The 142,239-nt window shown below is 40.5% G+C and overlaps 12 protein-coding genes and 1 non-coding gene across 25 annotated transcripts in view; 5 read left to right on the top strand and 8 right to left on the bottom strand.

Moving 5' to 3' along the window:
• The first annotated feature begins 3,967 nt into the window (after positions 1-3,967).
• LOC106656379 (zinc finger protein 28-like) lies at positions 3,968-4,546 on the top strand. Its single transcript, XM_014377327.2, has one exon. The coding sequence runs from the start codon at positions 3,968-3,970 to the stop codon at positions 4,544-4,546; it is 579 nt and encodes a 192-aa protein (XP_014232813.2).
• A 2,298-nt stretch (positions 4,547-6,844) lies between these two features.
• LOC106656425 (monocarboxylate transporter 13-like) lies at positions 6,845-12,594 on the top strand. The gene is made up of 3 exons (XM_014377385.2): positions 6,845-7,987; positions 10,093-10,929; positions 11,870-12,594. Exons 1-3 carry the CDS (start codon positions 7,780-7,782, stop codon positions 12,226-12,228), a joined length of 1,404 nt encoding a protein of 467 aa, XP_014232871.1. The 5' UTR covers positions 6,845-7,779; the 3' UTR covers positions 12,229-12,594.
• A 7,191-nt stretch (positions 12,595-19,785) lies between these two features.
• LOC106656441 (E3 ubiquitin-protein ligase TRIP12) lies at positions 19,786-55,645 on the top strand. 7 transcript variants are annotated; one of them, XM_023459953.1, is made up of 11 exons: positions 19,786-19,822; positions 42,150-42,476; positions 42,563-42,862; positions 44,429-45,044; positions 47,641-48,278; positions 48,799-49,196; positions 49,275-52,607; positions 52,697-52,942; positions 53,028-53,357; positions 53,443-53,761; positions 53,851-55,645. In XM_023459953.1, exons 2-11 carry the CDS (start codon positions 42,179-42,181, stop codon positions 54,045-54,047), a joined length of 6,675 nt encoding a protein of 2,224 aa, XP_023315721.1. In that variant the 5' UTR covers positions 19,786-19,822; positions 42,150-42,178; the 3' UTR covers positions 54,048-55,645. The 7 variants fall into 7 exon arrangements, with proteins under 7 accessions (XP_023315721.1, XP_014232902.2, XP_014232903.2 ...); XM_014377416.2 differs by lacking the exon at positions 19,786-19,822 and adding an exon at positions 24,937-25,288; XM_014377417.2 differs by lacking the exon at positions 19,786-19,822 and adding an exon at positions 35,419-35,858.
• A 475-nt stretch (positions 55,646-56,120) lies between these two features.
• On the bottom strand, positions 56,121-57,328 carry LOC106656434 (transmembrane protein 256-like). The gene is made up of 4 exons (XM_014377397.2): positions 57,041-57,328; positions 56,707-56,872; positions 56,503-56,624; positions 56,121-56,424 (listed from the first exon to the last, which is right to left on the bottom strand). Exons 1-4 carry the CDS (start codon positions 57,131-57,133, stop codon positions 56,281-56,283), a joined length of 525 nt encoding a protein of 174 aa, XP_014232883.1. The 5' UTR covers positions 57,134-57,328; the 3' UTR covers positions 56,121-56,280.
• Positions 57,329-57,582: 254 nt separating this feature from the next.
• LOC106656415 (solute carrier family 17 member 9) lies at positions 57,583-59,787 on the top strand. Its single transcript, XM_014377368.2, has 8 exons — positions 57,583-57,939; positions 58,022-58,365; positions 58,431-58,604; positions 58,697-58,829; positions 58,979-59,075; positions 59,154-59,319; positions 59,388-59,546; positions 59,625-59,787. Exons 1-8 carry the CDS (start codon positions 57,896-57,898, stop codon positions 59,762-59,764), a joined length of 1,257 nt encoding a protein of 418 aa, XP_014232854.1. The 5' UTR covers positions 57,583-57,895; the 3' UTR covers positions 59,765-59,787.
• Positions 59,784-62,239, bottom strand: LOC106656414 (probable elongator complex protein 3). Its single transcript, XM_014377367.2, has 9 exons — positions 62,060-62,239; positions 61,738-61,979; positions 61,458-61,661; positions 61,126-61,379; positions 60,854-61,043; positions 60,554-60,771; positions 60,220-60,480; positions 59,958-60,139; positions 59,784-59,875 (listed from the first exon to the last, which is right to left on the bottom strand). The coding sequence occupies exons 1-9, from the start codon at positions 62,076-62,078 to the stop codon at positions 59,802-59,804; spliced, it is 1,644 nt and encodes a 547-aa protein (XP_014232853.1). The 5' UTR covers positions 62,079-62,239; the 3' UTR covers positions 59,784-59,801.
• Positions 62,240-64,270: 2,031 nt separating this feature from the next.
• Positions 64,271-72,546, bottom strand: LOC106656410 (sodium/potassium-transporting ATPase subunit beta-2-like). 2 transcript variants are annotated; one of them, XM_014377362.2, is made up of 7 exons: positions 72,201-72,546; positions 71,883-72,112; positions 65,395-65,535; positions 65,133-65,252; positions 64,869-65,050; positions 64,503-64,776; positions 64,271-64,426 (listed from the first exon to the last, which is right to left on the bottom strand). In XM_014377362.2, the coding sequence occupies exons 2-7, from the start codon at positions 72,049-72,051 to the stop codon at positions 64,323-64,325; spliced, it is 990 nt and encodes a 329-aa protein (XP_014232848.1). In that variant the 5' UTR covers positions 72,052-72,112; positions 72,201-72,546; the 3' UTR covers positions 64,271-64,322. The 2 variants fall into 2 exon arrangements, with proteins under 2 accessions (XP_014232848.1, XP_014232847.1); XM_014377361.2 differs by having other exon boundaries at positions 71,883-72,545.
• Positions 72,547-76,194: 3,648 nt separating this feature from the next.
• Trnar-ucg lies at positions 76,195-76,267 on the bottom strand. Its single transcript has one exon. It is a non-coding gene; the product is annotated as a tRNA-Arg (tRNA).
• Positions 76,268-90,445: 14,178 nt separating this feature from the next.
• Positions 90,446-99,784, bottom strand: LOC106656457 (sodium/potassium-transporting ATPase subunit beta-2-like). Its single transcript, XM_014377454.2, has 4 exons — positions 99,162-99,784; positions 93,068-93,510; positions 90,740-91,010; positions 90,446-90,611 (listed from the first exon to the last, which is right to left on the bottom strand). The coding sequence occupies exons 1-4, from the start codon at positions 99,295-99,297 to the stop codon at positions 90,508-90,510; spliced, it is 954 nt and encodes a 317-aa protein (XP_014232940.1). The 5' UTR covers positions 99,298-99,784; the 3' UTR covers positions 90,446-90,507.
• A 1,695-nt stretch (positions 99,785-101,479) lies between these two features.
• LOC106656380 (protein enabled-like) lies at positions 101,480-112,822 on the bottom strand. The gene is made up of 8 exons (XM_014377328.1): positions 112,312-112,822; positions 110,434-110,932; positions 110,285-110,357; positions 109,373-110,058; positions 109,001-109,309; positions 108,287-108,918; positions 107,064-108,193; positions 101,480-106,988 (listed from the first exon to the last, which is right to left on the bottom strand). Exons 1-8 carry the CDS (start codon positions 112,356-112,358, stop codon positions 106,915-106,917), a joined length of 3,450 nt encoding a protein of 1,149 aa, XP_014232814.1. The 5' UTR covers positions 112,359-112,822; the 3' UTR covers positions 101,480-106,914.
• A 10,177-nt stretch (positions 112,823-122,999) lies between these two features.
• LOC106656454 (serine incorporator 1) lies at positions 123,000-127,015 on the top strand. Of its 5 annotated transcripts, none has more exons than XM_014377443.2 (9): positions 123,000-123,206; positions 123,871-124,035; positions 124,115-124,299; positions 124,364-124,658; positions 124,730-124,913; positions 125,002-125,202; positions 125,483-125,521; positions 125,861-126,008; positions 126,099-127,015. In XM_014377443.2, exons 1-9 carry the CDS (start codon positions 123,180-123,182, stop codon positions 126,238-126,240), a joined length of 1,386 nt encoding a protein of 461 aa, XP_014232929.1. In that variant the 5' UTR covers positions 123,000-123,179; the 3' UTR covers positions 126,241-127,015. The 5 variants fall into 5 exon arrangements, with proteins under 5 accessions (XP_014232929.1, XP_023315702.1, XP_014232930.1 ...); XM_023459934.1 differs by having other exon boundaries at positions 125,864-126,008; XM_014377444.2 differs by lacking the exon at positions 125,483-125,521 and having other exon boundaries at positions 125,849-126,008.
• A 37-nt stretch (positions 127,016-127,052) lies between these two features.
• Positions 127,053-137,964, bottom strand: LOC106656453 (O-acyltransferase like protein-like). Of its 2 annotated transcripts, none has more exons than XM_014377441.2 (10): positions 137,622-137,964; positions 136,734-137,201; positions 132,770-132,925; positions 132,210-132,430; positions 130,843-131,051; positions 129,342-129,930; positions 129,059-129,252; positions 128,863-128,992; positions 127,993-128,334; positions 127,053-127,914 (listed from the first exon to the last, which is right to left on the bottom strand). In XM_014377441.2, the coding sequence occupies exons 2-10, from the start codon at positions 137,125-137,127 to the stop codon at positions 127,744-127,746; spliced, it is 2,406 nt and encodes an 801-aa protein (XP_014232927.1). In that variant the 5' UTR covers positions 137,128-137,201; positions 137,622-137,964; the 3' UTR covers positions 127,053-127,743. The 2 variants fall into 2 exon arrangements, with proteins under 2 accessions (XP_014232927.1, XP_014232928.1); XM_014377442.2 differs by lacking the exon at positions 137,622-137,964 and adding an exon at positions 137,495-137,606.
• Positions 137,965-141,589: 3,625 nt separating this feature from the next.
• LOC106656381 overlaps positions 141,590-142,239 on the bottom strand; it is an 859-nt gene continuing 209 nt past the window's right edge. The window contains exons 2-4 of the mRNA XM_023459964.1: positions 142,044-142,189; positions 141,798-141,971; positions 141,590-141,725 (exon numbers count right to left, since the gene is read on the bottom strand). Coding sequence (XP_023315732.1) covers positions 141,594-141,725; positions 141,798-141,971; positions 142,044-142,189 — 452 coding nt within the window. The 3' untranslated portion in view covers positions 141,590-141,593. The remainder of the gene's footprint in view (positions 141,726-141,797; positions 141,972-142,043; positions 142,190-142,239) is intronic.

Here is a 142,239-nt window from a genome sequence, read left to right on the forward strand (position 1 = left end):
GCTCGCATTTGTTGCATGCAAAATCTTTGCGACCTTCGTGTATTATCCTTTGGTGGGAGAGCAAAGTCTTTTTTTGTGTAAATTTCTTCTCGCAATGGTCGCATGCAAAATCTTTGCGACCTTCGTGTATTGTTTTTATGTGCAGGACCAAAGTACCTTTGTGTCCAAACTTCTGCTCGCATTTGTTGCATGCGAAATCTTTGCGACCTTCGTGTATTATCTTTTGGTGGGTGAGCAAATTCTGTTTTTGTGTAAATTTACTTCCGCACTCGCCACATGCGAAGTCTTTGCGACCCTCGTGCACCGTCTTTTGGTGAGTGAGCAAATAAATTTGCCGCACAAACCTTTTCTCGCACTTGTCACACGCGTAGTCTTTGTAACTTTCGTGAACTGTTTTTTTATGTTTTATCAAATTGCTATTATCCACAAATTTCTTCCCGCACTTATACGTGAACTTCTCGCTACCCTCGTGGACTCCTTTTAAGTGTATGAGTAAACTTTTCTTACTTGCAAATCTTTTGGCGCACTTTTCGCATAAGTAATCTTTGAAAACATCGTGGAATATTTTGTTGTGCTTTAGTAAAGTTGATTTATTTTCAAATTTCCTCTCACACTTGTTGCACATCAAATCTTCGCCATTTTTATGTAACAATTTTTGGTGCGTAAATAAATTCGATTTTTTCACAAATTTTTTCTCACAATTGTCGCATGAAAAATCTGTGTGGCTTTTGTGTACTGATATTTGGTGTCTACTTAAATGACTTCGGAACTCAAATTTCATTTCGCACTTGTCACATGCATACTTTTTTTTATTATTGTGAGCTGTGTCTAGATGTGTTTTGCTTGATTCTAGTGTAAATGTCTCTTGACAAATATTATAAACGTATTGTTTGTTGTCTGATACAACAATGTCATGTTCACTTGAATTATTTTCCGAAATAACTTGCTCGGATTTCTTCTCGCTTTTATCCATTTTGGTGCTTATGATAAACCTGCCTTTGGTATTATGTATTGTTTCATCGGGAAACACAACGTTAAAACTAATTTAAATTTATTATACACGTGTTCAGTGTTCGAGAGACAATGTCCTAGTCTTTTATGATCATATTGTTTACAATTAAGTTACTGATCGTACTACAGGAGCCGATCCAGTTCGAGGGCAGTCTCCGGGCGAATCTCGACCCGGCGGGCTAGCACACGTACCGCCGAGTTGTGGTCGGCCCTCGGGGACGTCGAGTTGCGGCGCAGTGGAGCCGATTTCTCAGCGGACCAGCGTCGACTGCTCCGCCTGGCACGGGCCATCGTCAAGGGCAACGGGATATCCCGGTGATGAACGAGGCGGCGGCCGTGCGCCGTGCCGAAGATTCGCCCACCGGCTCAACACGATAATCGACTGAGACAGTGCAGCGACGGGGCACAGGAGCGGCCAGGCCATCGAGCAGCGTCTCAAGAGGATATTATCCGAGCGGGTGTAATGACATGTTTGAACTAGTCACCGGTAGGTGGCGTCGATTGAGATCGCCGCTCGCGCAGTAGAGTAAGTCTAGTTCTAGGCATATAAGAGCACAAAATATTTTTTTTTGATACATCTATCCATACATTCTCTTCTGTTTGGTATATTTTTAAAATCTAACACCGGATTCGGAAAGTTTATTAAATTTTGAAATTTTGAATTTATAAGTTGCAGAGTAAATTTATTTATTTATAAAACACGTGTAATATAAAAATTGCATGCATACATTCATGCAAAAGTTATCAATCATTTTAAATTTAGAGAAATGTAAATATATACTGACACACTTACATTTCTATCTCTATTTCCATATCAACATTTTCGACACTATAGGACATCGAATCGTCGCGTTTTTTTCAATTATAGATTCATTGAGATCAACTTTTTCCAGATCGTCTTCGATATCATAATTTGCCAGAGGCAGATTAGTGCAACATTCTTCATCGCAATGAAGACATGCATTTGAGCATTTTAAACCATTTTTTCTACGTGAACAAAAATTTTTATCGCAGAACGTTTTGCACGAGCGCGAAATTTGTTTGAGTAAACACTCCAATTTGAGCTAAAACTAATGTAATTTTCTATAAATACTGATATAAAATATGGAAAAAATTGTTATATTATTAAACTCACCGTTCCTCCTTTTTCACTAATTTCTGACACTGAATAGAAGTGAATTCCATGTTTTGAGAATCAGATTACCTCATCAATGATGCTGCGTTAAAACTATTTTTTCCATGTTCCAAGTACCAATACTTTTCAGTCAGTTGGACTTGACTGTTTTAGCCTGATACCATGATACGCTATTATATGGTATTTATCAATGTTGAATAATATTTAAATATTCATCATTCATAAAAGTGTTGTTTACAGGCCAATTGGATCAAACTAACTGTAAGGGGCTTCATCCTTGGGTACCAAGTGACCATAAAAAAATGTTCAAGACATGTGGTCACCCAACGACACGAAGGGCTCTTGTAAGACTTTTTGACTCATTTTGATAATGTGCAAAAATCCCTGACACATAATGAAAATCTAATAACCGATCACGCAGATAAGTTTAAAAAATTTCGAATTGATCCATGTATTATTATACAGTAATAAATGAAAGAATGTACTTTGTATATTACTGGGAACTTTTTTAAGTACTTGGTTTTATGAAATTAGACAATTTTTTCCAATCATCGCTAAGCAAGACATTTTGACATGATTCAAAGATATGCGGACAATATACAAATACAGAGATTTTAAATTTGATTGTCAACAACACGATTATAAACAGTCATGAAAGCGCCTCTTCAACACTTAGCATGTTTCTAGCCAAACAAATTATAGGATGAGTTTTGTCTATAACGTCGAAACGAGACGTGTTATACCATAAATTAAATTATATTTGTTCATATTTCGTGACGTTAACCCCGAGTCACCGACATAAATATTAGTAAAAAAAAATCGAAAGTAGTTCGTGATATTTTTCTGGAATCATTTGCACAGGAAGAAAATATGATAAGACATCAAAAGACAGTACAAAAAAGTCACAAAGACTACTCATGCGACAAGTGCGAGAAAAGATTTGTGCGGCAAATTTATTTGCTCACTCACCAAAAGATGGTGCACGAGGGTCGCAAAGACTTCGCATGTGACGAGTGTGAGAAGAAATTTGGATATAAACATCATTTGTTGCAGCACCAAAAGACAGTACACGAAGATCGCAAAGATTATTCGTGTGACAAGTGTGAGAAGAAATTTGGATACAAACATAATTTGTTGCAGCACCAAAATACAATCCACGAAGGTCGCAAAGATTATGCATGTGACAAATGCGAAAAGAAATTTGGGATACAAAGCAATTTGATAAGCCACTTTAAAACAGTCCACGAAGGTCGCAAAGATTTCGCATGCGACATGTGCGATAAGAAATTTGGACAGAAGTCGCATATGCTCTACCACCAAAAAACAGTTCACGATGGTCAGAAAAATTATGCGTGTGATAAGTGCGAGAAGAAATTTGTATACAAACCGTGTTTGCGCATTCACCAAAAAACAGTCCACGAAGGTCGCAAAGATTACGCATGCGACAAGTGCAAGAAGAAATTTGCATATAAATCAGACATGGTTAAGCACCAAAAGTTAGTCCACGAAAAACGCAAAGATTTTGAATGTGACAAATGCGAGAAAAAATTCGGACAAAAATCACATTTGATCGATCACCAAAGAACAGTTCACGATGGACGGAAAGACTACTCATGCAACAAATGCGAGAAGAAATTTGGACAAAAAATACATTTGTTTCGGCACCAAAAGACAATACACGAAAGTCGCAAAGATTACCCATGCGACAAGTGCGAAAAGAAATTTGGATACCAATCGAAATTGATTAGACACCAAAAGACAGTCCACAAAAGTCACCAAGATTTTGAAAGCAACTATTGCGAGAAGAAATTCGGACTTGAAATGAAATCGATCAGACACCCAAAGACCCTAGTGCGCGAAGATCGCGAAGATCATTACCAATGTGACCATTGCCAGAAGAAATTTGGACGCAAATCAAGCTTAATCTTGCACCTGAAGGTTCACGAAGCTGCAAACAAAAGTCCCAAAGACTACGCAATCGACAAAGGCGAGCAGAAATTAGGTGATTTGAAAAATTCGATCATGGATTTAGCATGCGATAGGAACGAAGAAAAATTCGGGGATCAAAAAAATGTTGTTGGACACCAATTAATAGTAGACAATGGCTGCAAAGATTACACATGCGACAAGTGCCAGCAGACATTTAGCATTCAAAGCGGTTTGATACGACATCGAGAAACAGTCCACAAATGCCGCAAAGATGAATCAACCAACGAGAGCAAAAGGAAATCTAAGCCTACATCGAATTCGATTGGAAGAAGAAAAAAATCCAAGAAAAATCGCAAAGACAATCTTACCGATAGATGCTATAATTGTTTAGTTTGTCGATACCAACGATCGTTGTCAAAAAAAAAAAACTGGAGCCAAGTCAAAAAAAAGCTCGTGACTCGCAACGAGTGAAGGTGAAGAACCACCCAATTTTCTTCGTGAATCGCCAGCATGCGCAGTTGCGTATGATGTCAAGGGAGACGCAATTATAAATTTTTAATGATACAAATAATGCATTTTTATAACGAGTAACTATAACTTTTTTTCAATCATACCCGCTGAATAGTCTGTTAGTTATTTCATCGATGAAATAATTGAGAGCGTTTATAATTTCATTTGACAAGTGTACAAATTGATGCTGCAACTTTCTAGAATAAAAATAATGTCAATGTGGCTGTGTCTTTCCCCAAAGTGTGTGCAAATCCAATGTTTACCTCAATTAATCATCGTCACCTTCTCCAGCGAGTCGCTCTCGGAAACATGGTAGTCGTTATTGTTAATATCGAGTGTGTATTTCTTTACGCGAGGGAGTGTGATTCAATGTACGAGTCCCCTGATTCTCCGCGCTATGAGCGAGGACTTTATGAGTTACACAATAATACGACCACTTACTGCGTATTCGAAATCGCCGAAATTATTTTTTAAAGTCATTTTTTCTGACTCACAGACTATACACAGTGCACATTAGACGCGAGAGAGAAAGAAGATGCCAAGACGTACACGAAGTAAAATGGCTTTTAAAAAATTGGTTTTCTCGTCTAATGGCCATGGTTTCAAGTATTCTTTTCAAATATGAGGTTCGTGCTTGTTTTATTGGCATTATAGTAGGAGGAAGCTCTTTGCCGATGAATTGCCAGTATTTTTTGTCGTTGTTTAGTAAATTTACTTATTATTAATTCTTCCTTTGAATAATTAGATATAAAATCATCGAAGATATAATTTTAAAAGAAGATTTAAAAAAATGTTGTATAATTCATGTTAACTGTACAATAGAACTGCTTACTGCATTTGTTAAATTTTTTTTTCTTTCTGAATGTCAAGTTCATCCTTATCAAACTCTCTTATTGACTCGAGTGGCAGAGTATCAATAAATCTTTTTATGCACATTTACGTGCTGTTCTATCAATAATTAACGCGTCGTCGCTTTCGCTTATCTCTCAATCTCTTTCTCTCTCGATTCCAATCTCCTATTCGATTTAAAATCGAAAATTATATCATAGAAGCTCAAAAAAAAAACAGCTGTACAGTTTTGAAATTAATAATTATAGAAATAACAAATTGAAAAAAGAAACAACAGAAATCACGCGGACTCGTGCACACGCGGGCGTATTTTCGTTCGCACATCAATTATGCGTACTTGTATCGAATGTATTTCGGTCGCTCGGCCAGCCGCGCCGATGCCTTTTGATACGCGCCTCGAAGCTGCGGCGACAATCGCTCGCTTCGATCATTTTACTCTTGCCTTTGTTCGTCGTCGTCGCGTTTAATTGCACACGACTTGGACGCGTGCTATATTAACAAGAGAGATTTCGTTGACGTTTCGAGCAATTTCATATATATGTGTATTATACGATGCGTACACCACAGCGCTACGCATATGGCTATGGCCGAGCTTTTTTTTTATGACTCGTTCTATTTTTATCGGTGTCAATCAAAATTATTTTCAAGTACATTAAAGAAAAAAAAAAGGCAAAAGCAGCAAACTCGTGACTCCGAACGAAATAAAATACTCGAGTAAATGATATACACATCTGTTGACGATCTAGCGTTTACAATGAAATATTTGCGGAATTTCGTACGCGCGTGTGTCTGCGAGCACGTATATAACCGCGCCAGGCACTGAATTCGCAATTATATTCAAATATATCTATATTCCGGTAGTTAGCGATTTATGGATGTATACCTCGTCAATTATAATTCTGTTTATCTATAAACTGTACCCATTATTTTTTTTTTATTACGATGGAAGTCGACAATAGACGAAAGATAGAGAGAAAACAAGATATATATACGGCAATAAAAATCACACTCATCGCGCTTATCAGTCAATTCTCCGCGGCGCGTGCTAATTTTTAACTAACGATCGACCAACGATAGTTTGGGCTATATCTATGAGTCGCCCCCTCTCGATATACCTCGTGCCATCGTGCTCCATTACATCATCATATATGCCCATCATTGTAATGGACGAAATAACACGCGGAACATCGAGACTGCGGGAAGTGTATATAGCCGAGTCTGACGCATGCAGCAGCAGCAGCAGCACAACAGGCATACATCCAAATCGTGACGTATACGACCATATATCTCTAGTAGAGAGAGCGAGAAAGAAATACTTACACACACACATCGATATTGGGTGAGGGTATAATATGCGAAAGCACAGGCGCGCGCGCAGATTATAACAGCTCGTGTCCGTCGCGCTTATTTATATACTTTTGGCTCTCGGTCGAGCGTCAGTATAGAGCCGCATGCCATACGCGCAGCGCACGGGTCGTCTCCACATATATACACCTTGTAAAGTTTCTCACGCTTGCATCATACCTGCAACGCGCCAGCGCGTGTGTCACTCGACGAATAAAAAATCAAGTGTCGATTATTAACCGATTTTTATATATCGTTGCCCTTTTCATATATATATAGCGACGAAAGGCAAATCGCAGCAGCATCGTATCTACGTAATCCAACGACAGCAAAGCCGTCGCGTTGCAGCAGCAGCAGCAGAGAAATATGTGGAGCTGGCCAGCCTGCAGCCCCCGCGACAAATATCCTCGTACAGCAGCAGCAACAACAATTACGAAAAGCTCCGGTACTTGCGGCCGGATAAGCAGCAGCATCGACAATTGCGAAGCTCCCCTGCTGACTCTATGACACGCGTGGTGCCCTCGACTTGACGCCTCTTCTTCCTGATATCGAGGACGCTGTGAATCAAATTTTGACAAAAAGAGAATAGCTATATTTTCTAGTGTATAGAAAATCGAACGGACGATCGGAACGAGCTCCGTTTTGATTACGTTCGTACCACTTGACTCGAGAGTTCGTGTGCGTGATTATCGAATTGTCATCATTGTGTTACGCTCTGTCTAGTAGAGCGCACGGCTCGAAAGAGTGTCCAAAAAAGTTTTTCGCGCGATCGCGAAACATCGTTGTTGCATCATATATATACACACACAGGCCGGCGCAACAGCCAAGCGCACGTGCCCATTGGTATATACAGCATTTATATATACATTCCATTATAATATATATATACACACACGAAAGTCTGCCAAAACCGTACGGGGAGAGAACGAGAGAGAGAGACGGAATAATCACAATAATAATACAAGTGTATCGTAGCGCGCTCGAAGAGAATTCTACACATCATGGGACACATACCGGACGAGAAGCAGAAGAACGGCAAAGCGCAGGCGGTGGTGGTGCGGCTCAGCCCCCCGTCGCCGCCGTTGAGCCTCGTCCCCGAGAACAATAGGGAGATCGTCGCCGCCGATATCTCGACGACGTCGTCGGTGGCGCCCGACGGTGGCTGGGGATGGGTCGTCGTGTTCGCCTGCTTCATGGTTCATCTGCTGAGTGAGTATTATTATTTATTTTCGACTTGAATTAATTTTAGACAAAAGAAAAAAGTAGCCGCGTATATTACATTAGAATACAATTAGCGGAACGCGTGATCGCGCGAAATCTAATACACGAGAGATAAGCAGTAATAGCGACGCGACGCGCGTTAATTAGAAAACCCCCGCACACGCGCGCGTATAAATAATATATGTAACGCGATATATTGTTTTCGAATGCGTCGACTTTACGCGCGCAGCAGCAGCAGCGACAGCGACGATCGACCGCTGAAAATAAAAAATAAACTCTGAATCAGCGCGGAATGCCGCGGTGAAATTTAAGAATTTTATTATACGATGCGATCCAAGGCGAAGATCTGCGCCGATCGTTGCGATGTCGAGTTTTCGTGGCGTAAATATCAAGCGCATTTGAATTTCTCTGAAAATTACAAAAAATGCATTCCAGTTTCGAACCACTTGAAATACGATCGTACTACTTTGAGCTTTCGCTACTAGATGGCGAGTAGCTTTATCCGCCGATCTGCAAGTGTCAAAGTACAAAATGATGATATAAGTCAAAGTCTGGTACCGATAATTATATAAAAAATCCATGTTTTTTTGCCGATATTACGTCGACCTCATCAGAAACCCTAATAAACTAAGTAGCGTGAAATTGTGAGGCAGTCCCTGCAATCAAATAATAATATTCTATTGAAAGTTTGAATATCTGCGTAACCACAAAAAAAATAAAGAACGTAAAATTAAAAGAAAAAAAAGAAATTCTTTCTTTAGTATTTGTTCGGTTCTAATGGCCTTTCAAGTATTTGTACAGAAATTAATTTTTCGTTCAGCCCCAATCGGCTTTTCAATTGCTTAGTGACATTTATCAAAGATTTTCTACACTCAATTATCGATTAAGCTACGATTACAGGAAATGATTGTAGTTATGAATATTTCTTAAATTCTTCATTGGCCAAATATTTATTATCCTCATCTTTGACCGTCGTTGCGATCGCATAGAAGTATTGAATTATTCTATCTGTGGTTCGAAGCTGTTTTGAATCGTATCATAACGAGGAATATTAAAAATGCATTTTAATGCTCCAAATGTTACAGCAAGTATCGTTATTAAGTAAACGAAATTCATCATTTTTTTTAAAACTCAAGTGAAGACTGTAATGACTAGATAAAATTTTTTGATAATAACTAAGATCTTTCTTTTAATTACGGAGCAGTATCTTCTTCTAATTTTATTTTAATTAGTAGGTAACAGTATGATTTTAATGAATACCTAAATTGGTCGCTTCAGAAATTTATCGCTCAATTCCATAAAATATTCTCCATCTTATCTTTGTTGATTCAAGCGTTTAAATTTCTTTATGACCAACGTTGAAGTACTGATTTTAAGTGGACTCATAAATAATCACCCACTCAAAATTAACCAGTTATCAGCTAACTTGATGAGTTTTATCTACAAAGAAAAATAACAATTCATAAGTCGATTATGTATTTTAATGTATCGTAAATGAGAGAAATCACAATACTGCATAGTAATTTTTACTCCTTATCTATTAAAAATGCAACATAGTAAATACTACCTTACTTTCTCTAACTTTTAATTCGAAAGCTTCTCAATGTACTATATGGCATCGCTTCGTTATTCTTTCAACAAACAATGCTTTTCTTCTTGACATGCATAGAAAAAATTACATCAAAAATGATATTTAATTCATCAAGAAAATTGATCGGGTCGAGTAAGCTTCAAAATATCACAATAAATGACCAAAATGGATATCATTATTTTTCGCGGAGAGAGTTTTTAATAACACACTTTATGCGCGATAAAAAGTACCGATTGTAGTTGATGCGCGCACTGAAAAAAAGTGGCATTGGCCAAGGACTCAACCCACACCTCTCACTGATAATTCACGAATGCAAGCTTATAAATATAAATCTGACGTTCAGCAATTTGCGAAGGAAAAATCTCGTGACATCGAAAATATTTCGATAAAAATTTGATACACTATTAGCACGCCTTTTATACTGTACGTTACAATTTTGAAATATAAAACTCAACCACTTGATTTCAACTAATTTTCTTTAACATCATCCGCATGTTTACAGCCGACGGCGTGGTGTACTCGTACGGCTTCTTCCAGAAGGAGTACGTGCGTCAATTCGAGGTGACGCAGCACGCGGCCTCGTGGGTCGCCTCGCTGCTCGTCGGCACGACCTTCTGCGCGGGTCCGCTCTCGAGCTACCTCATCAAGAAGCTCGGCTGGACCGCGACGACGATCGTGGGCACCCTGCTGGCTGCGGGCTGCCTCTTCGCCACGGCCTACGCCCGATCGCTGGCGCTGGTCTACGTGACGGGTGGCGTGGGCACGGGTCTCGGCTTCGGCCTCATCTATCTCACGGCCATCGACTCGGTCTCCAAGTACTTCGACAAGAATCGCACCCTGGCCACGGGCATCGGCGTGTGCGGCTCGGGCTTCGGCACGGTCGTCTACGGCCCGCTCATCGGCTACCTGCTCGTCTGCTTCGGCGATTATCGCTGGGTCATGCTCGTGCTCTCGGGCATCATACTCGTTTGCATCGTGCTCGCCTTCGTGTTCAAGCCGCTCAAGCAGCTGCCACCTACTACTACTACCAACAACAAACCGTTACAGGAGGGAGATGTTAAGAAGGAGGATAAGAGCAAGCTCAAGCTCGCGCTGCTGCGCGATCCCGTCCTGCTCATCTACATGTTCTCCAATTTTTTCACCAACGTCGGCTACAACGTGCCCTACGTCTTCATGGAGAAGCTCGCCGAGCAGCACGGCATGAGCCAGGCGTCGACCCTCCTCATCGTCATCGGCGTGGCCAACGTCGTCGGCCGCGCCGGCATCGGCTGGGGCGCCAACAAGCCCTGGGTCGATCGACTCCTCGTCTACAACAGCTGCTTGCTCGTCTGCGGCATCGGTAAGTAATAAGCTTCGCGTCGTTCTCGACGATAAAAATTCTTACGTAAGAGCTGGTTTATCTTGAAAGCTCTCGCGAGATTTTGACTGAAAGTATAAAGGAAAAAAAGATTGTTAGACTATTTCCATATTTCGATGTTTTTTACAAAGAGTAACACATATCAAATTCGTAACGAAGACTAACGCACCCCGATAGTTTTATGATAAAAAATAGAACTTTTTTAAATTCTCATTTCGAAAGAAGCACATTCCAAATTTAAATAGCAACAACTAGCACGTTTCAGCAATTTCCTTACGAAAATTGATCGTCCAATATTTGATCTTTGATTTCAGTTTAAAAAAGTGTAATAATATTTATATGAAAAAAATCGATTTCCGTTGGGGCTTCTAATGAAAACTAACAAGTTTAGACGCGTTCAATTGTTTGAGACAAAAATTTATATTCAACACATAGATATCAGAGAAAGGACAATCTCGACATCTCAACGTGTAATTACTTTGCAAGGTGCATGAATACTATTCGTATTCTATTTACATTTGGTTCATTTGGACATTATTGTTTTTGGATCAACATAATTCGTAATCAAGTGGGGTCTTGAAACTCACTCACATGATTTTTTCCACCAAATATTAAGTAATTCTTTTCACACACGATGCAATAAAACGTGCTAGTCCTCGTTACTAATTTGAAATGCGTTAATCTTCCTAAATAATATATTGATTCAAAGTTCCTTATTTTGAACCAGTTCTCGTCAAAAACACGCAAGATCTTTCATAAACCCAAGTAAAAAAATTTTATAAAGTTTTTATAAAATCGATTTTATAAAATTATCACTTTATAAAAACTTTATGAAAAAAAACAACATTTTCGATTTTTTTTTGTACTTGGGAAATTTTTACGTCTACCATTTCTCTAATCGCACCACGACTCTTTATCACAGCCACGGCGTTGAGCCCGTTCTGCGCCAACTTCCCGCTGATGGCCATCTACGCGGCGGTCTTCGGCTTCACCACGGGCGGCTTCGTCACCCTGACCTCCGTCTGCCTGGCTGATCTCGTGGAGCGCGACCGTTTCACGGACTCGCTGGGCCTGGTGCTGGCCGCCCTGGGCGCGGGCTCGTTCGCCGGTCTGCCCTTCGCCGGCTTCCTCATCGACCACTTCGTCGTGGCGGACGTCGCCTTCCACGTGGCCGGCGTCACTCTGGCCATCAGCGGCTCCATGCTCTACGTCATACCCTGGCTGGTGCGTAGACGCAACGGCGGCAGCAGCAGCGAGGCCGAGATCAATACCGTTGTCTAGCGAGCGATTTTTGCGTACGATTCGCTCGTTTTATGTTATACGCTCTTTTAGGTATTTTTTTGTTTTTAACGGCTTTCGAGCGTACGAAACACTCGATCGGCGGCTAGAAAGCATCGATGTGATTGGTGATTTTTAGTCTTGTCGAAAGGCGTCGTTCATTTCTTTCTGCATTGAAGCGCTACTTTTTTACTTATATGAACCACTTGTCGTTTATAAAAAAAAAAAAAGAAACAAGCCAATTGCAACAACGACGATGCATAAATGTATAAGATTTTATATGGCACATATTTGTCGAAAAGAAACAAGATGTAGAGAGTTTGAATAAACGATTGAGTTAATTTTTAACAATAAATAAACAAATAACCATGTGTTTCTTTTATTTGCGAAGTATATGATATCGACCATGCTTGTGAAATTTTAACACATGATAGTTATTGTGGTAACGAATTCATTGGTAAAAAAAAAAATTATGGGTTGCCGAACAAACGCGAGAGATAATCATATTCAAAGTTTAGCACATTAAACATGGTGTCTTATGGGGAATCGCAGTCTTTCGTCCACCATAAGCTACGAACATTTACCATCTTTTTGAAATTTATATCACTGAAGACTGAAAGTAAATTTTATAAGCTTTCCAATGATATAATGGTGTGTTAATAGGGGTCGCCGAGCATGTTCGAAAGATATGAAGGGTTGAAACGTTACATTGAAAGGTTGAACTGAGGTGAGCGGTTGTCTGCCTAATGCGAGAAAGAGACAGACAGATGCCTCGCTGTACTATTGTTATGATTTCGATACGCGGCCTCGTAGCGAAAGTTCCCCGTCTAGGATAAAGCGCCTATTATGATATGACTATCGCTAGCTGCTGAGAAAGACGACAAAGAGTCACATCGGAAAAATGGAATCGGAACTATGTACACTGAGAGAAGGATTTCTTAACAGTTAAAAACGATCTTTACAATGAGAATATCCCATATAGGTATATTTTAACTATTAAGATATTTCTTAACTGTATCTCAGTGTAAGTGAGTACGAGTGAAGGAAAAATATACATTTTCTAGAAATATCTTAATTTGAAAGTGATCGATGAATCACCTTTCAAGATCTGGCAAAACGCTGTTTTTATAAGACTGCAGCTGCTTGGTATCTTTGCTGTACACGTACATGGCGTCCAAAACCAGAGCTATTAATATTTATGATATCATGTAAATAATAAAATCTAGATATATGAAAGTAGTCAATTACGACGCATATCTTATGCTCGCACATCTGGCGTAGCTTTCCCTTCGCCTATATATTGAGTGTTCAGTGCATTTTATAGAGTCAGTATGAGTTCTGACGCCGCCGTGTAAAGAAGGAAGAAAAAAATCTCGTAGACCAGTGATTTTTGTGGAAAAATCTTCATTTAAAAGTGACCGTGTTTGTGAGTGAGTGCATAAGAAAAATGTCCGCGTCCAATAATAAATCTGTTGAAAGTTTGGATTACACAACGAAACTAGAAACATTGAAAAGCTTAAGAAGAAATGTCGATTGGAAAATCGAAGAGGAGCGACGTAAACTGCTCGATCAACTTTATCCCTTGGTCAAAGATTGGACGGACCAACTTCCGAATCTCCGGGACATTTTTCGAACCGAAGAAATTGATTGGCTTCTCACGGAGGACGTTAAGAGTAAGCACAAGTTCAGAAGGGGCAATTTTATCAAGTTTGCGATCAAGACTTCTTACGAGGACGAGCCTGAATTTGATAAAGATGGCAAGCCACTGTTGCGTCGCACTACAGCAATTCATATCGCGGCTAGAAATGATGACTTTCGCATTATGCGTGATCTCTTTAAAATCTACAATAAGTTCCACGTGAATTACGTCGACGAATTGGGCATGACTCATTTTCATGCCGCCTGTAAGAATGGCTGTTATTTAGTCGTCGAGATGTTTCTCAAGCTCGGCCAGGACCCAAATTGCCTTCCTCCGCCGCTAAACTTGGCTCTAGATGGTTATTGTTTTAATGTGGCCAATCTTCTCCTGGATTGTGGCGCCGATCCAAATGTGCCCGACGAAGAAGGAACGACTCCTCTGCACATTGTTTGCAAGGACTATGATACTGTAGACATGGTGAAGAAATTCATCGAGCTCGACGTGCGGATCGATGCTCTAGACAAGCGAGGTAGGACACCCCTACACTATGCCGCGCACGTAGAGTCTGGCGAAGAGATGAATCTCAAAGTGCTGCTGAGAAATGGAGCGAACCCGAATTTAGCCGACGTTGATGGATTGACGCCTTTGCACATTATTTGCCAGAGAATATGGGAAGACGATGACACAGTGGAGGTATTTTTCAAGATCTGCGACGAAAAAAATCGAACGGTGCCGGTCGACCCTCTGGATAATCGAGGTCGAACACCACTTCATTACGCTGTAGCGAGTCTCTTGACGAATACCATAGATCCACTTTTCGATCGAGGGGCTGATTTGTCTAAATTCGTTTTTCCTACTGAGAATGACTTCGATGAGAGATTGAAAGAACCGCGTGGTTATGATTATTATGATTGTAATCTGAAATTAGCATCTGGTGTTCTTGGAGTCATCGAACGACTTGAGAAAAGAGGATATGAACTGGACCAGAGCGACGTCCTGACGATCATGAAATTGTTCGCCAAGTACGAAATGTTCGAGAAACAGGATATTGAAAAAGTTTTAGATGACGATGAGGAGTTTGCGGCGAATGCAAAACAAATATTTATACTTCCAAAGGACGACGAGCAGGTCGAGGAGGTAGCGAGGAAAACCGAAGATTTACCGGAAGGTCAGAGTCTGTCGCTCTACGATCTGATTCGGTTACGACCCGAAGAGGCACAAAAACAATTAACATATTCGGATTACATCAATTTGTGGAAATGTCGCAAATTGTGCTATCTGCCCGAAAATCATTACAGGGAGGCTTGTGAAACTCATCTGTGCGAGAAACTATCGAAACGATTTTTCCGGCGTTGGGCAGTTTATCCTTTCTGGGAATTCATACATTATCGGCTGCCACTCGAGTGTTGCGAAATGATCATACAACATCTGAGGAACGAAGATTTATATAATATTATCTTGTTGGTTACAGGCCAAAGTCAGGACAACAAATAAAATTTAAAAACAAATGTAATTAAACAAATGTTATAAAAATGTTATAAAAATGTTATAAAAATGTTATAAATGTTATAAAAATAATAAAAGAATTAAAAAAGATATGACTTTCGTAATTGTTCCGTCATCGAAAATTTCCAAAAAATGTAAAAGATGTAAAAGAAATAAAATTCAAAACTTGAAGCTTCATATGAGGCATCGATATGTTCTCACAAGGAGAGCTGGGACCGCATATTTTGTACAGAATCTAAACTTTCACAAAATTTTTACATCATCTCACCATTTTCCCCCACTTTTCTACTTTGAGGCGTCCGACTCGACCGCCAGGTGGCGAACGCCATCAAAAACTCGTACCCGCAAGAGAAAGAGCCTTGTTCAGGGGTACTAATCAAAATGGCCTTTCTCCGAGTCAATCTCAATCTACTTCGACTTTCGTCAGTACGACGTGCCGAAGAAAAACTCTTTTTTGAAAAATGTCACTGCATCTCTTACGTGTACATCCATGTATTCACGATAGTTCACGAACTTGATGAAAGCACGTACAGTATAGCAGTTAGATTATCCATTGCCGTCTTGACCTATTCAAGGAGTTCCCTCTGAAAAACTAAAATTTCCCTCTCTCTCTTTTTTCTATTTCGAATAAAATGTCGTCTATTAAAACTATTAAAAATTGAATTCAGTAATAAAAATTGTCTACATTTTGAGTACTTCGTGAATTCGCAAAGTATTCATTTTGTTATCATTTTGTTCATTCAGAATGTGTTCATGACTAGTATCTTAAATGCATAGTTTGAGAGCGCATTATGTACAATTCATGTATATTTTATATTTTATATAGAAATACTTGATGTATACTTTTGAAAGAATTCGTATTGTATTCAGTTTTATCAATACATTCTGAATACCGAGTGTCATCTGGGATTTAAAGCAATAGATCGGTTCAGCGTTTGATTTTTGTTGCGACGAACGTGGACTCAACAGCGTACATTATTCCTTGCGATCTCTTAAAAAATTTAGCATTTTACAATCTTTTGTAGTCTAAGTAATGGAAATCAATTTTTTCGACTACCTTTACATATCTCCGTTAAACGCCGATGGCATGCTTTTTTGTAGCTTCTCTGGTCAAACAAGCTCGTAACCTGATTGATGAGTACTGTAAAATTCATCGTTTATCATATAGCCCTTTTTCTGTTTTACTCGATTTAATAAATATGATACAAGCGAAATTTCTACTGTGTCTATTAATTAAGCCTTGGATAGTTATTTTCCAAAATTTCCCATCGTTTCACGGACTAAATTGGTTTTGGAAATATAGTCGTGATATTGCGGTTTATTTATTAATTTTGAAACCAGGTGGATCCACAACTCGTTCATACCTTTCTGTCAAGACTTCCAACATTTGAAGTTGAAGTTTTTGTATGGGTCACGGGGTCGTAATTAAAGCCCCCCCCCCCCCCNGCGGGGGCTTCTATTCATAACATGATTCGGTAATATTATTTCTGACAGCTTGTTTATGTATTACATTACACAATGTGCCAGGAACAAATGATTCAAAAACATCTGAATGGGAAAATAAAGAAGAAACAGAAGAAGAAAAAAAGGTCTTTCGAGATTTTTTTCTACTCGTTTTGAATAATAAAAATGACAAGATTTGATTTCACGGTTATCTCTTAGAAACTTAATTCCTCGTTCGTATGCCTTATTAAAGAATAATCAATTTTCGATGAATATTGATTGCAGGAAAGGGTGAAACAAAAACTTAAATTGGTTTCGAGGTCTTCGATTGATTCCTTTTTTTAGAGAAGCGCTGAGAGAAACGTTCCGGAACGAAGTGTGGCATCATACATAGGTTGTAAACGTTATACAATTTTCAATAAGCGCACATAACAATGTCAGAAAAAATATATTTTTGCTACATAAAATATTTGACAGGCCCTTTCATAGGAAAAAAGCAATCTGTTTCGTTAGAGTTAAGATATTTTCAGAATTTCAAAATCTATCTATTTGAAGTTTCATGAAATTTGACCTGTCATCCTGGACCCATCCTGGACCCACAGACTCATATGTTGCCCCCGAGTCCTTTATTTAAATCAAATCGTCTGACTCGACAATACAGAAATTATTTAATATATGTATTATGTTTAATTTTTTGATATTCTAATAAGAGCGAACGTTCGAGACTTGACACGAAGCCCTGTAGAAGAAATTATTATGACCGTTAGTCTTCGTCATCCAATGGCTGTCCACCACAATGAAGTAGCTTGTACTAATACCCTGAAGAATTGTTTATCTCTTTGGGGGACGTCTTTTTTCCGGTGCTGCGCCATCTGGCGGCCGGACTTGAAGATTCGTATGGTAGAAATGGAAGAGGAGTGAAAATGAATAGTCGAGTCGTATGTATGTCAATAGCGAAACAATTAAGTGCATAAGGTCGTATTTAAAAAAAATTGTGATTGATAGCGATGAGAAGATGTATATAAAAGAAGAAATTTACAAATTGATGTGAGTATACATTTTAAAAAAGTTTAACAAAACTTTATCCTTAAAATTGTATTCAATTTTCAGTAACAAAAATGTGGTAAATGAACAAACAGCAACCGACAACAACCCGTAACTCTTTAGTTTTTTTATTAAATATTATTGATAAGAAATTTTTTGTTTTTCTGTATTTAATGTACCTTTATAGAGTTAAGTAAACTAGGTAGAGTTTTTTATTAAACGATTAAGTTAATTTGTAACAAAGATTAAATAGCTGTGTGCTTCATTCATTTGTATATTGTTGAAAATGTGTCACTTGATTGATGATCGAAAAAATGTTACAACTGCCTTTATTGCACAGTATAGTTAAAGTTTGAATTTCGAACTGCGTAAGCAAGCTGCGCCGCGCTGATGCTGTGGCACGAAATTTTGCAGCAGAGTTCTGCATTCAAGACAAAAAATTGTGATCTTTAATAGAATTTAACTTCACTCATCGATGACAATATTGAAATTACATTTTTTCATTTTGTTTTATCCACGTCACGTTGAAAACGAGCCTCGTAAAAAATGAAATTATTCTTCTCATTCGCGTATGAAATGAAAAAACATTGACAACAACAAAATAAATGCGTAAGACCGCTCGCACCAGTCGTACAGTTCTTGACCAAAGTATACAAAATCCATGGACCAAGAATCGTTGGAAAATTCAAAAAAGACGAAAGCAAAAGTAATTGGATGAAAGCAACAACGCCGCAAACTATTCGTCAACTTTACTCGTCAGATCGGACACAACGAAAAAAGATGAGAACTAGATGTAGATCGTAATTCGTATATAACGTTAACAACAACGACGACGTGAAGGTGGCGCCACGGCAGCGAAATTTCGCTCGTTCGTAAATTCGAACTTCAACGTCGAAGATAATGCAGAGTTCTGTTTACACTCTCACAATATTATTAATATCATATATATTTGTCGCGTCTCCGCACGAGTCCGTGGCTTTTCTACGTAATCGGGCCTCGCGAGTTTAATTATTGCGCATAATGCGCGTTTCCGATATAAATATGCCAATTTCCGGACCGTAATTTATGCACTGAAATGCCCCACAGCAGCAGCAGCCATATACCAACATACACACACACAGCTCGGGCACGAGGACGACTTCGATCATCGCTCGCGTGCGAATTATGCACGCGCGAGGTGCAGCAGTGCAGAATCGAACGATTCAAAATTATCGCATCGACGAGAACGTAACCGATCCGCCTTTATAAAATATCATCATCGTCGTAGTTGAAAAATTCACGCATTTGTTTTCGTACACGCAATAGGTGTATTTGCGAAAGAGCGACACAACAAACGAATCGGCAATTTAAAAAAATTATGTGTATAATGTATACCTACAATCGTTTCTCGTGTGCGTGTGTCTATGTTCTCTGCGTTCTCTCTCATGAGTCTCTCTGCCGTATTAAGTAGTCGCAGAGTCGCGCGGTGCGTCTTCGTCCGCAGCAGCAGCAGCAGCTCACGCTTCGTGCATCTTTAGTATGCCAGTTATATATTATAGTAAAAATTGCAATGCGATAATATAATCGCGATCGGAAGAAAGAAAAACATCGATATAAACGAGGGTAGATCGATCGCGTATACGCACACACGACATACGCGTAATTCGGCGTTCGAGAGTTAGATCGTGTGTATAATAAAGTGCGTGTACCTATATAATATATGTGCAAAAACGCAGCAGCCAACGACGAACGGGGCCGCAGATGTGCACACTATCCGCAGAGGCAGTGAGACACGCGTAGCTCTGTATAACAGTGGCAGCAGCAGCAGTATCGACGGTGCAGACGTGCATCTCTCGTTATTTTTTGTACACATAAACAATCTTCGTGTATAACCGCAGATTAGACCGAAAAAAAACGAAAAACAGAAAAAAAATTAAAGAAAACGCACGAGCAGCCCGCAAAAGCTTCGCTCCACCTTTACTCTCGGTAAGTCATTTTTACAACCCTTCGCCTACACACGTAGTGCTTTACTTGTATTTCTCTTTCCCCTGCGAAGTAATCGCAAAACGATCGACGATTCTGCATCTCTTTTTCCTTACCTCATTTTTATGTATTATATATAAAAATATAAAAATAATAATTGTGCGTGCGTAAATTCGCACAGGCGCGTTTCGAGGTTATGAGCTTTTGCACATCGGAGCTGATTCAAAAATTGCCAAATGCACCGCACGATAAGTTTGCGGGCGGAAAGTAAACGCGTATCAAAGTCAGAAAGAATTATACAAAAAAAATCGGACGTTATAACGCAGACAGGAGAAAGAGAGCCTCGCGTTCGTTGACGTTAGCGCGAGCTTGAATATGGCCATCCAACCCCGCGCGTCTCCCGCAACTCGAACGCGCAGGTGTGCGCGCACGCTCCGATGTGCAGTCAGTCTGGTGCAATGTGCTGGTATGTGTGTGTTTGTGTGTATTTTGTATAAATTAAATGCCCAACAGTCGATCTAGCATCGTTAAACAATCCTGCGTGTCTACAACTCGATGTATTTCTTTCTTTCTTTCTCTCATTATCGGTATGATTAACTTCGTTACAGAGGAAAATAACGATACGATAATAGAGAGATCCATCTCGATGGAAGCTAGAGCTTCTATACACTGTCTTCTTTTTTGTCTCTTATTGCATGTTTTTTCACTCTCATTTTTCCCTATCGTCTCGTTTTTCGCGCTATCAAAGACCCAATGCCGCGAAGTATCTGCGTATATAATATATGTGTGCTCGTATAATTTATATATGGTAGAAGAGGGTTTTTTGTCGGGGGTGGGCACGACCTGTCGAGCCAATGGCGGGTGCCTATATCCTCTCTCTCAACACACACACACACATGCTTACACTGACAAGTCAGCTATACAGCAGCAGTCGCGGCGCAGGCCAACACACGAGAAAACCTGTGCTTTTGCTGCTGTGCTGTGTATATGTATCGCGCGGCCGAACAGCTGTTTCAAAACCAGCGTTGCCGATTTTCCTATACACACGAACGCGCGCATTGTTATGTGTGCGTCGGACAGAGTCGCCAACCAGTATTTCTCGTCGTTTATATACAGGCATATAGAAGCAGGAGCAGTAGCGCGATCATCGTGCGACGATGAATTATTTTGTTTTTTCAATTGATTTAGATTTTTTCTGTTTTTCGTATACCGATGAGGCCGCATTCGGTATAAATGCCACCTGAATAATTGAGCCGTCGACGCTCGACTTTGCGGTTTATATATACCAATTAAACGGCCGTTTATCGCCAGTCGACTCGTACTAATTCTCCTCTTTTTTCATTCTATCGAAATGCGAGCGATTCAAGAGTCTTCTTTTGTTACTTTTAAAATCGCCTCGATTCACCCCCCGAGCTTCGTTGAATCAATACTGTAACATATTATATACGTGCAATATTTAACGCAATGAGCATTTCATGTCGTTGTATAAAAGGGCAAAGCACTCGTGTCGGATAAGGTGCAGATATACATGTTATATACATGTGTGTGTGTGCGTGTGTGTGCGAAAGAGCAGAAAAAGCGAGAGAGAGAGAGAGAGAAGCGCGTCGAGGACTGAACAGTGGGTGCCTGCGTATGGGTAATTTTATCTCGGTTCGCCACTTATAAACCCATGTTTGTGTGCGTGTGTGTACGTGTGTTTGTATATGTGATCGCAAATGCGGTGCGTATCACAGCTGTATCGTTGTAATTGTTGGCAAAATGCACGATATTTATGTAACGTGTATATGACACGCGTACTTATACGTGGCGAATCGCGACGACGCGACAGAAACTATCGAAAAAGCTCGACCCGATATATACACGAAACGTATGTATCGGCCCTGACCACTGCTGCTGCTGCCGGACAATATAAATAAAGAGAGATGGATTTTATCGTGCCGATCTCTCTCTCTTTCTCTCGCGAGTGACAAAAAGAATCGATAAACGTCTGTGTTTTTTTTCACGCGCGTATCGCATAAGTCGCTTTTGTTTTGTCGCAAACAATGCAAAAATTGCAAAGTAGCTCGCGAATCGAGTTTCGTCCACATATACGTGTGTGTGTGTGTTGCATACGCTCCAGATCGTGCCGATGTGTGTACAGGCTTTTATATTACAGGAGTCGAGTCAAGACCTCCCCATCGAATCGTTTCGAAAATTAATAATGTGTAGATTATCTTGAAGAACGATTTGAATTTTCTGTACCGCCGCCGCACTGTATCGTCTTTCGATACGATGCATTTTATTGTACGCGCGAGAACTTGTCCAAGTGTCGAGCTGCGCCAAGTGTCGAGATAACGAAAAATTTTGAAACAACACCTATATAATAATAATAATAATACCGTTGCCTGCCTCGATGTGCATTTACGATGCGCATTGCTGCGCTTGCGTCACTTTATCATTGATACGGTTTTAAGTGTGCCGCGTGTTCTTTCTTTCGTACGCGGTTATACTATATACATGCATTCGTATGTAATGCGACTTTGTCATTGCGGAAGTTTTCCGCCGAACGAATTATACAACTTTTATAACAAAAAAAAAATAAATGAAGAAGAAGAAGTAAGAAAAAATGTGCACTGTTAACGTTTATTATCGAGGCGTGTGTGGTGAGCAGCTGTTGATCGATTTCCAAACAGAGAGCGTTGAAAACATTTCTTTCTTTCTTTCTTCTGTGTGTCTGTGACGGCTGAAAATTTTTGATTTTCTTTTTTTCGCACCCTCTTGTACCGACTACCGATTCGCCTTCTCTTTCTCTCTCTCTCTCTCTCTCTCTCTCTCTTTTATCATCGATCTCAATTCGTGCCAGTTCCGAGCTTTTGTGGACTCCTCGCCTGTCTATGAATTATACACGAAAGCTCCAAAAAACCACTAAGCAAAAGAAGAAAACAAAAAAAAATCGATCGCTCCTGTACACACGATTGCCCAGTTTTCGATGCGCAGGACACTCGTCGTGGTTTCTAACGAGTCCTCGAAATAAAAATCGTCACCGAGCGAATCGATACTACTGATACATATGCGCTCCGTTTACGCACACGTAATAAACATAGAATCTCTCGTACACCGCACCCTCTCCCTCCTGTTTCTACAATACCTTTCTCCACGTCGTAAGGATGTATAACGATACATACGGAATCGTAAGTACGAGAAATTCCGACAAAAATCCTGCCTGTATATCTAATAACATCATCATGCCCATATATACCCAATCGAAGTGGTGGTGGTGCAGACTTACACACCACGTATATACATCTATGCGTTACCTACCCCCTGCGTGAGCTGCGCGATATGTATGGTATCGAATCTCTCTCTCTCTATACTGGTTATATACACGTCCGCAGGGTTCAACGTACTCGTCTCTCTCTCTCTCTCTCTTCTCTATATAACTTATGAGCCCAAACATCGGAGCGCACCAAAACCCGCCCACTAAACCAAACGAGGCTCCGTATATATATAAACGGGGAAATATATAGACGACACCACCGCCACTGTTTGGACTGCCCTTGTACGAGCTCGGCACGGATAGCCTTGTGTTCTAGCCCCATAGCTTTCTCTCTCTCTCTCTCTCTGTAATACACGTTAAATCCAGAACGAAAGAGGAGCTTTATCTGCGCCACTGCTGCTGCTCTGTGTAACCCTCGATATGCTACATACGTATACGAATCATTCGTAAACTTCGAAAAAGAAAAAAAAAAGGAAAAAAAAATTCCCAAACGATCCCTGGGCAACGCCAGCAGCCAGTCAGCAGCAGCATCCACCCTCGCTGTATAACGTCGCTTCGAACCCTTGCGAAAATTCCAACGTCGCGCAACCCTCGCGCCGTTTGAAAATCGTGTCTATAGGCACACACGCACACACACACACACACTGCGCTGGTGTGTTATATTCCCTTCGTGCGGAGAGAGGCGCATGCGTCACGGGCTGCTGCTGCTGCCTAGACTGTCTCGTGCTATTATATCGCTATAGTAGACACACCGTCCGCAAATTTGCACTCGTCCAAAACTTCAAAAATCGCGCGGTGCGCGCGCGCACATTCGCATACATACACATACACAAAGCTGCACACACGCGGAGAGCTCGTGTCCATATACGTGTATATTCGCATCGAGGTAGCACAGCAGCAGCAGCAGCAACATACATACACACACACACATCGGTCTTTGGCAACGTCGCAGAAACGACTCCTCCACTACTCCGAGGCAAGGCAGCGAGCGAGCTCGACAGCTCCTTTTCGGAATAATACACAACGTTATTACGAGTCTCGACACAGCAGCTGAGTGCAGCACTGCGCGAGGCTTGAAGCAGCAGCTCGTATAATAACGACGAAATTTCGCTCTCGTTTTCGCCCTGCAAAAGCGAGAGAGAGACGTAGGAAGGACAAAGAGACGAGTATAATAATAATAACGTCGTCGAATAATGGAAAAATAATAAAGAACATTTAAATACTGTGTCGATATCGTTGATATCGTTGTTGTTGTTGTGTGCGACGCGTGCAGTGAAAAACTACATATATATACAATAAAATCGTGCGCGCTGCGAAACGATAAATAAATAGCAAAAAAACCAAGGCACGAATCACAGGCCAAGCCCGACGATGACTTATTATCTCAGCGAAAAATGGAGTTGAAGTAAGGAAGACGCGCTGATTACCGAACGTCGCATCTATATAAATACAAATAAAAACATTTATTCTGTGTGTGCACGTTTGTGTCGTGTTGCGTTCTCTGTGTGCTGTACTGTGCTCGACACACAGATCGAGCGGACTCTTTAAGAGAGAGACTCGAGGCAAAAGACAAACCTCATCTTCTCCGCCTGGGTGTGTGTTTGTGTGTGTGTCTTTGAGTTTGAGTTTGTGCGAAGCTTTTTTAACTACGTATAAATATATATAATACATTTTTTGTGCCTCGTTCTTGACGATCTTTTCTTCTTCTTCTTTTTTTTCTTTCGTTCGTCGTCGCTTTCGTCGTCGTGTTTTAACTGCTCTCCTCGCGCTGGTGTTGCGCTTAAATATATATACACACGTACACTCGTGTCGTTTTTATTTTCTCTCCTTCCTCGCGCACACCACTCTAAATGTGTGTATATAAGTGTTGTAAATATACATACTCGGTTCGTGCAATAGGATATATATTTATAAACACTACAAGTGCATCAGCATCGAGCTAGAGTGTGAACTTTTAACGCGCTCGAGATTCGCTCTCTCGTATTATTATTAATTCTCGTTTGTGTCTGTGTGTATCTGTGTGCAGTTTTGTGACTCCTGCGTCTCGGTCCTGAGTTTCTCTGAGCGTGTATATGTGCACGGGGTTTTCGAGCACTGTACATAGAGATCTCTCTTTCTCTGTCTTTCTCATTCGGCGAGGCTCGGCCTAAAGATCTGCCCGAAAGAAAAAAAAAAGAAACAGCTAAGATGGAGCATAACGTCATGTATTCACGGTAAATATCGCTTTGAACTATATAACACCATCGTCTTCGCCATATTACAAATACTCATTTCGTCTCCGAGCTCGATGATAATATCGCGATACGCCAAGTCGTACCTATTAAGTATTATAATGTAAATTCGCAATCTCTCTCTCTCTCTCTCTCTCTCTTCGCAGCACAAAGTACGCGTGACAGAAGCAACAATGATTGCACACACATACACACAACACACACACAATACACACACATTCGTCATTTCTGGCCTCTCTTTGTTTCTACCGATATACAAGCCGCGCGTTTATAAATGCGCTACGCAGTAATAATAATACTACAGTGACCTAACATCATCCATGCACACATCGCGTATAGGTTATACATGTTATAAACGGCCTGTAACTGCAACCGAGCTTATAAGTACATCATCTCCGTCTCGTCGTCGTTCACTTACGAATATAAATACGAAAAACGACGGCGTTATTAATAATAAAATTTTTGTAATTTTTGTGAGGTTTGACTCTTCCACGTTTTTGTCGTGTGTTTGTACACGCTCGCGCGTTATATTTATATTATTGTATACGTGTAATGCAATGGCTTTCGGGGAGGTTTATTTTCGGACGCACCCGAGTGCAAATGAGTTTATTCCTGCCCGTAGAATGTATTTCGCCCAGCAGCAGCAGCGGAGCTTCGAGATGTATACCACTGAACTTAGAGACAGTATTTTTATTATCATCGCGTTGCTTGGCTTAAATATATACTCGTTTTCGTTCGCACCTTTCTTATTTTTTGCTCGCGATATCCGCGTCTTTCTGCGTTAAGTGTTTAGAGAGATGCACCTATATATATTTTCGTACATCTCTTAAACCCAAAGTAGAAGAAGAAAAAGAAAATAATATGGGATTTGTCCAAGTGTGCGAGCAGCCCCCGCGCATAAAGCAAGAGCAAATGGAAAGAAAGGACTTTGCGGCTTGTATTCGGTATACACATACATTTGGGTGAATAAGTGTGCGTATATACGAAGTCTAGACTCGATATACACACTCGCAGCTATACAAAGAGGATTTTTCGGTCAACGTTTCCTTGGAAAAAGATGAGTCGATTTTTCCACGTAGATATGTATACATATGAAGTGACACGGTGGTTTTTCTCCCCTCGATACATTTCGGAGCAAAAGTTATACCCTATCCGAGTTCGATGAAACTTTTCTCTCCTCGAGTATGGTAGGTATATCAGAGCACTCTTTGACGAAACAAAATGAAGCAAAACTATACTATACGGGCCTAATCGAGCCGTGTGTCAGGCAAATTGCAAAAGCCACACTCGAACCGTATACCTTTCCCTATACGTACACGGTTTATCCACTTTGCAACGTTACGCGATTTGCAACGCTAACTAACAAATACACTTACACAGGCGTGCACTTGTGCGTGTGGTTAAATACAATCTCTCTCTCTATCCATGTGTGTGTGCAGTGCACGCCGTTTAAAACTTGTCCCTCTTTTTATTCTGCTCTCGCTTTTGGGCATTTAAAAAAAAAAAAAAAAAAACAAAGTAAGCAGACGCTTTTAAAAACCCCTCGCTCCTGCCCCCGTCTCGTCGTCGCTCATATATATATGTACCCCTTCTCTCTCTCTCTCTCTCTCCCTCGTTCTCTCTGTGTGTGCTGCGCGACTCTCCTCTTTCTCTCTCGTGCGCGGCGCGTGTCTGTCTGTCTCTGTCACGCTCTCGCTCTGGTGTGCTGCTGCTGCTGCCGCACACACTTGCACGCAAGCTCCCCGATATACACACACACACAGATGTTTACCCGATGATTTCCCCTTCCGACGTATTTATTCATACGTATACGTGTACACGCGAGTGTGGACTGCATTTCTGCGTGTGTGTGTGTGTAAGTCCAGAACTGCAGCGCAGCCAGTGGTAGGGAAGGTTCGCACGTGTAACCGTGAAAAACGGGGGCGGAGTTGGAGAGCTGGTGTTGGCCTTCGTCTCGCTCTCGCTCTCCTCTCTCTCTCTCTCTCTTCTCTGCCATGTCTGTCTGTCTCTCAGCCCGTCCGTAAATGTGTGTTTGTGCATCCGTACATACGTACATTTGTTCGATTATACATACACGCTGCATATGAAAAAATTTTAATGCAAAAGCATGCGTGCGTGTGCGTTAAGTGTAAACCCACACGCGCGCGTCGACGCATATACCTATATACACACGAAACTCGCTGAGAGCAACAGTAACAGGCAGCAGGGCATGAGAGATATATGTATAGTTGACTCGACTCGTTTTTTGCTCGTCCGCAGGCAGGCAGGCAGCGGTGTTGTTGCCCTTCGTTCGCAGGCATGGCTCCTGTGATGTGCGTATATAACATATATATAGGATAATGCTCGGAACAGCAACAGCAAGAACGAACGAGGCGAGCGAGTGCGTGGCGCAGGAGAGGAGAGCCCTCCGCACGAGCCTCGGATGCGATGAACCTTCCTCGCTCGCTCGGGGAAATAATATAACGTGTCTCTTTTAGAAAGCGCCCTGTATACACTGCTGCCTGATGCTAACGCCCTCGAAGACTACATTTCTCTCTCTCTCTCTTTTTCATGACGTTCGTCCTCATGCGTGTAGGCTGTATGCGCGTATAAACTTCGGAAAAAAGAGCTACTTTTGAGAGGCTTTTTTCTGTGCAACACAAATTCGATACGTCAACGGCAGCAGCGGTAGTTCGATATGTATATGCTCTCCCGTGTAAAGAGAGAAACCACACGTAATACGCGATGTTTTTTTTTTTTTTTTTTTTTTTAAAGTGTTTAGGCCTCATGCGAGACATTTACACTGACTTTATTGAGAAAAATTACATAAATTTACATGAATGGATTATATTAAAATTACCTGAAAAAACTGCACTGAGATTACATGAAAAAATTACATTGAGGTTACATGAATAATTATATTAAAATTACAAGGAAAAGTTACATTATTATTACATTATGAGTCTTGAGTTATTACGCCTTACGATCTCTATCTCTCTCACATACATGGCCTATACTCGCACGTCGCACATATTCAGATATTCGACGATAATCAAACAGGCTTCGATGTTGGGGCCTGCTATTACACTCTCAATATTGTACGGCGGAAACAGTCCTGCCTTTTTGAGGTTCTCTATCATGTCCCCTCTCTGAGCATTGTATCTGTCGCAGCTCCAGACGACGTGATTTAGGGTTTGCTCCTCAAAGCCGCACCCACACCCCGGACTGTCCACTATGCCTTTGCGGGACAGTGATTCTCTGAGGCTGTGGTGGTTGGAGCGCATTCTGTTGATCGTAACAATGAATGATCTGGGAAGCCCAAGTCTATGGAACCAAGGACGCCTTTTCGAAGCGTGCATCAACTGGAAATACAGAGTTCCCTTGTCTCGGCCCTTAATAATATTTTCGCGTTCAGATGCCTGAAAGGCGTCGGCTCTGTATTCGCAAAACATGTCCATGTAATGTACGAGAGGGGGCGGAAGCAAGTTTATCTCAGTGGCGGTTTTTGCAAGGATGTCAACCTCCTCGTTACCGCTGATGCCGATATGCGAGGGGATCCAGACAAATTTTATGTTGGTGGAAGGGATTTTTGAGATGATCTCTAAACATTTCTTTCTAATTTCAAAAATCAGGTGATTAGTCTTGATCGAATAGACGAATGAATTCAGACTTGTAAGCGCACTAAGCGAATCACTGAAGATGATGATGGTCGTATCTGAGAGTGAGTTTGCAAACGCCAAGGCCTCTGCAATGGCCACGCATTCGGCGGTGTATATAGATGCACTGTTGGAAAGGTTGAGAGAATTTTGAGCCCCCAGGGTGGGGCAAAGCCAGGCTGCCCCCACGAATGGGGCCCCCTCCACCTTGCTGCCATCCGTAAAGATTGCCGTGGCGTTATGAGATTGTATGTATTTGTTTACGTCAGCGTTGGGGTCGCGTGAATCACACAGGCCCCCCCCAAACTCTAGATCAATCGTTAACGGTAGTAAAGCGGCTCTCTGGCTATAGGCGTATAGGCCAAAGTGTTTGTTTGAGTGAATAGGAGGGGCGGAGTCCNACCACACAGCTCGACAGTGTAATGAGGCGAACTGAGAGGTATTTCCGTATAAGCTATATTTTTTCTAACAAAAACCACAATACCTCCTCCAGATGAGTATGTTCTGTCCTTTCTATACGTATTGAACCCGGGCAATCGAACCGTATGTTCCTTCGTCAGCCACGACTCCACGCAAACGATTATGTCAAAGTCAGCAGCTATTTTTTTAATTTCCAAGATTCTCTGGTTGACGCTTTTGGCGTTCCAGTGAAAAATTTTAAGGTTTGATTTATAAGTTTTATTTGAGTTCGCCATTGTGATTGTATTTTTATAACGTTGATGTGTTTATAATGCGGCAGCAGATGTAGTTTTTCGAATTGAAACGCAGACTTAGACAAATCGCTTGCGTAGACTACGTTACTGTGGAACCACTAATAACTTTGTGAGACTTATCGTGAAGGATGTCAGCTGTGAAGGAGCTTTCCTCCGTCGAGCTGTACTCTTCATCGACGCTATCTTCTGCGTTGGTATCTTCTTCGCCGTTGATCTTCCATCTCAGCCTCCGTATCCTATCTTTCAAGTTTCTGCTTTGCATTGAGTTTCTTATTTTCATAAGAGCATTGTCCAAGACACTGGCTTTGCAATTTGTTGCTTCAATTGCTGACGTTATGTCCCTTTGACCATGTGAGTCGTGCAAAAATTTCGCCAGTGTGGGCGCTCGAATGTCTATATCCGTTGCGCCCTGGGCCGCGAAAGCTTGTGTGATTTGGGTCGTTATATCTTCCAAGCTCGGTTTCGACTCATCTCTTCTACTTTTTTTTAGTCTCGGTTTTTTAGCTGGTTTGATATTGTGCGGAGATTCTCCTTGCACATTGCCGTTTATAGCAAATTGCGAGGTCGTTGGTGACGCAGTCCTTTTTTTATTAAAAGGTTGAGAAAAGATCTCAAAGGGCTTCGTTGGAGTTTTTCCGACGACGACGCTCGAGACAATTGGTTGTGACTGAGTTGACTCGATCTCCGCTGGCGTTGCTTTTTCCTGCGCCAGAGAGTTGTTTTCGTTTTCAGTTGATTCAGTCCTGCCCGTCCTGCAGTGTCTTGCTTGATGTCCTTCTTCATTGCAATTAAAGCACTTTGTGTTGCTGCTGGTTGAAAAATATACGTGTTTTGTCTGCTCGCCTTTCCTTAGAGTTACTGCCGGTAAAAGTTTAACTTCGTCTTCCGCTTTAATATAAACTTGCCTTCTGTGGCAAGATATATGGGCTAGATCAGGATCGTCGGTGCTTATTTTGAGCCGATTCATGCGCGAAACAGGTTTTATCCCCATTTTCGCTAGCGAATCCATGAGGACTTGATCTGAAATAACCGGTGATACGTTGGAGATAACTACCCGTTTGTTTGGCGATTTGAGAGGACGTATGCCTACGGTGTTACCGTTGACTACAATTTCCTTTACTGAGTTGATTAAAAGTTCGGCTGATTCTATGCTGTCCATATAAACGCATACTCTCTTGTTGGAGATTCTCGATGCGTATTTCATTTTTTTTGGGTCGATGTGATTTTTCAGGGACTTCAAGTATTCGGTATATTTGATGCCATCTAGGGCGTCCATGACGATAGCCATTTCATCAGTATAACATATTTCAGTAGCTTGGGCGTACGATCTTCTGTTGTCACTTGTGTTGTTGTTGATCAACGATGATACATTTGCTTCCGTATTTCTTGACATATTTACTTGCGTTGTGTTACTTTCACCAATCTTCCAGATTGAATTTTGCTGGTTCATGCTGAATTCGACTATTGACTTTGTCGAGCAGAGTCAATGGCCTGTTTTTTCGGCTTAAAAAGCAAGATTTTGTTAGCTGGTGCGGGAAGGCCCGTAGCCCAGCGGTTTGCACTTAATTAAGATAGTTTGATTGAAATAAATTGGTTAATTTCTCACTTGAATCACATATAATAACATGTAAATACTAGTTGAGCTACCAATAAACACGTCTGTCTCCTTAGACGGATCAGACGAGACTCCCTAATACGCGATGTATACGTGTCTCGTGCACTGCACCTCTCGACATCCGCAGGAAAAGAGCTGCAGCCGCGAGACGACGTGGTTCACGCTGCCAATCGTGTATCAAAAATATCGTAAGGAAATATAAACGAAAGAAACGAGACGAATAGCCATTTAAATCGTGTCGTATACATAAATGTGTGTTAACTGCCTCTCGCGCGACTCGATATCGTGTATTATAATAGGTTTTGTTATTGTGTTTATTTCGTATCGTAAGGACACTCGAGAACATCGAAAAGCAGATACCTACCTTATCTCTCGACGATACATTCGCGAATTTCACTTTTATTTTCGCTCGTGTGTATATTATGTTGGATATACGAAAGAAACTAACTCGGTGCGGCACTGACATATTTTCCATCTCTACGTTTGTTCGTCGTTGCGATGACTTTTGCGCCTCTTTTTATTTTACCTATCCTACTTGTCATTGGACACATAGAAAAATATAGTTCATTATCATCGTTCGTTCGTTACGTGAAGGTACGACACAGCAATGAGACATAGTTTTAGTAGCTGCGAGGATGTCATTTTTGTTCGGCGTCGATTATTCAACGTTTTATAAATGTTACATTATCGTTACTCGATTGCAGTCGAAATCGGCGCTTGTGCTACATACACCCATAAGCCACACACTCGCCGTAGTAGTAGTAGTGTATATACCCAAGCGGTTTTGATTTCTCTTTCTTTCTCGTGTATGTATAATACACAGCTTGCTCCGAGCCTCGCTGCTCCCTCCCTGCCCGCAGCTCAGCAGGTCGCGCAGCTCTTTCCATCCACGCGCGTATTTACGGTTCCTGTGCTCCGCTGTTTGCGAGGGAGAGAGAGAGAGAGAGCCCCGTATAGTGTGGCTTTATATATACTTATACTTTATTATATACGTATACCGTTCTCGTTGTAGTTCTCGACTATTTCGTTTCGATCCAATTTTCCTGTTAAACGATCTCGGGGTATCGAGCTCCAGATATCTCTCGTTCGACGTCGAGAGTTCGATAAACAAAGTGTATATTTTATTAAGCATTTTATTATATCCTAGTATTAGTAGCTAACATGCAATGGATACGGATAGGTACACGCTTTCCTTTACTCCGCTGCCTACTATAGATACACCCCGCTCTCGAGCTCGCTACTCTACTCTTGGCGCACTCGAACCAACGGCAGCAGCAGCGGTGGAGGTGGTGGCGGCAGCAGCAACAGCTTTGAAAACCCGAATCCTTGACCCGGACTCTCTTTCTCGCGTATATTTCGAGGCAGCGAGTCGCGCGAGTGTGTGCGGCTGTGTGAAAACACCTATATATATATGTATGTATGTACTCGCGAATATCGCGTTAAAAAGCATACGTGCTCTTTTTCTCTCGCCTTGTAAACAAAAGCATGCAAAAATTAGGTAAAACAGAAGGGGGGGGGGGGGGGGGGAGCCGTTTCGTCATTCTATTCTCTATGGTCTCGGTTTTCTTCTCAAACGTTACATTAAGATCCAGCAGCAGCAGCAGCACAGCGAGCAAGAGAGAGAGAGAGAGAGAGACACCGAGCATACAGCGCCCTTTCGAATCGATCCCGCCGCGCGCACGCCCCGCGACACCCGCGACTGCCGTGTCCAACTGCAGCCTGCAGCAGCAGCAGCAGCAGCATCAGGCTGCATCGCGCGCACTGCACAAATGCGTGTCTGCGTGCGCTCCTGATGCATCGTAATAACTGATAAAAAAAATAAAAGAGAGTAATACGACAAATGCGCTCCACTTATATACAGCGGTGCGTGTTATAAAAATTTATATACGCAATAATTGCATCTGTATAAGCGCACCGAATTTTTCCCGTAATCCTCGCAACGGCTTTTTTCCTTCTCTCTCTCTCTCTCTCTCTCACTCTCTCTTTGTCTGTATTAGTATATATATATATATATAAGTGTAAGGCTGCGCGGGTGCAACAGCAGCAGAAACAGCTAGTAATAGTAGTGCGAAAGAGAAAGAGAGGTATATACATGTAGTTGTGCAAGTCAGTGTGCATGTATACATGCGTTTCGTGCAGCATAGTAGTTGCCCCGGGTGGGAGCGAACGCAAAAGTAACATCGACGGAGCTGCATTATATGGCCCCCCTTCTCTCTCTCTCTCTCTCGCTCGACTCTACTCTTTTTACGCGAAACCCAGTGTTTCTTTATGCAACGCGTGCATACATGTGTGTGTGTGTACAGCAGCACGTAAAATCGCGTTACATGCCCATTATATTCATACATGTGCTACACGCGCGTATATGATAAGTACATACGCGTGCTAAGTAAAAAAAAAAAAAAAAGAGCATTTCGCGTCTCGTCGCGTGTATCACAATGTGGTGGTGATAGACATCGCTGCGCGCAGCCCAAAATGCATTTATATATATGATTTTCCGAGTGTGCGTTCGGAGCTCTCGGTGCATAATGTAAAACACACACACACACACGTATAAGCACGAACATACCCTCCCTTTCGCGCAGCGCGAGCTCACGTGTGCTGCTGCACATTCGAATTTTCGTACATTTATATGTATACGTATGCGCGCAAGAGAGAACTCCTGGACGACGACGACGACGAAGTAGCAGCAGCCAGGCAATGGTTAACCTAGCGATTTTCCTTCCCTCACGGAGAGAGATCCCCACCACCACCGCCACTACCCCCGCGGGTCGACGACGCCAGCAGCACACGAACACTTGTATATACACACGGTGGAGGCGCGTTACTGTGTGCACGCAGACACCCGCGCGCGGCCCACCTTTACTGCGCGCTATGTATAAATGCGTGTACCTATATGTACACACACAGATAAATGTGGGTATATATAGAGACGCAGTGCTGCGCGCACATTGCCCAGCACACCGTCCAGCTGTGTGCGCTAGACAGAGATATCCGCACGCGCGCAGCGCGATGTATATATATAACAACACGCTGCACTCACACTCTTGCATGCATACATATAGGTACATGTGCGAGCGAGCGAGTCGTCGTGTGCAAAAGGGAAGGGGTACATAATATACCCAGAGCCGAAGCACGACCAACGGCACATGCACACATGCACATACACTTACAAACGAATTGCAAACTGAGCGCACCTCGCTTTGCTGCGTCTGTATATTGATGTGCATTGTGTGTGTGTGTGTGTGTGTGTGGCGCTGCGCTATGGTCGCTTTGCAAAATAGAGCCAGAGAGCAGTAGCGAGCAGCAGCTGCGCGAACGCTGTGTGCGTTATATAGTACCTATATATAAAATAAGCGAGTGTGTCTGCTATCTCGCTTCTTGTGCTGCGTGTGCCTATGTATGCACCTTAATATATACACACACTCATATATATAGGAATAAGAGCTTAGGTTTGTGTCCATCCAGCTTTATAACATCTATCTACTACCATACGTATTTACAAAGTGTGTGCACACCTTCGCCCCGTATATACATCAATATACGAATCCTCCTCCTTTTTTTTCTCTCTCTCTCTCTCCATTCCATCCCTTTTCGTCTCTTTTTATCCTCGTTCCGTACAAGTATATCTCCGTCTCTCTTTTGCGAGTGTACAAAAAAAAAAAAGAAAAGATTGTGCGTGCGTTCGTCCTCGGTGCGTCTATATACCTACTGCTTGTGTGCGCGCAGAGGATCGCTCGGCGATGGCGTCTGGACCATCGTTCAAAGACATCGCGTAGAGAGACGCTCCTGGGATTATTATTATTGCCAGTGCGTTAGTTTCTCGCTGCATCGTACACGGCGTTATAAACATTTATAACTTTATATATTTCATTTCGCATACAAACACTGTACTCTCTGTGTATCGTGTGTGCACTTATTACAGCACTGCTGGCTGGCTGCAGCACAGAGAAACCGAGTGTGAGTGTGTGTGTGTGTGGTGCTGCTGCTGGCGAGAAAGAGAGAAAGAACATTTTAACGCTGTGTGCCGTGCTGCTCGCGGGAGCTCTCGACGCAAAAATGTCGACTGGCAGTGCACGCGAAGTGGCAGCAGCAGCAACATTCACGGGCCGCATACTGACTGTGCAGAGAAGCAGCGAGTGTTGTCGGTGGTAGTGTTGTAGCATAGCTTTGTGAAACAGCTTTTTGCCTGTGCATAATCGCTATCTCTCTGCTGCTTTTTCAGAACTCCTTCGATCGGAGAAGTAGACGTTTTACCGAATTTCTCGAGTTTTTTTCGGACCTGCGCAACAAACGCGTTTATGTGCATGTGTGTGTGTATACAAAACAAAAGACTTCTCGAACGAAAACAATAACACGTAATATATAGAAACGCAAAGGTTCGTGTCCTGTTCTGTACGATACATATATATGTATAGATGCAACGCAGCTCGTGCAGAAAACAGCAGAGACACTGTGTGTAAGAGTGCAGAGTTATAAAAAGTGAGTGAGGCAACCCGTCGTCGTTTTTCGTCGCGTTGTTTGAGAGAATGTGGATTTAAACTGCGGAGATGCGGGCCGCAGCGAGCATAGACTCCTTCAACGTCATTCAGGTAAAAAAAAACAAACAAACAAATCATCGACGGTCTGTAAGTGTTTTATCGACGTGCGATGAATGCAGAAAAATCATTGAATCTTTTCTCGTCTTTATCGTGGATATTCGTGTGCTGCTATATCGACGTCGTTTCGTGATTCGCGAGGATTGTATCACGCGTAGGGACGCTCGTGTGTGCGTGTGTGTGTGTGTGTGTATGGTGTGTGTGGCTGTGCACACACATCACGCAGCAGCAGCAGCAGCTCTTTTGCGCAGACACACACACACACACGGAGTGCAAAAACACAGCGCGGACACGAGCACAAAAGAGACAGAAGCAGCAGCAGCGAGAAGTTGGTGTGCGCTATCGATGGCAAAGCTGGACTTGCCCTCGGTTCGCTGCGCGTCGCTACGCTCCAACCTGTGTGTGTGTGTTTCTGTATGTACGTATGTGTATGCGCCTTCGTGTTTCTCTCTCTGTCTTTCTCGATGTCGATGTATATATATGTATGCACTTGCGCGAGTCCATGTACGCACATATACACACACACACACGATTGCGCAGAGGCACATTCGAATGCATACGACCTTTTGCACATGTACGTACGTATGTATATCTAAGTGCGCGCGGAGAGGCAGCAACGACAGAAAGGAGTAACAGCAAAAAAAAGAGAGAAAAAATTAAAAACTGTGTAAACGAGCGATTGTTTGAACTATTGGCTTTCGTCGCGCAATTCAGCGTACATATACGCGCGCGCACACACTTTGTCATCGTGTGTATATATATATCGGGGGCCTCTGCGCGTTATATCCGATCGATTTATCATATTGCCGATTGGAATCGTACTGTATTTCCAATGTTGTTGTTGCGCGCGCGGAGAGTTTTGCTTTCTCTCTCTCTCTCTCTCTCTCTCTCTCGCTTTCTGAGCACTCGTGCAGTCTATACAACACACACAAAAAAAAGCTGCTACCGTGCGAATGTATCGCGCAGGGGGGGCATGAAAAAGCTCCGAAGGGCTTGTTTCGTGTTGTTTGTTTTAAAAATATAAAGACGCGAACTGTACGTGTTTATAACAAACGCGGATATGAGATTATATTATTGAAGCTTCGTGTAATGTAGCAGCTATATACGTATATCCGAGGCAGCGCACGAGTATAAGAGAGAAAGAGAGACTCGACCTCCATTACTCAGCAGCAGCACAGCAGTATACGAGAGCAAATGGCTGGCCTCTCCGTTGCCTTGCCTCTGTGTCTGTATGAGTGTATGAGTGTGTGTGTGTGTGTTTGAGCGTGTGCTTGGCTCTTTGCTTCTGCTTCAACTCTGTGCGCTGGTGTTGTTATTGTTGCTACCTCGACAGAGCGAGAGAGAGAATCTAACTTTTTTTTTTTCTTTCTTACGTACCATAATAACGCAATACACACACACATACGCGCGCGCATATAATTGTCGATCCGTTGTTAATGGAAGATGATGCCTCGTACTGTACAACTCTACATAACGCAACGAGTTACGGCGAACCTTGTGGTGCTGCTGCTGCTGCGCGACCAAGACGAACTCGGAGCGCTCGTCATGCGTATCATGCGGATGGGAAGCAAAGTTCGGACGCGAGTTATTGTACGCGAATTGACGATCCATTGTCGGGACTTTTGTGTCTAGGACTTGGTATATACTTATGAGGAATTATATGAACGGCCGCGTAAACAGCTGCTGCGAAGTGTGTTTCGAAGCTGTATACGTGAAATAATTAGTTTTATGCTATATAGAGGTACATATCGAACACAATGGTGAGAGATAGATAAGGGTCCAAGTACGAGGTGAGGGGCTGCTGCTATCGATTTGAAAATTACGAATTTCGAATGCATGGTAATAAATTGCTCCATGCGAGAACCATCTGTACATTACACACACACTTTGACAGGTTTTAAACTCTCGCGATAACTCGAATATAATAATAATATATTATTTTACAAAATGTGCGCAGCGATTCCCCTCTTGCACTCGCGCACACATTTAAAGCTCCTTCGTATACACGCATTCATACTGCTCTTCTCTTGGTAGTATAGGTTATACATTGCGCGTATGTCTGTGTCTGTATGTGCAAGTAAGTCGGAGTTTGTTGCTCTCCTCGCAGCTCGCTCGGTTCTCTCTCTTATACACACTTGGCTCTCTTGTGTGCAGCCCACACGACGACGACGGTGTATATAAACGGGCTTCTCGCCTCGTATCTACGGCTACGGAGAGATCCGTCGACGCGAGGGTGCACAGCTATATACGTCACACTCGAGCCTCGTTGCCTTTTACCCATTGGTCCTTTACATATATTACGCACGCCATACATCTACAGCGGTATTAACATTATGACGCTCAGCTGCGTAAAAGTCCAACGCTCTCCCCTTAGTATATATTTACGCTTATGCTGGCTGCGTATAGTTATTATTATTATTATTATTACCATTGTTGTTGTTGTTGTTGTTATTATGTATAGAAAAAAAAACCTCGAGGCCTTGGGCGGTGCGAGGTGCTTTGTTGTTGCTGTATAGTATAGGCATAAGGCACAAGGCATATACCTATTGCGGAGTCTTCGCTCCGAACGAGAGGACGAAGATTCGTTGAACGAGTCCGTCCGTATGTTTTTTTTTCCCTCTCTTTCCTTCCGTACGAGGACGAATTTTTCGGGTCCAGTTTTTAAGAGACTAAAACGCGTTCGGTCCATGACCACGCACGAGCTTCTTGTATTTTGATTTTTTGACTTTGAGTAACGCACATCGTAGTTAAAGCGAGAGAGAACCTCCTGTCATGGCCTTACAGCCAGATAATAATGGATTGTCATTAGCGTATATGACGCGAGCCTCGCGAGTGATAAGATTCTCATGTTTATACGTGTGCGTGCCTGTACGAACATGTGTCATTTTTTTCTCGCATCTTGACGTAGGCGCATTTGTTTATTTTTTGCATCTCATTTCAAGCTTTGTTATACTCGTGTAAAGAGAAATTCAGCAACGAACTGTAACAGAAAAAAGGAAGCATTACGATTGCGTAAAAGAAACGAATGAACTCTCGTCGAAGGTCAACGACCTTCGTCGGATGTTGCGATTAAAAACGCACCCGAGTCATCGATTTTCATGCACATCAGGGCCAAATTCGCGAGCGTCGGTATATATTCTAAAATATTAAACTTATTAAGCGGTTGCAATAAGCTCGAGCAGCTACAATGCACCGTCGTGAAAAGGTGTGTGTGTGCGCGACGCGGCCCCCATTGTGCTGACACGAGAGGAGGCACTCGACAAATCGCGACTCGTGACGTAAGAATTTTCAATATAAGCATATCTCGGTGAGTCTTCGATAGGCGACAATGATATAGGTATGACGATTTTCTTTTATTGCCAACGACGAGAAAAATCAAATCGATCACGGAATTTATGGCTTGGATCGCCGGAAGTCGTGTATTAAAATTCGATTATTGGAAATTAACGTCGTTTAAGATTTTTATACATCGTTACATCGTATAGAGAAACGGAGTTGAGGAAAAGCACTTGTTATCAGGTGGATGCGATAAACGACGTCGATTAATAATTAAGTTAGAAAGAAACGAGGTATCTACGGAGCAGCGGACTTTTCGAGAACAAGGAGAACACGTGTTGCAACGATCGAGAAACGTCGCTGGAGAAAATGACGCCTGTATAATCGTTCGGAATGACACACAGCAGCAACGAAAGAACTCTTACTTTTTCTGATACGCTCTTCACTCGTACTTCGGGAGATATTCGTTTTCACGTTTTAAAAGGAAGCATGTGTTCAAACGCACATCGATGAGATCGGAAATGATAAAAGGAAGTTTTTACTTCAACAAAGTATACGAGGCAAGTTTCTCGGGGGGCTCGTGTATACGTTCTATAAATAATGTAAGTCACTCGAGCCTGTACGAAGGACGACGTGGCTTCGGATAAGGCTCCAAAATTATTTCATTTGATTCTAATACGAATCAAAGACTCGATATAGGTGCGGGATATCGTATACTCGTAAGGAACCTGGCGAGAACAAAAAGATCGTCGCACTGGTTGCAACAAGGGGGTGCTGCTGCCGCGATGCCCGAGAAAGAGAGGCCGGAGACTGTAGGTATATATAAAAACCAGTTTGAACAAGTGGCGTGATGTATATATAGGTATCGCGCGTGCAGCACACGGCAGAGAGGCCACTGCCCACCGAAGTAACATCCAACTTGTGTTAATATATCGGACACGTCCGTCCGAGTCAATGAAAATTTCCCGATTTTTGGACGATCTGAGCTTTTTCAAAAATATGCACGCAATTAACGGCCCCCGCTGCAAATGTCAAATCGATCTCAAAATCCATAACACGTGGACGCGACACGCGTTATACGTACTTACGTACGTATATTATCATAATTTAAAAATCCAGGTGAAATCAACGAGCCTCTCTCTCCCTCTCTCCGATATGGCGCGCGCGCGCGATAGAGGCTCCGCGGATTCAATGTGCTATGATATTCACGTGGCTCTTGCTGTGTGTATGCCAAAAACAAACAGTACCGTACATATCATAATAATACTCGTCATCTCTCTCTCTCTCTCTCAAAATTTAACCGAGTTTACATCATCGTCACAATCGTCCGAGTTCTCGCTACGATCGGTCCTCTCTCGTTCTTCATCTCTCGTCGTGTCTCGTCTTGTGTTGTGCCTCTCTCTCTCTGTGCTCCGATATCTCGATTTCGATACTGTACGTATTTTACCCGGGTACACATCGTTATTAAACAGAGAGATAGACTCTTCTCTCACGCCTGGAAGTAAGTAAAAAAAAAAAAAAAGAAAAAAAGTTTGGTGGCGGGAACTCATACTCACACACTCGTGTATACATACATAATATAATATCCTAATGCGCACCCGAGAGTCGTCGCTGCTTCGCTGGCGTCATCGACTCGCCTTTCGCGGTAGTATACACATTTACACATCTACACACACACACACAGCGTATAACGCGATATATATGTGTTAGACGGTGTGTGCGACGACGACTGCTTGCTTTCTGGCCTGCTTTTTCGAGTCATTTGCGAACGAGTCTTCTGCCCCGACGAGCACGACGTTGCACACTAGTCAGGCCGTACAGTTGCGGAGAGCGATACAGAGGCGTTGGGAGTTTATACATATATATGTTACATTATTTCACGACACAACGACGAGAGGTTATTACCAAAAAAAAAAGAAAGAAAATAAAAATATTCACACCTATACGTACAATAATAATAACACGGTTCTCTCTCTCTCTCTCTGCGGATTTATTGTCGTTATTTAACTCGTGTGTGTGTGCGCGCGCCATTCGAGCCAAGCTAATCTCGCGCGTGTGTAGTAAGTTACGTGAGCCAACAGCCAATATAATTCGAATCGCAGTTTCGAACGAGCGACGCAGAAAAGAAAAAAAAAATTCAAAAAATTACAAATAAAGATACCGTTGATTTTTGGTGCGCCCTGGTTGGTGCTGCTGCTGCTGCTGCGCCAAAGACCGTGTGTGTTAGTTTGTGCGCTTGCGAATTCTCGAAATCGATCGGGGCACATAGAGCAGCTCGTATATACACAATACTCTCCGGTGTGGTGTGTTGCGAATGATCAGCAGCGTCTCTCTGTATGCAGTGTGTCGTGTGTTGTGTGTGTCATAAAAAATCGTTTGCGCTTGTTACGACGTGTGTGCGACAACTATCATCATAGATGTATAGAGATACGTGCAACGTACGAGCCGAAAAAAAACAACATAAATTACATAGCGAGAAACTCGCATCCATAGAAGCCATCGCTCATTGAAGTTGCTTTTTCATTTTTTTTTTTGCTTCGCCTACCGAAAAAAGAAAATTAAATACGTCGTCATCCCCGATTCTCTCTCGGCCGGGTGACTAATTTCTCGAGGTATGCTTCAAAATTAGCCGCCTATTTTTCTCTCCGGTGTGCACAGACTCGAGGAAGCATGAAAGTTGAAAATTTCGGGGTGTTTGAGAGAATCTTTTGCGATTTTATACAAATTGTCCGTTAACCTTTGTCAATGTCTCTCGACAGAAGTGCGTAAGCAGACGGTTTATTTGTGCCAATTTCGTTGATGTTCAATTCAAACGTTAACAATGAAAAGTTTGATTTTTCTCACATCTGCTTGTGTTGAAATAAAGTGAGGTGTGAGAAACTAAAATTTCATCTGAAATGTTCAACAGCAATGCCTTTATTATTATAGATTGAAACTGTTGGATAACAAATGTTTATGCATTATTTGACTGAATAAAATTATAATATCCTTTTTTTTTTTTAATTACAGATAGAATAGTGGCATGAGTCGATTAATCTATGGCAGATCAACAAGATCAGTCGTCGTCCGGGGGGTCTGTAGAGAAGGCCAGTGCTTCAGCAGATACCTCTAAAGCCAAGGGGAAAAGCTCAAGCAGTGGCGGAGCCGGTGGGCATAGAAAACGACCTCACAATTCTGTGCACAATCCTACAGAAGAAAAACGACGGAGACCAGCTTTTAGTGAAACACAAGTACAGCCTGCATCAACTCACAAGCATCAACGCTCTGCAGAATATTCAAAAGGAGACAGTCGGTCAAAAAATGATAGAAGAAATAATGGTGTAGAATATGTAAATGGTAAGTTGGAAAATATTAGAAACCTCTGTGAATCTATGATATAGAGTTCTTTAAATAAATTATCATTATTAAAATTTTTTTTACAGATACAAATTGGAGGCAGCAGCAAAGAACGCATAATTACAATAGTGGAAATAATACTAGAGCACGTCCCTCAAGACATAGTATTCCTGAATCAAATTCAGCACCATTAGATTGTGTGGCTTCTCGCACTCGTTCGCGAACTCCTCAAAACTCACAAACTCTAAATCACGGGTTTAGCAGTCACGATTCCACTTTATCCAGTGGTTACGGAAGCATTAATAGAAAATCAACTTATACTAACAGTCACTCAGCTTCTGGCACACCAGTTACAAGCCATCCATCAACATCTAAAGGAAATAGAGGTATGATATTCATAGAATATACAAATATTATTGAGACCTAAGACTTATAATTGTTATTGCAAATCAAAGATACCTAAATGAATTTCGCAGAAATTTAAAATTAAAAGTATTAAATGAAAAAAGATTTTCATTCATCTTCAGTTAATAGTTATGCAATACCAATTATATGAAAATACCTAAGGTAGTGGTTTTATGTAATAAACCATCTTTGATGTTTCATTATCCTTCATCTAACAAGCTAGCATGATTTCTCATTCATAATAATAAATTATGCTTATAAGAGTCAGTTAAAAGCTTGAACTTGAAAAATTAACAATCATGTTTGATAATAAATTCATTAACATACTAACTACACAAAATCACTTGTAACTAACCTCTATCTCATTATTGCATCAAAAAAGTTTAACAACTTTGCTGTGACAATAATCCAATTGATGACCTCAATTTATTCAAAATTTTGTACTCTAAATACTATTCCCAATACCTTACCCATATGAACCATAAAAAGTTTCACAAGCACATAAGTATAATAATTGAAAATCAAATTTCTTAAAATGATTGAAAAGTTATAGTTATTACAAATAATTCACAAAAATTATTTTTAAGTAGATTTAAATTTTTAAAAAACTTATAGTAGTGGCACAAATTGACCAAGCATTAATTTGTAATGATCAAATGCTTTTAGAATTAAAATATGTAATTGAGTAGACTATAAAATATTAGCGGTAGGATAATTAAATGAAACAAAAAGTCAAATCGGAATGTATATCATATTAGGGACGAAGATGAGCGAATGTCTGGAAGGATTTGTGTCAGCTGTCAAAGCGCTTTTTCCTATATCGGCACAAACCTATCATCAAGAAGGTAAGCCTTGTGCTTATAGCAATCAATGCATTTTCTGATCTATATCTCCACCCTTTGGGTTTTTTACGTAGCAATTACAGTTATATCAGAACCAAAGATATGAATTACTGCAGAAAAAATTGAATATACATGAAATTATACAGACATTACACCTAACCTGAAAAAATTATTATAGATTTTAAAATTTGTCTGAAAGTCAAAAATTTTAAGTTACCTGCATAATGCAGTCTCATTCAAAAATTTACAAAACATTTCTACTAATCTTTTTTGCTGATAAACTTAAAGAACAAATTTCAGTCATTCACATCAAATAACTTGCATGCTCATCCACTCTTTTACTAGTTTGGTTTCATTGTACTAGCTCTTATTTGTTTCAAACTTGATTAACTTTTTCAGACGAAATTTGTTGAAACTATGTTTGAATTCTTTACAAAAATAAACTTTTATAATTTTAAACATGGAATTTTGAGTTTAAAAATATCTAACAAGACGTTAATGTGTCACAGCTATGTGGTCCATCAATAATGCAAAATTATGTAGTTTATTGTGCGTCAAATAATTAATCATAATTTACACCTTCAGTCATACCTAAATTTTCTTGAGTTATATTTAATTTCTTATTTTCTTCATTAGTCCATTTAATTGTTCATAGTTAAGGCATGAAAGAAAATGAGTTTGTTAAAAAAAAATAACTTTTTACAGGTGGTAAAGGGGTAGCAGCAAGTAGCAGCAGCAACAGTGGTAACGTTGGAATACCAGTAAGTCTGCCATTACCGCAGCAACCTTTACAACAATTACAACAGCAGCAGCAGCAGCAGCAGCATCACCAGCATTTAAGCGGCAACAACAATAACGGCAATAACAATAACAGCAGTCTCCTAGGAGGTCTAGTAAGAGCTGGTGGAAGCGGCCTCAGAGTGGGTAACGCCGTCGGTAGCGGTCAGCCTGAGGCGGCGGCTGTAGCACTCAGCACTGGAGGTGCTACAGCCGAGACGGCGGCAGGAAGTGCCGCCGTCGCAACCGCCACAGCAAACACGATTCATCAAGCAGCGACGAGCAGCAACAACAGTGCCAGCAACAACAGCACCGCGATTGGCTATCAACACAAACATCTACTGCGTTCGCGAGTCAAACTCGTAGACCAAGCCAAAGATTTTTCGCCATCGGTGCAGCAGTTGCTCGCGGCTCCGTCGTCGACGCATCAAGCGGCTCCTGGCATTGGTGGCTTGCCGCCCAATATTAATACTAACCCAGCGACAAGTTCTGTAAAACACACAAGATATTACAGAAAAGATCCCGGCAGCAGTTCCGGTTCTCGGTGAGTTTTAATATATAATATAACACGCGCGACTGTTGACATCGTTACTGTTATTGTTGTATTATTATTTTTATTTCGATTTGGTCCACGCAAACAAGCTTGATTCGAAAGATTTTCACACAGAATACGTTTGAAAAATCATCCAGTTTTGTAGTTAAAAATACCGAGTCTGAAATTATAGTACTTTTTTAAAATTGACTAAAATCTTTATAGTCAAATTACCCGACGAATTTTCGAATTTGAATCTCGTTTCATACAACAACGTAGGTACCGAGTTGCGCAGTGCGATGGAAAATTTCCAGAAGGAAATGTGGAAACCGAAATGTTCCTTTTAATCGAAAACGAAGTTCCCCCACTTTCTCTCGTTACTTTCAATTTCGATTCCAAGACTGTGCAGGCGTGCACATGCAACTCTTCACTTACAGTTTGACCAGTGACCAGTGCACGTGCTTTCCTCTTGTTTCTCTCGTATCCTAACCGTTTTCCGGTCGTTTCGTACCATGTGCGAGTGAAGTGCTCGAAGGGTTCAATTTGTGTTGTCGATAATTTATAAAAAAAAAATGGAGTCCTCCATCAAATACTCGACCCCACAATATTGCGCTTTTTGCGATTATTCATACTCAGAACCCTGTTTGTATTGTGATAAGTGCGCAAGATCCTTGCAAGACAATTCTTCAGACGAAGTTCCTATGGTCGTTGACGAAGATGATAATTCTGCAAAGGCCGTTATATCGTCCGGTTCGGAAATCGACAAAAATGATAGCTATATATGGGGTGAATCAAAGGAAAAAAAACGGAAGATTTTCCATCACGAGGTGAAAGATAGCGACAGTGAAAATTCATCCTCCAGTTCTCGGGAATTTCGTCGTTATCTGAATACTTTCTCCTCGGACGAAAATTCATCAGGTACAGATCGATCTGATTCTAATGAGAATGCTCATGGTAATGTTCCACCTAACCATGAAGTTTCATCAGGTAAAGATTCATCTGATTCCAATGATGATTCATGTGCTTCTTACAAAACCGCTAATGATTATCCAATTAACAACGACGAAGGTCAAATCGTTCCTGACGACGAATGGTTTGATTCCTATGAAAGCGAGGATGATAATCCAGCTGAAAATGATGAAAATCCATCTAACAATGATGAAAATGCAGCTGATCCCGATGATGATTCGTCTGGATCGGACGAAGATCCAATTGATTCAGACGACGATTTATCCGAGTGGGAGCAATTGCCAGATGAGTGGCAGCCAATGCCAGATCAATGGGAGCAATGGGAGCAATTGGAGCAATTGACAGATGAGTGGGAGCCATATCCAGAAGAGTTGGGGCAAGATCCACATATCCAGGCAGATATGGGATATGCTCATGAACTTGAACAATTTGAAAATTTGATCAACTCTAGCGTATCTAGGTAAGCGACAGTCATCAACTCTATCTAAAATGTCGATAATTCTTCATTGTTACAGATGCAATTCGATAAAATCTGTAGGCCCTGCTTCTCGATTTTTCCAGTTTATAATTTCAATTTCCAACAGACATGCTTCAATGTCTCCGAACTATTGTAATACGATCTTCGAGACACACCACGTGCTCATCTGTCGATCATTTCTCTTCCTTAATATCATTTGTATAGGATTTTAATTTTCATTTCATGTAAATGATGCATAATAATTCGATCACCTTGGCTTCGAGAAAGAGAGAAAGCCATCTCGGACAGATCGAACTTTCGTATGTATATCGCCTGTAGGTATATCCACGCACATACTTTGAGCATGTGGTGCTCGCTCGTTCGTGAGTTGTCTATACAGAGACGCACACTCGTGTGCTCAGCATGCCCGCACGAGAGAATCTCGAAAAGTTTATGTAATGAAACGCGTGCGCGCGAGCGCACAAGACAACGGCGCAGCACCGCGTAGCGAGGTAGCAGTCTTTTTCCGCTTTGTCACAAGTTTATGTATGCACAGTGCGATGTCAGCCGATTTTTTCTCTCTCTCTCTTTCTGTTCCATTTTGCATTGTGCGTTTGATGTGGCAAGAAAGTACGAGTCTCTCTCGTGTATCGCATAAGCGCATGTGCTTTTCCTGCGCCGAAGTTGCTGTGCGTCGAGAAAATGGCTCGTGTTCTCTTTCTAACCGAGTGTGTGTGCGTTGCGATGATTATTTCGAACAATATTTTTAGCCCTTAAGGTCACGAATGTATAAAAATCAACAGCGAGCGACGCTCTGTATGTATAAGTTTTGCGCTGACGCGTAGAGGCAGCACACACAGTCGTCAGTCAGTCAGTATCAAAATAAAAATACGAGCGTGAGCAGCGACTTATAGACACACGCACACACATCGAGAAAAGAGTTCGTTCTCTGAGCTTTTTTTTATCTATAATAATAATACGTCCAGGTAATACGTGTGTGTACATATTCTAATCAGCTTGTTTGCGGACTAACATTAATTTTTTTCTGAGGCAACGTTGCTCTTGAGATCGCTCATGCGATCGTTACGAAAACATTGCGACGATTATCTCGAAATCGGCTCCGTTTTTTGTTGTTGGTGCATTAATAATAATGTTCGTATCTTTTGCGTGATTTTAACACAGGCACCGATCGACGTCGAGAATTCGCAGGACAACAGTCATCGATTCAGGCGCCGACACGTTGCCAACCGTCGCGGCCGCGATGTCGAGCGACGGACAGCAGCAGCAGCAGCAACAGCAACAGCAGCTGCAACCAGGAGGCAACAGCTCCATGGCGCCGGACAGCAACAACGGCGCCCTGACCAGCGCCAGCAGCGGCAACAACAGCGCCAGCGGCACCAGCAGCAGCAGCAGCAGCAACAACGTGAACATGGCACCGGGCGCGGCGGCAGCGCCGATCGCCGCCCTGCCACAGCAGCAGCTCTATCCATTGCCGGTCGGTTTCCCCCCGACGTCGCATCCCCTGGTCATGCCGGCCTCGGGGATGCTGATCGTCGAGGAGCTACCGCCGCCCGTGCCGCACCCGCCACCGCCGTACGTGCCTGGCGGTGGACCGTCCGGCCTGGGTGCAGCCGCCGCTGCCGTTGCGGCCGCTGCAGCCACCGCCGCCGCAGCCACTACCGGCGATAGCGAGAGCGACGAGGGCGAGGTGGGCCGACTGCAGGCCCTGCTGGAGGCTAGAGGGTTGCCGCCCCACGTGTTCGGCGCGCTCGGGCCCAGGATGCAGCATCTGCTGAATCGCAGCATGGGCGCCAACTCGGGTAAGCGAAATTCGTTATCGAGCATACAGGCACACTTACCATTAATACATGTAATCTGTGTCTCTTTAACAATATTATTATCAAAGGCTGTACTAATGGATAATGATTCGAAATTGATTAGATGCGAGTAACGAAATTACTGCTTATTTATTTATTTTTTTATCTCTTTATTATTCAAAAATAATTCACTATGAAAATTGATAGAAATGATACTTTCGTAGTAGATGAGAATTTTCGTAATTTGAACTCTATTGAATTAAACTCAAAGCCCACAATAATTTGTATTAGCTTCTCATAAAATCGAATAGATATTTTATCCTGTATTATCTATCATTAGATCGTCTTACCCATTCTTGCATATGACTTAAATTAAAACTTTAAAATTTTTCAAGTCTAATCCATAATCTAACGTGCAAGCCTTACTTATTTTATATTAATCAATACTGTAAATATATCGCACTTGTCTAACGCAGCATCATAAGTCACAATTTTTTTTTCTGTCTGATTTGTCGCACTGTAGGTATTTACCTGTCAATTTCAGCCGCAAAAGCTCAACAGCTTTTAGCTGGATTGCAAGCGGTAGATGACGAAGGCGAGCAATTGCAAGCCGTCATCGGAATGGGCGAGATCCTGGTCATGGGTAACGAAGACACACTCGCTGGTTTCCCCGTGAAACAGGTCGTAGCCGCTCTGATCAATCTGCTGAGCATCGAACACAATTTCGTCATCATGACACATGCGTGTCGAGCATTGACCTACATGATGGAAGCTCTGCCACGCTCATCGACCGTAGTCGTCGATGCAGTACCGGTTTTTCTGCAAAAGCTCGAGTCCATCGAGTGCATGGATGTGGCTGAACAGTGTCTCACTGCTTTGTCGATGTTGTCGCGTCGTCATAGCAAAACTATTTTGCACGCGGTAAGTGTTTTTCACGCGCACGATGATGAATTATTTATTTTTTTATTTGTAACTCATTATTGTATTATTTTATTTTAGGGTGGCGTTTCAGCGTGTTTGAAGTTCGTAGATTTCTTCAATATAGCTGCCCAACGCTCAGCTCTTACTATAACAGCAAACTGTTGCCAAAATTTGCACCCTGATGATTTCCATCTTGTCGTCGACAGTCTACCACTTTTAACTAGTAGATTGACTAATCAGGACAAAAAGAGTGTGGAATGCGTTTGCCAGGCGTTCAGTCGCCTGGTCGAAAGCTTCCAACACGACGAAGTCATGCTATATAAAATTGTCAACGCCGAATTGTTACAAAACTTGCAACAATTACTCATGATCACTCCACCGGTCAATAGCATTGGAAACTTCATTACCGTACTACGAATGCTTTCTGTGATATCCAATCGCTGCTCTGATCTAGCGACATTGTTGCTTCAACAAAACATAGCATTTACACTGAGCTATCTTTTAACTGGTTCCTTGGATGTGAAAGTTGAAGATGTTGAATTAGTCCCGAGATCGCCACAAGAATTGTTTGAGATAACCAGTTTAATCGAAGAATTGATGCCACCCTTACCCACCGACGGAATTTTTAGTGTAGATAGTCTACTCGATAGATCAAGTAATCAACAAGAAACCGTCACCTGGGAGTGGCGTGACGAAAGGCAGTGTTTCCACCCATTCAGTACAATTGATTCTAAAATCATTGAGATGGCATTTCAGAATGGAGAAGATGAAATTTGTTTATCGACACTTGGACGAACTTACACAATAGACCTTACTGTGATGAAACAAATAAACGAAGATATTGGAGTAGCAAGAAGCATATTCCGAAAAGTGAACACTCAGCAAACTGAGGGTGAAAATATACCCTCCTCGCTCAATAATTCTTCTGTTGTACCCCTCGTAGTCAAGACAAATGAATGGGTAACAAGTTTTATAAAAACTCTGTTCTCTGTCTTGTATGAAGTATACAGCAGCTCTGCAGGACCTGCAGTGAAATGTAAATGTCTCAGAGCCTTATTGAGAATGTTATATTATTCTCCAAGTGATCTCTTGAAAGAAATGCTGAAGAACCAAGTAGTTTCATCGCATATAGCAGGAATGCTGGCCTCGCAGGACTTAAGAATAGTAATTGGAGCTCTTCAAATGGCAAACATTCTCATGACCCGACTCCCTCAAGTTTTTAGAGTCCATTTTCATCGGGAGGGAGTTCTGCACCAAGTACGTCAGTTAACCGATCCAGATATTCCTCTTGGAGTATCGCCACCCAAGTGCTCTTCTGGTACATTACCAAGTCCGCAACCAGGACCATCGAATACTCCTCTAGCTTCCAGTATGACATTGTCATCTAGCAGTGCCACATCACCAGTTGCTTCGCCAACAACGAACGGTAATATAATGTTTGGTTCGGTCGCTACGAGTCAAATGAAGCCGAATCTCGCTGCTACCATGGAAACTCGCAGTAGAACCGAATCCAGCGTCAACCCAGAGGACAACAGCACACCGCCGAATGCTCACATGAAGATCGGTGACGTACTGAAGAGGAAACGCCAAAACAAGAAGGGTCGCCTCTCGCGTCTCGGTAACAATTCTTCGGTTCAGCCGCCACCGCCGCAGCAAGAATCATTGTTTACGGGTTTCACGCCCAAAAACAATCGTTTCCTTGGCAATTTGAATCCAGCTCGTTGGGGCAAAAAATCATCTTCGCCCAGCAACTCGAACGACAAGCGAGATTCAACGTCATCTGCCAGTCTGTCCAAGCCACCTAGTAATCCTAATCTTACTGGTGGCAACCGAGAGAAGGCTAAAGCGTGGGTCAGAGAAGAGGCTCAACAATTCCTCACCCGTTACCAGTTGGATACGCCGTGTTCTCATCCAGCTCTCACAGTTCTTTCCAGACTAACTGCAGCAATTCAGCGGCTCCAGTCTCCGGATTCTGATGAAATGTACTCTGCATTAACTGAATTGCGCGATGTCATTTTAGAAAGTGATATATCACCATTTGAAATGAATCACAGTGGTCTTATTAAAGCTCTACTAAATTATCTCACAATGGAAGGTAACGGAAGCCGCCAAGAACGATTGAAGACATTCTGGAAGCTGTTTGCTGAATCAACAATGCAAACAGAAAATCTCGTCGATTATAATCCAGGAGCTTTCGGAGCTCTCGTTTCAAAAGTTAGTAGTTGTGCCTCGCAATTAGAACAGTTTCCTGTTAAAGTACACGACTTACCAGCTGGCTCTGGAGTTGGAAGAGGCGGAACAAGTGCTCTCAAATTCTTTAACACACATCAACTCAAGTGTAATTTACAACGTCACCCAAGTTGTAACAATCTGAAACAATGGAAAGGAGGTACCGTAAAAGTAGATCCTCTCGCTCTTGTACAAACGATAGAACGCTATCTGATGGTGCGAGGATATGGAAGAATCCGCGATGCCGATTCGATGGTCAGCGACGACGATAACAGCGAAGATGATATTGATGATACACTAGCTGCCGTAGTCATTAGTCAAGGTTCTGCGAAACACAAGTTGCAGTTTTTGATTGGTGACAAAGTGCTACCATTCAATATGACGGTTTATCAAGCTGTAAGACAATTCAGCTGCTTTGGTATGGATAGTGTAGAAACAGATGCTGACAGTGAACCTCCACTAGGCCATGATGCCGTTTGGGTGCAGACTCACACGATATATTACAGACCTGTACCCGAAGAAGAATCAGCCTCTAGTTCAAAACAAGGCTCAAGTTCACAGTCGAGTAGTCGCAAAGGCAAGGGCAAAAGCACGAAAATCAGTTCGAAGCGCAAAGAAGACTGCCTGTGGCTTGAGGGTGCGATTCCACAACAAAGATGTCCGCTCACTCCATTCTTAATGCCGACGCTTCCATCTGTAGTCACAATCAGCGATGCCGCTCTCGATGGCCTTTGCTTGCTGCGATTACTTTATGCCCTAAATCGTCATTGGAGCTTACTTTTCCCGCATGCGAAGAACATCAGTCTGTTAACAACACCGGAATTCATCAACAATAAAATTGCAGCCAAAGCAAGCCGACAATTACAAGATCCTCTTGTCATCATGACCGGTAATCTGCCGTCGTGGTTGCAACAAATAGCTTCAGTTTGTCCATTTTTGTTCCCGTTTGAGACGAGGCAACTGCTGTTTTACGCGACGTCGTTCGATCGCGATCGTGCACTGCAGCGACTTCTTGATTCGGCACCGGAACTCAGTGGATCTGACAGTCAGGAACGAGTTACACCAAGACTAGAAAGAAGAAAGCGAACCATTTCTCGAACAGATATCCTGAAACAAGCAGAGCAGGTTATTCAGGACCTGGCGTCGAGTAAGGCTCTTTTGGAAGTGCAATATATAAATGAGGTAAGAATCGAATCATCATTAATGATTATCCCATTCAACCAATGAAATCGATTGCATGTTAACATTAATATTATTTTATCTTTTTAAAGGTTGGCACAGGTCTTGGTCCAACTTTAGAATTCTACGCTTTAGTTTCACGTGAGTTGATGCGTGCTGACTTAGAATTGTGGCATGGTAGCTTAAATCCAACAGAACAAGGTTATGTACATATCAACCAAGGGTTGTTCCCTGCACCAATCCCATGGAACACGAAAGTATCACAGCTCGCCAAATTAAAAACTAAATTCAAATTCTTGGGTAAATTTATGGCCAAGGCAATTTACGATTCTCGAATGGTAAGTTTTATGAAAGTACTTGATTTTTTTCATTCAATTATCAATGTAACGATTATTTAAATATTTTCTCTCTTTTCGTGTATAGCTGGATCTACCATTCAGTTTAACTTTCTACCGATGGTTACTGGCTGAAGAACATGCATTGAATTTATCAGATCTGGCTCACATCGATCGAGATGTATACAATTCATTGAGCAAATTACAAGAAGTCGTTAAAAGGAAAGAGGAAATTGATCAAGATTCAACATTGAAACCTACAGAAAGAGCTCAATTGATTGAAGTCTTAGATTTAGATGGCTGTCCTATATCAGACCTTGGACTCACTTTCCAATTACCTGGTTACGAAAATATCGAATTGAGAAAAAGCGGAGGCGATATGAATGTTAATATACACAACCTGGACCAATACATCAAAGTAAGCTAAACTTATGATTAATTGAAAAAAAACTTTGAAAATATTTATGTTGAAACTAACAAAATATTTTATCTTTATCTTATAGCTTGTTGTACACTGGTTCCTTTATGAGGGTGTGTTCCGTCAAATTGAAGCGTTCCGCGAAGGATTCGAGTCTGTTTTCCCACCTTCACAGCTCAGATTGTTCTTCCCTGAAGAACTTGAAGCTGTATTTTGCGGACATTCACAGTCAGGTGGCAAATGGGACATTAAAACATTATCAGAATGCTGTCGAACTGATCATGGTTACACCCCAGATTCACGAGCAATTCGTTTCTTGTTCGAAGTCATGGCGGAATACGATAGCGAAGAGCAAAGACAGTTCATACAGTTCGTTACAGGATCTCCTAGGTTACCAGTTGGTGGTAAGTTTCACTTATAAAATTAGCTGACTTTTCATTTAAATTTTCCATTTAAATATCCATTATTATAAACTTTGTTTTATCTATTTCAGGATTCAAGAGCTTATCGCCTCCTCTAACGATAGTTCGTAAAACGTTTGATCCCACAATGAAACCAGACGAATTTTTGCCATCAGTGATGACTTGTGTCAACTATTTGAAACTGCCGGACTATTCTACGATAGAAATCATGCGAGAAAAGCTGAGGATAGCTGCACAGGAAGGCCAGCATTCTTTCCACCTATCCTAGAAATCGACAAGCAAAGTGGTTAACTATTCCCGTTTTCGTTATATTTGGCTCTGCTTATTGAACAGTGTTTTAAAAAACCAATTAGAAAGAATTTTATTATTTACCATAACAGCAGAGACCATACGAAAAACAGTGAATATTTTAAATAATTTACGAGATTTGTTTGCCTTTGAAAACATTAACATCATAACTTAACTTAAATACTTTCTTGTCAATATTTCATTTTACGAATTCCAATTTAGTGTTCATTTTTGTATGTGTAATTTGGAGTTGTGATATACAATAATTTTATCCGACTATATAGAGTGAGACAAAAACTATGATTTGAGAAACAAGAGGCGTGTTAATAGTGAGCCAGGAAAGCTGTATAGATTAATCAAACATGGATAAGTTTACTGGTTCTCTTGATGTGCGATTATTGTGTGATGCAATTAAAAATTAAAATTGTTAGAAGCAGCAAGAGAAAACAAAACATTGTACATATGAAGCATATTATCTCTATATAGTTTGATATACACAAGTCTATATAAATACTTTATATAATATAGTAAACGAAGTAACAAATACAAAAAACGGTACCACTCAACATATGATATTTAAATTAGTTGAACTGTAAGCTACGATACTGTGAGAGGACTTTCGTTAGCTGTAAGTAAAAAAAGTTTTATATATATAAAATGATCGTCGATGCATCTAGCGTCTTCATAAATCATCGTCCATCTCCTAGCCTCGTTTAGAGCGACTTAAAGTTGGAAAATAATGCGTTCATCGTGGCGAGACCGTGCAGAGTAAAAAAAAATAAGAAAAGACGTTAGTTTAAGTCATGTGCTACATCGAGCTAGTACATAATCCGAAATAAAAAAGGGCTTGAGAGGACGACCAATCCAAGCGTACATTAAATATAATATATGATAAATAGGAGTAACATTGAGTCTCATATTTGTTGTTCTCTTTTTTGAATATTTTTTTTTTTGTAATCGATCTCTTGTGTGTGCGTCGTTGTCGTTGTTAGAATACCGAATACCTATACCACGGATATGCGATGCACAAAATAAAATGTTATGTCATTCTACAAGTCTAATTTTTCCTGTGTATCATTATTTGATACTTCATAAGTAGCTCTTGAGTAGTTTGACCAGTCGAGCATAATATGCAGGTCGTAGTTGCGACCAGTATCACACGGTTTATCAGTTTACTACGGAACAGTAAAGTTTTTAAACATTTTTTTTACATAATAATTCAACGTTAAAGTTACGTATATTTTTTTGTTTTTTGCAAATGGACGATGTAATATGTGCTTAAATAAGTAAAGTCTGTGTCTTTAAAATTTCTGACAATTTAAAATAAAACTATAAATTTAAGTTCAACGTGAACATAATGAAGAGTGCGAAATAGCGTGGGAAGCGCCGGGCGTGCTTGGTATGTTTTTTTTTTATCTGATACTGTTGCAGTTTCAATTACTCCTGGCAATGTTAATCAATATGTTATTGTATAGTCATAATAAAACGAACATACAGTTATTTTTTCAACACTTTAGTATGATAAATGTTGCAAGTTTTAAAGCAAATGCCCAGAGAAAAGAACCAAGTACACAAAAAGTGAAAGAGATCAGCAAGAAACAATGAGCGTAAAGTTGTATGTAAAACAAATTCTAGACGAAGTAGCAGATTCATATATTAAGTGCGTGTTGGTGATGGATTCGTCCAAAACCCAGTTTAATTATTAAAAGCGATGATTATATTTATATCGATTCTAAGGCATAAATGATGTTCTTTTTATTTCTTTGGATTTCCGTTACAATTTTGTTTCTTGTAATAAAAACAAATTTGAAGAAAAACAAATTTTCATACTTCAGCGCATAAGAAAATTTGAGAGTTCCACCTTCAGTAAAATTAATTTTTCGTTTAAGAGTGTAAATACTTTTCTTTATTAAATATTATTTTACTGAAAATATTTTTTTCTCACTCATTGTACCTTTTCAAAACATTCAATACTATACATTTTATTGATCAAGGTTTAATGATTTTCAATTTCTCATTTTTACACAAACTTATTTTTTTATTATATCAATCTGTAATAATTAATTCATAAAACAATATTTTACATTGATTTCCATTTGTATAGTTCGTACAATTTTCATCGAAGTGATATTTAGTTAGTTTTCTTTGATCACACGCACCTGTCAATTGGTTAGACATAAAAGCTATCGTTACAGTGGCAATGTTCATAATCCTCATATTAACATTCCAAGCCAGCCAAGAATGAAGCAAGTACCTCCAATAGGAGTCAATCTACTGTACGATTTATCTCCAGTGAAAGCATAGTAGTAGCACGTACCACAGAACATGAGTAAGCCTGCCATCATGAAGCTGCCCGACTGAAAAATCAACGTTGTGTCATTTATTTCATTCGATGAATACTGGTTGACATTCTACTAAAATTTGATTCAATTTACCAGGTAAGGCATTCTGCACATGGGCACTCCCAGTAGCGCAAGTGTGTGGAACAAATGGTATCGCGACGCCGTGTCGAAGACTCGCTTCTGCTCCAATCCCTTGGCGTCCGAAGGATACGTCTCTGTGAGGAGGACAAAAATCATATCGTCAAAATAATGCAACGGAAATGTGCATCAAATCTTGATAGCACGATATAAACGTACTGTGAGAACCATAGGCCCCGAGAACGACGGCCGCTGCACCGCTGATCGCGGCTATCCTGACGAAGGGACCGGACGCCCTGGCCAATTTCCACAGTGGCACCTGAGTCGATGACATTATCGAGGATACTCCCCCTTTCTTCGGCTTTATTCCCGTGTAATCTGTCACCTACGCATAAACATAAACATTACATAAACAAGTGCAACAGTGATCATCTATCGCGACTCGTATTGTCACTCAATGGACCATAAAAATATCGATCGTATCTCATCGTCGATCGATGGCATTGAAGGTTAGAGTTGAAAGGATCTCTTATATTTTTAATAATGCGCTTACGCCGTTGACTGCACTTCTCGCGAATTCCAGTGTGGTCGCGCTGATCGGGTTCGACAATAAAACGTTGCTCAGAACGTCCTGCAGTGACTGCATTTTCAAACCATAATGTGTGTACCTCGAGCTAATTCGTTCGAAAGTTGTCTCTCTTTTTTTATCTCCCACGCGAGACTGATAAGTGATATGTGCAGCCGCTTCGATTGTTTTGATACTGTACAGCAGCAGGCCAGCTGACAACAATGAACGACGATGAAGTTGAAGAAAGCCGCCGCACAGCACAGCACCTCTGAGCACACACTGCTGCAGGGTAGGTAAAATTTAAAGCTTAGCGTGATATCGGCATTTAAAAATGGCCGACTGCCGTATCGACCGCCGATACGGTAGTGTTAAAATTCATAATTTCGCGAGCAGAAATCGCCGACCGTCTGACTGATACATCGCAGAGTCTACATAGAAATCTGTGCTGTCTGCCTGTGACGTGTGTGTGTACGCGGCCGCCACCAGCAGTTGCTGTCTCGTTTATGCGTTTACTCCGGCTACTGTGTACATTACACACACACACACACACATACGTTACACACCTGTCTAAGGAGATATAACGACTTGTCAATAATTACTTTGTCAACGGAGCGTCGCGGGTGAAAAATTTGAAGCTCGATCGCAGCAGCTGCCCGCCGCTGCTGTGGCTTATAGAGCATCGGCTATAAGTGCATTATAGTGCCGACGACTGCAGGTATACATATATCGTCAGCTGTGTGTTTGTAAACGCTATCTTAGCAACATTTAGACGTGGCGTTGCATATATTATGCCGATGAACAATCAATGAACCAGCGGGAAATTTTCACTTTACGAATGTGATGCTGACGTATGACAATATACACTTCAATTATCACTGGACGAGGTAAGGGTGCCGCTTGAAAATCGAACCCGGTGTGGAGTGTCCAACTCGTTTTGAATTATTTATATCGTGTTTTTTTTTTTAGAAAAGAACGCTTCAAATGGGGCCTAATATTACTTAGCGGCACGAGTCTGGTGTACGCGTCGAGAACATCTGTTCCGCTGCTGGTGCCCGTGATTGGCAAGGAGCGAGGATGGAGCAAGACCGACTCGGGCATGATACTGTCGAGCTTCTTCTGGGGCTACACGCTGACCCAGGTGCTGGGCGGCTACCTGAGCGACCGTCTGGGCGGCCAGAGAATACTGACGGTGGCCGCCATCGGATGGGGTCTGTCGACCCTGTTCTTGCCGGAGATCATCGACAATTTTTCGGATTACTACTCCATACAGTTCATAGTCCTGGCTAGAATGATTAATGGAGCGTTTCAAGGTTTGTCGGTGATTAATATGGACAAAGACCGAATTTGCTTTAATCGTATGGTTGTTTGTTAACAGGAGTTCACTTTCCTAGTATGATAAGTTTGACGAGTCAACGATTGATAGAGTCCGAAAGGGCTTCTTTCTTTAGCCTAGTTACCTCTGGTTCCGCTGTAGGGACCGTATTGACTGGAACATTAGGATCTTATGTTTTAGAAAATTATACGTGGCATACTGTCCTCAGAGTTTTTGGTAACTATTCACTTAACTACTACCTGATTATTGAACTATTTCATATTATTATTTTTGATTCGGTGTTTGCACAATTCCATTTCTCATATTAGGACTTGTAAGTGTTGCCTGGACCATTTTGGTATTCTATTATTCAACATTATTGAATGGAAGATCATCCACAGTAAAACATACTTCAAGCAACAGACTGCCTATTAGAGAATTAATTACTAAACCACCTTTCTGGTAATCCTGGTACATATTTCATAACTGCACTGGCACTCTTACATTTGAAATTTCACAAAAGTAGATTGCACCTTGTCAAAAAAAAGAGAAAGATTTTAAAAGTTAAATGTAATGTTTCCATTTTATAACTATATTTTTTCTCATTTCAGGGCATGTTTGATTGGACATGCTTGCCAAAATAATTGTTTTTTTGTTCTACTATCTTGGATGCCTACATACTTTCACGATACTTTTCCAGAAGTTAAAGTAATAATATTTTTAAAAAATTTTAATTCAAATTTACGAAAGTCATTCAAATTTTTAAAATATCATAATTTAATTTAGAGCTGGATAGTCAATATGGTACCATGGCTGGCGTCATTGCCATCCATCTTCATCGGTCGAGTTATATCCGACAAACTCATCAAGACTGGATATTCCGTCACGGCGACGCGTAAAATTATTCAAACAACTTGTTTCACTCTTCAAGCCGTTAATTTACTGTTTTTAGGCAAGTAGACGCATTGATTGCGATGATTACCGAGACTGATTGGCATTATCATGAAACTGTTCTTACAGCTGTGACAGACGCCCCTGAAAAAGCCATTTTGTATTTAACTTTAATAATAGCCGGTTCCGGCTTTCATAATAGTGCAATTATCGTGAACCCTTCGGATTTAGCGCCTAAACATTCTGGAAGTGTTTTTGGAATCATGAATACGATTGGAGCTATTCCTGGTAAAATTTCATTTTTCTTTTATCTCTAGTAAATAATTATACAAAACATCACGTTACATGCAACAATTTTTTTCACAGGATTTCTGGGAGTGTACTTAGCTGGCCTCATTTTACAGCATACACACAGCTGGTCTGTGGTCTTTATTTACATTTTCATTGTAGAAATTATCGGAGCTACCGTTTATCTTGTTTATGGATCAGGCAAAGCAATTTTGTGAGCAATATTGATTTGTAAAAAAAAAAAAAATTAATTTATTAAAGAAGTTTTGACATATATGGACCATCTAATTCATATCCCATCTTTCTATAATATTCTCTCGTGCCGACACCTGTAAAAATTTATAACGTTGTAAATCTATGATTTATAGGCAAAAAGATATTGATAAAAAATAGTAATAAGGTAATTCATACCCGAAATAACAGCAATTTTCGTGGATCCGTGCTCTTCTTTGGCAATTCTCGCGGCCTCTTCCATCAAAAGCATACCAAAACCTTGATGCTGGAATTTCGTCGGATCGCGAGCGTTTACCGGCACCACGCTACCGTACACGTGCAGCTCTCGTACAATTGAACATTTTCCTTGCAGCTCGGGCCTGCAATAGAAACGGAAAGGCACAATCAATTCAGTCCATTTGGTCAAATTGAGTGTAATTCAAAAGAAAAAAATTCGTACCTAAACGTTTCCGGAGAACACTTTCTGAGTCTGAGCAAACCCACAAGAATATCTTGTAGAGGATCTTCGTAAGACAAAAATGTTTCCCATCCGTTGTTGGCGACGTAGTCACGACGTATCAGTTCTACCTCGTACGGTTGAACTTTGTTGTGAATTTCTTGAATTCCTACTTCTCTGGTTCTTACGTCGCGGCAAGTGACTCCTAATTCTTTCATTCTCTCCAATGCCAATTCACGAAGATTTCCGTGCTCGACGCCAGAACTGCAATGGAACGATTCATTTTTTACTTTCTCGTAATGTAATAATGACTGACTTTTATTTTTGAAGCACCTACCTTACTAATGGCATAGGAATATCTCTTTGTACCCTGTACACGCGAGTCCATGGTGGAATTAAAGCTAAAACTCTAGCAATGAGATCAATCAACATGCTTGGGGGATAACTCTTGTATCTTCCAGTCTTCCACAGCTCGTATAAACCTGTACCTCTGATAACTAAAGTAGGATAAATCTTTAGACCATCAGCTCTGAAAGCTGGATTTTCGAAAAATTCCTGAAAAATGAAAAAAAAAATTTTCTCAAACTCTGAACCATTATTGTGCATATTTGAAAAAATGTAACTAGTAAAAACTTACTTTGAATTGTTCAATATCTCTTTCGATGCCAACATTTGGTAAATCAGGCATCATGTGTGCTATAACTTTGAATCCAGCATCTTTGGACATTTGGAAACTCTCACAGACTGCTCGAACTGTATGACCTCTGTTAGTGTCTCGAGCAACATCTTCATAAACAGACTGAACTCCAATCTCAAGACGAGTGCATCTATAATTTTATTGAAATGATCAAGTTAAAAATGAAATAAAAATAATCATAAAAGTATAATAATTTGTAATATTATACTAACCCATAAAGTAACATATCAGAAAGATGCTTTCTAAGACAATAATCTGGTCGAGTTTCAATAGTTATTCCAATACATTTGGTTCTACTGTACTCTGAATGTAAAACTGCTTCAGCTACATTGTTACTTTTATGACCTGATAGTGCATCATGTAAATTTCTAATAAAATAGTCTCTATAATCATCTGGTAAAGACATAAATGTTCCTCCCATAACAATAAATTCTACTTTATCAACGCTGTGGCCCAATTGTTTCAACTGTAAGTAAAGAATTAATTAAATTTATAAATTAAATAATTTATTTAATGAGATTGGCATGTTAAAATATGATCTTACTTGTTCAACTCTGTGCCTTGTTTGTAAAAATGGATCATATCGAGCTCTTATAGCTCTCATAGACGTTGGTTCATATCCTGTGTAAGATTGTGTTGAATATTCAAAATCTGAATCTGGTCCACCTGGACAATACACACAAATATTTCCTGTCATGTTGATGTGCGGACATCTGTGTGGTTTACACATAACAGCAACAACAGCAATCTAAAAAATAAGATTTTTCATTAAAATTTAACCATCATTTAATTAATTTAACATAATAATGAAAGGTTTAACATACACCACTAGCAGTCCTAACAGGTTTAGCTTTGAGCTTAGGTAAAAGAATATGTTTAACATCGAATGGAACGGCAGCAATTATATCTGTAAGTTTTGGAGAAGACGATAGGCCGTACTTGGATGAAATTTGTGTTTTCAGTTTATTCAAGTCAACAGTTCTTCCCTCATCGTGTGCAACCAACAATTCTTGAATGATCTCTGTAATTGTCATCATCATACGTTCCTCCTTGCTCTCTTTGAATTCTAAGGAATGTCAAAAATAAACACATGTCAATTACTATTTTCTCAATATTGCTCAATAAAAAGAACGTTTTGTCACATACCCTTCTTTTTCTTTCCCATTTTGACGATCTTGACTTCGAATTAAGTTTCAAACAAGTAAAAAACAATTAAATAATTAAATTCACAGTATAAACTTTAAATCTTGTGTTTTCACTTTGGTTATATATTTCCCGACAACCCCGGGCCACTCCACTTGCACTGACTAAGTAATGTAGCCGCGAGCACGTTGCCTTCTGCTTCGTTGTATACCTGCGCAGTGGAACCAATCAGATGTCGCTGCCTCCCACTTCGATGAATTACTGCGAAATACGAATGCATTCGATTCGTGACTCAACGTCGAGAAATATTGCAATATCGCGTCTCAAAGCGTCCTGTGAACCGCCTCGTATTCCTGTGTAATCACGTTTTTTGCTTGTGTTTTATTGAAAAATTAATGATGTGAGAAGTGCATGGTGTACAGTGTTTGTGTCTTTGGTGTAAAAAACAATGATTCAACCGTAGAATGATTTGTTGTGCTTGCTGAAACGGTATTTCTACATAGCCTATACTGTGAGTAGACTTTAAACAATGAGATATAAATTTCATAACTTTATAATTGTTTAATTTAATGTAACAAATTGGTTAATAAATAATAATAGTTAAGGATTGTACAGACTTTTTTGGTTATTTCGAATGACAGATACAAATAATTCATTGATCCTATGTACGACAAAAATGTTTTATTTCAATTCAAATGCTTACATGTTTTTTCCTTTTGTAAGAGAGACTAAAAAATATATAGAGATTTTCATTCAATATTTTCCAGCTTTACATGCCGTTTAAACTTACTTCACAACATCTTATAGCAACATTGTATAATATAATTTGTGACATTTGGAAGCAGCTATTATTTGTTTAACAAAAATTATAGTTTATATAAAATACTGCTCTTTTATAAAGTTAATAACGTCAAGATATTTTTATAAGGTGTAAATTTTGACTGTAGCGTTTCTATAGGTTTCATCAAATATGGAGTGGCATTATGATTTAGAATAAATAGTAATTCTTTTATTGAAAGTTACAATTTGTTCTAGTTCTGATTCAAAAGAACTAGTTTGTATTTCATCACATATTTGAGATTGTATAGCAATTACAAATAGTAGTTGTTGATTTATAAATGAAGAATAAGTCAATTAAATTTTTTTCAAAGTTATATTATAATCACTTGATGAATTTTGAAAGAAGTAGTCAAACTCAAACCATGAAGGTATAATATATAGATTATCATTTCATTTCATTATAAAAGTTGCAAGATATTCAGGCAGTTTCTTCAGTAATTTTTGACAACGCAATTCAAACTTTAACATTAAAGAAATAAGAAAGTACTGTGAAATCGATTCGAGAGTACAGCTCCTGTCTCAGATTTAAAATTCTGTCGCACAGAAGCACAAAAGTCGAAATTAAATATACATAAATTAAAAAAAAAAAAAAACATTAGAAAGCCCTATATATTATTTCATATATATAGTTACAACAGTGCTTCTACTAGTAAAATTACTAAATAATATTTATATTTTCTTAAATTGCGCGAAATACTTTTTCATCTACTTATGCGCGCAAAAAATCAATTTACAAACGCTCCCTTCGCAAATGATGATTCTTTGCCGTCGCTTACAAAGTATATTTCATTATGTAATACGTGTAAATAAATTATTTTCTTCTTTTTTTTTATTTATTTATATAAACGAGGCTCGCATTACAATAATAATAGTAATAATTATAATAATAATAATAGTAATAATAATAATAATAGTAATAACCAAAGGAGAAAAACAAATTCAAACATATATAGATACAACTATATTTATATAAATAATATAATCAACACACACAAAATACATGATTTCTTTTTATTGTTGTGTTATTTCCAAAGCGTGTGTTTTTTCTTTTAAAGAGATCACAAAATCGAGCCATGGACACAAAAAAAAAAAAAAAAATAGACACGATCTTTGCGACTTACAAATCTACTATACTTTTTACAATTGACATTTCAGCACTTGTATGCACGAACGTGTGCGTGTTTTGTTTGTGCGCTCGCTTGTTAAATTAGGATGGACGAAATATAATTGAATTTGTTTGTTTGTTTTTTTTTTTGTTTTTTTGGACAATCGATCGTCGTTCGTATTAGGCACGCATTTTCCGTTGAACGAGAGGGGATAGATAACGAAATCGTTCGAAGATAAACCAGAGATCCTCCGGCTATTTGTCTTGAGCTTTTGCTGTCGTTGTTGTCTTCGTGATTTTTACTTTTTTTTTTTCGTTCGTTTAATCGACCATGAGCTCGAAGTGCACCGAGCCGATCTTGTCGGTTCTGTCGTGCTTGATGTTCTTCGCCCAAGCCTTGCACTCGATGTTGATGAGAATACCAGCTACAAAAAACGGAACCTTTATAGTATTCGTCCGATATTTGGATATATATTTATAAAAAAATTGTTTTCCACTCACTTCGCGGCCTCTCGAAGTGCACCGCGACGAGGGGACTGAGATAACCCTCGGAGTTCTCGTAGGGATAATAGTAGCCGGGAAAGCCGTGCCTGGGCAGTATCGTCACGGGGCCGATGTTCTCCTGGTCGGCGGGGTACTCGCCCTCGCACGACACCCAGATCGTGTTCAGCTCGTTGCGATTCGTGATCTCCTTGATGTGCTTCTTCAGGCTACGGGGCATCTTCTCCGGCAGGGCGTTCGTGTCGTTGTAGAATTCCGGCCTCCAGCCGAATATCTGCGTGAAAAAAAAAAAAAAAAAAAAGGACAGGCGTGAGTTCGTTGTAATTTTGCAAAAAATAAACAAAAGCTCGAGCTTTTTTTTTTTACCTTGTTGAGCTTGAGGAATATGCAGGGCGAGGACTTGTGATAGCCGTAGAAGTTCTCGACGGTGCAGGGCACCCAGTTCTTCACGTCGACGGCGCAGACCTGGCCGGGACCCGGCGGACGATCGTAGTCGCAGTTGGCGATGTTGGCGCCGCGTCCGGGCGTCGCACCGGGTGTTCTGTAATCTTTACATACACAACAAAAAAAGGATAGTGATAATAGTAATACAATGAATTAATAAAGTGAAAGATAATGATGATAAAATACCTCTGAGGAAAGATTCCAACGAGTCGACCCAGTGCTTGTAATTCCCTCGATCGGTGCCTTTGTACCAAATCAGCGTGCTCTCGACATTTTCCGCCGGTGGCAGTGGCCTGAATCCTAGACCTAGACTCGCGCGCATAGGCGAATATAAAAGAGGCACTTTAGTCGCGACCTTTTTTCGTCCGTCGTCGTCTCTGTCTCTCTTATACACGACGTCCATCGTACGTGGATTATAGTGTATCATTGTAAAAAAAACTTGACTCACCAGGATTGGTACCGATGATGGAGCGCTCGAGCTGCCAGGTGGGCCGTCTCGGGTCGATCGTCTGGAAGAAGCCCCAGAAGCAGATGGCCACGAGGGCCGCCAGCACGCCGTAGAACACCAGATAAAAGAGGCCGATTTTTCCTGCAACGACGATATAAAACGCCAAACGATTAAATTCGATTGCTTTGCATCGTCGTGTGTGTTTATATTTACACGCGCTCGCCAATGTATACTTTGCATTCATACACGTTTGATTTATACATTGCCCATATAGCATAGCGTAAGATAAAACTCGAAATCAGTGAAGATCAAAAGGATCGAGTCAAGTGGAGCAATTCAATTTGTTCTTCTGATTTAATTCGCGTCGCCGCTATCCGCGAGCGAGGTCGTCGTCGTCGTTTGTAACATATAAAATATAAACGCGCGTCTGTCGCTCTCGTCTTTCCATCGTACTATAGTATCCGACCCTTTGTACGTTTCGTTATATACGATCGTTATCGTTATTATCGTTATACCGTATTGGATTGCTGCTATATGCGCGTTTGTCTAAATAATGCGCGCGATTATTCACGCGGTCGCGCGCGCCTTCGAATTAAATCAGCCCGTAATTGAGCGTGCCGCGCGGAATATAACGACTCAATTCGCGCGACCGCGTGCCACGCTGCATCGAGCGAATTGTATATGGGGTTTTTTTTCTCTCATCGAGAGAAGGCGAGATTAAAACTAACGTGATTCAGTACTCGAGGCTTTTGGTTACAGAAGAGCATTGCATTGCAGCTCGGACTTATACGCTTATTTCGACTTTGCCACTTGCAGCTTTACAGATGGAAGGTACTCGCCACCTAGCGGTAGAGGCCTCGAAGTGACATTTTCGTACTTCGAACTGGTCTGAATTTTTCGTGAAACAATTAAATTTTCATTCGTCCGCTTGATATTAGTATAAATTAAAACCGCTACTTATACGGCAATAAGTATGTAATCAATGCTCGAGCATTATTCTACCGGAATATTTAGATTTTTCGCGCATAAATAAATTCCGACGAATAGGGAGTATAATTTTTATTTTAATTTTTTTCATCGCATTCGCGATCTCGACGCCTCGGTAACATTATGATGTTGTGGCTAGCGGCGCGTATTCCTGCACTCGCGAAGTTTAAAACATAATATAATGAAAATTGTCAAACGGCCAGATCCGTCTAAAATAACACGGCTCGCGACCGCGTGCGCTGCATTTACTTGCGGATATCGCACACACACACACACACACACGAGTACGTACAGTTTGGGTGCGCAACCGATTTTTTTTTCATTTTATTTCATTCAATTCTCTCTATCTCGTCCTCCCGTGTGTTTACGCTCGTATATGTATATGTTATATATCCTAAAAGGCCCCTTTACGTAATCGCGCGAAGCGCCCAGCGAGTAAATGGCCAACGACGACGACGACGACGACGAGCTTTTTAAAACATCGCGATTTCGTACCAGCCAGGGCGTTTAATGTCAATTGACCTCGTTGCTTCCATCTCTCGTCCGTCGCGCGCTCACCGTCGCGACGCTATATATGTACATAATAGTATATTTCGTATATTTGTGTGGGAAGCTGGAAGGGAAGCCGCGTTCAACAATTGCCATTCAGCGCGCCGTTTCTTCTCTCTGTCTCTGTCGCTTCTCTGCACTCGCCGCCGCCGCCACACATGTACTTCCGCCTTATATGCGTTTATTCGCGCTTTTATGAAGCGATGGATTCGGTGCCGAGGATTTGCATGTATACGAGATGAATGAGCGACACGCGCGCTTACGCAGAAATTTTATGACGATCTTTTGCTTCGTAAAATCTCGAGCTTTGATTCGATCGAAATCGGTACTCGATAGAGTTTAAGATTATTCAATTTTAATTTGTTTCGATGTTTGTCCCGATTGTTTGATTGAACTTGATGATCAGCTGTGTACTCTGAATTTTCTCACTAATTTGTAAATATATTAAAATGTAAACATTCATTATCATAATTCAATAACTCGTTTTTTTTTTCATCTCGTATTTCGATTTATCCTCGTAATTACATCGATCGATTTTCTTTCTCTGCTATTCGAACAAAGGATCGTCGCTTTTGATGAAAAACAAAAATGAAAATGAAAAACGAAGAGAAGAAAGAAAAATTACGTGCGTCCGCACCCAATCGTGTGTAACGCACGTGTGCATTTAATAACATCATCATCGGCACGCGAGCGAAGAACTTGAAAAATTCCCGATTGAAAAGCTCGTCCGTTTCTCTCTTTCGCAGCATGACATATCGCATTCGTCAAATTTACCCGCGCGCTACTATGACGTCAAACTGTGACCAGCTCGCCGGATCACACACACACAGGACAGACAGCAGAGCTTAATTACGATTTAGGACGATTTTCTCAATTATCTTATCAGAGTTTATCGCGCGCGCGCGCACACGTGTGTGTCTGTGTGCGTCTGTGCAACTGCATCTGTGTTCTCGCGCGGATGAATTTTATACCGTAACGTGTACCGAGGGTCTCTCTTCTATATAGCGTCTGCGCTGCTGCTGCGAGAGCGTAAAATTGCACACACGGCGGTGCAACCCAGAGAGTCAGGTTTATACTAGATTGGCCTTTCGATTGAAGGAAAATTGTCTCCAACTGCTGCCCGACTGGACTGACTGTCGTCTATCTCGCATCTCTCGTCGCTGTTGTACGAATTTTCCGTTGTTGAATTTTATCGCGAAAAATACTTCCGATGCATTTTTTTTATTTCTCAAAATATCTCGCGATAGTTATATGTATAGGCGCAACGTCGATGGCCTGTCCACACCCTCGATAAAAACCACTTCGATTCTGTACACACATGCGCACACGTGGGTACCGTGATGTATACGAGAGACCTTCTTCAAACATTTGCTCGATTCAAACATTTTATTTTCCTTCTAATTTAAGGTTGGGCCTATATATATATATATATATATTGTATATATCGTATAGCAGTGACCACGTTTCCGATCGATAATGCGTAATTTACCATCCACGCACGGGGTCATTTTCCATTTCAATATCTCGGCTGCGTTATAAGTTTGTGCAAACTGTCGGGGTTCTTTTATTTTATTTACTTTTTTATTTCATACAAATCATCATTCATCGTATTTTAAAAATTCGCTACGATGGGCGGAAAAGAAAAAATTCGTACAAGCTCTGCCGTTGATTCGTTGCACAATTATGAATATAATACAATAATCCTCTCTCGAACACACGATACGAATTAAAACAGCAGTGGCCACCGCCACAACCGCGTGAATCACTCGATTTGCCCACTGTGCTGTAATATTACGTGTTTGTGTGTGTGCTCCATATATATATTGTCGCTCCATAGCAGCTGTGTGTACAACACAAACGAGATCGTATATTGTGGCTACTGCACACACGTACACGATATTATGTTTTCGGTGAACTCGACGGCGCATTGATATCGATTTTAATCGTGCGTTAATACGAGAGAGAGAGAAAAATCAATCGCATCGGCTGATCGCGGCACATAGGTAACGAGGTGTATAGAGCGCGTCTTATCGCGAGAGCTCGTTATGTCACTCGTGTACGTCTGATTAGTACTGATTGAAGAAAAATAAATAAAACAATTTGTCGAAACGATGATCGTCGATGACAAAGATTATGTATCGCCGGAGCGTCCGCTCTCGATAATCGAGAGATTACAATTACAATACAGTAGCTGAGTACTCATACACACACAAATGAAACGAAAAATAGAGAACGAGAGATAAAAAAGAAAATAAAGAAGCTACGAAAATCCGACGGATATAACTGCGACTTCCGATGAAGATTTTATCATCGAATACACACACACTCGCACACGCACGCACACACGCGGTCGGTGTCGGTAGTCTCGAATGGATTCCAAAAATATTTTCATCGCTTATATAGATCAGCTCGAAATAGATGCACCAATACACGCGCGCGCTCACCGCATTTGCGTAAGTTTTAGGGAAATCTCTCTCTCTCTCGGTGGTCGTTCAAGGCCTGATCATCATCATCATCATCATCAACTTAGTGCGTGCTTGCGAACAAAAACCTGTGCTCTCTTTCACGCCGCTGAAAACGTCATTAATAAGCGGATAGCGTTTTTACGTGAAAAAAAAAGATAAATAAATAAATAAATCAAATTTTATTATTCGCATCTTTATGTACGTTACACGCCCGATGTATTTTAACCCACCGATCTAATCGGTTGAAACGCAGCAGGCAGCAGGCGTTGCAGCAGCTTTATGCGCGCGCGCCGCAGTCAAAGTCATATTTATATGTGCACCTTGTCTAGCGCGTCGCGCGACGTTTATTTTTATCAGCAGCTTTGGGCACTCTCGTGTGTGTATATGTGTGCGTGTGTGCGTTCAAACAGCGTTAAAATTATATATATTAAAAATACGTAACGCTTGTTTACGCTCGCCAACCCGAGTTTGATGGATTTTCTTCTCGTGGCTATTATTGACGAAACTATATACATAATGCACACCTTGCCCATGCGTGTATCATAATATCCACGAGTAGCAGCTGCAGCTGCGGTGCTGCATGGTGTGCTCGCGCGCGTGTGTACATATTGCATTCCCATGATACAATACGGCCCTGGTATAAACATTTCTCTGTCTCCTTCTTTCTCGAGCTCGCTTATATATGTTGCACGTATTTATATATACAGTGTACACGAGGCCCTAACCTAACGGCATAATCGTTCGCCGGAATGGAGTGTCCTCTTGCGTATACCTAGCGATCGTATGTTTACTCATTAATATGCGCATAGAGACTATTTGACAGTGAAAGCGAGAGACCAGAGAGAAACCAGCCGAGATTTTTTCATCCGATCGATGTACAGGTGTCAATGATTTATCCGTATCAGGAATAAAAGAAGGAAAACGAACCTTCGATTTGATTATAAAACGATTCCATGCCGCATCGACTCTGTGGCTTTGCTATGTAGCTGCTGTTGCTACTTATAATGCTGCAACGCGAAACTCTTCGGTGCCGAGCGCGCTCGGCTGTGTCAAGGCGATGCTGGTGGCAGCAATTACATTTTATATAGATTATTATTTACGGGCAAAAAAAGAGAGAGAGAGAGAAGAAAAAAATCGTACGTCATTACAGTCAACGGTTAAGGATAGAGTAAGAAATACGTAATATAACGTCGCGTATCCGTCGTATCCTTCCACGAGGTTATGGTCCGCGATTCGCCGTAATGACCGATAATAAATTGTTGTAAAATAAGACACAAAAGCGACGAGACGCGAGTATATTTTTTTCATTTCAAAATAAAAGAAAAGAAAAGGAGCAGAAAATGCCGATCGCGCGTGGAGATCGCGCCGACGCGAGGCTTTTATTCAGTTCGATGTTTATGCTACACTATACACACACACGTATTTACGATACAGCAGACATCGCGATACATTCCTGCGACCGACGCACGACGATCGACGAGTAATCGTCGCTACGTAATGAGCCTCTCGCGATCATGCACGCAAAAAAAAAGGAACGATTTCGTTTTCTCGTATATTATATGAGTTACCGATTTTTCCGAGCAATTCTCGTGTCGCGATTCGGCGCAACGCAATGACGATAATGTCCACGAGTGTATATACGTACGACATAAAAAAAAGGAGTAGCAGCAGCAGCAGCAGGTACTATACTCTTTCTCTCTCTCGCTTACTGTTGGCGTTTCGCGGCGACCGTGTACATGTGTCTTTGTCTGTGAGTGTGTGTGTATAATAACGAAGCCAAGCCACAGGCAGTTGCCGCGCTGCCACCGCCGCCGCGCCCATCGGCTCTCGCTCTATACACACCGCCGAAAGATAGTTTTCGCAAGCCGCCTCGCACAAAAAATAGAGCGCGAGCAGAGGAGTATGTGTATCGTATATAAAATTGGCGCGTTCGAACGCTTCTCGCCCGACTCTATATATAACAAAAAAATATATACATACAGGCGTGCGCGCGTCTTACGCGTCGATGTGTGAGCTGCATAAGAAATAATGATGCACCACGAGTAGAGCCGTGTGTGTGACTCGTCGTCAACATCATGAGCAAAGTATGCGCCGTTTATACATATTGTACAGAGAGAGAGGCCAGCGCCCTTCTCTGTCTCTCTGGTTTTTGTTCGATATTATTTTTTTTGTTTTGATTTTTTTTTTTCCTGTTACTGTCGTCAGCGATATGTCGAGTGGGTGGAGGCAACGATTCCGCTGCACACGTTTCACGACGATCCATCGATCGATGGCGCACGAAACCGAGGGGGTATGCGTGTTGTTACACTTCATAAATATACGCACACGTGAGGGATCGGCGGCGGGTTGCTTCACGCACACGTCACATTTATATACGTGGTTACCACCGTCGTACTCATTCACTCGTAAAATTTCTCATCTTCGACAAACCGTACAGCGATCCTCGAAGAACTGAAAAATTAAAAAAAAAAGGAAGGGAATGCATACCCCAACTGCTGGCGGTCCTGCCGAAGACCGCGCCGGTCTCCGGATTGTAGAGGAATTTTTTGAACTGCTGGCCGAACGACATGCTCGGCGGCCGCTCGTACGGATTCGAGTGGGCATGATGATGATGCTGATTTTTCGCCGTGGCCGCCGCTTCTTTCGTGTTCACCATTTTTGTTTCCTTTTTTTGTTGTTGTTGTCTTTACAAAGAGAGACACACTTGTTTCGTACCGCTACGAGTGCGCACACGTTCAAAAATTACAAATAATAATAATATCGTGCGCGAATATCACAAACTAGACGATATTATTATATACACACTTTGAGAAAGAGAGAGAAGACGGTCTTTTAGGGCACGGCCGATCGTCCCCCCGATTTTCTCTCCGATTCTTCTGGCTCTTCTTGCCTCTGCTGCTGCTTCGGTCTCCGATTTATTATTATTATATTATTATATTTTTAGCCGCGTAAGAAAAATCTTAATAATATCTTTTTTTTTTTGGCCTGATGCGCGTGCCGTATCGGTCGCTGCTGCCGCGTCGCGTTCGTGTGTGATATATACGGCACCAACGCCGCGCCAGGTTAAACTGAGTCAGAGAGAGCAGCGAGCAGCGTACGAGTCCGGCCGCCTGCACGACGACGGGGCCGCCGCTGCTTCAACGCACTACTCGGTTCCCTACTCTTTTTCCTCTCTTTCTCGGCTTTACTTTGCCTGACGCGTACTAACACACTGGCACACACACGCATTAATACAACCAAGCCCCGAGAATGTCCGTCGTCTCTCTTCGACGCACACACGCACACAAGTTTGCGGAGCTCGTATCGCCTCTATACTACTGTACGGTATACTGCGTTTTCGAGCCACACAGACACACATAAGTCAAGTTGTGTATAGTTGTGTGTTGGCTTTTGCCTTTACTTATATATAATGTACATATATATCCCCCATCCCTCCTCTCTTTCTCTTCCGATCTATCCTCCTTCTATACACTTCTTTCTCTCGTTTCATCTCACGCGAGCGAGAGATGTGTCTATATATTGGCATTGGCTTACTACTACGTATTCGGCCACGCAGCTTCTGCTTTCTATCATTCACACGATTACACTTGTAACATATATTTATGTATATTTTCTAGGCGGCCGTCCTTGAGCCGTATAGAGTATGGATTTATCGAAAATATAATTCTCTCGCATTTTTGGCGCTATGGAAAAGTATTTAATTCGCCAGTGGCTATACTCGCGCGCTGTGTGCCGTTTATAATGCATCTTGTTTCTATACACACACACAACCGACGACGCTGCGAGTAGCAGTGAATGAAATCGGCGGCTGTAAGCGGGAAATACCGGCTTATTTGAAATCGGCGTGCATCGCTGCTGCTGCTGCACTCGGATCTGTTACGTGTGCCATATACTCCATGCACGCGCGCTAGATTTAAATCGGTATCGTTGAAGAACGTTTGGGCACTTTTTTTTCTCCCGAAGATCGATTTGTTAGAGAGAAAACTGAGATATCGAACTGAAATATTCTCCCAGCGTGTAAATGATCGGATTGCCGTGTGTGTGTACCTACATATAAAACCCCCATGGATTTCCAAACGTGACTTATATTCCCGACGTCTATTTTTACGAGGGAGAGACCCAGCGACAAGATGTATAGATCGCCTCTATCTATTGCGCAACGCGTGCCTCGTATATATAATTCGGAAACAAAAAGACCCACGCGCGCGCGCGACTCTGCACAGCTTCTTTTTATTATTATTATCATTATCATTGTCATCGTCGTCGTTTCTCTCTCTCTCTTTTCACATCGTTCTTGATCTCTTATATGATTTTTGACGAGAAACCATCGAAACTGTATACATAACTCAAACCACAAACGTGCATAAAATGTATAAATAGAAACCAATCGTGACGTCATCTAAAGTGGAGGCGCAGATGTCTGCTCTTGTATGCGTGTAAGCGCGTGTGTTTGTGTGTTTGGGTCTGCCGCTGCAATATAATATCAATTGTCCACCGTAACGATTCGTGTTCGTTGCCGACGCGTACGTTAAAAAAAAAAAGGAGTAGGAGAAGGGGGACAGTCGCGCTGACAGGTGTGCCATTGTTTAATCGGATACTGCACTACTACTAAATACTATAAGCGTCGATGCGGGTAATATGATTCTTGCATGATTTTATTCGTTCGTTCGACTATCGAAATAAAAATAAAAAAAAAAAAAAACAGAAAACTCAAAGTCAAAATCGAGAGGAATAAAAATAAACTTAAAATAAGTTTCTATCTCTTGTAATGCACGTCCTAGTTCATCGTCGTCGAGGCGTACATATACGATTACGCATCGTATACGAGCGAAATCGCTCGGCAATTTTTCTATCATTTGCGCACCGATCATCTTCGTTCTTTCTTTCTTCCTTTTTTTCTTTTTTTTTTTTTTGCACGAATCAATTGAATCAATTTCGTATCGTGATCGCAGAGCTTGAAGCTAGGCTATATCCAGTCTAGGCTCTGCGCGCAGCGACCAGAGGAGACCAACTCAATACACACGTATACGCATTCGAATTCTACCCGGTTAGACCCGGTTTTCATTATATATCGTAACGTTGCCGCCAAGACTCTCTCGGGTACCACGTAATGAAAGGAAGTGCCCTAATACTCTCGGGCCGCGTCGCGCGTCGCGCGAGGAAGGAATGAATGAATTTATATATTTCGTACCGTGCAAAAAGCTCGAGAGCTTTTCGGTACGAGTCTTGCTAGCGTGGAAGGTACACGATTCTTTCGAATCGATTCGATGTAACAATTACAATGATTTAACTCGTTATCGGTAAGAAAAAAAATTTTTTACTTGAATTTTCTCATCGTACGCGAAGGGATAAAATGTATATAAAATGCCTGGAAGAGAAATAAAACGCACTGCGCGGGCGGGCGGACTCGCCGCGTTATAGAGTACATCACGTCGCGTCCTTGCCTTGACAACCCAACGTCCGGGCAGTCTATACAGAAGAGACACACACGTACATATACACACCTATATACAAAACGGCTCCTCTCTATGTAACCCGGCAGCAGCAGCAGCAAAGCACAGTGGCAGCTTGAATTGGAGGCTAAGGTCAGGCCTCTATCTCTTCGCAGTCGCCGGACATATCTACTATGTTCAATGCGCTCCGCTTATCCGTGTGTGCGTATGTACAAATTGCACAATACGCACATGTGTGTGTGTGTATGCAGCATTGGGTGCAGGCCACAGGAGCTTTCCATTCGTAACTGCTGCGCTCGCGTCTCGACGCATAATAGAAGCCCGCGCGACGCACGTGGACGTACACCTTTTTTTTCTATCGTTCGAATTTCAACGCGTCGCGAGTTTTTTTTTTTTTATCCTTTTTTCGTTGTATAGCTTTGATCACGAAATAATACCTGAGCTTCAAAATTAAGCTCCCTCGTGAGCTTTTTAAAGCTCGATTTTTCGTACGTCATAAATGAATCTTAAAAAAAAATATGAAAATCATAGCTCTATCTTATATCTCCTATTAGATGCACGACGACGACGTTTTTCTAGCGTGAAAGTGACTCACACGAGCACTAATGCTTGCGAAGCGAGCTCTAGGTACCCGCCAAATGTACGCGCGCGCACACAAGCTGATCTAAATTGGCTACATCCTGTGTGCATCGCGTCACTCCGCTGTGACTGCTTCTACTTTTGATGCTGCTGCTGCTGGTGCATCTGTGCAGGAGAACGAACGAATCATCATCATCATAGTCGTGATAGTGTCGCACACGCGCCGCTTATAGGTGAATCCGAGATGATACAATATGGAACGGAGTCGCGCGGCACAATCGTACGAATCGTTGATATACATGCCTCTCGTATTACTTATGTGTGTGCGCGAGCACATGCGCGCCGTAATCTATCGGCCTTTGACACCGATTCTTCGTGGACCGCGTGAAGCAAACACGAATTCATTATCGGCTTCGTACGAAATGTATAATATGCGATTCGAAAAAGATGATGGGGTTTTTTCAATGGTCGCGTGCGTCATGTAGTTTTGAAGCGAGCGGACGATTTCGAGCGCGATCGAACGCATACGAGTAAAAACGGTATTAAGTATATCATTAAAGTCTTTTGCAGATTTAATGACAACAAAAATAATCCAGCTAGCCGTAGAATATAAAATAAATGTCGGTATTCGTTGTCAGTCGCGGAGATTTAAATTTTAGCTTTCGAAAGTCAGCGTATATAGTATATTTTCTTTTCAGGCTTCCCTTGGCTCATCCGTATGACACATTTCCAAAACACGAATTATTAAAAAAAAAAAAAGTTGCGTTCGACCGTGACAGGACTCGAACCTGCAATCTTCGGATCCGAAGTCCGACGCCTTATCCATTAGGCCACACGGTCATATTATGGAGCGAGCTTAGTTTCGTATTTGAATAACGCCATCTCTGTTCGCTCGACGTAAATCGGAGCTCATCGTTACAAAAGGCATGAATTAAACAATGACGATGTGTAATTTATAACTCTACTTGCGCCACGCAATTTTCGTTTGCTTCCTCGTGATTGTATGTTACGATGAAAGTGTTATTTTACATTTAAAAAATAGCTGATATGTGTAACGAGAGTTTATTGATGTCTTTCTAAGTTTACATGGCATGAATTACAAGGTATTACATGTCAACTATAATTAAGCAAATTATAATAGCGCAGGATTCATCAAATTCTACATAGCGTTGCATTATGAATATCTGAAAAGATTCGGAACTATTAATTCAGCTTGATTCAAATTATAGATAGAAGTTGGATTAAAGTAGAATTAAATAAAATTTGTAGAGAAACAAAAGTATATTTACGGGGTATTCAAAGATCAAAGAAAATTGTAATCTCAGTAAAATTATCTGAGGACCTACAGATATAATTTATATAATGTATATAAATATACTCTACTGAAAAATAATTGGATATTTTGAGATTAATTAATTTTTTAAAGGGCCTAGCCGGGTAAGATGGTCAAAATTGCCCTCAACCAAATTGAAATAAAAAAAATACCTACATGTAGTACATGTAAAAATATATCTTTGGGTAAATTGGTAGGGTCCTAGGGCCCTACCTATACCCTGAATTTTAAATTGATATACAGGTTTGAATTTCGCGCCAAAAATTTTGAAAAATATACCAAGTTGTAGCCCTTGAAAAAAACTTGATTTAAAAAAAAAAACTTTACCCCTCAAAACCTCAGGTAGCGTGATATATACTAAAAAAACTGAAAATTACGTTTGTATTTTATTTAAAATTATGTTAGACCCTACGCGGAAAGACCAAGATGTACTGTGGCGCTGTGCACACGAGCTCAATGGAAATTTGTGCTGAATTCACAGGTTTCTCCTGTGCGTGCACGGAGTTCAGCTTTGACAACGCCAGTGAGCACGAAAAGAAATTGCGCTAAGGTAATGTTTAATTGGCCGTTTTTCGTGAAAAAATTGTCCAATCTTTATAAAATTTTTTTTATACCATTTTTTAGCCCGACTCTTTTATTTAAACAAAAGTTAGAACAAAAAAACCAAGGACGCTCGAAGTTTCCAAGATTACGTGTTTGAACGCAACGCATTACATACTAGCGCTTTGGTTTTTTCAATTACTTCTGTTTAAATAGATAAATTGGGCTAAAAATTTACTCACGCCTTCCTTAAACCATATTGAATAATGTTATGGTATAAAAATGTTCATTTTCAAAAATTTATAACAGACTTCAGATCATGTGCCTCAGTCTCGTAGTGCTTGATGATGTTATACACAACCATGAATGAATAATTATAAATAATTAATAATTAATGATTAATAATGAATAATTAATCCAATTAAGTAAATTAATTAATATAATTCAATAACAATAATCAATAATAGCCCAATAATTAAATTAATAACTTCTGTTACACTTCAAGAAATAGCTAATTCAAATAATAAAACTCAATCATAATAAAATCTTTTGTTTGGTCTAAGATGGAATAAATACCAATAATAATAATAGATAATTAATTATGTAATTGTAAGATAAAACAGTGATTAGTTAGATCCTAGCTGTTCAAATGAACTCAAATTTTAATGAAAGGCTTGAAACTTGACACAAAGAATTATAGAGGCGTGTCAATCGAATAATAGAAAACCTTTCACTTTTGAGAATAAATGATCAATTCATAGAAAAATGATCGATCACTCGCTCTCTTCTTCTCCGGCTTCCAAATTGGACGGTGTTAAGAAATTACCTCTGCTTCTCTGTGTCAAGGACAAGTTCATCAAGTTCGACAATGTAAGTGTTTAAATTTGAATAAATATCTTCTATAATAGAATCACTTTTCTCTTCTATTTTATTCTTTCTAATATTGAGACCATTTATATACAAAACCCTTTATATACAAAATGTCTTCCTAATGCTTAGTCATGGTAACAGATGCAATGAACGTTCTCGTTTTGCTTCTGTTGAAATGACGTCCTACTGCCAAATCTACTTTAACCACATTAGAGAGAATATCTAATAGCGCAACAATTCCAGAGTTATTGTGCGTTAATTCGACAGAAAATATATTTTTCATTCAAATAGTTGATCTTTTAAATCAGTTACAAACAATAAAAGTCCGCATCCCATAAGAGCCCGTATTAAAATCGCCATTTCCAAACTTGTTTATCTCGAAAGTTTGATCGTCAACCACATGTTTTTTTTGGAATCTCATTTTGAAGATCTAACAAATCGATTGATATAAGTTTTATCTTATTGCATGATCTTTTGCATTAAGTGTAGAGCCCCCTTATGGCCACTGGCATTGTCCATATGACATTGTCAAGTCTAATTACCTCACAACATTTTGCTTAGTCATCATGTGTAGCACACGTTCTGATCAAAGCGCTGACGCCTATTGTGCTAAGGCTATTGTGCTTTTGATTCACTGACACAAAATTAATTACCATAATTCTGGGTAAAAATCTCCCACTCTTGAATCTTGACTCTCTGAAAACTTTTCTTTACTCGCTCACATGGGCTGCATGCAGCTATATCGACTAGTAGTCAGTAGCGATTGAAACAGCGCAGGACTCACATCGATCGCAGCGACTGATTTTCGTGAGTGATTTAAGTGAAAAAATATTTCATATTGTAAGTGACTGTGTGTTGTGTACGCGTGCAATAAACTGCATTGTAATAAACTACAAACATGCCGTCAAATATGTTGACGTCAAATAGATTGAAGCGCTTACGGGATGAGATCATTTGGGAGAAAAAAGACTCACTGGAGAAGTTTGTGCTTGAAGTTTACAAAACAATCAAGAGTTGGGGTAGAAATCTACCCACTTTGGAATTTTTTTGGCCTAAAGATATCGACCAGCTTCTTCTGGCTTGCGTTGAGCAAGGCGACGTCGAAGAAGCCGCTCCAGGAAGAGAATTCATCCTATTTGTCGCTGCCACCGGTTACCGGCATGTGCTCGAGCCAGAGAACGACGGCAGTCCACGCGGGCCTTACACCACGGCGATTCATCGCGCGGCTAGACTGATCGGCACTCGACGGTACTCGACAGAAACCATACAAGCTTTATTCCGCATTTACGGAAATTTTGATGTTATTTACGAAGATGAGTCGGGCTTGGATCACTTTCACGCGGCTTGTATACTCGGTTGCGATTTCGCAGTGACGGAATATCTTCGACGAGGTAGAGATCCCGATCTTCTGTGGCAGGAAGGAGCTAAAGCTCCGATTCATTTAGCTGCGCAGTACAATCACGTGCTCGTATTGGAATCGCTGTTGTATTACGGCGCCTGTCCAAATATTCAAACATGCGACGATTTCGAAACTCCGCTGCACGTGATTTGCAAGCTTTACGGTGACCATGTAGAATTGGCGAAGAAATTTTTCGAAATCAATAAAATGTATGATCTCCAGTATGTGGATATGAACGTCCGAGACCGGAGAGGCAACACTCCACTCGTCTGGGCGCTGATACGCGAGAGTTGGCCGATGGTCGAGCTGCTGTTGAGAGAAGGCGCCGACCCCAACGCCGACGGCCAAGATGGATGGACACCGCTGCGTGTCCTTTGCGAGTCCTGGAGCCAGAACAAACTATTGGTGCCTTTCATCGAGTTGAACAAGGAGCTGGGCAATCGATTGCTGGTGGACGCCAAAGACGATATAGGCAGCGCACCGCTGCATCTGGCCCTGTCTCGCTGCGACAGACACGCCATACGAGTCCTGATTGAGAACGGGGCCGACCCCAATCTGCCCAATAGCTTGAATCGTACCCCCCTGCACATAATCGCTATGAAAAGGAAGGACGACGATTTTTTGGATTTCTTCCTGTCTCTCTGTAAGGGGAAAAAAGTCGAGGTGAACGCGATAGAGAGCAAATGTGGAAAAAGTCCATTGCATTTCGCTGTACAAGATGGTCTCAGAGAGGTCGCGGTAAAGCTGTTGAGACTCGGCGCGGATCCGAACATGCCCAACGCCTACGGAGCGACGGCTCTGCACTACATTTGCAAGAGTCGTCAACAAGAGCGCGACGTCGTCGAATTTCTCAAGATATTTTTTCGTGTCTGCGACGAAATGGGACACGAACTGCTGATCGATGCCGAAACGGATGAACGAGAGTCAGCCCTGCACTTAGCCGTCGCGTACCTGTTGCTGGAGCCGATCGACCTGCTTCTGAAACGCGGAGCCGACGCGTCCAAACTCGTTTTTCCCAAGTCTCTCCTTTCTCGCGAGGATATCGACTTTGACAGAAAACGCCATCTCACTGAGCCATTGAGGAAAGCATCTCTCGTGCTCGCCATCCTCGAGCGACTCGAAGAAAGGGGATACAAGCAGACTGTAGAATGCGCCCAGACGATCGTAGCATTTTTCGAGCAAAACTCGTTGTTCGATGATGGCAATAAACCGAAAGTCGAATCGCTACGCGGCGAAGAAATGAACTGTAATGAATCGAGATACGACGATGCAGAGGACGGTTACAATGACGATCGGATGGAGTACGATGAAGAAGTGGATATCGATGAATTAATAAAAAATAAATCATTCATTGATGAGACGCAGCAAATTAAGTTTGCTTCGAGTAAGCCACTTGACGATTACGACAAACAGGTGGAGATCGTGATGCAAGATATGATAGAAGAAGAAGAAGAACCCAAAAAGGATTGGTCACTTTACGACGTTCTCTGTATGCCAGCCGGAAAAGCTGAAGGACTTTTCACCTACCAGGACTACCTTGAGTTCGCCCGATCGGACAAACTGTTCTTCATGGACGAACAAGAGACGAAGGCTTGCGTCAAGCGCTTGACAGAGAAGATGGCCCGAGGATATTTCAAGAATTTAGCGCTGTATGCTTTCATCAAGATGAATCCGTTCAAACAATTAGATTTCTACGAGTTAAGTTCTGAAATACAGCTAAACAACAGACAATTAAGCTCGTTTTACTTGGCTTATGCAAGGCTCACAAAACCAAACCCACGAGAGCCAGAACAAACACCAGAACAACAAAGTATTTGATAGCTTCATTAGTTTTTCTTTCGTAATCGTTGCGTGGGATACGAATAATTTATTATACAAAAATAAGTAATGAAATATTTGATATGTGCATTATCATACAAACGATAATAGCGTTGACGATCTGAAATTTATTTAATAAATTAAGCAAGGAGTATATTTTAAATGATTTTTTTCTTTTAATGTTGTAATTGGGCAAATTTTAAACATTTTTATGACGCATACATAAATTTATAAAAAATAATATTTTTACTTTTATATACACGATCTGTAATATAGAAAAATTTATCATTTTTATTTTTAAAGTATTAAAAAAATAAAAAGTCATCGAAATGTATCATCTGTAATCCTTTTTTTTGTTTTTTTTTCTTTCTCCTAGCCCATCAGATATTTACGTATACTTGTATCATTTCTTTGTCAATTTCTCAAGTACAAAATTGTTTTTGCCAATTAAGTCAAAGTCTATAATATACACTTTTTGGATCAGAGACCAACGAACTCCGAATCACAACATATTTTTGCGCGAGTTGTGGGACTTACAATGGTACATACTTGCTTACGATAAATTCGGTTTACAATTAAATATCTCGCGTGACAATTAACTTACACGAGATGCTGAGGGAAGGATCTCTGCGTCCTTCGACAATGACAAATCTTTATTTCAACATAAATGAAAATCATGTTACATTGTATCGTAGATAATAGTTATTTATGTAACAAGTGCCCAAAAGGCGTTTTTGGGCACGAGTGTGCGGCAAAAGACACGAGTGCCGGCTATGCCGGCACGAGTGGGTGTTTTTTCCGCACACTGTGCGCAAAAAGCTGGGCACGTGTTGCATACAAAATTTTATGCAATAGTAGACGAAAAGTACTTTCATTTAAATGAGACGTTTTACCGCACACCCGTGTCCAAAATGAGACATTTTACCGCACACGAGTGTCCAAAAACGCTTTTTGCGCACTAAAAAATGTGCGAAAAAAGACGTTTTTCGTCATACTATTGCATAAAATATTTTATCTATTTAATTGCAAAGCAAATAGTTATGATTATCGTAGACGAGGAAATAAAGCACAAAAAACGGCCAAATCTCCGATCTTTTGAGCAGTAAGTCGGATTGAGATGCGGTTTTCGGCATTCGATTCGGGAGAGCTTCTAGAAACTTTGTGAACAAAATTTATGAGGGACAAATGAAAATTTGCACCCCGGGGGTGCAATAAACGCATTTCAGGGATGCATCTTGAACTCAAGACTTGGTCAATATGTGTATTTCACTAAATATCGGTAAAAATGAGTCTAATTTCTGCACTAGGGGGTTTTTGGGGTCGCTGAAAACGAATATCACAACGAAAATGTACTACCATATACCTGGGGCCAAGGGCGGGCCCTATATACCTCGTCTCCTGGAGTTTTATGAGGATATTTAAGATATCTTGTTGAAAATCGTTACTCAGGGGTTTTTGGGGTCGCTAAAAACGAATATCACTGTAAAAATGTATTACCGTGTACCTGGTGCCCAGGGCGGGCCCTAATCATTTTGTCTTCCAAAGTTGTATTGTAAATAATCAATTTATTTCGCTTGGTTGTTTGTATACAAGTTATAAAACAAAAATCACTTTTAATTTTGAAAGTTGGTTTTGATAATTTCATTCGTAATAACAATAACAAAGAGAATAAGAGTATATGTTTTCATTCGAGTTTTACTGTTATACAGTTTTACAGTTGATATGGTCAATTAATCTTATGCTTTAATTTGTGGATTTGTAATAATTTCGTTTGTTTTTACGAAATATTCAACAGTTATAGCGAGTGCTTAGTGACGATTTTATCAATGTTGATATATACTTGAACTGTATCACACTATTTTGAAGCTACTTTCATGAGATAAGTTGTCCATTTCATTAAATTTCTCATATATTAATTTTGAAACAAATTTTTTTTTTTCATCGACTCGTTTTAGAGAATATTTTGTGAAATTCTTGTGATCGTTGATTGATTCTAATTACATTTTTATAGAATGGCTAATGTAAATATCGACGAAGATTGCGTGATTTGCAAGTACGTGAAAAATTGGCCACTAAAGTCGGATGTTAATAATGTATTAAAAGATGTCAAAACGAGAGGGATTGCTAGTATATGCAAGATATCGTCGGAAACTAAAAATGACGGTCTGTTTAACCACATTCAAGATGAAACTAGTGTGAAAATTCATGAAAAATGTCGTTTGAATTATATAAAGACAATTATCAGTGGTAGTGAAATGAAAAAACGGAAATTCCCAGGTTCATTTGAAAATTCAATTAACTCAGATGACGGTGAAACAAGAATTGATAAATTTGATATTGAAATTTTTTTAACAACAAAATGTATAATACCTGACATGGCGCCAGATACTTTGGAAACCATTTTCGTTGTGATATTCGTTTTCAGCGACCCCAAAAACCCCTAAGTAACGATCTTCAACGAGATATGTTGAATATTACCATGAAACTCCAGGAGACGAGGTATATAGGGCCCGCCCTGGGCCCCAGGTACATGGTAGAACATTTTCACAGTGATATTCGTTTTCAGCGACCCCAAAAACCCCTGAGTAACGATTTTCAACGAGATATCTTAAATATCCTCATAAAACTCCTGGAGACGAGGTATATAGGGCCCGCCCTGGGCCCCAGGTACATCGTGGTACATTTTCACAGTGATATTCGTTTTCAGCGACCCCAAAAACCCCCTAGTGCAGAAATTAGACTCATTTTTACCGATATTTAGTGAAATACACATATTGACCAAGTCTTGAGTTCAAGATGCATCCCTGAAATGCGTTTATTGCACCCCCGGGGTGCAAATTTCCATTTGTCCCTCATAAATTTTGTTCACAAAGTTTCTAGACGCTCTCCCGAATCGAATGCCGAAAACCGCATCTCAATCCGACTTACTGTTCAAAAATCGGAGGTTGAATGCTTTATTTCCTCGACTATCGGGCCTCGTTGAATAAGTAGACAGAATCAAACTAAGGCATAGTAAGCGAAGAAAAATTTAATGACGAGCTTTTTCTATGATATCTATCGTAACAAATGTTTACACGCATATGAGAACCCCTAGACGCATGATAGACGTCAAACCATTGAAGCATGTCGGGTAGTCGAAAAAAAGGGGCACAGTTCATTTATATTCTGGCTAGACATGCTAAAGGAAAATATTTTGAACGTAGAATTGTAGAGTATCAAAAGTTGAACTTTGAAGTATAATCAATTTTTTTAAAATATGTAATGATATACAGGGTTATCGGAAAGCAGTTGGCCAACCGAAACAGACGAGTAGCTGGAAAAATTCTGAGTTTGCTTTTTAGCGACAGGCTAGGATATACCGCTTTCTCAGTTGCTGTCTTCGCGAATTTCATATCGTTGTACCAACACTGGTGATTTGAGTGGCGCCTCTTCTCAACAACTGTTTTACCGCCATTTTTTTTGCCGTATAAGAATAAAATATTCACCAAGTTATAATTGTCGGGGGTCGAAAAACTTGTTCGGGAGTCGATCCGACGATGCGACGTCAATAAGCAACATGGTCAATAAGCAGCAGCCTCCCGTTACAAAAACTGTCCGATTAATGCAGCAAGAAATAACCGCAGCCATTGATGTACCATTTTTTAAATAAAATTCAGAGTTTTTGTTTCTCTCCGAGATATAGTAAGCAGTCGATCCCTCAAGCTTTAAACTCGCACGATCGAGAAAGTTAATTTATTATAATTATTTTTTCGTTTCGATTGAGACATGGTAAATCGAAAAGTTGAGTGTCAAATCGTCTCCCCCCAATGGGTCAATGGGTTAAATTGGAAGTGACAAAAGTATCGGGCAGCGACGTTGACAAAATAAGCAAGCAAAACAAAAGTGTTAATTATCATTTTTTATATTTTTTTCAGAGTAGTGTATTTTTTTTTATTTTCCGCCCATCTCGCGCGTTCGTTTTCTGTTTGTTTATTTTTTCATCAACTAGGCTTTCACATCGGCTAACAAGATAACGGTGTGTTTAATATCGTGCAAGATCTTGGATCCATTTTAGTTTTTTTTTTTTTCGTTTTCATTTGTTCATTACTTTACACCACAAAACTATGTCGCTGACACAAAAAAAAGGAAAAGTAAAACAGTATACTCGCGCGCTTTTTTTAAGCGCACTCTCTGCTCCTTGTGGCTTCGAGCTCCTTTTCATTCTATTATTTTTCCACCCCTGGTTGACATCAAACGGTACTCTTAGGCATATAAAATTTGCCCGAAACCACTCGAACGTTTATAATTCTCTCTCATTCATAATCTCGTTTTCGCACACTCTTTCGTTCGTTTTGTTTCCACTTTGGGGGCTTAGTTTTAACGAATTAATGCATTTTAATCGTCGCTTAAAAGCCTCTCTTATCAATTTAAAATTTTTTCTTCTCACGTAATTATTATAGTAATATTGAAATTTAACAACGAATTTAATAGTCATCTTACACTTCTTTATAAAACAATTCGCGGCCCAGTAGTACGTAATAGTTTTTAGTTCAGTGGTCGTAGTAGTTTTTTTTTATTACATTTATATATTATAATATAATAAATTGGACTTGTCTCGAATTCATTCTACTACTTTTTTTTTTTAACATACTACGTATGAATAATTTTTTCTGCACTAAAGTGAATAAAATTCCAAACGTTACATATTTCTCCGCTGTATAATCGTTTTTTATTTATTAATGCAAATGGCCGCTTTTTTTGGTACGGCTCTATTACGGGAATTTTTACTTCGAACGCACCTTGCCTCGCGTGTGGTTTTTTCTTTTTTGCGTGAAAAATTGAAGCTTTTGGCTCAGCATACTGAGAGTCCGAACTTGAGAGCGTTGAAAAATTCATCGTATACGACATTTTTTCGCTCTTTTCCGGAATCTCGAATTAATTTCCATCCCTTTTTTTGCGTTAAATTGATTATCCTTTGATAGACACTACAACCGAAATTATTTACGGATGCCATACCCAGAATCAGTTGATGGTTCGTTCTTCTGTCGCGCTCAATTTATTTTTCTCGTGCTATTTTCCTTATCTCAAAAATTTTCTGTCTCTTCTTTGGTGACTTTTCAATGTAACATAATTTTTTTCTTTTTTTCTTTTATTAATAATACTCTCGTGTTTGAAATTTACTTGGAATGCTTTATTCAATTTTTTAAATCTATTCATGTTGTAATAATAAGAGATTATCATCGAATCAAAGGTTTATTCTTCATCACGAGCTCCAGGAACGGAGACCCAAAAAAATTATATTGCAATAGTATTTTTATTTTTTTTTGCTAATCAATTTATTTCAATGAATTTTACAATCAAGATGATGCTTGTGTGTTTATATGTATGTGTTGTATATGTGTGACGCTCGAGTCCGTACATCCATCGAAGTCTTCGAATCTTCAGGGAGGGACGAAGATAAAGAATTGCCCGACGCACGCACATCACAAAGCTTCTACGAATGAATCGTTTTTTCTAAAAGATTTTTTTTTTGCCAGTTTTTATCTTTATTTCAATTTTATTTCTGACCGTTAGCTCGTTTATTATAAACCTACCACGACAATCTCTGCGTCGACTATTACACATATTATCCATTCATCAACCCTTAGAGTGCTTGGTGGGGAGGGATCACATTTTTATCATAACAATCGAAATGACACGCGTGTAAAAGTGAATTACGTCCATTTTTGGGTTTTCGTCCACATCATCTCATCACGTGCTGCAAAAGTGTGTATTTGTGTGGTTGTGTGTGTGGGTGTGTACAGTGACACTTATCGAGAAACGCATGTGCGTACGCGCGTGTATTTTTTTGTTAATCTTTATTTTCGTATTTCGAAGCAGCACATTACATTTTTATTAATAATTATTATAAATGTACATCGTAGAGTTTTCACACTTTCTAGGCTTTTTATTTATCTGTCATCCTCTCTCGCTTTAATCATTCATTTATCTCCCTTTCTTTTCTTATTTTTTTTTTTTGGAAAAAAACTTCATTTTTTTATCTTTCTTTGATCGCTCATTCTCTCACGGGATTCTCTCTCTCTCACACACATTCGCACGAAAAATCGTTTGTTTTCTCTTCTGATTAGTCGTGTCTGTTCAGCAAGTGTTTTTTTTTTTATTAAAATTTCATCTCGCTTCTTTTTTCTCTCGTCGATTAAATCAACATATTTTAATGTATAAACTTCCACTACTCGAGTAAAACTGAAGTCTAAACATACCAAGGCGCTGTTCGCTAATAGTCACGTAACACTTTTTTTATTCGTTTAATTTTAATTCTTTTTTGTTTTTTTTATTTCCTAATTACTCTTACTATATTTCGTATCGTGATAATAATCGATAAGTAAACGCGCGCCACTTTTTTATTCGTCATTACTTCGTTTTTATCAACAATATTTCTTATTATCGTTATTTATTATAAGAAAAATATGCTTGGCTCGACGTTAAGAAGCCCTTCCTATTTTTAAGAAAAATTCGGTGAACACCCTTTCACAGAAAAATGAATGAACCTTGTACCATCATAGTCAAAAAACGGATAATTATTTATATCGATATTTTTTATACTTGAATGTAAAAAAAATGTATTTACGTACCAAGAACGATCTATGTTATTTTATTAATTATCATATTTTATTTATATCGTTACAAAGCGCAAAAACGTTTTTTAAAGTCGATCGTATTTTATCGTCGAGTACACACGATTTTTTTTAAATAAGATGACTATTATTTGAGAATATTTCGTGGCTCTTTATATCCGTCGTTTATTTTTTATTCATTATTCTCTTGTTATGAATTTCCTAAGTTACATATATCATAGCGCATGGATGAAAAAGGATGGAGGGAAGAGGTAGTCGAGTAATACGCGAAAAATACGTCATTGTTACCAGTTTTTTTTTCGATTCACATATATTATAACAATAATAATACTTTAATCGAACATTTATATATTATAAACAAAAAAACAATAAAAAAAAGCAACGAAAAAAAGTAACAGAATGAACAACGATCGACGCCTCGATGAACATATGAGTTGCTTTTCTTTCTTATTATTTGTTTTTTCATCGTCATTATTTTTTTTTTATTCGAATATCGAGTTTTAAATAATCTCATAATTGGGACACTCGATCGGCCCAATCAATTATAATAAGTAACAACATTTTGACTCTCTCGAAGACTATATATTATAATATTATCATCGCGCCACATAATGTATAACATGACAATCGAATATACGTCTTTGAGAACACTTTGGTTTAATTTATTTATAATAATTCTTCTTCTTTTTTTTTCGATACTTTTTTGTTTTCATCCCATTCCTCGCGTCCGAGAAGGAAACGAGCCTCTCTCTCTTTTACCTTAATCTCATTATTTTTTATCGTCGCACAAAAACGAGACTTTATCAAGCTGTAAAAAAAATTTGGTATAATTCATATACTGCCATTGAATCGAATTTTTTATTTCCTCTGTGTTATTTTTGTTTTTTCTTCGCCACCAACGCAGTGGTGTTTCTGTTTGTTCACCTACAAAGATAGTACACGCTATAAGTACACAATCTTACGCATACATACTATTTTTTTTTTTTTTTTATACGTCTACGATTAGGGGGAAATTTTTTTTTTCATTGTTTTCTTTTCTTCCTTTTTTTTAATTTTTTACGTTCTTTTAGTCGTATGGTTTTTTTTGTTGTTGTTGTTGTCGTTTAGTTTTGCATGACGCCTAAAATTTGATTCCAAGTATCGTATCGCGCACACAGACACATCATGATCATCGCTGTTCACACCTATTACGGATTCATCGCGTAAAAAGCTCGACCGAGGCTCTTTCTTTTTTCTCTTCGAAGGAAAAGGGGGCAGGATTCGCGAGTGGCTTAAATCAGTGATTTTTTTTTTCGTAATACTGAGATAAATGCAACGCGCACAACTCTTCTGCACCTTCGTCATCGTTGGCCGTTGTCTCGCGCTCCAAAGACGAAGAGGAGGAAGGAAAAGAAAAAATACAAGAAAAAAAAAATCTACACACAACAGCTGCGTCGTTAAGTTGGTGGTACTATATACTTATGCACGATCCATCCTCGCGCATCCATCCATACACACACACACACACACACACACACATTCAATGTATACATAATAATCGGTGCGCGGCGCATCGCAAGATAGAGAGAAAAGTAGGTTGTTATTTCGGGGGGTGGTGGTGGTGGCGGTGGTGGCGTTGGATACAAATAAACTCCCTCGCTCGCGCACACACGTATATCACACTTACACACACACATCGTTAATTTTAAATTGCGCTCGCTCTCGCGCTTTGTGCAATGCAGTATAATAACGTCATCCCCCCGTCCGTCGCTCGCGAGGCTCTTGCCAAAATTTTCCTGGCCTCCTTGTACACACATACACACACAAACATAAACACAAGAACACACACAGACACACCCACACCCTCGCGTGTACTACACACCTGTCTCGCCACTCGATTCGATCGCTATGCTCTCGTGGAAGATCGATTGATTTTATAAATCCATATACGCGGACGAGCGGGTGGATGTACATTTTATAATGGACGCGAGAGCGAACGCAACGAATGATAATAAAAAAAGGGGGATGAAGTGCAATTAACAATTTTCACGCGTGCGTACGGACGGATCGTCGTCGTATTGCTGTGTATGGCTATACGCCGCGCCGCTGTTGATGCATACATTTGATATTAATTATTTTTTTTCTTTCCTTCCTCGATATAAGTACATTGTTTCAATAGTAATAATAATTATAATTAGTAATGATAATAATTGTTAACGATAACGTATACATTATATATAATAATACGCGTCGATGAATGCGCTTAATGTTCACACGATCATAGAGCTATACGGAAGAGTTTATCGAGTTCGTTTTTACTTATTTTTTATTTTTTTTCATCATGATGATGTCTCGCGTGTAAGAGATGTGATGTCAACTTGTTTTTTTTTTTTTGCTTTTAATTATAATTATTTTTTTTTTGTATTGTTTTTTATTTTAATTTTTTTTGTTCATTCTCTCTGGCGTTTTTTTTAATATCGTCCCGTCGAGCTTCGAGGAGGAGGAGGAGCCAGCCGGCTTGAGCAGCTTAGTCGACCATCAGCTCGAAGTGCACCGATCCGCGCCTCTCCACTCGATCGTGTATGATGTTGTGCGCCCAGGCTTTGCACTCGATGTTGATCAGTACGCCGTCTACGCGTTCGTTCACGGAGAGAAATAAAATAAATACATTTTTTCGTCATTTTTTTTTTTTTTTTTTTTTTTTTTTTTTNTTTTTTTTTTTTTTTTTTTTTTGTCAAAGTTTTATTAACGATACTCACATTTGGGCTTCTCGAAGAAGACGGCCACCAGCGGGCTGAGGTAGCCGGGCGAGTTTGTGAACGGGAAGTAGAATCCGGGAAAGCCGCGACGAGGTATGTACTGGATCGGGCCGATGTTCTCGACGTCGGCGGGATTCTCGCCCTCGCACGACACCCACACGGTGTCGCGTTGATGGACCTTCTGATTGGCGATGTGGTTTTTGAGGTCGTTGGGCATGTTCACCGGTAGATTGGCCGTGTCGTTGTAGTAGGCGGGCAGCCAGCCGAATATCTGTTTGCGAATGATACGATGAATGTGTAAGTATGATTAAGGGGGGAAAGGTACCTAAAATCTCAAAAAAAAAAAATTTTGTTTTATTGACTTTTTTCATAGGATTTTTCCTCAGCTTTCCAGTGCTGTGATCGGAATTTAAAAATTTTAACTGTACCGTGATGTACAGCCTATTCAGTACCGATACTTTTACGATTGTTTAAAAATATATCGTTTCCATTCTCTCATGAATCTCGAGACTTTGATGAGTCGGTAGCGGCGTCTATTGATACTCATTTCATTCTTCATCTAGCAGAAATTTGTTTGTTTACATGGCTATAGGTGTACAGTAACGCCACCACTCGCTGCACGTGGGTTTCGGCATATCTTATGTCTCTCTCTGTTTCGTGCGCGAGCCCTGATCAAATGTCAATAACAGTCTGCTGACTGCATCTTGATTTTCCAATGGCTAAAAATTACATTTTTTTGAAAGTGAAAAAAGTACATGTACAGTGAAGTTATATCTTTGCAACTTGACATAGTGATTTATAATAAAGCTATGAAGATGCTTCAATAGCTTGTTATAAAAATGTTACATTTTTAGCAGTTCAAATTCAAGAAATACAGCAGTACATATGTAAATTGACATATATACATCAGTGTACATGTATGTCACTGTACTTTATGTATGTGTATATAACTGTATCATGTATATTATTGTATGTTGCATGTGATAACCAAGATTAGTGATAATTGATCAATTTTGAGTGATTTTATTTCCAACTATAGATCCAATGATTGTTGTTTTATGAATGTGAGTGAATATAGGTAGAGGGCTGAGTTCAAGTTCTAATGTGAGATTGTGTATATTAGTGTGAAAAGTTGATTTGGACATAATCAACTTAGTTACCAGTTTCCACATAAAACCCATATTAGCGTATGCTAACATTTTAGTAAAACTTATAATTTGGCTTTGTGTGTCTGTCTGGGATTATTGAACATTGTCCTTGTGGGTCTAATATGTTGAAATTTCAAGTTGAATTACTGTTTTTTATTGTCCAAAAAGTTTAAAGCAGCCTCAGTGACATGAGAGTATCATTATGACATATATTGATGTATTTTGGTTTTTTTCAACTCTTGGGCAGGAACGTTTTATCTCAAAATTGCTTTGTTGCCGTAACTTTCCATGTAAACCGTTTGAGCAAATGAGCTGAAATTTTCAGGGATTGTTCTACATGAGAATGGCTACAAACGCAAGCACTTTCAAAGGTATTGGGACAAATGAGCACTTTTTTCAGGCTATGATGTAGCATAATCTGTCATTTTATCATATATATTAATGAATAAATGTATATATGTGGCTGGCAAATTGTGTATAACTAATTAAAAAATCTGAAAGTGCTTGCGTTTGTAACCACACATCTAATGATCAAAATGAGACCCCAAGGACCATGATTGAACCATCGGTTCTAGCTGGATCCTACGGCACAGGGGTACCTGTCAGGACTGTGGGCTTGCTTCATCGAGGAGGGTTCTATGGTGACTGGGACCTCAATTTTTATATTCCAGAGTGAAAAACTTTGAAAAAAGAGTGAAGAAAACAGAGTTTTCTTTGTATATTCCAAAAAAAATTTTTTCTTCATTTTTAATAAATTTTTTATAAATGTAGGTTTAAGGTACCTTTCCCCCCTTAAAAAACTTGATATAGAAATGCTCGACGTTGATTTATGACCAAAGAAAAGGACGATTCAAAAAAATTTAGACTAGTTCTCGTGGACTTTCATTGCGATAAAACCACTTTAATCGTGCGCCGCTAGATGGCGAGTAACTTTAAATCTGAAAATCTACAAGCGGTAAAGGTAAAATAATTGTATAAGTAGAGGATCTATAAGTTATTATAATTTAATAATTTCTGAGTTTGATTCCAGATACCGTATAAATTCTACTCTCCAGTTCATTTCCAATGGTGCTTTCATGCACGAGAAACTTTATCTTTGGTCAAAAACTTGGCCATAAAACGCCTAGCATCTCTCTTTACCAATCCGGTATAATCGACTTCTCACGCAACACACACTCACCTTGTTCAATTTGAGAAAGATGCACGGCGCCGACTTCTGATAATTGTAAAAGTTGGCCTTGGTGCACGGGTGCCAGTCGTGTATGAGCACGTCGCACACCTTGCCCTGGGGCACGGGCTTGCCGTAGTCGCACAGAATGCGATTGTCCTGATTGACGGCGCCGATGCCCGTCTTGTTGTAGACCTGCAGGAACTTGTCCAAGGCCCGGGACCAGTGACGATAGTTGCCCTCGTCGCTGGCCTTGTACCAGATCAGGGTGGACTCGACGTTGCTCTCCGGCGGCATCGGACGGAAGCCGAGGCCGGGATTGCTGCCTATGAGCGAGCGCTCCAGCTGCCACTTGGGCTGATTGGCGTCCAGGGTCTGATAGAACACGGCGAGCATGCCGCCGAAGAAGGCCGACAGCACGGCGTAGAAGATCACGTAGAACAGCAGGATCTTGGCTGTTTTTCGGGGGGGAGAGAAAGAGGTTTTAAAATTTTCACGTTTACATCTGTATATATATTATATGTAAAGAGCTGAGATTATACAATAGGCATGGGTGTGTGTATAAATTTGCTTAATGGTTATAATATGAGAAGTTGATACGCGCGTGTGTATATAGACGCTGTGTCGCGGGTCATCGAGCAAATTAAGATGCGCCGACTAATTGGCCTGAATTATTCGCTCATCGCGTAGCCCTCTAATAGAAAAAAAGAGAGCGCGACAGACAGAGAGAGACAATATTATTATGCATGAGCGCGTCCGAGAGACGTCATTTGTTTCGAACTTGCACCCGTTCAATTTTTTACGTTCGGTGCATGTTTTGGATAATACTCGGTATCATCGATCGAGCTTCGAGATTGAGAAAATGGGAGAAAAATGAATAGTACGTACATAGGCCTGACGCACGTGGACGATATGACACGCCTTTCAAAATCAATCATATTGAAAGAATCGAAAATAACTTTACGATTCAAGCACGTGTCAAGTAAGTGGAACCATTTCGATTGACTTGATTTTCTTTTTTCTTCCAGTGATAAAATACGCACATATTATTTCATAGATTATTGTCGAGTCACGTTGTCATCGTCGTCGTTCTTACTTCCTATGCGTTTCGTCGCATTCGACCTTGCTACTAGCTTCACAATTTTAAAAAGAAATAAAAAAAGATACTCGCTACGTTATACATCGATTCGCCGCCAATTGACAAAATCAATTGTGTCTCTCTGTCTCTCTCGCTCGAGATATATATATAAGCACGCGAGAATATCGCTCGCTCGCACGTGTATCGAGAGCGAGAGATTATCCGGCCGATGCGTTGTTGTTGATTTTTCATCGAAACAGTTGGCGATAAAAGAGATTAATAATACCATCTGTCGAAGAAAAATTAGCGAGGAAAAAATTCGAAGATAATGAGAAAGTCTCGGCGCTCGTAATAGCTCGGATCGGCGGATTTGCTGCACTCGTAAAGATAAAATGCGTGCATACAATGTTGTAAACGATTGATTCGTCGATTGTCTCTCTCTCTCTGTGGCGATTGAAATACTCGCGCGGCACGAGGATTACGTAACGCATTAAAAAATACACAGACGCGCGCGCGCACTATCAATTTAATTCGCGATCGATTAAAAAACGCGCAATGTCAATAAACTCGACGTCATCTTTTTTTTGTTTTTTTCGTTTCATCGAAATATTTTCGTTGTTCAGCTGCGCAATCCGACCGTATCGTATCGTGTAACGTCATTCACCGCGCGGCGTGTGTGAAATTTTAATCGGTTAATATTCTTAATCTACCCTCCGATCTCGGATAAATAATCACGCGCAAATATATACGTACACGCGAAATAAGGAAAATGTGAAAATAAAATGAAAAGTCGAGCGCGACAAAGTGGCGCCCCGCTTCTTCATGCCTGGCCGACGATATATACATCATCGACTCGCAGCGGTATATACTCTACGGGGGTAGTACGATGATGGGTATAAGCGAGAGAAGAGGAAGAGAGGCCAAGGGGGCTACGACCCCCTATCCACGGGGGCAGTTCGCGTTAAAGTATAGAAAACGACGCTTGTCTGTCTGTGTGTGTGTATGTGTTATATGTACACTATGCCAGTGAGAGTATGCATTATGAGGTAGCTTTAGCTATGGTCTACAGTCTGGGTTATTGATCCCACCTCTCTCTCTTTTTCCCTTATGCGCTATATATGCGTTTTACTAAGTTCGCGAGCTATACTCGCACACACGAGGGGCAGTAGTGTACTATCTTGTATATATTTTACGGATTCTTCGCTTGCGTTTCCTCTTTCTATGTGAGAATAAAGAAAGAAAGAAAGAAAGGAAAAATAAGCTTGCGAGCATTTATCATGTCTTTCCGAGCTTTTTACATACTTCCCATGACTCATCTTTTTTTTGTGGGCATCTCCGTATATACTGCGCTTTCTCCGAAACTCATTATACAATTCGGCTGGTCATTAAAAAACTCAATTATCCCCCGGAATGCATTCGCTCGTAATTAAATCGGCTTTAATAGTTATATAGCTTATGTACATATAATGCACAAAGAAGAAAAAAACTCCGGATACGTGTTTTAAATCTTCATCTCGTTGAAATCGGGCCAAATGCGTGTCGTATAAAATTGTTCAAGGCTGCCTTATCCAATCGCGCGATCTCTCGTTCTCTCTCTCGCGTCTTTCTGGGGGTGATACTGCTTTCGTTCGCTCGTTGATTGTCGTTAGTTTCAATTTTCACGCTTGTATTTAAGTATATTTTTTTATTTTCATGTAAATAAGTAATGAATATAGAATAAACTTTATCTCGCATTTCCGGAGGAAGTATAGTTATCACCGATAATTTTGCCAATTATAAGATGTTTTGCGTTACAATAAAAATATTTGATATTATTCGCTATATTTATAATAGTTGTCCCGACGAAAGAACGCAAGTTGATTGGAAAATTCATCGTCGACTTCGCGCAACCGATAACTCCGTTATCGTTCTTGTTTGCGTTTGCCAGTAATTTTTATTCACGGAATCGAATTATAACGTACATATAGCAATTGTCTGGAGATTACGATATGCGTGTGGCACATAGCGAGAAATATAGAAGAATAAAATCATCGAACTCGCAGTGAATAATTATTCATTTTTTTCATGCACCGTAAGAATTTGGTGCGTTCATCTCGTCGAATTTTGGGCATTCGTGAGCTCGGGATTGAGCTACTTTCGATCGAGCTAATGTCTTTGATTTTAATTAATTCAAAGAACCCGAGACTTGTTTTAAGCTTCAACAGCGAAGCTCGCCCGGAGTCCTTGCTCGTATACATAAATAAGCCATTATTCGTATTCCGTTGCGCGAGCTTGATTAAATTGAAAAGAGCCATCTCGTCCAGATGGTATAATATACCAGCGCTCGAAGTATTACGAGACGGAAAAAGAAGAAAAGGAATATACAATCCCGTGGATCTGACAAAACAAAAAAAAGAAAAGAAAAAAGAATCGGGAATAGAGAACCTCGGCGTTATCGTTGCGTCGGTAATATACCGTCGATGCACATAGAAATACACACACACACACACGAGTACAGACGTACGCCCTGTTATGTAACCCGAGAGTCTGTCGCCGCTTTCACCCTCTGCTACTGCTGCTATATATGTGTATAATGTACAGTCGCGTCTGCACTGCATGCACACACACACATACACACACAGATTGGAAGCCCGCCGTGCATGCGCGCCTCGAGTCTCTGGCTATCTCTCTCTCTCTCTTTCCCTCTTTGACATAATAATTTTCCATCGAAACTATACTAGCTCATCCGTATAAATATTCATCGGCAGCTCTTGCTCATCCTCGTTGATCAGAGAAATTCATTAAAAAACTAACTGGTATGTACGAGGTCAAAAGAAAAATATTAAATAAAAAAAAGAAAAGAAGAGGCGAAGATTTCGGCTGATTCCGTCTCGTTTGCTCGCGCGCGCACGCGAGAAAGAGAGAGAGAGCTTGCATGCACAACCACCCTCCGGTGCCTGACTATCCCTCCCTCCCTCCCTCCCTCTCTCTCTCTTCTTTCACTCGCGCGTTTCCCTCCGCGTTCCAAAATGTCCGACTACTGCCATACCACTACTTCCCGCTGCAGCTCGCTCGCTAGCTAGCTTTTACACAGAAAACCAACGATCTTACGCGCATGTAAGAGGGTGGTGCACGCGTTTTTGCATTTTCTTTTTTTTTTGTCCAACGCTGCGTACTACTCGTCGATACAATTTTTCGATACCTCCTTTCTTCCAGCTCGATTTTTTGGCAACTCTAATCGCGTTGATTCGTTCATAGATGCGTGTATAGCGTGTGAGAGAGAGAGATGATAAAGAAAAAAAAAACTGTGCACAGACGTAAGCAGCAGCAGCAGCAGCAGTGGCGAGGAGAGCCGAGCGCGCCCGCGCGGTACGGTGACCTACTTAATAAATATTGCTCCTCTCTCTCTCACTCTCACACTCTCTGTGCCGAGCGAGGCGAGTATATAGCATGAGCGTGTAACAAAAAAAAAAGCTTTACACACGTAGACACACGCACACACACAGACACGGAGTCAGGGTGTTAATCACTCTTCGTCGCGGCTATATACGTATTTTTTTTTTCTAACGCGGCCGAATGAATTAGTCAATCGCACATCGAAATCTCGTTACTCAATGGTGGTGGTAGTGGTGGCGATGGCTGCTCTACTATGTTAGAGTGTGTAACGGCAAAAGTCGAGGTTTTGAGCTTTTACGCGAGCTTTTTTACCTCCTCGCTCGCACCGACACTCGCACGACGATCGGTAATCAAAAAAAAGCATTAATAATAATATTCTTGGCTGGATCGAACGGCGGTTAATAGCGTATACCACACAGAAATTCTAGATCGACGAGTTGGCTGGTTTTCTATCTCGCTCGCACATGCACGCGAATGCATCTCCGTGTGCACAAAGTCGCCATGTTCGCGTCCGCGTGCGCGCCGCTCGCGAGAGAGAGAGAGAGACGAGCTATATACTCTCTCGCTCTCTATCTCTCTCCGCTGCAATCGATATTTTTATATGTATCGGCTGAATTGTTTCAAGATATAAAAGAAAAGGCATGGATGATTCGATGGCATATCTAACGCAAAAGCTTCGCGAGCTTTTCTCAGCTACATATGTAAGATTTTTCTATATACGTCAAGCAATAGAAAGTAAAGGTTCCGCAATGAACCAAAAATCAGGAAAGACATAATAATAGCGAATGTGTACATGTTTACGTATGTGCAAGTCTATCGCAAGGGGAGCAGAAACCGTACAAAATTACCAATCTTTGCCGTGTGTGTGTCTGTGCGTGTATCTATAGTTCGCCAAAGTGCATGTACACACGAGCGAGCGAGAGGAAAAGAGAGCTTCTATCGTTTCGAACGACCAACTGCAGAGGTCTCATCGACTTTAAGGGGGATCGATCGGTTCTCTCTCTCTCGCTCTCGCTCTATCTCTCACCCTCTGACTCTTGACGTGCTTTTTCATTCCGTTATTATTTTTTTTTTTTACATAAACTTTTTCGCCATGCTCGGTAAAGTCGATCGATCGTTTGAAAAAGCGAGTATCGATACTTTTTTTGACGATGACGCTCGAGCGAGTCAGCGAGGATTCGCGGCGCCTACATCACACACACACACACACACACACACACACATATATAGCTCCGTCAGGATTCGTGCGAGGGACACAGGATTATGTAAATCCTCCCCCGAAACGATTAATTCGATGCCAGCGCACGTACGGATACGTATTTGCCTCGAGTGCTTGCACACGAGCGAGCGCGCCGAGATCCGTGACATAATCGCGTGTGTATCTGTGTGTGTGTGTGTGTGTGTGTGTTACGTTGCGTCTACGAGGGTGGACGTGTATTTTTTCTTTTTTCGTATACCCCCTCACGATCGTTACGTAATTCATCAAAGGGAAGAAATAATCGCGACGGCAGGAATGCCTTTAGGTACACGACAGTAGTAGTAAAAAAAAAAAAAAAAAAAGNAAAAAAAAAAAAAAAAAAAGAGGGAGGGTGATGTGTGTGAAAAAAGCAGCAGCTAGCTATTTAGCTGCCCAGGACCGACTCTACTACTCACCCCAGCTCGAGCCGGTACGACCCATGACCTGTCCGGTCTCGGAGTTGTAGAAGAAGATCCTCATGCTCTCCCATTTGTCGAGATCGGGCGGCGGCATGTAGTACTGTTCGGTCACTTGTCCCTTTTTCTCGGCCATCTTTTCTGCCTTTTTTGTTTGCCTTTACTTTACGCGAAGGAAATTATAACTCCGAAAGCTCGACTTTCGGGTACTCTCGACGACACTTGGGTCCACAACGCGCGCGCACTCGTGATAATAATACCTAATGCACACTCAATTTATTAACAAACTCCAAAAACGAAACCAACAACTCTGTTTTACATTAAATTTTTGTTGTTGTATTATTTATAATTCAACGACGGCTCTTGGCGTCGAGAGAGAATCTCTATGCAAAACTATTTCTCTCTTATCTCACTTCTTCTTCTTCTTTCTCTCTTCTCTTTTCTCTCTCACACTCTTTCTCTCTCTCTCTCTTGCAAGCGCGCGTGCCTTTTTCTCACCACACACTGGCCTGTGCTACTACTGTGCTGTGCCTCGCTTCCTCCTCACTGCTGCTGCTGCTGCGTCGTCGCCGTCGGGTTCTCCAGCGCCGCTGCTGCTGCCTGTCGAGGGATGAATATTGAGCGATATCGCAGAAACGCACGTAAGCGCGAAAGAGACGGAGAATGCGGGACGCGACGTTACATGGTTTTCGCGTATATATATATACTGCCCCCCGCTTTCGCACACCCCTCCATCCCACCTCCTCCTCCTCCTCTTCCTCCTCCTCTCGAGATATATACTGTATACTCGAAACTCGGCGCATGCTCGAGCTTTATCTAGTTCGTTGCTGCTGCTGCTTCTCATCGAGCTCTAGGCTCCCATGTATATACATGTATATAATGCAAAACGGGGGTGCTCCGCTGGATGGTGGTGGTGGCAGTGGAGGGTTTATTATATCGACGAGCTTCTCTCTGCTGCGTGTATAGCAGCGACGCAGGTGGCGCCGACGCAGGCGTGTTCGATCGTCGTCGTCGTTTCGCAGCTCGACTTGCACCACTCGTGCTTATATATAACTGGCGGCGGCGGTGCGGCGAGCGAAAGAAACGTACATAAGAGGATGACGACGATTGTGCGCGGCTGTATTATAGAGGCAAGAGAGAAAAGCTAATGATGAGGTTTAGCCGACGTGGAGAGAGAGAGAGAAGAATACTTATCCTTGTTTTTCCGTGTGCCAAAAGACTGGCCCGATGGAGCAGCAGCAGCATCTGCCCACCCCGCATATTATATGCCTCCGACTGTATATATCATATATAATGCAAGAAGACTTTTCTCCGTCTCTCTAGTTTGCTTCTTTTTTTTTTCTTTTTTTTTTATTACGTCGACGATTGGACAGACGTGACCAGTAGCCGATATCGGCGAGCCGAGAGCTCTCTCTGCGCGCAGCACGGCCAGGAAATTGATATATATGATTCTCGTTCACGTTCTCGATTCGTTTTTTTTTCAATACATCTTATCTCGTCCGACCCGTAAAAATGTAATTGTTTCTCCGGCTTGAAAAAAAAAATTCGCGAATCGGGACGACGACGATGATGATGACGATAATAATGGCTTCGAGAAAATCCATGGGTGGTTGGTAACATTTTTTATTAAATATTTTTTTATTACAGGAGGTTAAAATATTCATAATGCATTCGGATAACAGAATTTACAAATATATCTCGATATTTTTTTTCCGCATATATTTTTATAATATATAGGTGTGTTTATATACACATCACAAATTTGTTTGTAAACTCTTTATACTTCTTTTTGTTTTTTTTTTTTAATATTTACACGAGCTATAGTGGCACACAAATTCATCCACATCGTGTGTGTACAGAGATTGCGACTGTTGAGTTCGATAAATTTTCATTTTCGTACTTTTACGTACTCTCTTTCTCTCAGCAGCAACTTTCGCCCATTTTTCGCTAAATTCGGCATAAATATTACGACTCATTGATATCTTAATCTCTGTAATCATTTTTTTCAATTTCCACGTATTTTTTGTTTTTATTTTATTACTTTTTTTTATTAAAAATTACTCTCCCATTTACTACGGATTAGTCGTCGCGTTTTTTTTTAATTTTAATGATAAATAATCGATCACCGCTTTGAGGATTCAGTAAGTAAATGTACAATACGTATTTGCCTTTAAAATCTTTTTTTTTGTTTTTTTTTTTTTACGTTTTATGTTAATCTTACCAACGCTCATTCATAAATTTCACAATAGCATTCTACGATACATACACACATTATTCTCTATTAATCCTATAATCCATTTTTTTTTTTAATTATTTAATTTTTCTCAGTAACGTTATTCTCAACAAATATCGCTGCTCAGCCGAGTACGCTCGAGTATCGCCTAGGATATACCGTTTTCAGGAAAAAAAAATGTACACGGTCCTGGGATGAGAATATCAAATTCATTTATGCATTAATAACTCGGCTGTTATATTTTTTCTTTTCTCTTTTCTATATCGTACTTTTGAGCGCTGTCGCGTTTATGTGTATCGCAGTGTAAAAAAAAAATTTTTCAGCGCTCGCGTAATCCATTATAAAATTATTTCACATCGATCGACTTCTTTGAGTAACACTTACACGATTGATTATAAATACAAGCAAATAAAAACACATCGAATCGTTCTATGACGTTCGTTTAAAAAATACATATCGTAAGAAAAAAAAACAACATACAAATAGCTATTTGGCAATTCTCGTTTTATCGAGATTCCAAAATAACGCATACTTTATGACACGTTGCCATATGCTTCTCTAACATAAACTTAATCATAAGTACATGAAATTTGTGGAGATATTTTCTTTTCTCGAGCGTGTATCATTTTGTTTAATCAAATAAACATTATCCAACTCGGGCACAATCAAGCCAATAGCAAATTAAAATAGCAAAGCTTGAAAAGCGAGTCTAAAATTCCATTTTTTGTATCAACAATCATATAACTTACATCTCACTTAATTTGAGCACTCTTTTGGACAGCATCGATTTGATTATTTATGAAAAAAAAGAATTTATAACTATTTGACAATGTTACCGACGATCGACATTTTATTGTTGGTTGTCTCGAACAATTAGGAAGATATTCACGAGGAGCTTTATTTATTTTTTTTCAATGATACTACCAATTGTTCCTGCGACCCGTCAATAGCAGGAACATATTTACCGTGACAATTATACCGTTATAATTTTTTTTTTCTTCTTCTTCTTCATATTCATCTTATTGTGGTCGACTTTTCATCCGCTTGAGAAGCTAGATTTACAAGGATAAAATTTTTTCACAGTCTATGGATAGAAGAATCGATCGATTAATCAATTGTCGCCAATTGCGTGCGATAGTCGACCCGCATTGACGACGACGACGACTCGCGATGAGAATAAAAACTACATCGATGTGTGTACCCTAAATATTGGATTGATTATTATTATTTTCTTTTTTAGAAATATCGAGTATTTTCCGGTATAAACTCTGACGATTTTTCTTGTTTTTTTTTTTCAATTATTACAATTAGATTGTTTTTAAACTACTGATATATTTCAAAACGTTCATCTCATTCTCGATTCGCAACATACTATCAAAGTACATCGTTAGTCATTTATTCGGTGCGCGTATAGGAGAACCGGGGCACACCTTCGAGCCCGCGCGAAACATCAATTTCACTAATATATCTCAAGATACTTCGAGGGCGCAATTGTATACATAAAGGTTATACAATGAGTTGATACTCTTGAAAAAAAAATCATTACTTGTGCAACATATATCTCGATGATTTTTTTTATAACACCTCGGGAAAACTCCAGCACGGAAAAGATTCAACTTTTGCTTTTTCGTTTTAATGAATAATTATGTTTACTTACGAGTCTATCATTATGAGGTATAAGTTGATTTTCGTCGAATTTACGGCAATGGTAAAATGTGTGATTTTCACGCGTATTTATAATAAGTCGCTTTGCCATCGCGAATTTCTATTCATATACACAACGATGAATCAGATAATTATTTATCTATAAATCTACGTTAGTCTTATTACGTATGCAAAAGTGAGTTCAAAAATAGAATAAATAAGCTTCTGTACGTTGATCTCTTATGCGCGTTTTCACATGTACAATTACAATTATGCTTACAAAAACGAATCGATGCTGCACGCGAATTTACTTCTATAATATGTTTATGTTTAATATACACGCCTGTGACTTTCTTTCTTTTCTCTATTTTTGCCGCTTTAAACTTTTTAATTCTCAAATCCACATTGTGAGTATTATCAGCGTTATATGCTTCTTTTTGATTATTCCGGACTCGCTAATAAATGCTTTCAAAAATGAAGTCAGGAGATATACATGTATGTCGTTGTTCATACTTGAAATTTTTTTTTAATAACTCGCAATCGGTCACTTATAGATGATCAATGATCATCGATCATGCTTATACATTCTTTATTCTTTCGTGAAAATTATTAAAAGATCTTAATTAGATGTTTGGAGAAAAATCGTTGCGATCAACAGAAGAGAGACCCACGTAATATACTTACGATTGATAAAACTATTTTGATATACACTGAATACTAAACAAAGCACAGACTAATTACAAATATTTAGTTGAGATTAATTACTGCGAGTTTTTCATTGAGGTATAGTAGTCATGAATCACTGAAACGATTTTCCTTCGGGTCGAATGTACTTGATTCAACTCTAAGTGAAGATTTTTTAATTAAAGTTGTAAAATTTTTATACAATTCACGTAGGCTTAACAATTAATTATTTGGTATTTTTCATGAGGAGCAAACTCATCCTGTGATTTTGCTATTTATTTCCAATATCTTGTTAAAAATAGTTATGATTTTTCTATGTACGGCAGACAAAATAACGATAAATATGTATTTTTCTTTCATCTAATTATTCAAATTGCCATGTTCGAGATCATTATATTAACAAAACATTTTGTTTTTGTTTAGAGAGAAAATTGGTCTCTCGAGTCAATCTTATCAGCAACGGAATTTTTTTTTTCTAGCCCAACAAATTCGAGCGAGTTTGTGCACATTTGTAGAAATACATCAGTTCACAAATGGATTCTCATGATTAGAAAACAATTTGTCTCGTGAGATTTCTCATTTTTTCAATAGAAATACAAAAATCGTTTTTACAATAAATACAATTTTTCACAAGGATACGCAAGTGTAACGATATTTCTGCTTCTTAACATTTATCAAAATATAAGAGAAATATCGATCAACTATGGCGAAGCTTACTCAATACAGATAGAAGCTTCAAGATCTGTGAAGAAATAATTATTATGTTTCAACAATCGTGAATCTGTCTGACTAGCTGCCATTGACGAGATTTCGCTCTAAAAAAACTGTGTACATGACGGCACAGGGAGCTTTTTTCGATTCTCTCACTCGTTTTACCGTACACAAAAACGAACCATATACTTACAACTTTGTACACAACCAATTGTTAGGTATCTTAGGGCCTATTTTATTTTGTCATAAAACTATATCTATTAAATCGATGACTTAGTCGCGAAAACGATTTACCTTTTCACATTTTACTACAAAATTTGTTTACGTTCATGATAGTTTACAATAATATTATCCAGTATAACAACGAGATTCGATAACGTTGTAAAAAGCATAAATATTTTAGCCTTATTTTCATGTACCTTTCTATATATAGTTTAAAAAAACTCTGCGCTATAATAGACGAGGTTGAACAAGATAAAGCTTTCAGTATAAAATTACTAAAATTTCTCCAATGGACGACTCTTTGTTTCATACTTTTTTTTTGTTATTTTTGTTGTTTTTTAGGTGACCAATTTTTTGTAAACAGAATATATTAAACTACGACATTCAAATATATACACTTAGACTTTGCAAAAATTGCTGTATCAGCGATGTCTTAATTAGAAGTATTTATTATCATAATCTTGTCGCGTTCATTTTTTAATTCGTATTACAGTAAACACAAAGAAGTTTGATAATGGCAGCTATATAAGATAATCGAACACTTGTGGTTTTACTCAATAAGTAAAGAATTGAAAAATATACAGTCGTGTATAATGTGTTAGAACGTGTGAATAATATTCATGTACAACATACACCAAATTTTTCTTTTTTAGTAAAATAGTACTGAATGTAACAATTTTTTACTTTAATTTCAAAAGAGCATAGTAGAAAATGTTTTTTAATTTTTTTTTCTTAAGCGACATTTAAAAAAGGTGGAAGTCGTGCCAGTAATACATATTTATATATTACCATTTACCTTTAATTGGAGTTTTGAAACGGAGAATTAAAACTATCATTTTACAAAATTATCATTTTATTCAATGAGCGCACTTTTTAACGAATTAAACGTAAGGCGCGCAATATTTCTATTAGCTTTTACATTGCTTCGTCAGTTAACACATGTACGTTTTTTTTCATTTCATTTTATTTATAACATTTATCGTTTTTTTTCAAATTCATTATGATTTTCAGGTCATTTTTATTGCTCTGCAAAGAAAAAGCAAACAAATCGCGCTCAACAGTGTCGTACATTGTAAGAGGCTAAAAATTCATCCAAACATCCGACTTATGAAAAATCAGATCATTCATTTAAAATTGTATGTACAAAAATTCATTCAAAAAATCAATAGCCTTGATGTGGTCAACAAATTCATTCTCCACGTTAAAGACGCATTAATGATGATTGCAGCAAGAAAGTTCATTTATCGTGTCAATACACGTCTTCTGCTAAATTTACGAATTGATTTTATAATAATTTTCAAATTACACGTTTTAACGAGCTTCAATCTCAATTTAATATCACTGGTAAAAAAAATAAATTGATCGCGATTCCACACACAACAAATAGCAACAAAAAAATAATCAACATAACCATTTCGAATCAATCGGACATTAGCGGCAAACACAACCACGAACAATTTAGTTACGAAAATGCCTCGTTACACCCGTACGGCATTTCCCGGCATAAATTGATTTCATTCACAAAAATTAATTAGCATAAACAAAAAAAAATAAATTATAATCACTGGTTTTCACATACCGTGCACACTTCAATAAACGCCATTGTACACGAGTATCGCGAATATTTGTTATACGTTAATAATAGCAGTAATTAATGAAGTAATCAATAAAATTCGATGATAAATAATCGTCAATATCATTAATACGCGTATAAATAAGAACACGGTAAAAAGTATTCACAACTAATTGCTTGTACCATGATTTCACGAGCTTCGCAATTTCACAAACTCTCATCTTCAAGTAGTTGGAGAAGTTAGTAAAAAATGAGAATAGTTAGCGTAAGAGAATAAGCATCTACATTATGTGTCATATATAAATACATTCAATGAAGACTAAAGAGTTTCGCTTTCAACAATTAAATACAAACTCCGTAAACGAATCCTCGGAGTAAAAGTGCGCCTTTTTTTCGTACATCAATGCAATTCACGGAATTCGTCAGTAATAACATTCGAGTCGGGCGCTGAAAAAGGCGCCACCTCCTTGACGATGGCGATTGATCGCTGCAAACGTTTCGTTCGGCTGCGGCGATGAACGTCGATCGCAGGAGGGTAGAGTAGTACCACGACGACGAGAGGACGATGCGGATGATTATGCTGTCATTGCGGCGGCCACTACTGCGACTGCCTTGCTGTCATAATCAACTGCCTTCTCCGAACCAAAGAAGGACTCTAACCGGGCCAGCTGGTCCACAGCGGGGGATCACTTGTCAGAGCTTTGGTTCTTTTCGTTACTCGATTTCGGCTTCCCCGACGCATAATCTAATTTGTAGGTAGCTGTAAAACGAAATACACGAGGTTTAAAAAGTGCTCGATGTACATTAGATTCGATGGAGTTGCTGAAAATTTTACCTTGTTTCGTAAGCGTATCCATCGTCACCTCGGTGCAGTCTTGGGCTAAATGGGCGTTACTCCCACAATTGTAACAAGATATTCTCACTGGCTGTGACATCGGTGTCGGCGATATCGGCTCCTTTCGTTGTTGTTGCTGCTGCTGCTGCTGTTGCATTATCGTTGGCGGCGCGGAATTAACTGGAGCATACGTGACGGGAACCGATGGAACGAAAATGTGTGGCTGTTGCTGCTGCTGCTGCGGCGGTGGCTGATGTTGCTGCTGCTGTTGCTGCTGCTGCTGCTGCTGCTGCCCGGGCGAAGTCTGCTGCACGTTCGTCTGTTGCGGCGGTTGTTGTTGTTGCTGCGCGTTCGTCACCGGATGGCCGCCTGGTGGGATATTTCCGGGTGGTGGAAAGTGATACAACATCTCGCCGTTGTGCTGATAGGCCAGCGTCGGGTAGCCCGGTGCCGGTCGCGCGTACGCGTGCGTGAAATTCGTATAAATACCGGTCGTAGCGGGCCTCAGAGTCGTGAAGTGTCCCGTGTGCGCCAGATAAGCCGGACTCATCGGGGTGGGCGAGGGCGCGCCTGGACCACCCGCGGGCGGAGGAGGACCCGTCACGTACTGCGGCGGCGGTGGAGGCTGCATCGGTGCTCCCCCCGCGTTCGGCGCATTGCTCGGCGGGGGCGCTCCGCCGCCGGACTGCTGCTGCTGACCGCTCGCGACCCCGTTCATCATCTGCGTGGGAGGCGGTGCGGGTGCTCCACCACCGCTCGACGTCGTCGACGTTTTGTGCCGCGCGATCATGTGTGACTGATTCTTTCTCGATACCGATGATCCTCGCCCTCGATCCACGCCCGACGGTGGCGCCGGTGGTACTTGCTGCTGTTGTTGCTGATTCGACGGAATGGAATGAACTGTTTGATGTTGCTGCTGCTGTTGCTGTTGCATCGACATATCGACGTTTCCCTGAATGTTGTTCTCCTGCCAATTCGTGGCTGGCGGCGTGACCGGTGGCGAATGACTGCTCGGGCTCTCCGTCGTTGGCGAGTGATACTTATTTTTCTCGACTCTATTGCAATTATCTTCGAGGCGCAGCCCTTGAAGCTGAGTCAAGCAGTAAAAGTGCTGCTGCGCGCCACTTCGACTATGAAGGAACAAAAAAAAAAAAAAGAATTGACAATCAAAATCGAGCAAAGTGCTACTTTTATACTAAATTGACCGGTCCATCCTAACTTACTTGGTGTAGCGATTCGGAACCCCGACGGGCACCGGTGTGAAGCAGTTGTAGCACGCGTTGTGCGCTGGATACAGCGTCGTCGGCGTCGCGTGAAACATCTGTATCTGGGCCGGCTGCTGCTGCTGCTGCTCCATATGATTCGCGTAGCCGCCACCACCTCGCCTCATATTGTGCTGCTGCTGCTGTTGCTGTTGCTGTTGCTGCTGCGTCTGCGGATGATAATTGTGCATGCTCGTCGGGTCCGCCGCCGCCGCCGCTGCAGCTATATTCGCGGCAACAGCAGCGGAGGTTTTGCCACCGTTCAGCGCCTCGCCAACGCTGCTCTCAACAACGGGCATGGTCTGAAAATGGAAATTCGGTAAACGTTTCGCAATGGCTTTATTACGACGCACGTAACCAATTTCGTTATTATTGCCAGCGACGTTCATCACCTCGCTCATCTCGTGAGACGTCGCGTCGGCGGACGACGACGACGACAACGACGACGAGGAGACGACGCTGTTAGGGCCGTCGAAATTTTTATTGCTACTACTACTGCTGCTGCTGTCGACGCCATTGGTCTGGCTCTTGGCGATCGGGCCGTTAAACGTAACGCCGTCGGTCGATACATCTTCGTTGCTCAGTCTCCGAATCTGTATGATAATTACTTATTATCAATCAATTCTCATTTAATATGCGTATATTATACTATTAAAACCAAAGCAGCTAGTTCACCTCGTTCTTAGAATAGTTCTGGAAGTTGCCCTTGAAATTGGGCATCTCCTTGTTTCCCGTCTCGCTGGCCAGGGCGGGCTTGAGTCTGGGCGGCGCCTGTTGAGCTTTAGCGCCCAGCGGCGGGCCCATCGTCGTCGGCGTCGACGTCGAGGTCGACGCGATCGTCGCCGGCGGTACCGCGGGTATGTGCTCGCCGCTGTATCTGCCATTGTAAGGAACGAGCGGCCTCGACGGCATCAACGGCGGCAACTGTGGCGCCCTGTTCGAGCTCATCGACGGCAGCACGGGCATGGAGGACGTCGTCGTGCCCTGTAAAAGAGAGCAGGTGTTGAGTACATCATTTTAAAAGGGAAATTAAATTACGGCACTCACCATAGCCGACGAGTTTGTGATGTTCGTTTGAACGTTTGAACTAGAACTAGAGGTTGAGATCGTCACGGTATTCGAGGTAGGCTGAGTCGATGTTCTCGGTTGTAATTGTTGCTGCTGCTGTGACGTAGGCGTTGTCGAGACTCCCGTGGCCGTCGACGTCGACGCCGGCGGTGGCGGGCCGTTGACCTTGTTACGCTGCTGCAACGCGACCGTGGGCGAACTGCTTCGGCTGTGGCTCTGCGAGTGCGTCGGCGACGATTGCTGACTGACGAGTGGCGAGTAGGCGGCCGCAGCAGCAGCAGCCGTCGGTGGTGGCGGCGGCGGCGGCGCCGGGACCATCTCGCCCGCAGCCGCCGTCACCGTCCCCGCCACCGGGGCGGCCGCCTGATAGACGATCTGATGATTGTGCGGCATCAAGGGCCAGGGCGCCATTGGTGCCATCGTGGCGTAGCCCACCGGCAGGTAGTGCGGCTGACCCGCGGCCTGTGGCGGCGGCGGCGGCGGCGGTGGTGCTGCTGCTGCTGCCATCGACGCGATCTGCTCGGTCGGCACCGGTAGCACGGCCATGCCGCCACCCGGATGCTGGTGCATGATCGCTGCTGCGGCTGCGGCCTGCGGCGGTGGCATTCCCTGGGCCATCAGCGCGCTGTTACGCATGTGCATCTCTTCGGGAAACTCGTGCAGTACTGCGAAACATTAGAACGCGCGACGAGCGATAAGTTTGTGCGGTCTGAATGGAAAGTCAACGATTAATGAATGCTCTTCGTTCATTCTGTCAATGATATTACGGAGAATGGATTAATCGTCGATGACAGGGCAGCTTTTGACTTTAAAATTGGAAATTGTTGTTATGTAAGGATCAGTGGAATCGAATGCAATGATGCAGGATTATAGTTTCTGGGCTTTAATTACCTTGAATGGTTTGCATCGGTGGATGAGTCACCACTAGCTCTGATTCGTTTTGATTTACACAAGGTACGCAGCCCTGAAATGAAAATGATTGTTAATATTGCAGCATTTGACACAAGCGATACTTGACTATTGTTAACAGAATGACTTACTTGAACAGTTTTGTATGATACAGGCCCATTTTTGTTAACACCCAAGCGTGTCTCTTCCTCCCTCAATTTGAGAAAGATGTCTGCTATGGTGCTCTTCTGTTGATAATTGAAAGCTGGATGATTGAGAGCCATGGTGTAGATTAAAAGTAACTCTTCCAGGGGCTGGTGATCTCGTGAAAAATTGGTCCCATTGAGCATTTTGGTGAGCATCTCGTCCGGATCGAAATTTGACAAATTTTTGTACATGATGACTGCGCACGCATGATTGCAGGTGTGCAGCAATGCCATGTACAGAGCCAATTTTCTCCTCGTATGCTTGTCTATCAGATCACTGTTTGACAAATCAGTCAGATCCGAGGGTGTATTGGCACGATTCTCAGTTTCTCTGAGAGTTGTGTAGTCCCGCTTGCCCAGGTCTTCTATGCAAGCCCCCAGATACCGCACTTCAAATGGTAAGCACATGTTGAGCAGAGTGCACATCACATCTATGCGCTTATAACTGTAAAACATTACAAAAAATTAATCAGTATATCTTTTAAACATAAATTTTTTCAATTTAAATGTAAATAGTTTTTTTGTACCAAGATATTCAGTTTACAAAAAAGACTATTATTTATCTACTAACTAAAAATTTACCAAAAATTATTTTAAATAAAAAATTAATGTAATTCAAACAAAGTCAGAAAGATTTGACAGATAACCATACTGTCTAAACACGATAGTGACGTGAAAATTAACGACAATTAGATCTACAAACATAATCATCGACTTATCCCATCCGCGAGTTCATCATACTCAAGCCCCACGCGAGTAAATATTTATCGTTTTCACGCTCGAGCCCGTAACTCCTGTGCTTCCAAAAACACAGAAGATATTTGGAAAACAAACAGCAGTTAAGTTTTTTGATTTCTCCGAGACGCTTTCATAACAAATACGTATACTATTATGCACGTTTGTGTGTATTACGCGTAATAAATACGAGCTTTCCCAAACAAAGTCATACTCGTTCAAACGTCTTGTCTTATCATATTGCTTTCCCTCTTTCCCTCTCTCTTTCCATGCGGACGTAGTGCATACGTATGTCTCGTCGCGTACGTATACACACACGCAACAGAGAGTAAAGCACGAATTCGCGTATCAAACGCGAAAATGTCAATTCGAAGCGATATCGTGTGTGTGTGCCGCCGAGCTTATGTGCACGCGGAGCATATGATTTTCGACGCGCAACAGAGAGAAAGATATATAATATAAATGTATTATATAGCAGTCGTCTGTGCTGCTGCTATTTTATACCCCGGCGACATTTTGCGCTATGCGCGTGTATGTACACGTCTATGTGTGTGCAAAGTCTGTCTCGTCTCTCTTTTTGCGCTGGCTTTCCCGATAAAAAAAAAAAGAATTGTCCAATGCATATGTCAGACACGGCACAGGCTCATTTGCATGTGTGGTGTTTATGTAAAAGGCCGCAGCGGTGCACAGCTCCGCTACATAAGCACGCCTAATAGGTAAAGAGTTGTGCAGCGCGTTGTATATTTGTGCTACGATATAAGTACGCACACACGCGTGCGTGAGGTTAATACATCATCTTCTCGCGAGAGAGAGAGAGAGATAAAAGTATCGTATGGCAGACATTGACACAAGTCTATAAATGAGTGAAATGGAGCTGAGTATATAACGCGACGGCGACGACGAAGAAAAAGAGAGAGAAGGAGGAACAAACGCACTGCACGTGTGTATAAGAGGAGGCTATAATACACATATACACGCACGGGGGCCTCCGTCTCTTTCGGGACCGAAGACAGACGGCTTTTTTTTTTGACGTATCGAAAAAAGAAAAATAAATAAACGCTTTTGACAATTGGCAGAGGAGCTGCTTACCTGGACAGATTTCCAAACCATGATACCACGTTCTCCTTACACACCATTGCCAGACAACATTGGGATACCACTGTGGTGCGTGAAAAGGTGTAGTACGTGTTTGTTGTATATGTATAATATACGTCTCTCTATGTCCGTCTGTGTATGCGAGTGCAGCAGATATATACTTCTATTGCTGCTGCTACTGCTGACTGACTGACGATCCCGTCGACTCCTATTATAAATTGGCGACGACGACGACGAGCGAGACGAGCCGAGTTGAGAACCGAGCGAGATCTCTCTCTCGCCCCTATGAAACAATGCGAATCACTGAATTTCTTTTTTATCCTTCCTTCTGTCTTCTTTTTTAATTTCGTTCTCTGTCCTCCTCTCCTCTCCTCCTCCTCCTCCTCCTCGTCGTACTATACAACCGTGAGCTTCGGTGAGGTCTATTATAACGGCGGCGACGACGACGACGCGCGTGCACTCGATGTGTTTTATAATAATATTAAAAAAAATGATGACGAATGCGACGACGACGACGACGCTCTGCTGCTCTCTTTCTTTCTTGCACTCACGATTATATATTATGGTTTATATCGTAAGGGAGAGAGATAGATAAGAGAGCCACGCAAAAAATAATAATAGTAAACGACAATTGTCTTGTATTTATATATTATTATGCTGTGGCTTGCTGCATCTCTCTATACGTATAAAAACGCGAAACAGCTCCTTTTTTGTTTTTTCTTTTCCTCCAAAATAATTGGGCTTGAATCACACACACACGCAGACGAAAAAAACAACAACGACGATGCACGAAAATTGAATCGATTCCTTGTGTTTTATTTTCTTCTCTAAAAACGTCGATGCACACAACAATATCACTTGTATTGTATTTTATGGTGCCTCCTTATTCAGCAGCGAAAGAGAGAGAGACCCGCGCTCGCGACGATGGGCCAATGTTATTAGATGCATGTGTAGCCAGCCCCGCACGGATAAAACACAAACACACACACACGCACACGGGCAGAGCACAGCACACGGTATATGTAATGTATACACCAAAGCACACATACACTTTTACGCGCCTAGAGAGAGAGAGAGAGAGAGACACACAAGTGTATTTTATAATGCACGAGATGAGTAAACTGTCGTCTACTGGGCTTTTTTTTTCAATTTATCATGGGCAAAAGTAGCGAGAAGCAGCTGCTGCTGCTGCTGTCTTCGGTTCGCACTGTGCTTGGCTGTTGCTGCTGCTACTGTTGCTACTGCTGCTGCTGCTATCTTCTCCGCTCTTTTTTCCCTTTTTATTACTTCTCCTATGCTATACTTGTCGTTGTGTGTATAATACGTTAACGTTTACGTACGTATATACACGCATTTGAACGCACAGACACACGATTGATGCACGTATATATGCGTGCGCGTTACACACATGTATTATTCTCCGAGAGTTCGCTGCTGCTGCTGCTGCGAATTATATATATAATATCCCTCTCTTTCGCTCGCTCGCGAAACACTAGTATTCCACTACTGTACTCTATGCGTCGCTCGGCTCGGCTCGGCTTGGATCGCACGCGCGGCGACGGCGGCGGCGGTGTGTGCCTGCACACACGCTATTATATATGCACGCACGCACCTAGAACACTCTGGCGGTCTCGCTTTAGCACGCGGCGCTCCTAATGTTATATTATATGGTATTGTGTAGATGCTGCCTGCATGCGTGTATACGTATATTTCGCAGGCAGAACTGCGCGAGAGAAAGAGAGAGACCATAGTGATGGGCGCGAGCAGCAGCAGCAACTTGTGTTTGTATACCTTATACGATATGCTCTTGTTATAATATAATATGATGATGATCGATGCGTGAGCACGCGGCCACCAAATGATATTATTTTTAATGAATAGGGTAAATTTTCGCGAATTTATTTATCAACTAATACCTAATAGTTTAAAAATTTATAATTTCACATTAACTCGCATAAAACAAAGACAAAAATTTACTTTCGATGCAGTTGCTGATGATGTAATTCAGTTTTCGAAAATTCGAGGAAAAATCTACAAATCGGTAGAAGTAAACAATCATGGAAACCATTTAATTCTTAACTCTATTTGAATGAAAACTTATAGGGTGTTCGGACACTAGAGGGCGATCCGTTAATAGCAGATACGTCCAAACGCAAGTTCGTACCTCGTGGCTATAATGTAAGATTGGAGATTTCGTCGAGGCACTTCGGCATTTTGAAACAGTTTCAAATAATTTTATCGCAACGCATGGCCTCTGAAAGCAAAAGAAAATTTGTTCTCATTAATTGAGAAAAATTATCCAATAAAACATCAAAATTAAAGAAAGGCGTTGAAATATTACCTTGGCAAGGGTAAACAAAAATGTTGTCAAAAATTGTGCCCGTTTAGTTTCCGAGCCGCGCGATGCCGGGAGAAATTTCCTCGAATTTACCAGAAGCAGATTTGCCGCGCATCCTACGGGCCTAGATATTCCAAACTTGACTTGATGATTGATCAATAAAAAAAAGCAAAAATTAACTATCATAACAGCCATATTTACTGTAGATCAAGTTATAGTGTTTCTTTGTGCGTATCTCTTGTAAAACTGAAACTATATTTCTTGTATTGGCCGCGCGACTCGACTCGATTCGCGAATGTGGCGGTTACGACGCGCGAGCTGACGCCTGCCGGCCACCGCAGTCGGCATTTGGCAATCCCACGCGCCCGGCGCCGCATGTCGAGTCGTTGAGTCGATTTTACTTCTTTACACGTTACAACGCAGCAGCGTGAAAAACAAAGAAAGAACGTATCGATTACGGACAGTGATTCTCGTGCAAAGTATAAAATTGATTAGTTATTAGCAATTGTGTTTGTGTGATTGTGTTGAGCAATGGCTCAAGTCGACCAAAGCTGTTTGAAAAAGTTGAAAACTTTTCGAGAGGAGATCGATTGGAAGAATAAAAAAAGGGAAAGACCTCAACTTCTGCACCGTTTCTTTTTCTTGATTAATAATTGTGAGGGACAACTGCCAAATCTCCGAGACATATTTCAGCCCAGAGAAATTAATTGGCTTGTCGGGCTTCGAGACGAAGAGGGTCAGACACTGCTGCACTTGGCTGTGACCGGAGGCAACAAGAAGGCGACCGAATTACTACTGAGAAACGGTTCGGATCCGAATTCTGTTAAAAAAAGTGGATTACTGGCTCCTCTTCACATAATTTGCGACTGGAGAAACAAAAAAAAATCGATGACATTCTTGAAGATATTCTTCGACATCAACGACGAACTTAATCAGCAAGTAAAAGTCAACACCCAAGACTTTTTCGGCCGGACAGCGCTGCACTTGGCTCTGAAGCACAAGAACACGGAGGTGGCCGAATTACTGCTCAGAAGAGGTGCCAATTCAGATTTACCAATGAAGGATGGATCGACTCCTCTGCTTATAATTTGTAGGAAAGGCAACGATGATGATTGGGCGACTTTCTTGAAGCTGTTCTTCGAGATCAATGACGCAAATCTGGCCAACGAGGATGGAAAGAAACTTCTTCATTTAATTTGCGGGTTATGCCACGATTTCAAAGGGGCTGCATTCTTGAAAGTATTTTTCGAGATCTGCGCCGAAAAAAATCAGAAGGTGCAGGTAGATGCCCGGGACAAGAGGGGCCGTACACCATTGCAATTGGCTCTGAGTCGTGGCAACAAGAAGACAGCTGCATTGCTACTGAAAAACGGCGCTGATCCTAATTTGGCCGATGAGGAAGGATCGACACCTCTGCACTATATTTGTAAAAATAGACACGAGGATTCAGTGGTGGAACTCTTAAAGACATGCTTCGAGATAAATGACGATCAAAATCGCCAGGTTCTGGTCGACGCCCGGGACGAAAAGGGCCTAACACCGCTGCAATTAGCCGTGGAAAATCTCTGGCCGGACGTGGTCGATATGCTCTTGGATCGTGGTGCGGATTTGTCCAGTTTAGAATTTACTAGCGAAAGTTTCTTCGACGAGTGTTTTGGACTGTTATGGGAGTGGGATGGGGGTGCGTGTGAATTGGAACGAGTGTCAAAGGTGCTGGTTGTCATCGAACGTCTAGAGAAAAGAGGATACAAACTCGATCTACGTAACGCACTGACAATCATAAAAGTATTCGCCAAGTACAGATTATTTGAAAAGTCGGCGGATCTTACATATTGGCTTGGCAACAAAGAGTTAATAAACATAGCAAAACAATGGATGATTCATCCCAGGCTGTCGCTTTACGACTTGTTTTGGATACAACCCAAAAACGCGGAAAAATTACTCTCAAATGTAGACTTCTTGGAGTTAACGCGTTCTGCAAAAATTAGGATACAACGCAGTTCTTATCGTGGGATGTGTATGGCTCAACTTTCTGAGATGATTTCGAGAGGATTTCGTCGGCGGTGGACGATGGAATTTTTCCTGGTGTTGACGCGATATCAGCTACCGATTCTTTGCTGTGAAAAAATCATCGATTTGCTGAGTAACGAAGACTTGCTGGGAATATGCCTGGCAGCAGAAATCTTTGTCGAAGAAGAAACCCAATAAAAGATGTGATATCATTCAAAAAGGTATTTACATCTTTTTTTAGACAAAATAATAGTTTTTTAACCCATTTTTAAATCTCTGTAATTATTTTCTAGGCAAGGACGTCGAGGTTTTTCATGTGTACTTCTTCTTTGAAAACTTTAAAGTGTTTAAGTCAGTTTCCACGATTATCATTACATATTTTATAAAATAAGAATTATATTGATGGAAATAAAATAAATAAAATAAAATATATCATGAAGTATAAAATTGTATTTAAAAAAAGTTCCATCGAATGAAAATTTTGACAAAAGAAAGATTCTACATGATTTGTAAGCTCGATTTAGCAAGAGGTAAAATTACTAATACTAAATCGCTCGATGATTCTTCATATACTTTATCCCAATAAAATTGAGCGATGCAAAATAGAAAGATTTAACTGCATTCATTTTTAATTAGTTTTTCATTGATAATAAGATGAGGTGAGACACTTGACATTCTATCAAATCCGTCCACTTACAAAATGTTGAATCATAACGTAAACTTATTTTCGTATAAAGATAAATTTGCGCAAGTTGTATCGCATCAAGATTCGTTTAGTAATAAATCAAAAATGAAAAATTTGACTTTCACGACCGCGCACCTATAACTAGTACTATTATTAAAGACTCCCACGTCAAGTAACATGTTTGGCTTCACTTGTATTCGACAGGATTTGTATACCATTTATAAAACGTCGTGATTCGTTTTCTGACATGCGATACGTTTAGATCATTGCTTTGGCGCGCCGTTGAACTGAATTAAAAAATTTTGTGGTCATGAGGAACTTAGCAGTGATGTGTCGCATATCAAATATATAAATTAGTGAAAACAAACAATTAAAAAAATTATTGTGCTCTAATTTGTTTGAATCGAGCTAATAGGATGATCGGACACTAGAGGGCGATCGGTTAATACCAGGTATATCCAAACGCAAGCTCGAACCTCGTGGCTATATGTAAGATTGGAGCCTATGTAAGATTGGAGCTTTGGTCATAACATGTTTTGCACAGTTTCTAATCATTGTGTTGCAACACATGGCTCTAAAAACAAATGAAAATTAATTTTCATTGACTGCGAAAAATTTTTTGATAAAAATCACTTATTAGAACAGCGTTGAAATGGTACCTTGACAAATGTAAGAAAAAATGTCAGGGAGAAATTTCCTCGAATTTGCCAGGCGCAGTCTACGAGGCTGAGACCTCCAAACTTGAAAAAATTGGCTCGATTAAGAACGAGCTAAAACTTGAAAGTACCAATGAATATTTCAAATTAATGCGACAAATTTTAAGAAAATCAATATTTTATCAACGCGTAGCACCATATTTAGGCTCTTAGAAGAGGAGCATAAAATTGTTTCGTTCGACACTCGCGTCTTGTCAGCTGTCACATTGACATTCGATTAATTCCTGTGCTTAGTTCTTTATTCATACATTTTATTTTTTTTCCAGATACACGCGAGATATTAAAACGAATGGACACGGGAAAAGTGGATCTTACAAACGCGGTCATTTACGCAAGCTCGACGCAACTCGCTTTCAATATTTTCTCGATTATGCTGCTATTATTATGTGTGTTTAATACTCGTCAACGTGTGTCGCTTATACATTCATCAAATCACGTATTTATATGCCATCGTTGTGTGCGCGCACAATATTTAATTACAGGCTTTGAGGTTGATATGAAAATATTATACACGTGTGCGTTGATGGCGCTTGTTCCGACTTCCGAATTTCCGAGCATGTTTACGTACGCAGTAATAAGCAAGGCTACACATCGCTTTAACTCTTTTTTTTTCAATCTCGTGCTTTTTTCGTTCGTCCGCCGTTACACGGGACACTGAGATGAGGAGGCTGTAACAAGCTCGATGCGCTCGATGCGGCGCAGTTGCGAATGTATTTCGGAAGCGGCGTGGTGTATCAAAAAAATGTTGATGCGACTATCTCGATCTTACGCGCGTATTGATCATTATTTTTCGTACATTAAAGGGATTACATGCGTTTCTGTTTTGCGATCAAGTTAAAGTGTTCCTTTGACGCAAAGGCAACGAGAGACGTTCGAAAGAATCAAAGAGTTTGAAAAAACAATTCAATTGGAAAATGACTCAACTTCAGCTGGTCGAGATCGACGCCCGGAACAAGCTGGGCCGTACACCGCTGTTCTTGGCTCTGAAAAACGACGATACACGAGTGGCCGAATCATTGCTGCGAAGCGGCGCCAGCCCGACCCCGACCGACGAGGATGGAGAGACACCTCTTCATTTGATTTGCAGGAGAGGCGACGACGAATTCTTGCGGGTATTCTTCGAGATCTGCGCCGAGAAACATCGCGAGGTACTACCGATCGACCCTCGGGACAAGTGGGGCGTGACACCGCTGCACTTGGCCGCGTTTTGGTCCCACGAGAAGGTGCTCGAGTCGTTGCTACGAAGAGGTGCCGATCCGAACGTGACCAACGACAACGGATGGACGCCTCTGCACGTCATTTGCAGGAGCCGCCATTTCGATCATAGCTTGGCGAAGTTGTTTTTTGAGATCAACGACGAGTTGCGGCGGGAAGTGTTGGTCGACGCGAGCGACAAGAGAGGCTGGACCCCGCTACAATTAGCCGTGGCGAATTTCTGCCCGGATAAGATCGACGTGCTCTTGGATCGTGGCGCTGACCTGTCTAGATTCACTTTCCCGACTCGGAGTTGCTGCGAAGAGTGGCGCAATTTGAAACTGACATTGGCGTGCGAGACTCTGAGCATCGTTGGTCATCTTGAGAAAAGAGGATACGATATAGATCGAAACGACGCACTGACAATCGTGAAAACATTCGCCAAGTGCAAAATGTTCGATAAGTCAGCGGACATTGAATTTTGGCTCAGTGACGAAGACTTTGTGAGCGAGGCGAAAGAAATAACGTTGCATCCAACTCGATGGTCGCTTTACGACCTGTTGTTCCGCGTGCGACCCGAAGATGTGGAAAAAATGTTCACTCGTAAAGACTATTTCGTGTTCGCTACGTTGGAATCATCCTGGAAGATCCCCTACGCGTCCAAAGAGGCTTGTTCCGAGTACCTGTGCGAGATTCTGACAAGGGGATTTTACCGGCGCTGGGCGTTGGATTTTTTCTCAGAGCTGACGGGCTATCGGCTGCCGATTCTTTGCTGCGAGATGATCATTGAAAATCTGAAGAACAAGGACTTGCTGGGTATATGCCTGGCAGCGGAAGTCGTTGCAAAAGAAGAAAGGAGAAACGTGTGAAATCGTTCGCAAAGGTACTTTGATTTTTTTTAGACTAAATAATAATTTTTTTTACTAATTTTAACTCTATACCTTGATTTTTTTAGAAAAAGACGTCGAGGGATTTAATATTAGCTTCTACATTGATAATGTTAAAATGTACTTTTTGCTGTGCACGATTATTATTATGGTGTTAAATAAATATATTCATATATTACGAAGATATAAATAAGTATACAGTCAATTGTACAGTATTGATGTAAAAGATCAGATTTGAGTTTTTATTTTGAAAAAAATCAGCTAATATTACATTTAAAAAAGTAGCAAAAAATGCAAGTATCAATATGAATCTAATAAAAGGTTTAATCGTTTGCTAAATTTTTAAAATTTTTATTTGCGCATTGAAATGGAACGATGCAAAATCGATGAAAGCGTCTGCATAAGCTCATTTTCAGTACATTGAGTTGAGGTGTGACATACCTTTTTTCACTCGTTCCATTGTATCTTTGTAAAGGTTTCGGTAAATTTACTCGTGTCACGAGGAATTGAAATATGAAAAATTTGACTTCCACGGTTTACTTTTTTCGCAGACCCAAAAGTCGATCGGTGACATATTCAGCATTACCACTCGGTATTAGATAGCCAAATATCGTATGAACTGTCGCTCACCTCGTTTCAAAAATGATATAAAACGTCCAGATCGTCGAGTCGTTTCTTTCAAGCTTCTTGTCTAGATTTATTCTGTGCAGACTCCGACCGATGCTTTCTAAAAAGCTTAACAAGTAAAACGTACATCAATGTATATGGTACTACTACACACAACACGTTACCGCGTCACAGCGTAAACACAGAAAAATTACGTCACCTGTAGCAAGTGATTTTCGTGGAAAAATGAATTTTGGGCAATTGTAAAAGATTTACAGGGTCGATATCCTGATCTCCGAGACATTTTTCAACTGTCTGTTCTCTTGTCCATCGTCGATTCGGCGGAGATCGCTGGGTTAGGGAAATGTGAAAATAATTTGAACAAAAATGATTCGAGCCAAGATGATTCAAACCAAAGTAATTCAAACCGAGATAATTTAAGCCAAAATAATTACCCCAAAATATTCTCATTTAAGTGGAACTTCTGTAGTAACAAACAAAATGTATTAAATGTAACAAAATGAACAATTTTTTATAAAAAATTGAATCAGTTATTCTTTAAAATTCAACGAAAAAAAAATATCTGAAAAATTTGTAAAAGTATATCTAAAATATCAAATTAGCTGTTTATGGACAGCCATCAGAAGTAAAAATTCTCTTAAATTAGTTACCTGAAAACATCGAAATATGAGAGAAAAAAATCTTGAAAAATTTAAAAGAAGTAAAATAAAGTTTTGAAAAATGTTATTCATAGCTATCCATAGACAGCTATTTTAATATTTTAGATTTACTTTTACAATTTTTTTCCATAAAAATGCATGAAAATTCAATCGTATATTTTATACTTTTAATGTCGAAATGATAAAAATTGATGTTCAATCGATTAAAATTGCTAAAAGAAATTCATGAAACTTCATTCAAAACTAATACTAGCATCCACCGCTAGATGGAGAGTATTTTTACCTCTAAACCTGTAAGTGGTAAAGTGAAAATAATTATATAAGTCGAAGCACGGGTTTACTGTCACAATAATAATTTTCTGGTATTATAGGTAAATAGTAAGGGTCGGATACTTTCACGTCTGCAACTGGTACTGGGTAGTTGCTTCTATATAATTTACGATACTTTTCTCTCACATATATAGTGCTTGTTAAAAAACATTACCCAATCACTGCAATTTCCTTTTTTTATCGGCCAGCAATGCACTTTTTGAAATTTTCTGGTCCCTTTTTTTAGGGCCAAAAACAATTGCCCTTCACAAACTTCTTCAATTGACATTTTCGTTTATCGTGTCGTGTCGTTTGCTGAAATCATGAAACTCAGGCATGGACTGAAATATCCCGACACGCGGTCAAACGTGTATACGTATTATATCGTATAAGAGCAATTCTATAGAAAATTTACCATAATTATAAGGGTAAAAAAAATGAAAAAAAAAATGTCTTTTGGACGCGGCACGATGTCGACAAACGGCTAAAAAGAGGCCGAAAGTCTCGTATTGCTCGAATTGTGTCGCTAAAATAAATTAATAATCATTTTCTATAAGTTTAGGCCAATAGCAAAGTAATGACATTGCATAATATGAGATAACGCATCCGCAAGACCCATACATAGAGGCCTGTCCCGTTTAATGCAAGCAGCAAAAAATTTTGAATTAAATAATTGTATCCATAAAAAAGAAATAAAAATAATTTAATCTCTAGTTTGAATTTTGATTCATCATGAAATTTTGTTTCACTGCAGAATTAAAAGTCAAGTTTCAATTACACTCGTTGATTTGCGTGTCCAAAATGTTTAAATTCGATAAATTCGACTAAAAATTACGTAAAAGTTGCAGAATAAGTTTTGTTCCTAATCAATATCCAAGTCGACTATTTTACATTTAGTGTAAAAAGAAGTGTGGATTTCTTAATCATTCATAAATTTCGTACTGCGCTCGTTTGTTGGTAAAAGTGCGTCGAGTTGATTATATTTTTTGCCGACTGCTATTATTCCTTACCGAAAAATTACGCAATCGCATACATTTTATTGTTCATAAAATACAGCCAACTATTTTGCTTCGTATCTCTAAAAATCCTAAAATTTTAAATTTTCCTCAATTTCTTACAGATAAGATGACAAAATCGCGCAAGTCCGTTCGAATTGGCAAGCCTGCGCGCGAAAATATTATCATCTGTGTGCTGTTGTGGTGTGTTGCACGCTCGCTCCCCCACTCTGCGGGTTTCTCTCTCTCTGAGGTCTTGGACATTTACTGCTCTGCTACTCTGTGTGTTGACTTCGTCGTGTGCGCGCAACGACGTTACTTTACATTACATCAATTCCAAAATTTCGCATGAGTCAAGCCTGCGATCGACTCTGATATTGTTCAACTGTACGGCGAACGAACAACTTCTTCATATAGGATTTCAGCGATTTAACGCATCAAAATGGGTTTAGTTTGCTCAACTGCACAGGTGAGTTTTTGAGCTGTATAATGCACGTACTGCTTGCTATTGCGCGTTCCTTGCACATCGAAAACAACAAAGTCCGTGACATGTTGTGTGCGTGTATGCGTGTGTGCGTATGTGCATGTCGCACAGTGTTTATTTAGCCTGCGTCAGGTTTTCCCTTTTTTTTTCATGTATAACTAAGAATAATCTACTCTCGTGATATCTGAGTTTTGCACTTGAGTTGATTGACGATTGTGGTTAACTTTATCAGTGATAATAAATTCCAACTTGTTCTATTGTGTGCGAACATGATGATGTCTCTTGTTAAAAAATTGACCCACTTACTAGTGCTAAATTTTAGTCACTCGTTAATGTAATTTTTAAAATGACAAAAAGTAACATTTTTAATGTCAAAGCATATCTGTATAACTGTATCATGACAGTATCATACACTTTTTTAACTCCTTTGTTTGGTGAGTTATTTTTGATTGTCTACGTTTGTTCTCATATTTATCAGAGAATATCCAAAGATAAAATAAATTATGTTTACTTCTTATTGTTTATTTGAGAAGAAGTTGCTAGTAATTATTTAAAAATAGACCTTTTTCTGTCTTTGTAGTGAAGTATAAAATTTGTTTTCAAAATTAACTGATATTTTATATGATTTCTAAAATAATTATCTTTACAGATGGCATGTCTGTGCGGCAGCACAGCTTGCAGTCTCTGCTGTTCGCAATGTCCATCATGCCGCAACAGTACCAGCACTCGCATTATGTATGCTTTAATGCTGGTGCTAGGTACAATCACTTCCTGCATAACTTTAGCACCTGGACTACAAAGTGCTCTACAAAAGGTATCTTTAATTATTTTTTAAAAATTCTTATAAAAATTCAAATATTGAATGGATTATTTACAATTTTATTTGTTTTCAGGTTCCATTTTGCACAAATTCTTCAACCTACGTGCCAAATTCAATTACAGTGGACTGCCAAGCAGCTGTAGGGTACTTAGCAGTTTATAGAATAAGTTTAATAATGACTTTATTCTTTACTCTAATGTCAGTCATGATGATTGGAGTTAAAAGCACAAAAGATCCTCGAGGCGGCATTCAAAATGGGTAAGTTTGTATGTCTTTTTCAATTTTAACAGTTAAACTAATTTATTAATTTTTTTCGTCACAGTTTTTGGGCCATCAAATTTCTCCTCATCATTGGTGGAATGATTGGTGCATTTTTCATACCAGAGGGATCTTTTGGACCAACTTGGATGTACTTTGGAATGATAGGAGGTTTTCTATTCATTCTAATTCAGTTGGTACTTATCATTGACTTTGCTCACAGTTGGGCAGAAGCATGGGTTGCAAATTATGAAGAAACAGAATCTAAAGCATGGTACGCAGCTCTTCTTGGAGCTACTTTCTTGAACTATGCTTTGTCTCTGACTGGTATAATTCTCCTATTTGTGCACTTCACAAAGGTACTTACTTTTATTTAAAATTGTAAATTAATTCATTCAGCGCAGTTTATTTACTATTCTTATTTTTTTAGGCTGATGATTGTTCTCTCAACAAATTTTTCATTTCTATCAACATGATTCTATGTGTTATAATAAGTGCAGTATCTATCATGCCAAAAGTGCAAGAATATAATCAACGCAGTGGCTTACTTCAATCATCTGTTCTTACCCTGTATGTTGTGTACTTAACTTGGAGTGGAATTTCAAATAGCCCAGGTATGAAAAATCAATTTACACTTTTCAACGATATAAAAATTATTTTTCATTAAATTACTTTGATATCTAACCAATGCTATAATTGCAGATAAAGATTGTAACCCTGGATTCTTAGGACTCATTAATGGCAATGATGTAACTGCCCAGAATCGAATGGCATTTGACAAAGAAAGCATCATTGGTCTAGTTATATGGTTCAGTTGCGTTCTGTACAGTTCCATTCGCACAGCATCAAAGTCAAGCAGAATCACAATGACTGACAACGTTTTCGTTAAGGACAATGGGGCTGGTAATTATCAACTCTGCATAATAAAAATTGAAATGCATGAATTTTAACTAGCATAATGTTATAATAATATAAATGTGCCTAATAAGTGAAGGGATTAGAATATTTGAATGCTTATCTTTGAACATTTTTTTCAGTATTATTATGTTTATTTTAAAGTTGAAAAATCTATCCTGTAAATATTGATGTACTAACAAAGTATCTTCTTTGCTTTCTTTTCAATAGTTATTAATCCCTTCACTAGAGTTCTAACAGCTTAATAAACACTGCTTTTTCCAAACAGTGCAGAACACTGGAAACCAGTCTCTTATCAACAATGAAGGTAGGCACACACCATTTTGGACACTTCCATGGATCGATTTATTTTTTGCGTCCCATAAACTCATTTGACAACCCACTAAAATTTGTAGAAGTAGAAATTCGACTACACGCCATATTTTTTTAATCATAACATTACGTTATGTAAAACTAATTTACTAGTCTTCAGTGTGTGCCTGCTTTTGTTAGCAACTTTATTTAATTTTTCATCTCACTCTCTCGAGATCATCATTGGTTGACTTGATACAGCCTAATAATCGGTCGTCTCGGAATGATTTTTTTTTCTCGCTTTTTTTGGTTTGAACATTTTTTTCCTTTCGAACATACTCAGATTATGTTTCAGTAGAAGGCCGCAGCGGTGACGCCGAGGAAGGTGGTGCTAAAGTTTGGGACAACGAAGAGGACTCTGTAGCTTACAACTGGAGCTTCTTCCACTTCATGTTCGCTTTGGCTACTCTCTACGTGATGATGACATTGACCAACTGGTATCAGTGAGTATTGAATTTTGCTTTCAATCGAACAAATAGAGACTATCGGTAAATTAATGAAAATTACTCATGCCATCTCGATTAAATTTTCAGTCCGAACACATCCAATCTGGATACCTTCAATTCAAACTCCGCCTCGATGTGGGTCAAGATCGTTTCATCCTGGATGTGTATGGGATTATACACGTTGACCTTGGTCGCTCCTCTCATTTGGACTGATCGAGATTTCTCGTAAAAAGTGATTCTCTGATGTTCCAATAACGTTGGATTATCGCGACGTATACTTGAGTTTTCGAGTCACTAATTCTTTTTTTTACTACTTCATTCAATCCGAACACTTGTAAAAACGTGTACCTTTGTTTAAATATTTAAAATAAATGTAGTACATAATCACTTCATTATATAGATTAAAAACGATGCCTCGAACAATGATAAAACTAAATAAATCTTAAGTGACAAAGCGTACCGGCATGCATTTACGCTCGTAGTTGTCAAATCTTACGACGTCTTACACATGCGTATCGCTTTAGCTTTCGAATTACGTGTAGTCACTGTATAGATGAGATAGAAACGAGTTATACCGAATTAAAAGATTATATTACGTACACGATATACTTAATTGGACGTAATAAAAAGCAGTTTCGATGTTAAACGCGTGCCGATAACGTTAAATTTTCGATTGGAATTTCAGTCAACACTGGGATTCTCCGTTTCAAGCTACCTTAGACTACGCATCTTAATAGTATTCCTAAGAAAACTATAAAACTGTATTCGTTTTATACATTAAGTATGGATAAATTACAAATTTCTTTGTTACTGTGTTTATATTATCTTCTAATCGTTTTACTTAAAATAAGTGTTGAGAAAAAAAAAATTCGAAGTTGATGTATATCTCAAAAATGAGCTTGTAGCATTGGATTCTTCCTCGTTGATGTGATATAGTCGAACAATATTTAATATTGCTTCACCGATTTATCTTTCATTTGTACTTTTTGTGAATTAAAAAAAAAATATATATAAATAAGGAAAAAAAATACAACGATTTACTCATTTATAGACAAGGGTATTCTTTTTTTTTTATTTTCGCAACAACAAAACATATCTTCGTTATTACAAACATTGGATAAAATTAACAAGACGCATCCCCGACACGGTCGACCGTGCGACGCGTTTATTTCTTTTCCACGAAACGAAATAAAAACACAGTGTGTCGTTACAACGATAAAAAACGCGCTACTCTTTTATTTACAATTATTCGATAATTCGCTAAAAACTAGAAATCCAATATAATAATCTAGGATAAAAAACTTATTTTCTACGAATCGTCCTCTCTTCTTATTTTTTTTTCTCGACGCCCACTCGCGCGCAATCGTATACGAGAAGCGCGATACGAGAGGCGAGTGTCGACGAGATTTCGCGCGTCTCGCGTAAGAAATTCCTTTATACAAAATTATATTTATTAAAAAAAGGAAGAAAACGGCACATTTCTCTGAAATGTACTCTCGCGCGACTTACTTGTTATTTACAAGATAAAAGACATTCTCAATAAACGGCTAAATAAAAACTCTTCGACTCCGCTATCTATGTACAATAGTGAAAAATAGCTAATAAGAAAGAAAAGAGCTCGAGCGAGCGCACAGACACACACAAGCACACACACCAGACGCAATCGCGCGACACGCAGACAATAAGAAAAAATAAAAAATAACCGTATACGTATACTAGGTATACTACTACTCTATTGGGCTTTGATTTCTTTCTGAGCTTTTTCCGTTGTCGCCGACGCAGCGGCAGGCCGCTCCTTGCTGCCCTTGACGTAGTAATTTCGCAGATTCTGGAACGGCATCTCGAACAGCAGCGTGAGAATCGCCGACGTCAGCAGAATCCATATGAGCTCTTTGATGTTGAGCTGTGGAGAATTTCCAATAATTAATAAAAAAACAAAAAAAGAACGAAAAAATAACGTCATCCTCCTCTCGACACTCACGAGCATCCTGATGAACCCAATGTACTCGGCGCTCCTCGTCTGGCCGACGTTGTAGAAGAAGACGGGGAACTGCGTCAGATAGACGGCGTAGCTGAGTCTCGTCGTGACCAGGAAACCGCGCCAGGAGAAGGCCCGCGAGAGCCAACCTTGGCTGCTGTTGCCGGTGTGCGTGACGAAGGTCACCCAGACGAAGAGGGCGCACCAGCCGATGGGGGCGAAGGCGTTGTAGGTCGCCGCGTGGACCGGATCGTAGACGTAGTCGATCGAGCCCATGCCCGCGGGCCCGAAGAAGGCACCGAGGAACATGGCGATGCAGAGGTACCAGCCGAGACTGGCGATCGTCTGTGTCAACAAGAAGATTTTTTTTGTTATATATTTGATGATCAGTAAGGTGGTAAATAAGTCTTGAGCATTCTTATAAATGTTCGGATTTCGTACCACGATATTCAAGAGTTAATAAAACTTTATAAGAGTTTTAAATGATATAAATAAATTTTTTAAATTTATGTGAAACCAGATATTTGGCTTCAGACAATCGCTTATTGAATTTTAAAAAATGTTTACAAGTGACAATAATTTTTATAAAGAGTAATGAAGAGTTATTAAGTGTCGATGAAAGTTTTCAATACTTTTAAAGACCTTTTTGATCGGTATCCACGCTTGCCAAAAGTCAGGGTGAAAAAACTATACAAGCAACTATGCTAAATTGCTAAAAAATTGAGTCTCCACAAGGTTTTATGAATTTTTAAAAACTCTTATTAGCTCTTTAAATCATTAATCAGGTTTACGAAATCCGAACATTCGTAAGACTTTTTTAGACTTTATAAAACTTTCTCGTGAGAAAAATTCCCGTCTGGGGTTGATACTCACGTCGTTGATCCTGCGATTTTTCGGCCAGTTTCTCAGCACGTAGCCGACGAACACGCCGAGTATGTAGACGGTCAGACGGTGGCTCGGCAGTATGTACGACAGATTCGCCGTGTCGAACAATTGTCTTATTCTGCGAAACGACGAATGAATCAATTTTTCGTTGAAACGAAATTAACGCGCGTTGTTTCATACTCACGAGGTGCCGAAAAAGACGTAATTATTCAGGCGATAGTGATAGGTGACGAAGAACCTGAGCGCCGTGGAGATGGTGGCCAGGGCGGCGAGCACCGCGAAACCGATTCTCGGCCTCTTGTAGATAGCCAGTATCATGAGCGGCGACAGGAAGAACAGCTGGGTGTCGATGCCCACGTGATGGGTGTGCGTCAAGCACTATACAGATCGATAAACGAAATCGTAATAATTTTCGTTGCGTTACGTAATGTGGATATTATTATCATTTATGTAACGTTTATGCTTGCCATGTTCTCGAAACCGAAGTAATTGTGAATGAAGAGGAAGTTGCGCCACCAGGTCTTCTTGCAGATGTCGGCGTGTTGGGTCACCACCAGGCTCCACTGCGGCCCCGAGCCGATGAACGGCATCACGAACGTGCAGAACAGCACCAGCGCCCCCAAACTCGGCATTATCCTGAACAGTCGACTCGCGTACTCGCTCCTAATATCCAGTTTTCCAGTACGACTCAATCTACCCAGAAACGAGTAGGCCGTCAGCAGACCCGACAGCATGATGAACGGATCCGTGTAGAGGCTCGCCGCGCGCCCTATGACCGTCCAGGGTTTGCCCACGTACTCGGTCATGTCCGTGCGATTCGTGTAGGGATTGAAGAACAGCGCGAGACTCTTGTGCGCCAGGATGAGCATGAAGGCGTTGAGGGCACGGATGCCGTGGAGGGTGGCGATGTCGCCTTGGGGGCGCTCCAGAGAGAAGAGCTTGAGGGCGTTGCGTTTGAGGGAGAAGGCGGAGAGGGCCGGGTGGACGGTGGCGAGCTCGTAGTGCTCGCACAGGCCGACGCAGACGCAGGTGAGGACGACGCCGAGGAACAGTAGGCTGGGATAAAAAGTGTCGATTAATTGGTATTGATAAAAAAAAGATCTTTTTAAGGAGGCTCTACACATAATACAAAAGATCATCCAAAATGAGATTCCAAAAAAAAAACATGTGGTTGACGATCAAACTTTCGAGATAAACAAGTTTGGAAATGGCGATTTTAACACGGGCTCTAATGGGACGCGGTCTTTTATTGTTTATAACTGATTTAAAAGATCAAACATCTTGAAAAAAATATATTTTCTGAAAGAGAAAGTTCTAAGCTTTCGATTGGTATGTTAAAAATTACCCCTTAACGAACTAACTAATGAGTAATTAAACAAAATCATTGATTTCGAATAGTGCTAGCGGTTGTCTGCCTGATGCGAAAAAGAGACAGACAGATGCCTCGCTGTACTATTGTTATGATTGGCGTAGAGCCTCCTTAAGATCTTTTTAAAAACGTCTCAATAATGAGCCTCAGTGAGATGTTTAGAGATGTTTTTGATGTTTTTTGAAAAAAAATCTTGATAAGATCTCGAAAATGTCTTAGTAAAAATCAATTCATCTCACTGAGGCTCATTATTGAGACGTACTTAAAAAGATCTTAAAAAGAGCTTTTTTTACGCGGGTAAAGTGACTTTATTTATTGCACCGAGGCACATACGTGTAATGGTCCAATCGGTCGAATTATAAATGCCCACGCCCCGCGTTCACAGTATATAATATACGTTATTACAAAATTTCACCGAGCGATAAAATCAATTTGCATAATTCACTGGCAGATACATAATAATATAATCTAAATATATATAAGCGTAATCAATTACGATGATTCGCCGCCACACACGCGCGCGAGCGCCTGTGAAAGCAAAAATCACCTCGTAACGCCGCTTCTGTACATAATAATGATAATTAATAAAAAATCCTCACCCGACTAGAATCGTCTCGGTGGGCAGGGGCTCGGCCCTGCGCGTCTGGCACATCTCCTGCTCGACCTTGACCTGGATCCTCAAGCCGGTGCGCTCCTGGTGTCGGGCCAGCTGGTGGCGCAGACTGGCCTCGACGTCCGCAGCCGAGCAGGCCGCCGGGGTGCACACCGCCCAGTTGATGGTGCCGAAGCGAGGCACTCGGTGTCCCGGCTACGATACACATGGATAATTATTTATTGCACGATGATGTATACGAAAAAAATGTAAATCGAGAATTGTAAAATACGTAGTTGCATTCCGATCTATTGTTACTTATTCCGCTCTACATTTTTCTTTACCTCGTAGTAATAATAATAATAATAATAATACGCGCGCTAATTATAATTGAGGTAATACCTGATTTGACGCGCTCGTAAAAGTGTCCGACACTGTTTAACAATAAAACCAACAACGACAGTTGTAATAACGTTACGAAATTGCTCGTAACGCCAGGCTCTCTCTCGGTCGTACATTGCGTTGTACACAGGATCGTAATAATCGCCGTCGTATTACGCGGGCGTAAACGCGGCGGCGGTGCGCGCGAGGACGTTCATATACGTACGAGAAGTTTATTTATTTTTCTCGACCGCGCGTCGACGTCGCAATTGTCATATCGATCAAAGTATCGGGATATGTAATAATTCTTTGTTTGTGTTTATTTTGTTTCGATCATTTTTTTTTTTCATTCGTCGAGTTATACTATAATACATAAACGAAGGGTATTACGCCGCGACAGTCGCGGTTGATCGGACTCGCGCGCGCGTAATGACATGATCATCATTCAATTATAATCGCCCGATGACACGGCAATTTTTAATTGTCCTCACTTGCTGCTGCCGCTACTATCGGTGTGTATACTGCCCTCAGGCGCGGCCTACTTGCCGACGTGTGTCATTTGCGCCGCGAGACACCCACGCGTGCGACATGTGCAATTAATAAGAATATCGTCGTTATTTATCGTCAACGATGACAACAGCAGAAAAAAAAAACAAACAAATAGATAGATCCGCTGCGTTATTATCGAGTTGGGTTTTTCTCACCACCCTCCTCTTTCTTTATGTACGCGTATACGATTCGCCGAATAGATCGAGTAAAAAAAAAGCTCCATCCGCGCTTCGTTGGTCATTCGAATCGCGCGCGCGCGCGACGACGCACGTGCACTTTTCATGCATGGCGTGCATGAAGCGTATACGACCTTGGCTGATTGAGCCCGCGTTTAACCGTTGCGGCTTTTCCTTTCTTTCTTTCTTTCTCTCGTCGCGATCTATTCGGAACGCAACATTGTGTTGTTGTTGTTTTTTTCTTGTCGGGGAGGAGGAGGTAACTCACGTCGGACATGTTGCTGCGAAAGGCGTAGTGCGAGTGCAGGAGCTTGTGCAGCCGGCGCAGATCGGGCCTGGACTCGTCGACGTCGAGGCGCAGATAGGCCAGGCAGTACTGGCCGCGTATCTGGTCGGGGCCCTCGACACCCACGCACTCGTCGTAATCGCCGAGCTGATTGACGTTGCCGTTAAGCAGGCCCGAAGGCATCTTCGCCGTGGCGTCGAACACTGATTAAGAAGGAAAAAAAAAACAAAGGAAAAATCGTTATTATTATTATTATTATTTTGTGCTAAATTAGATCGATATGCGAAACAATGAGAATCGAATTATATAGTCGTGTAAAAACTCGAAGCGAAATGTATACCCCCGTTTTCGATTTTATATTATTATGTGTGTCGTGCGAATCGGCACGACGTTTATTTGCGTTTTAACGGCTTCGAAGCGCGCACAATAATACAATGTATTATTTCGCGTTTTTTTTCTCATCGACGCGCAACTTTGGAAAATTGCGTTTGGGAATTGTCGTGACATTTTCGAAATCCAGTTATAATAATAATAATACGTACTTTTGAGCGCCCACAGCGTGAACTTGTTGAGCTCGCGTCGATAGACGTCGGACTGGCGTTTGCATTGGGGGCTCACGGGGCCTACTCCGGGCTCGAAGGCCGGCACGAGGTCCAGGAATCTCTTGGCCTCGAGATCGATCTGCTCCTCGTAGAAATCTGCAAAGAAAAAGGAGGACGTGAAATGTTTGTAATAGTAAAATATTTTGTTTCGCGATCATGTGTATTTCGATATTACGTATCGACAGCTTGCGCGGGTATATACATAATACTTTTTAATTGGCCACTAGACGCCGAGCTAGCGGATCATTATTATCATAATTATTATTATTTTAATTACCCACCTAGAAAAAAATATAAGTAAGAGTACAAGATCAATATGTATACGTGTATAATAATATCGCAATTGCACGTTTTTTCCAACCTCTCGCGCGAAACTTCCTTTCCTTTTTTTTTCTCTATCTCTCTTGCTTCCTTCATCGCACTCCCCCTTGTAAAAGTCAAGGTAAGTAAGAGATAAACGCAGCTAATTATAGGAGGTCGAGGCGAAGAAAAAAAAACTTATATTCTAAGCCACCGCCGCACGTATATATAGGGTGGGAACGAAGCTCTCGCTCTTGGCTTTACGGTCCGTATATAATTATAATAATAATAATCAGCGGCTAGCTTTTAACTTCAGCTGCAGCCCCTCGAGCCATGTTGTAGGTATATAGTACGGGGTGATAACCACGACGACGATGACGTGCGCGAAAATTGAAAATTAATCCCGGTATATGTATACGACGATTTAACAATTTCGATTTAGCTGTCATCGGGTGCTAATTCGATAAATAAAACATCGTACGTATTAAATGTATATGAACGAAACTTTGACGCAAGTTATCCAAGCTCGTATCTATGCGCGCATCATGATGTGGCTGCAATCGTCGTCATCATATGCGCGACGGAATGTCTCTGCTACTGTTGCTGCTATTGTGATATAGCCACCGTACGTACGTGAGCGCGAGTAGGGCTGTGCATACATATGGACACGAGCTTTAATTGAGATTCCTGATTTTTCCTCGAGATTACTTTTTGATTTTTTTTTGTTTTTTATTTATTTATTTTTACGAGTGTCTCGCAGCGGCGGAGTCGCGTATGGAATTTTGATAAAATCCCTCGCACGGATGGGGAATTACCAACTGCGAATTTGCATCGTAGTTTAGAAAATTTTTCACGTCGTCGCTGCAGCGATGAGAAAATCGAGAGGCTCCTCTCGTATCGATGCAAAAGGGCGCTCGAGGTTACTTTCACTGATTTTTTATTATTATTATTATTTTTAATTAGACGATCGATGCTGTCACTTGTGAAACGCCCGACCTTGCGCGATCGACAATAGCCCAGCTTTCTCTCATATATTTCGTTCGGGCCATAGAGTTAAAAAATTAATACAACGAAATAAAAAAAATCATAGAATGCACTAAATTATTAAAAAAAAACAGACTTGACCGACGATTTTTAATTTTCCTCACTCGCGTTCGCGCGCGCTGGAAGGCCAAAGCGCGTCCGAGGCGGCGGGAATGCCTGTTCAAACAATCGCTTATTAAAACATAAAATGTGTACAATGCACTTTGTGCACTGTTGTGGCATCGCGCGGCTCGGCGTCCACGCACTTCCACATCCAAGTTTTTTTATTTTTTTTTATTTGTTGTTGTTGTTGTATCGCGAAATTTGCCTCGCGAGCTCCGACCGCTTCCGACAAAACAATCGTTTCTTTTTTATTTTCCTGTTTCGTTACTTTTCTCGGGCTCGAATGTGTTATACGTATCGTTGTTTTTTTTTTTTACTTCGTATCGCCGCCGGGGGGTTGGTGGATAAAAGTTACTCGTTTAAATTAACTATGTACGCAGTGGGTGCGATCTTCTTACACAAGTTTCTTCTTCTTACTTCCTACTTCTTTTACAACGCGAGAAATAACATCGAACTAATAATACAAGAACTTGATAAGACTCGAACACGCTTATGCACTTTTCGAGTTTTAACGCAGAGGAGAGGTAGTAAGGTAGAGCTTTGAGGATAGCAGAGCGAGAGAAAAATAATTCGGTCCGAATGCGAGCATATTATACAAGGATACATTTGCCGTGCTCATGAACTAGTTCACGCAGGCATTCCTATGTGCAGCTGCTTATATTATTTAATTTAAAAGTTTTGTCAAGATTTTCATTTTCCTCCAGCTCTCGTGCAGCGCCGCCAATTTTCAACGATATTAAATTTCTGCCCCCCGCTTATATATATATATCGCGTTTCGTTTGTTGTCGGGGGCGGTGTGTATAAGCTTTCTTATAACGATCCAAGAAGAAGCAAATAAGGAAGGTAAAAAAAAAGGAGTAAGAGGAAAATTGCAGAAGTGATTCGCGCGTATCTCGTAATCGATCGCGCGCGCAAGAGGAAAAAAAAAAAAGACGAGAACTAAATTAAAATATACGAGCGAAGATATTTAGCGATAGATCGAATTTTATCGCGGGAACGAGTTTTATTATACGGCGATGATCTTACGTGGCTTATCGATTTTGAATATCGATTTTCCCAAGTCGCGCGCAGTTTGTAAAATTATTAGTCAATTACGAGGTGTCGGGTGCGTTAATTTTCTCGCGTTCGAAGCTCGAGAAACAAAGCGAATTATTATATACACAACGAATTGAAAAAAATTTAGATATCTACTGAATAACTTTGAAATTACATGAATTTTTCATCCGCGCGTCGATGTACCCTCGATAATCACACGCATACATGCACTTAACCCTGCGTTATATACATTTCCGGATCGATTAGGCGTTTGAAAAATCTCCTCTCCGAGTAAATAAACATACATACACACAAGCGCGTGTGTATTAGTATAGGCGCTATCTACGACGCGCGCCGTCGTCTCGTCGCTAATGGGTGTATCAATATTGGCATCTCAACGCTGCTGCATCTTCCTATCGACACATCTCTCGAACTAAACACCTACATATATACGTATTCGATATACATAGTTACGCGGCTAAGCTTATTTTTTTTTCTCTTCCTACCCGGCGATCCGTAGATCGCGGAAGAGATCTCGTAAAGTGTGTGTACAGGTTTGTAAACGTATTATAATCGTTGACACTGAAAATCGGTATTTTATTCTATTTTTATGCATAAAAACGAAGCGAATTATATTATACTTTTAAGTGCGATCGACAAATTCCTCTCGAGATCGTCTTCTTCGTCTTTTTATTTTTTTTTTTTTCGAAATAGCACATGTTCCTTTTTTGACATTACATCACGATTATTGCGCACATACGCGGTACGTCTAGGTAGAATTTTTTCTTCTTCTCCTTTTCGTAACGATTTTTCGGTATACACATACATACGTACGTACGTTCGGGGCTTTGATCAAGGTCAACGATTCATAAACGACGCGAAGGAGGAGGCCCCGCGATGTATCATAACTTCGTTCGAATTCTATTCGCGAGCGAAACGCAAATCGATTAGCTAATACATAATAATACACGATGGCATTCCCATACGGATCAGCTTCGCGGCTGTCAATCGTTGTCGGCTGCTGCTCCGATGAAAATTGGCTCAATAATTTACATCTTAATAATCGGAGACGTCGTGATGTACTTTTTTTTTAATTTGAACGCGTACATAATGTGGATGCGCACACGGGGGGAATACCGAACTTTCACACTTTAATTTTTTGCCGGACCGATATATTATAATTCTTTCATAATTATCATAAATATTTATGCATGTATCCGAAAAATTCTATCAACGCCTGCCGATAATCTAAAAATAGCCTTGGCCGGTGGTATTTCCGCAACACAAAAGCGATAATGAAAAATATATAAAAAACGTAATACACTTATTGGATAACGGTCGCCTCTCTTGCACCCGTAATAATCGATGTATAGTTACACAATTAAATGGGAAAGATTCTCTCTCTCTCTCGTTATTAACTAACCGTAGTAGGGATTCGTGTGGGTCGACTTGAGATCGACGGGTCCGCGACCGGCGGCCAGCTGCTCGTACGTGGTGATGGTCGATCTTCCCGGTCCAGCCGCACCCACAGCCTCGATCAGCTCGCTCAGGGTGAAATTCTCCGTTCTCTCGGATGTGCTGCTCCGTCTGCTGCTGGTCTGATTACGATGATGATGATGATGGTGGTCGTGATGACGATGACGATGGGCCGCGGCCTCGAGCACGCTCATGACGTCGTCCTCGTTCAGGCCCGCGGCTCCTCCGTGGAGCATCGGTAAGGGCGACTTGACGGCCTCGACGGCGATCGACGACAGGCCGGTGACGATCAGCGCCAGCCCGAGGAGCGCCAAGCGATGCCATGGCTGCTCGTCCTTCATTCCGATTTGTAAAAATGCGCGTGCCTGCACGCGTGTGTGTATTTATAAACTGCGGCGAACCAGAGTGGCTCTCCCTGTGGACAAATTTTGATACATGTGTGATAAATGCCGAAAATCAACAAGCGAGCGGCAGTGTAATATGTTATCAATCGTGTCTCTTGCGCCGCGTGTGTCAATTGTTATGAATCGATCGCGCTCGCAGGAAATAAACAATCGCTCCTCGAACGTATTGTATATCCGAGGGATTTCGTCGTAATCGATTGCGAAATTTATGCTATACATTTTCACTCGCAAAATAAAAGGATGATGACAACTTTCGAATTCTTTTCTTTTTTTTTTGCCGTTGTTCGACCAATGTCAAACGTACCGTCTTCGTGCACACAATCCGAGGTAACAGAATCGCAACACACATTCGACGCACTTATTTTAGCCAAATTAGAAACGCATGATAGATAACGATAATAATAATCTCAGAGCAGAAATCAAATGCACACCTTTTCTTTTCGACACACCAATATATGTCAAATATATTTTTTTTTTGTTTCGAATCACAAGCTTTTCACGAAGCGGCACATCGCGTCGCGACAAGAACGTAAACGAAAGTAAAACGACACACCTTGGGCCCGATGCACACACCACCAGGACAAAAAAAAATCAAAGGAACCGTGAAAATAAAAAAAAAAAATCAAAAGATCAAAGGAAATATTCGTGTGGGTCACCCACGCGTGGTCGCGCGAGCCGCGGCGGAGTGTACACAGGTGGACGAGCCGTGACTGAATGATCCGCGCCGTGAGGCGCGAGTGTATGTGTTCGGCGGGGGCCCGCGCGCTAAACGGAGCCTATGGTAAGTGTTGCGCTTTGACCAAGACGTCGCGCGGACACATGTACACACGGTCGCACACGCTTATGCGAGAGATATTGTAATGTAATGTACGCGACACATCGGTCCCCCGAAGCTTCGCGTCGTTGACGTTTCGAAATGTATCTTTCGCGCGCGCCGTCGTGTGCCGATCGAGTAGTACAGGTACTTAAAGTGTATTATATGCGCGGCGACGCTCTTTATAAAAAAAAATTCGTATGCGCATCCCGCGTGTAAAAAAATTATACATCTCGCGAAAGTTCTTTTGGCTTTCTCGAACTTTGTATGAACTTTGGCCTGCAAGTGCGACTCGCTAAACTTACTTTTTCAGACTTATTTAGATTGCACAATTTTGGTCAAATTTAATCAGCATTTAGGATAACTTTTGAATAACTGGCTTGACTGCAGTTGAAAAACTATTAGATATTTGAAATTTAGCTCAAATTAATTGATTAATTAATTTTGTAGCATATGACGTTAGTTTATTTAATCTATTATTTAACTTAAGTTAATTCGAAGAATAGATCGAGCTTTGCCTAACTCGTATGGAAAAGATAAATTGAACAAAAAATTTTATTGCTAGAAAATTCGCAAAACTTTCTCGAGATACATCAATTTTTTTCACGTGGGATGCGTATATGAATCCTCAAAAAATCGTAAGTGCAAAAATATATAACACATCGCACGAGCGCGTCCGCATAATTAAATTTTATTACACGTTCACCTGTATGAGTGATAACACACACGCATATACACACCCCCTTTTTCTGGGTACGACCGCGACGTGCTTGGAATTTCCGAGAAAATAACGAGATCGAATTAAAAAAAAAAAAAGAAGGAAGGAGCTATTAATACAATATCGCAAAATTCAGAAGTCGCGTGGTAAGCGATCAGGTATAAAGAAAGGAAAAAAAAATATAAATAAAAGTCGAGATGAAGATTTTTTTTTTTTTAGGCACTCGGGACACAAGAGTCCACTCGATCCGGCGAAGATTTATAATCTCGAGCGTTGTATAATGTTGAGATACCTATGGAAATACGTGCGTTGATTCTGCAACTATGTAACATTGCTCAAAATTGATAGTAACACGCGTTACGGTTCTTTTTTATTTTTTTTCTTTTTAATTAAGGAGACGTCGAGTGTAAAAAAAAAAATCGTGACAAATTTTTTTTTCCTCTTCGGCTTCTTTTTATATTTTTAAAAAAATGTTTTATATTCGAATCTATGCTTGTAACAATGAGTACGACGAGGACGATGACAACAAAAACGGAGCCGCGCGCGACACACGAGTGCGAAATACACGACGAACTATAAATTATTTAAAAAACAAAAAAAAAAATGACTACACAGGTAAGTAGTAATGGTAGTTTTGAAAAAAAAAAAAAAAGAAGAATACACGAGTACGCGCGTTAGTGCGTATCTCATGCTCGCTCGAGATGAAAAAAAAAAGATGCTTATTATGACTAAAACATGTTAATTTTCATTCACGCCGCACACAAGCGCGTACGACAATTTTTATCCCAATAGTCGCACGCAGAGATAGGTATGTGCACGAAGGCGGCCTTGTTTCGCGCTATACATATCGGCAGCGGAGGCCTATGAATTACAACTAATCGTAAATATCGGACGGCAAAATGCGGTTTGTAGTGCGCGATGTGCGTAAATAAAGTTTTAAAAAAAAAGGTACGAAAAAACCGAAAAGATTTAGCCATTTTATCATCATGCACAAATTTTCGTCATTGGCAATGTGCGATCCTCAGTATGTGTATCATCCACACGAGAGAGGATCGCGAATAGTCTCGAGCCCATATAGAGATTCACTTACTCATCGTTACAGATCGATATTGTATGTATTTACGAAATTGTAATAAATGCGCGCGAAAAAAAATAAGGTATAAACCCAGATATTTGCCGCGAGTGTCCATAAATCAGTCTTTAATACAGCATCTAACGTCAGAGGTAAAAAAAAACTCATCATCGATACGTCTCAATCGCGCGAAATCGAGAGGAAGAAAAAAAATTCCTTACAAACATTTTTCAGCTCTCTCGGGTCTTTAAACCCATCTAATTCTCTAACGTGTTTACATGTATATTACGTGCGTGTATATGTGTGTATGTATGTGTGTGTGTCATTGATTCCCATATAAATTATGTATTATAATTTTTCGTGATACTCTCGTAACGAGACATGACACACACACACACACACACAGGCGAGTGATTGACGAATACTATGTATACTTTTTTAAGCGGCCGACTTATAACCCTTGCGCAACGAGTGCGTATATATATGTACGCGGTGTCTCTCTATACACAATACAAAAAAGCCTCGTTACATATACAAGAGAGTTTTGTAGCTGCTTGCACTTGCCCTTGCTTTGCAATTATACGATACATCGTGTGTGGCGTGCGTAGCTTTCTAAAAAAATAAATCCACACCTACATAACGCTGTATATACGTACAATACGTATACTCGTATAGGTACCAATTACTTGCGTACACGTATATACGCGCAAAAATTTTCGACAACAACAACAAACAATCCCAATCGAACCGAGGGGGGATGATGCAAAAAAATCAGAAAAGTTATTCATTGTTTTTTCGACTAATTATGACACCGCGTGAATTTCGATGAAACGCGCGCGCACACGTGCGTAAAAACACATACGCGTTTAAATTAAATGAGCAGAGCATGTGTGTGCGTATGTGTCCGTGTGTATGACTGCATAATTAAAGCGGCAGATCACAACGCTTTTGCGCGCGGCAGCCGCTAAAGGAAATCCATATAGCGCGCGTCGTCGTCGTCGTGCGTTCGAAAAGGCATAAATATCGATGCGCGCGGCTCACTGCCTATATATACAATTTCGACACATGCTCGATGGTACATAAGGCATATTGCGAGCGTGTGTGCGTTTGTGTGTGTGTTGTGGCATATTTATCGTCGGACATGGCCACACTTACACACTGCGTCGTTTAATAATCGTACATACACGAGACTCGAGCGCACAATGGCATTATCGTTATTACGCGCGTTTTATAATAAAGCAATGATCGACGTGCGTTTGTCATTACGTACTTTAGCTCGAAAACAATTTTGCATAATATTACGAACGAGCGTGGATTAATAATATATATAGACGTGTATGAACGAGCGGTTCATCGAACTGTCATCGTGACTCTGTCTCGTCGTGCGCCCAGAAAAATATAATTAATTGTTATACGGCCAAAGGATTTCCTACGTATATTAGTAGTAATAATACCTACACACACGGGTTACACAAAGAAATTATAACCACAAGGATGAGGGAAAAAGAAAACCAATTCACCTGCGAGACGAGAGCAAGCTTTTATAATTAAAAGATACATACAAAGTCGCAAAATTTTGAAGCTTACGTAAAAAAATGATGCCTCAATGTTTTATGTGTATCGTGGCAATTATCTTATGTAACAAAAAATATATCCAAAATCTTTTCTATTCAATGTTAATAATTATACGTAGATCTGATTTATATTTAAAAAAAAATTGTTTGATATAAAAGTTAGCAATAGATGCAGCTTCTTATACAGTACCTCAGTTACAGTTTTTATAAGAAATATTTTATCATTTATTCTGACTTTTCATTTTTCTTCAAAAGTGTCTCCCAATCGACGCTTAACACAAGTGATTGTTGGACAGGTCCCATTTCTACCAAAGTGCCTTCAGACTTGTCGTCTTTGATTTTCGCGACGATCAGTTCCTAGAAAAAATTTCACTCTCTTAGTTATTGAATGATCCGACTAATTTTAAATATTAGTTAAACTAAGCATACTTGTCTGAAAGATCTAGTAACTCCAGTTTCCATCATAAGTCTATTTTCTCCCACTACCAGATGCGCTTTGCCACTTTTCCTTATTTCAATTTTACCCAAGAGACCCTCCTCAACGCTAGATAATGGTGAAGGGTTGCCCTTATCGTCGGGTGTAATTGGAATCACACTTGGAAACTTAAATGTATAGGAAAAACATTTATCAATTATTTTTTAAATACATAAACATTAAAAAACTAAAGAAAATACCTGTACAAGTGTGTACTTGTTTTGGTTCCCTTGGAATAGTTTAGCCACATCAGACATTGTATCATGATTCTGTTCTTTTTCCTTTGCCTTACACAAATTTTCAGCTTCAGGCGAACCCGTATTATGATCCGTCACTGAACTATTGCCTGAAAATAATATATTTAGCATAAAAATTGTTCGAATGTTATCTAAAATA

Source organism: Trichogramma pretiosum, unplaced genomic scaffold, assembly GCF_000599845.2.
Source record: "Trichogramma pretiosum strain Unisexual culture from Peru unplaced genomic scaffold, Tpre_2.0 scaffold10, whole genome shotgun sequence".
NCBI classification, from domain to species: domain Eukaryota; kingdom Metazoa; phylum Arthropoda; class Insecta; order Hymenoptera; family Trichogrammatidae; genus Trichogramma; species Trichogramma pretiosum.

Excerpts from the sequence above, each read along its gene's own strand:
- LOC106656379 (XM_014377327.2), top strand. The coding sequence starts at position 3,968 with ATGAAATCGATCAGACACCCAAAGACCCTAGTGCGCGAAGATCGCGAA.
- LOC106656425 (XM_014377385.2), top strand. The coding sequence starts at position 7,780 with ATGGGACACATACCGGACGAGAAGCAGAAGAACGGCAAAGCGCAGGCG. Across the intron at positions 7,988-10,092 it reads CTTCATGGTTCATCTGCTGA|CCGACGGCGTGGTGTACTCG; the intron begins GTGAGTATTATT and ends GCATGTTTACAG. Across the intron at positions 10,930-11,869 it reads CTTGCTCGTCTGCGGCATCG|CCACGGCGTTGAGCCCGTTC; the intron begins GTAAGTAATAAG and ends TCTTTATCACAG.
- LOC106656441 (XM_023459953.1), top strand. The coding sequence starts at position 42,179 with ATGGCAGATCAACAAGATCAGTCGTCGTCCGGGGGGTCTGTAGAGAAG. Across the intron at positions 42,863-44,428 it reads AACATCTAAAGGAAATAGAG|GTGGTAAAGGGGTAGCAGCA; the intron begins GTATGATATTCA and ends AACTTTTTACAG. Across the intron at positions 53,358-53,442 it reads ACCTGGACCAATACATCAAA|CTTGTTGTACACTGGTTCCT; the intron begins GTAAGCTAAACT and ends TTTATCTTATAG.
- LOC106656434 (XM_014377397.2), bottom strand. The coding sequence starts at position 57,133 with ATGCAGTCACTGCAGGACGTTCTGAGCAACGTTTTATTGTCGAACCCG. Across the intron at positions 56,625-56,706 it reads CGGGGCCTATGGTTCTCACA|AGACGTATCCTTCGGACGCC; the intron begins GTACGTTTATAT and ends TCCTCCTCACAG. Across the intron at positions 56,425-56,502 it reads TGTGCAGAATGCCTTACCTG|TCGGGCAGCTTCATGATGGC; the intron begins GTAAATTGAATC and ends TTGATTTTTCAG.
- LOC106656415 (XM_014377368.2), top strand. The coding sequence starts at position 57,896 with ATGCTGACGTATGACAATATACACTTCAATTATCACTGGACGAG. Across the intron at positions 58,605-58,696 it reads TACTGTCCTCAGAGTTTTTG|GACTTGTAAGTGTTGCCTGG; the intron begins GTAACTATTCAC and ends TTCTCATATTAG. Across the intron at positions 58,830-58,978 it reads ATTACTAAACCACCTTTCTG|GGCATGTTTGATTGGACATG; the intron begins GTAATCCTGGTA and ends TTCTCATTTCAG.
- LOC106656414 (XM_014377367.2), bottom strand. Across the intron at positions 60,481-60,553 it reads ATTCCTATGCCATTAGTAAG|TTCTGGCGTCGAGCACGGAA; the intron begins GTAGGTGCTTCA and ends GTTCCATTGCAG. Across the intron at positions 59,876-59,957 it reads GAAAATTGCTGTTATTTCGG|GTGTCGGCACGAGAGAATAT; the intron begins GTATGAATTACC and ends AAATTTTTACAG.
- LOC106656410 (XM_014377362.2), bottom strand. The coding sequence starts at position 72,051 with ATGGTGAACACGAAAGAAGCGGCGGCCACGGCGAAAAATCAGCATCAT. Across the intron at positions 65,253-65,394 it reads CATCATCGGTACCAATCCTG|GTCTAGGATTCAGGCCACTG; the intron begins GTGAGTCAAGTT and ends GCGCGAGTCTAG. Across the intron at positions 64,427-64,502 it reads GCACTTCGAGAGGCCGCGAA|CTGGTATTCTCATCAACATC; the intron begins GTGAGTGGAAAA and ends CGTTTTTTGTAG.
- LOC106656457 (XM_014377454.2), bottom strand. The coding sequence starts at position 99,297 with ATGGCCGAGAAAAAGGGACAAGTGACCGAACAGTACTACATGCCGCCG. Across the intron at positions 93,511-99,161 it reads TCGTACCGGCTCGAGCTGGG|CCAAGATCCTGCTGTTCTAC; the intron begins GTGAGTAGTAGA and ends CCCGAAAAACAG. Across the intron at positions 91,011-93,067 it reads TCTTTCTCAAATTGAACAAG|ATATTCGGCTGGCTGCCCGC; the intron begins GTGAGTGTGTGT and ends ATTCGCAAACAG.
- LOC106656380 (XM_014377328.1), bottom strand. The coding sequence starts at position 112,358 with ATGGTGTGTAAGGAGAACGTGGTATCATGGTTTGGAAATCTGTCCAG. Across the intron at positions 109,310-109,372 it reads TCACAAACTCGTCGGCTATG|GGCACGACGACGTCCTCCAT; the intron begins GTGAGTGCCGTA and ends TCTCTTTTACAG. Across the intron at positions 108,194-108,286 it reads GTTCCGAATCGCTACACCAA|TCGAAGTGGCGCGCAGCAGC; the intron begins GTAAGTTAGGAT and ends GTTCCTTCATAG.
- LOC106656454 (XM_014377443.2), top strand. The coding sequence starts at position 123,180 with ATGGGTTTAGTTTGCTCAACTGCACAG. Across the intron at positions 124,914-125,001 it reads TGGAATTTCAAATAGCCCAG|ATAAAGATTGTAACCCTGGA; the intron begins GTATGAAAAATC and ends CTATAATTGCAG. Across the intron at positions 125,522-125,860 it reads GTCTCTTATCAACAATGAAG|TAGAAGGCCGCAGCGGTGAC; the intron begins GTAGGCACACAC and ends ATTATGTTTCAG.
- LOC106656453 (XM_014377441.2), bottom strand. The coding sequence starts at position 137,127 with ATGAAGGACGAGCAGCCATGGCATCGCTTGGCGCTCCTCGGGCTGGCG. Across the intron at positions 129,253-129,341 it reads ACTTCGGTTTCGAGAACATG|TGCTTGACGCACACCCATCA; the intron begins GCAAGCATAAAC and ends CGATCTGTATAG. Across the intron at positions 128,335-128,862 it reads AAAATCGCAGGATCAACGAC|ACGATCGCCAGTCTCGGCTG; the intron begins GTGAGTATCAAC and ends TTGTTGACACAG.